This window comes from Colletotrichum siamense (assembly GCF_013390195.1).
Source record: "Colletotrichum siamense strain Cg363 chromosome Unknown KSG_Cg363_contig04, whole genome shotgun sequence".
NCBI lineage: Eukaryota > Fungi > Ascomycota > Sordariomycetes > Glomerellales > Glomerellaceae > Colletotrichum > Colletotrichum siamense.
Window position 1 is genome coordinate 833,240 of NW_023501017.1, and position 119,687 is coordinate 952,926.

A 119,687-nucleotide genomic window follows, 5' to 3' on the forward strand; every position below is an offset into this window, starting at 1 on the left:
GAGTTTATATAAAGTAGTAACCTTACTTTTACTTAGGGAAACTTTATTAATAAGCTTTAGTAGATAATAAATATTATATTTATTTTAGCTAATATTATAATAAGGTTTAAAAAGTTAAGTATCTAGCTAATTAGAGATAATATAGTTCTCTCTTAATTAGTTAAATATATATAGTTAGCTTAAGTTAATATTCTTAGCTATTTATTTTGCTATTTACTAGATAATAATAAGTTTAAGAGAGCTATACTATAAGTAAATATAATTAAATAATATTATACTACTAAGTAAAGCTCTCCTACTTAAAGAGGATATAAAGTAATTAAAGCTATAATTAGTGAAAGTAATTTATACTATAAGAGAGGCTAAGAGTATATTATTAACTATAATATATATATAGAGATATAGTAATATAAGTAGTAAACTTAGTGAGGTATTAAACTAGCTTATTTATTTATTATTAGTATATTATTTATAGAGATTAAAAAGTATTATAAGAAGTAAGTAATTAAGGCTTCTAAGAAAGAGCTTAAATAGTAATATATTACTATAAAAAAAGAGGCTTAATAATAAGAGAAAGTATTATAAGTAGAGTATAATACTAATAAGTATTAACTAATTAATAAGTATATAAAGAAGTTAAACTTTATACTATAGTTAAAATATACTAAGAGATTTAATAATTATATTATATTTAACTTAAAAGATTTATAATAGTATAAAATATTTAAGCTTAAGTAGTAGATTAATCTTAACTTTATACTATTACTAAAAGAGAGTTAAGATATTATTAAGTACTATATAAGGCTTCTTAGCTACCTTAATATTAAAGATCTACTAGCTTTAAGAGGGTATTATATTAATAATAATAACCTAAAGGTCTTTAATAATATTAATAACCTTATTAAGGAAGATAGTAATAATACTACTTTAAGCATTAATTTAGTTAGTAACTTAAGTGTTAATAATAATAGTATTAATACTAATAAGCCTAAGTTACTACTATTACTAACGCTAGTTTTGCTAGCTATATTAGTATTATACTAAGCGCCTATCTTTACTATATAAGAGGGCTTAATATACTTCTATATTTATAGTATTACTAAAGGTAACCCTCTAATAACACCTCTATTAATATAAGTAGTAAAGAAATAGAAATATATTATTAATAATATAGAAAGTGATAATATAGTTATCTTCTATAGTATATTAATATTTATATAAGATATATAGATATTATATATATAGCTAGATAGCCCTACTTAAGAGTAATATAATAATAACACTTTTATTACTATATAATATAGTTAAGGTTAAAAATTATATTACGAAAAGTTATTAATTTAGTGGATTAATACTGAAAAATGCTACTTTTAGTGATCTAGGTAGAAACCCCCTTTTTTGCGTGGAAACCCTGTTTTTTCGCCCCCTACGTGAGTAGGGGGGCTAGCGTTAGCCTGCGCCGCTTGGACCCCTGGGTACTGGGTTCAACGCAGGACAGAATTCCGGCATGACGTAGTGCGCAGACATATTTCAGCGAAGTGGGTAATTAAACTGGACTCCCACTTGACTCGCGTCTTTTTCTCTCTCTGCAGACTCGGTGGTTGGCCCGAGTACGGTCCGATTGTGGAGACGCCAACCCGGCGGTTTTCGCGGCTCTGAAAATTCGGCACGGTAGTTGCGGATGCCGGCCGAGGGGGGAGAGAATGAATCGAGATACGCCGATTCAGGTGTTGAAGTCTGAAGTGTTGATATTTTCCCAGGTCTCATTAGGCTCACCGAGGACAAAGGCGTCCAAGCTTCCGATGCCGCCCGTAACCTGTATCGCCAGTCGTGTCAGTAAGCTGACAATCTCTGGAAACATCAAATGACTTCTGCACTTACCAAAGAGTCAAATTGGCCCCAATCGCTGATTTGAAAGAGTTCGGTGTTTAAAGCGTCAACTGAAGTTACATGGCCAGCATTGCCATTGACTAGTTGGTCCTCGGTGGTGTTTACTATCTGAGATGTTGCAGCCTTTGAGCCGGTGTGCAGGTCGTCAAATTGGCTTTTCGCTCTTACGTTGTACATCGCAGTTGCTGTTGAAGAATCTCTTGCTGTCATCATTTCGCTGGGCACGGAGTCTCCACCAGCCTGGATGGGTGAAGTAGAAGCCAGGTAGTTGTTGTTCCGGAGAACTTCGAGGCGCAGTTCTTGTAAAACAACCCCATAGCGTTGCGTCAAGGTACCCTTCACTGAGTTTCTCTCATACAGGGAATGGCATTTCGAAGCCAGCTGAAAGCAAAGAGAATACTTCTCAGGCGCCTCTGCTCGTTGTTGGATCGCGTATACGTAGAGAATTACTACAGCACTGAAGCCGTAGTATGGAATGAACTAGAATGAGTTATGTGTCAGTACCCATCTCAAGTCTCGGGGCAAGTCAACTTACGAACAAAGTGCTGTAGAATTCCCCGGCAGAGTCAATGGTGTCAATGTGCTCAGCAATACTCATCGCCGCATCAATGCAACTTTTGATGTTTTGTTGGGTTTGCTGTTGTTTAGTTGATAGAAAGCTTTCGTCATTGGTGTCCACAGCAGAGAATGTCTTCAACAGAAACGGTCGATAGACAAGAATTTGGGCATGCCAGTACGCAAGCTTGAGAACATCCCGTTGACGAAGAACCAACTTGACAAAAATGGCGGAGCTGCCGCCGGCATCCAGAAGGTAGGATATGTGATCTCGCCATTCAGTTAACTCTTTGCTGAACTTCTCGGCTAATGCAAAGTGCTCCTCGGTAGATGGAGAACGTATTCCGTAAAAAGCCCGGAGAATTTGTGCAAGGATTCGAGATAACCTGAGTAGTACTTTAGCTTGCCGTCAACTCGGCGAAAGATCGAGTCTTCGTACCTTATTTGAGCCACACTACCAGAAGTTACTGATGGCCCGCAGACAATTGGCTTAGACGATAAGCCAAAGAGGAGTTGTTCGTCATCAATACATAGGGGTAATTCCTGGTCAATATCCTCATCATGGAACGTCATAGGCCGACCTAAAGCAGCGCTTAAATATGTGTTGAGATTGTACGCACACCAGAACGTTCTTTTCCGGCACTCCAAATCGATATGATTGGCGCGATCCGTTGACTTGCCGTCAAGCCTGGACTTCCTGTGTATTCCGAGAGCCATAGCCAGGTGGGCCGTAATGCCAAATAGAGTCCAACAGTGATTAAGTCGGGACTGGGCTAAGAGATAGAAGCACTGGGCTAGGCGTGCCTGCACGTGCGCCAAGCTTATCTGGCCCTTCTCCATCGACAATTGGTGCTCTGCAACGGCAAAGAACCGAGCACTAACTTCAGTTGACTCACATGTCGAATCCTTGCCGTCAACAGACAAGCGACTTCGGTAATTGTTGGAGTGAGCAAACACCATGAAGAGGATTGCCGTTCGACTCCGAGCACACTCTTTGTAGAGCATAGCACCGTGAGTGTCGTACAGCTCTTCCAGCCATGATTCCACAGAAGGACGATGTAAAAAGCGGTGCGTGGTTGCGGCGAAGGCGAAGTATCTCTTGACCATCGACTCTGCTATGGTCTTTGGTGGCAAGATCGCGAAGGAGGAGTCATGTCCAGGTAACGGTCGATCGCCAAAGTTGAATACTGAAGAGTTGAAGTAACCGGGAGATTGGACTTGCAGCTTCCTCTGGATCCTCAAGAGAAATGAGACTCCAGAAGCCGGGCCCACATAGTGGCCCTGTTCATCCGTTTGAGAGGGCTCAGGTGAGTTGCGAGTGGAGGGCTGATGTTGATGTAGCTCTTGGGACTGGGTATTCAAGACATCAAGAGGTTCAGCAGCTCGAATCCCGGAAGGAGACAAATCCAGCGCCGACCCTGAAAGTGCAGTTGTTTGCGAGTGAAACTGCACCCGGGTTCCGTTAGAGATTGAGTCTTGGTGATTGCTGCCATCAGCTCCGTTCCTCTGTTCCGAGGTCGAAGGAGAGCGGCCGAGGTCTCTTGAATAGTCAGAGGCCGCAGTTTCGTTGTCGACTGCTGGTAGAAGTTGGCCTCGTCGATACGTCGCCGTGAACTGGCAGTCAAGCTGAAGGTGAGCGCAGAAGACACAAGGCCAAGTCCCCGAACATCGCGTTTTGCGCCTGAATCAAGCGACGTTAGTCTACTCCGGCAGTCAACATTACTCCCTCGGGATACTCACGACTTGCAGCGATCGCATGCTCTGTTGACCCGCGGCCGAATGGGATCCTCTTTCAGCCGTTTGGGTGCTCGGCCATCGTCCGGCGCATCGGATGCTCGACGGATGCGGGGAAATCGTGTCGTTGACGTCTCATCCATCGTTTCCTCGGATGTCAAGTATCGTCGATTTGACCATTCCTCGGATCAACTCGTGAGCTGGACAAATGACCTGGTGTTAGTTGCGGGGGCCGAGGAAGACCAGGGTCCGTTCCGCGGATGCGCTTATCCGTTTCGAGGAGTGAACTTCCCCAGGAATGCGGAGGAGCCGATCCTTGTCCACCTCCTCTTATCCGCAAACGCGGCGGATATTCAGGACCCCACCCCGGCTTTCGATCTGCTGATCTTCTGGGGAAGCGCTGCGACAACGGCCATTCGATGAGTACCATCTTCGGGTGTTAAAAAGACGGGAAAGATCTGGTGGTAGGCTCCAATTCTGAGAGACGCAAGCTCCTACCAGCCCACCTGAACACAGCGTTGCAAACCAACAAAGCCTAGAATCAGCATGTCTCCTCGTGGCATTATCCGAGATGTTGTCATCACCCCGGTGGCATTTCATGACATGCCATTGCTAAACAGCGTCGGCGTGCATGAACCATTTGCCCTGCGCAGCATCATTGAGGTAGTCACGGATGACCAAGTCTACGGGCTGGGTGAATCCTACGGCGACTCAACGCACCTCGGTCGCTTGCAGGCGGCTGCCGATCAGATCAAGACCAAGAACCTCACAATCTACGACACGAATGCCATCTACCAAATATGCGTCAACTCACTAAAAGGCGACACCACCACTGGCGGCGACGGTATGGCGGGCATGGTGACAACCGCCTCCGTTGCCGACAAGGTCTTTTCCCCATTCGAGGTCGCCTGCCTCGACATCCAAGGCAAGTTTGCAGGCGTGCCCGTCAGCGAACTACTGGGCGGCCGCGTTAGAGACAACGTCCAGTACTCTGCGTACCTGTTCTACAAATGGGCGGGGCACCCTGGAGACGCAGACGATGAGTACGGCCCCGCGCTAGACCCGGAAGGCCTCGTGCGGCAGGCGAAGAAAATCATTGACGAATTCGGATTCAAGGCCATCAAGCTCAAGGGCGGTGTATACCCGCCGGCCCAGGAGGTCGAGGCAGTCAAGGCCCTGCATGCAGCGTTTCCCGGGGTGCCCCTGAGGCTGGACCCCAATGCCGCCTGGACTGTTGAGACTTCTAAGTGGGTTGCCAAAGAGCTCGACGGCATTGTTGAGTACTTGGAGGATCCTGCCCCCGAGATCGAGGGTATGGCAGCCGTAGCTAAGGAGGCCTCGATGCCGCTGGCCACAAACATGGCCGTTGTTGCGTTTTCACATCTCCCGCCTTCCATCCTCCAGAACGCGGTGCAGGTCATCCTTTCAGACCACCACTTCTGGGGGGGCCTGCGCAAGTCCCAGACTCTGGCGGCAATCTGCGCGACCTGGGGCATGCGTCTCTCGATGCACTCCAACAGCCACTTGGGTATCTCGCTTGCGGCGATGACCCATCTAGCGTCGGCGACTCCCAACCTCGACTACGCTTGTGATACCCACTGGCCCTGGAAGCCACGGAACGAGGATGTTGTGATTGACGGCGCGCTTACATGGTCCGATGGTGGTGTTAATGTGCCAACAGCGCCTGGTCTGGGAGTTGAGCTTGATAGGGAGAGGCTGGCTAAGCTTCATCAGCAGTATCTCGACTGCGGTTTGCGGAAGCGAGATGATACTACATATATGCAGAAGTTCCAGCCGGATTTCTCAGCGAAGATACCCAAGTGGTAGCATAGAATGAGGTCATGTAACTAGCTGTTTATATTCAGAATGTTCTCAACGTGAGTGATCGTGTAGATCCGTAATGAAATGAAGAGTCACACTTCAATTATGCCATCCTTCTATTGACGAAAGTTGAAATCTAAAAATACTGAGCGTTGGAAAGAAGACCATTCAATGATCTTTGTGTATGACAAGCTGGTGTTCATACTTTTCTGACTCCTCCTCTGAAACAGTTGTTCATCTGCTCCCGATACGACGTCAGGATCTCTACATATGACACGCTATATGGCTTACAATCAATGATCCCATAAATCTGGCTATGCATGCACTGTTTCTCACAGCCTTTCATATGATGGCTTATCCGCACATATCTCCGGACTACTCGTGGGGCGTCTGCCAACCGGGTTTTACGCGGCAGTGTACACCACTTCTTCGTACCGACATGAGTCTCGTTTCGTTGCCGGGGTTTCATGCGTCTCCATGTATCATCAGGAGCTACAAGCTTCGGAGGCTCTAATACACGATCTCCTCGGATGAACTAAACCTGAAAGGAAGGTCCTGGCTGACCACAAACCTGGCCGTCAGACGATTCTCCTCAATATGGATCCGCTGGGCCCCGAAGCTCGTACCACTCAGGGCCGTCAACCCATGCAAGAAGCCACCCACGGGGTTTCGGCAAGTTGTTTTCACGGGGGAATCTTGGGGTGAATGCGGGGGTGGAGTTCATCGTTCCTTTGTGCGGGGAAGTGGACATCAGGATGAGCCACGTCCAGCCCGACTTGCACGGAGACATTGCCGAAGGGCCCAAGGATTTCGCAAGTTGATACACCGGAATATTGGGGTTTATAAGTTTAGTAACTGCACCCTGATCTTGAGTTAGAGTCTATGAAGGCTTGAAGTATTCCAGTCAAGGTTGGCATCATCACTGCTCTCAACATCGTCTCTCATTCTTGAATGTCCTTAAGTGGAATATAAAGCATCACGCCTTAGACTCACACTTACACAATGACGAAACGTACAGCGGGTCATCGCGGCAACTCGACTAGATCGATCCTGATAGGTCTAGCTATCAGTCTCGCAGGGTTCGTAAAATTATCTGCAACTTGACGTCGACATAATATTGAGCCAAATTACTGACTCGACATGACATCGCAGCTTCGTGTACGGCATCGATACCGGTATCATCGCATCGACCATTGCCCAAAAAGCATTCAAGCTGTACATGTATGGATCCTCTCTGGACAATGCTTCGGTGAGGGCTGGCATCGTATCCGGATACTATGCCGGATACGCCTTTGGCAGTGGTGGCTCAGCCTACACCATGGACAGGATATCTCGCCGGTGGACACTTCTTCTGGGTGCAACCGCCAGCGTCATCGGGGCCATTCTTCAGACTGCCGCTGTGAATCCAGCCATGATGATCGTCGGTCGCGCATTTTCTGGCTTCTCAACTGGCATGGTCTACCCTACAGCTCCGGTCTACTTGGCCGAGCTGAGTCTCCCCGAGAACCGCGGATTCCTCGTGGGGTTGAAAGGGTTGATGAATACTCTAGGCTTTTTTGCTGCTGGCTGGGTTGGGTACGCCGGCTCATTTGCTGTTGGTGACCTGCAATGGCGCGTACCACTGGCTACCCAGATCCCTCCAGCGCTCTGCCTTGCCATCATGACCATCTTCCTCCCTTACTCCCCGCGTTGGTGTACGTATCCTTCCACGTAGATCCAGAATCTTTCAACTAATCATACATCTCATAGTGGCTTCCAAAGAGCGATACGATGAAGCCAAACAGGTCATGTATACCCTTCACAAGCACCGCGGCTCTGAGGTCATCGAAAGAGAGTTCGCCGAAATGTGCAGCCAAATCCAGCTGGAGTCTGAAAAGAAGAAGAACGCCATGACCAACTTCCTGAACCTGTTCACGCGCAAATACATCCGCCGCACTCTTCTTGCCTGCCTCACAGTCAACATGATGAAGCTCTCTGGTTCCAACATCATTCAGAACTATCAGTCCATCATGTACAACTCTCTTGGCTACGAAGGACAGACTGTCCTCCTCATCGGAGCTCTGTACGGTTTCATGGCCGTCGTTGGCCAGATCATCAACGTCTTCTTCGTCGCCGATCACTGGACCCGGCGCGTCACGGTCATCTCTGGCAGTTACTGTCTGGCCGTACTGCTTGCAGTTTTGACTGCGCTCTCAGAGCGGTTCCCAGAGGGCTCTAACCCGGCAGGCTCTCGGGCGGGAGTGGCGTTCATCTTTCTCTTCGCCTTCGCCTACTCCTTCTTCTTCAACAGCGTCAACTGGGTACTGGTTGCAGAGATCTTCCCCCTCGATCTGCGTGGTGTTGGCGTCGGCTTCTCTGTCTTCACACAATCGATCACGGCGATTTGGCTTTCATACGCAGCATCCATCGCTTTTGATGAAATCTCGTGGAAGTTTTACTTTGTCTTCATCGCGTGCAACCTATTCGCGGGAACCATTTACTTCTTCTTCCTGCCAGAGACTCGGTTCTTGTCTCTTGAGGAGGTTGCGGCCAAGTTCGGAGACGAGATTGTGACAAACCCTTCGAAGGACGTAGAGTTCGATGAGAAGAATGTCACATCGACTGAGAAGGTGGAGGTATCGTCTGATCATGTCGAGGGCTCGCGAAGATGATGGAAGACAAAGTCGCTTGACAAAATTAAGGAGAAAGCTTCCTTTTGCAGTCCCGCTGGTAGCATTTATTGCATGATTATCATTTTAACTCGCAAAGATGTATTGAATAACGCTCCTGCTTCATTTTATGCTAGACGGTGCTCTGTCGAGCACAGCTTCGCTTTTAGAGCAGCGCTGCCGGCTGGACAGACTGTCCTTGGCCCCCGAAAAGGTTCTCCACTGCTTTGTCTACCTCGTAATGGTACATCCAAGTAGCTTTCTTCTCGCTGGCTCTTCTAACTCTTTCCTCAATTTCATCATCTGCAGGAAGCTGTTCGGCCAATAGCTTCGAGTTGACTGCTGCAAAATTGTCCAGAACCCCGTATAAATCTCGATAATGCGGCGACCTAATCTGGTCATATAGCTTCAGAGCTACCGCCAGACCTTCTCCGTTTGTGCGCGCAAAATCCAAGCTTCGAGTAAGAGCCCACACATCCTCCAGAGCGAAACCCGCTCCTGCGCCAAAAGCTCCGGACAGCGGATGGGATGCATCTCCGATAAGAGCAATGGCGTCGTGCGATATCACGCTTTCGAGTCGCGCACCCGAGAACAACGCAAATTCTTCAGTATTACCCTGTGCCGCGAGCTGGATGACCTTGCGGACTGGCTCACAGAACTCATCATACTCGGAGGCGATGGTCGAGAAGTCAAAAGGCCGACCCCAGCTGACATGCTCCTGACCCTCAGTCGGTCGGCGGATGCGAGCAGTAACTTCAAAGTCATCTCCACCTAGGGGACAAGTAAAGACATACTTTCCACCAACGTTCTGCCAGAAAACGGGTGATCTGGGAATACCCTCGATGTTGAGGGCGGCAGATTTAGAGATGATAGTACGATAAGCGGATTGTCCGTTGTACTTGATCTTATGGTCGGGAAATGCAAACGAGCGCACAAACTGTGTCGCAGTCAGCAGGCTGACGGAGGATGGTAGTCTGCTGGGTAGCTGAACTTACAGATCTAATGCCATCTGCGCCGACAAGCAAATCCACTTCATCAGTGAAGCCATCGGCGAAATCAATCCGAATTTTTCCGTTTTGCAATTTCTCGATATTGGTCAACTTCTTTGACACCCTGATCCGAGATTTGTCAACCTCTTGGAGGAGCGCTGCTTGAAGTTTGGCCCGGACGAGTCTGCAGCTACGTTGTTGCAGAGGCACATCTGCCGAGTGATTGCTCTGCTCCAGAAGCTTGCCCGTTCTTCCGTTTCTAGTGATGGTCAGCTAATAGTTGGGCGGTCTATCGCCAGTCAGACTTGATACCTTGTTTGTCCGCTGGTTCCATCTTCAGCCCTGAAGAAGTCATTTGGGTCTACATTCTTGGCAGCCCCAATCAACTCCAGCAATCGCCAAGTATGGCGCTGTAGACTGATGCCACCACCAGTCTCACTTATCTCAGGCTTCTTCTCGTAAAGAGTCCAATCAACATAATTGAGCTTTCCAAACTCGATTGCAGCGCCTAAACCACCTGGTCCACCACCAATGATGGCGACGTTGAGAGGGGGGATGCTTCCCATGATAATTATGGTTCACAATGAGAGGTAGGAATTTGAGACCACAGCCGTGACGGAAATGATTCAATAAGTCGCTTAGAGGTTCACGACAACAATCATCAAGTCCATACCATGTGATGAAATCGAAAGCGGCTTGCGCGGCATTTTATGCTCTCACATTGCAGGCCAATGAGTGCTGCTTATCAGGCCATTTGACTGTATTGCGCAATATTCGGAGCTTATTGTCAATTCGGCCGACGCCGATAAAGGACCTTCCCCCCACGAAAATGAGATGTTTTGGAACCACCAGCATCAGTGGGTCATTGAATGGTAAAAGATTGTGAATTGCTGACATATCAACAGTTGGAACCTGACAAACTTAAGGAAGCCTACTTTGCTGGTAGTCTGGGGGTGTGAGAAATGAGCGTGGCATGTTGGGTGGAGTATTTCCTGTCGCTGAACCTGACATAACCTCCATCAATATCGCAAGAAAATTCTTAACGGCAACCAGACACTTGAAAGAAGAGAAAAGCTGAATGAATGTATGAAGAGAAAGGCGAAGTAGTCGATAAGATGGTTGCAAGTTTACAGACAAAAATAACACAGGGCACTCCTTGCATGTTCATCATGACATTGCAGCCTAGAGCCCATCGTCAATACGATAGTATTCGTTCCATCGCTAGACAACGTTGGTCAGTATAACAAGCAAGAACTAGCAACTCAGTGGAGGATTGTCTCACTCCATCCCACGGCCGAGACGAGTCCACAAAGCGTAGGTCAGTTCCAAGTCTGATCCTACCTTTTGGATCATAGTTAACAGTCGATGCATGGATCTAAAAAAAGAAAAGCGTCAATCAGTTGGTGTATGGACTGCGGCATCTAGGGCGGAGGTGCATACCATATGAGGTGTATGAAAGACAACGTCGCCGGCTTCGTACTCTGTAACAAGCCATTTTTTGCCATACTTGCGACCGAAGTCCGCAGCACCGTTGCACAACCACCCAGTGCTCATCATGTTTGCATTGTATGCGTGCCGTACCTCTTCATCGTCCATCCCTGCAGCCTTTGCCTTTCGTTCGAAGTCCTGTTCTATCTCGGCACCAAGTGACTCCCCTAGAGAATTATAGTGTCAGTTGAAGTCGTACTGAACCTTCGTCGTTATGACGAAGAAGGCAACATACCGTCTTCGAGATAGATCAGACCGCCACCCTCCAGGCTGACATCACCAATAGGAACCCACGCTGTCACTGCAGTAGGCTCACCGTAGCGCATAAATGACTGATCATAGTGTACGCCGATAGCCTTGTTTCCAGGAGTGTTGTTCCTCAGCAAGGTTCTTTCAACAGGAAGGGTGTTATCGCCCCAACCCGTAAAATGGGCAACGAAAGCCTTGAGGGCAGGATGGTTGCAGAACCCAGGGACCCTGCCATCAGTTGAGCCACAGTACCACTCGTCGGTGTGGGCTTTCAGTGCAGCATCCATGAACATTCCGCGTTTATCCTGACTTCCAGGGGCGGTGGCGGTGGTCCGTTTGGCTCCAGCACCTATACCAGGGTAGTTCGAGGGGTTCGCTTCCGGATCGAAGATGCCTTCCTTAGGTGCCGTGCCTGGCTTCAAGATACCGCTTGGGAATAGCGATGCAAAGTATGATTCTCGGGCGGCCAGGACGTCTTGTCGGGGCAGGAGACCCTTGACAAGGAGGTAGCCTCTAGTATGGTATCGATCGCGGAGGACTTCGACGGGTTCATCGGGAAAGGAGGGCTCGAGGATTCCGACTTCAGCAGGGGCGAGGAGGTCATCATTGACAAAGAGAAACTTGCCGTCGATAGATGGTGGCACAGACGACCGGGAGTTGACAGAAGGGGGTTGCAGAGACATAATGACCAGGCTTTGGTAGACTCGATTGATCCGAAGAGATTAACGATGAAATGATTTAAATGGTTTGCAGCAGCTGCCAGAGCAATACGAGAGATGAATGGGTTTCATGTTGGAATGGTGGGGGAACTGTCCTTGAGAAACTGTTCAACTCGCTATCTTCTGGTCAGCGGGTAGGTCAGCTGTTTTCAGGGTTGAGAACTTTGGATTTATCTGTGTTTTAAACAGCATTGAAGAGCCAAGTACTTCGGTACAAAGAGGCGAGAGAAGTCCCGATTCCTCACATGTCTCCAACTTTTGATTCGGCCATTCAATGCTGGTCTAACCGTTTCCGGTGCATTGCTCCATTCTGTCCTGTCAGCTGCGAATCAGAACCCCACATCCTCTCCGTCAGCTGCGACTTGTGCAGGGGTCGAGTGGGTAATTATCTCCGACGAGGTGTCCAGCTACGTTGTGGTGAACGAGGAACGAGCTCGTTTGAACAAGACAGAGCTGATAACACAGTCTGCTCTGAATGGGTAAAATCTGCGATGGAATTAAATCCCGAATCAGTCTCATCTCAGCTTGGCGTGCCGGAGTGACGTTGGGGCACCGCAGTCACACGAAGTCGGTCTTCTTTTGAAGGTGATGAAACAATTTGCCCAGTTGTACACGCTGATATTGACGTCTACCTTAAGATATGGTTGGAAACTTGGATTCTGGGTTGTACTGTTTCCACGCCGAATGACTAAACACCCAAAGCTAAGATCTGAGGTCATCGGCAGTGTAGTACTGGCCCTTGCCTGTGTACATCCACTCTCTCACGTAGACGCCACCTCCTGAAGGGCATTCAAGTCCCGTTCCAGCTCCATTGCAAGTTGCATAGACGCCAAGAAGGGCCCCAGTAAATGGACCACTTTGACCGCTGACCAACTTCGCCGACACGGTAGCCATTACGATCTTGTTTTCGGGCTCTGCAGCTGAATATGCGGTAAGAGTGTAATGTGTTGCATTTGGTGTAGAAATCTCAAGTTGAATGAGATCTACCTTCCAAGTTTCGGGAAACCTCTCGACATATTCTTCAGGGGCATCGTTTCCTGTGGCCCTGAAACGCAAGAAGCGATCAGTGCCTTCGGCGCCATCGGCCTTGGGTTGTGCTACTACGCCGAGATCGGCGTGATTATGTTGCGTCAAGAAAAGAGTGACTCCTACTTCCAGATCAGCTTCATCGAGAGGGACGTCTAGGGTCACATTGAAGTTGAACAGAGAATCGGTCTGTGGCCGTCCGATGAAGGACAGTCCAGATCGGCCATCGAGCTCTGCATTGTCGCCAGTGAGGTTACCTCGACTAGGCACAATATGCATGCCTTTCAAGTCCGCGATCTCAAACGCTCCCTGCCGTGGGACCCTCCAATAAATGAGGTTCCGTGGTATCTCGCTCATTGTTGTGAACTGATATACGTCGGGATCAGAGTTGAACGGGCCATGACCAGGGAGGTCTCGAGTAGATGGGGGCAGTTGCCAGCCAGAGATCTTGCCTCTGACTAGCTCCAAAATTGGCCACTCGCCCTGCTCCCAGGTTACTGGAAACAGGACAGTTTCTCGTCCCATGGGATAGATGGACCACTCTGGTCCCGAACGCGTGGACAACGCGACACCCCACCAGTTGTCATTGGTGTCTTGAAACAGGTCTGCGTGGCCAACCGTCTTATGTTTCCAAATCAGACAAACATTCCACAAGATGACTTATTCCACATACCTGGAAGTACTCATCTGTATCCTTATTCGTGAGCACTGGATTGTTGGGGCATGGTGTATATGGACCAGTGAGATCAGCAGATCTCGCCATGACTTGATAGTGCCCAGTCTCAGTCCCCCCCTCGGCCATTGACAAGTAGTAGAATTTGTCTTTGCGATATATGTGCGGACCTTCTGGCCACACACCTCCAGTTCCTGACCAAAGGAAAGTGTTGTTGAGGACTGTGCCACTTTCAAGATCGACATCAAGAAGCACGGTGCCTTGGCCTCCGCCTGGAATGTAAAGCTTGCCGTCATCGTCCCAGAAAAGATCTAGATCTCCGGCCGGTGTGGGAAACGTGATAGGGTCTGCCCAGGCCGTGTTGTCGTACGGATCAATTGTCTTGAAAATTGTCCCCAACATGCCATCAGGCAAGCCAAGATATTCACATATGACCCAAAACTGTCCATCGTGATGTCTGATGGTGGCCGCATAGAACCCTTCTTGTTGGCCTTGAAGTACGTCCATGTCAATATAGCTAATTGAGCAACAGTTTAGTCACATAAAACGGTGAGACTTACCCTTTGTCTGTTGACTTGCCCCGGGCATTTGAGCTTCTCGGTTCCACGCATGGCTGATCAGTTTCCAGTTGGTCAAGTCCTTCGATGCGTAGATTGGAAGGCCCGGAAAGGTAATAAAGCTGGAAGTAATGCAGTAGAATATTCCATCAACCTGCACACAAGAAGGGTCGGAGTGCCATCCAGGCAAGATAGGGTTGTAAAATGTTGAGTTTTCTGCCTGTACGGAGGAGACCCCATTGAATACGAGCCAACCTGTCAGCAGGTACTTGAAGATAGAGAGCACCATGGTCAACGGTCTTCTGCGCTGAGACTAGTTTCTAGAGTAGAGGCTTATACCCTCCAATCCATTTCATGTATAATGGCCATGTAAAGCTCTAAATACTTGATCAAAGATGCAATTCTTCTTGATCTTGTGTGGACCGAGGATATAGCCAGAGATCCCGAGGTCTTGGTAATCATTCTTACGTTGGCATTGCGTGACAAGCTTCTGCCGTGTGATTCCGGCTGAAAGGTAAAAGTAAGACCGAAATACATCTAGCAAGAAGCAACATTGGTAAACCATCTTGAGTGACTTTCGCGCCTAGCATCAGTAATGAAACGAGGAAGGTGCATCGACGGCAAATCATTACAAGAGGAGACTGAGAGTTGACGCTGTGCCGCACCAATACCATCGAATCCCGCGGAATCGTATCTCGCTTAATCCCGTCCCGAGTAATCGTATCCCCCAGACCATGTTTCCAAGCCTCGGAGTGCGGGGAAGACAAGATCTACTGGGGTCTGATCTGCTCATTTCGACGTTTCTAGATTTACCCGCGAACCGACAAGGCTCTGTGACGCTCTTCTTGGACTTTGTGGGCATTCTCATGAGACTTGCAGAGGGAATCGTGCGAAGAATTCCCACTTGGGAACCGTCGCCAATGAGGATGATCACCCCATACATCTTGAAGCTCAGCATCCGGACGAATGAGCGGGGAGCGTTTCTGACACTTGGCAACTCAGTTTACCCAGGCACCTCAGCACGTGCATTCACAGTACGTAGTACTGTCTGAGGAAACAACACATAGAACTTGTAGTGGAAGTAGTTGCCTTTGAATTCACGTCATGTTTCGGCTAAACTCTCGAAAGTTGCTTTAGCCGGAAGGGTTCGCTTCGGAACGACTGATTGTCATGAGATGCACATCCCGATGAGCGTCAACTCAACTATTGAGATCTCCATGGCAAATATTACTGCATTTCTACCAAGTATAGAAAGGACAGCCCGCCCCGTCATTCTCAGAAGACAACTACGCATCGATAGCAATCTTCAGAATCTATCACTTTCAGCATGCAGTGCAGAGCTTCCATCATCTTCTTTCTCGCGATGTTAGGCTTCGGCCGCATCGGGCTCGCTTTGGTCATGCGGCAGGATAACACGTTCACGAACCCAGTTCTATGGGCGGATCTTGCAGACCCGGAAGTCTTCCGAGTCAACGACACATACTACTATAGCGCCTCGACGATGCACTACTCTCCCGGGGCACCCTTACTGAGATCCTATGACTTGGTCAACTGGGAGTTCGTATCTCATTCTGTTCCCGAGCTCCCGGGATCCCAATTCTCTCTCAACGGAAGTAATCACGCAGCATACGTCAAGGGGGTCTGGGCATCTTCCCTTGGATATCGTCAGAGCAACGGCATTTTCTACTGGTACGGCTGCATTCAAGGGGAAGGCAAGACTCATATCTTCACTGCATCAAACCCAGAAGGACCTTGGACTCATCACGAACCAATCCCCAATTGCTATTATGATCTGGGCCTGCTAATAGACACCGATGACACCATGTACATCGCGTATGGAGCGGTAGACATCCATGTTGCTCAGCTGTCACCTGATGGATTTTCGGAAGTTCGGAGCGAGGTAGGCATATCCGAAGTGCTCGTCTCTGATAAACGCGCTGACGATTACTGCAGGTGGTTTACACTGAAGATGCTCACAGGTACATCGAAGGCTCGCGCTTTTATCACATTGACGGTAACTACTACATCTGGATCACCAAGCCAGGAGACGAGCAGCATGTGCTCAAGTCGACATCCGGCCCATGGGGTCCCTATGAGATCAGGGAGGTCATCGCTCAGATGAAAGCACCAGTCGAAGGGGCCGGAGCTCCCCACCAAGGAGGCCTCGTCTCCACAGAAGACGGTGACTGGCTGTACATGGCGTTCATCGATGTGTATCCAGGCGGTCGCATACCAGTTCTTGCCCCCATCGAATGGGATGCCGAGGGCTGGCCGCAGGTAGTTACGGATGCAGATGGTGGCTGGGGCGTCAACTACCCTTCACCCGTTCGGACTACCAAGACCGTCGAAGGAAGTGGCGCCTATATCGACAAGTTTGAGGGAGCCACGCTTGGACCCCGTTGGGAGTGGAATCATAACCCAGATAACGACGCATGGAGCATAGGCCCTGATGGACTGGTTCTAAACACAGCAACGGTTTGTGAGGGACTATACGGAGCCTCAAATACTCTCACGCAACGAATTCTCGGGCCGAAGAGCCAAGGAACGTTTCGGCTTGACATCTCTGGAATGATTGACGGGGACCAAGCTGGTGTCACAGCACTTCGACAAGACAGCGCGTACATCGGTATCCATAAGACCGATGGGGTGGCGCAACTTGTCTATGTTGATGGCATCAGCATGGATTCAGAGCAAGATTGGTTGACCACCTCCAATGGCTACGTCAAGGCAGAGGGTCCTGTGATCGAAGGTGCAGACCTGTGGCTACGGATCAAAGCCGACATCACGCCCTCAGTCTTGGGAGCCTCTAGCAACATTCCGCGATATGCCTCTTTCTGGTACAGCGTTGATGGGCAAAACTTCGAACAGCTTGGGCCAGAGTATGCGCTCAACGCCGAGTGGTACTTCTTCATGGGGTACCGTTTTGGCGTCTTCAATTGGGCCAAGAAGAATCTGGGTGGAACATTGTTGGTGAAGGAGTTTGCGCTGGAGATGTTGGATTAGTGCTTGACAGCTATCTCCAGATCGCATCGAGGCGCTGTATCAAAGCACAGCCCCTATTAAATATGCGTTTTGCAGAAAAGCTGAGAGGAGCAAACCTACGACACTAGCCCTCGAGTTAGGATAGAAGTCTCTAAACGAAATACATCTACATTCATTCTGTATTTAGCAACCTCTACCTCTAGTAAATCTAGCAAACATGACAATCTATCATTGCTCAGAGTCTTGAGGATACACAGTTCCACCTTGTCGTCTTATTTCGTCCATGATTTCCATGACGCGTATAGTCTCTGACCATGGCATGACCGAGCTTTCCAGCTTTCCAGCCAAAACATCCAATGCAGCATTATCAGCTTCCCAGTAGTAGCCACGCCCAACTGGCTTGTAGTCGTGCTTCTTTGCAACGTCTCTCTTCACAATGCCCGCATTCTGGTCTCTCCAGAACTTCTCGTAGACAGTGAAAGACTCAGGGTCGGAAGGAACCGTTCCATGAACTTCAACAGTGCCGTTAGTTCCTTGAATTCGGGCTATCACGTCCGGGTTGCCCGTCGCCATTGTTGTGGATGTGATCACGCCTTGCCTTCCTGTTGACGGGTACTGAAGGATCACGCTGGTTGTCACCTCAACCTCGCCCCAATGCGTTTGAGCGGCGAGAATCTTGGGTGTTTCTGAAGCGGCTGGGGTTCCAGCATCCAAACCGAGGATAGCCCACGTCAAGGTGTAAATGCCAAGATCAAGTAGTGAGCCTGCACCGAGGCGAGGTTGCTTGTACCTGGATCCGTCCGGTAGGTTGGGGATATCCATCTCCAAACCGAACTCGGAGTACACCCTGAAGACGTCGCCAATGATCTTCTCCTTGTGCAACATACGCTGCAAGTCCTGAACAAGTGGGCGGTGGCGGAGCCACATTGCTTCAGCAACATAAACTCCCTTCTCCTTGGCAAAGTCAAACACTTCCTTCGCATCTCGGGCATTCAGGGTGAAAGCCTTCTCGCAAAGGACGGGCTTTCCCGCTGCAATCGCATCCAGGCAGTTTTGTTTGTGAAATGCATGTGGAGTTCCGATGTAGAGAATATCCACGTTCGGATCCGCGTAGATTTCGTTGTAAGACCCGTAGATAGTGGGGTTACTTGAGGGGCAGTACTGGTTCGCAAAGTCTTTCCCCTTCTCGACAGAGGAGCTGCCAATTGCTTGCACAATATGCTTGACCTTCGCATCTGATCGAGAGATCAAAAGATCCTCCACAAACCAGGAGGAGATCATCCCCGTTGCTGTGGCTCGTTAGCCAGTCTGTCACACAGCGCAAGCTTGGCGCCATGCGGGGGCGGGGGAAGATCTCACCAACAATTCCCCAACGAATCGCTGGTAATTCCGACATTGTGATGTGATTGGCTGAGACGAACAACGTCAGACTGTGCTAGTTAGAGATCGCTTGACAGAGGAATGCGCTGTATTCAAATATTTTAGAATGATTCGGCGGATGAGGACTCAGCCAATTCTACGGAATTCACTGACCGAAGACCCATCTTATATAGTCTCCGTAGACTGAGTTGGCCGCCCCGGCCCTGCTGACGTCGGTATTCGGGATGTCCCCCGCAATGACGGTCGGCGATTTGACAATCAAGGTATTACCAATTGGGAGCATTTTCGCCGGTTCTCCCTGCATTCGTCTGAAATAGCAACAAAACCCGCGGATTATTGCAGACGCCCAACGGGACTTCGGTCGTGACCATAAAAGACTTATCGTGCACTCTTTAAGCGAGGCGTTGGCTGCTCTGCTCTTCCATCATTCTAGCTGTATCTCGCACACGTCATTCATCAAACGCCTTCCTGCAACAGAAGCTGACCACCCTCACCTAACTTCCAAAAGGACGACCTCCGACGATGGCCTCCCAACACAAGATCCTCAACGTCGGAGTCGTTGGCATCGGCCGCATGGGTCAACGTCATGCCATAAACCTTTTGCGACTAGTCCCCCGAGCTAAGCTTCTGTGCGCGTGCTCCCCTGCAAAAGCTGATCTCGATTGGGCCGCTGTCAATCTTGAGCCTTACGGAGTGAAGGTGTACAGCACTTTCGAAGAAATGATTGAGACCCCTGGACTCGAGGCTGTCATCATCTCGTCTATCACAGCGCTTCACATGCCGCAGACTATTGCGGCATTCGAGAAAGGCATCCATGTTCTGTGCGAAAAGCCAATCTGCAACTCTGTCCCAGAGGTAATGCTGTCACCGTCTGCATTGGATGAACCGCGAACGCTAATATGTATGCAGCTTGAAGACTTGTGTCGGCGTGTGGAATCCAAACCCGACACAAAGGTAATGGTGGCGTTCTCCCGTCGCTTCGACGACAGTTATCAGGACGCTCTTTCCAAGATCAAGGAAGGAACAATTGGAAGGCCATTCGTTTTCAGATCCCACGGCATAGAGAAAGGGGACCAGAGTCCGTTCTTCATCCAGTATCTTGCCAACTCCGGAGGAATTTACTACGACACTGCAATTCACGACATCGACTTGTCGCTGATGTTCCTTGGTGAGGACTCAGTGCCAAAGTCTGTGTCAGCAATTGGTACGGCCGACATCTTCCCAGATCTCAAAAAGACTGGAGACGCCGACAATGCCATTGGGCTGTGTGAGTACTGGGATGGCAAGATCGCCCATTTCTATCATTCCAGGAGTTCCGCCGTGGGATACGACAACGTCACTGAGATATTTGGTACCGAGGGCAAGTTGACGGTCAACGCAACTCCAAGAAAGAATCGTGTGGAGATCGCTGCGAGTGATGGATTTGTCAAGGTTGAGCCGACGCCTTCATGGTATGACAGGTACATCTCGGCTTTTGTGGTGGAGGCAAACGCATTTGTAGACGCAATTCTTGACGGAAAGGACATGCCTATCCCGCTGAGATCAGCCGTCACGTCTCTGAGGATAGCTGCGGGCTTGCAAGAGAGTCTGAGGACGGGACAGAAGATCTACTTCAATCGCCAGGGCATTGCTACAGGACCTACTCCGCAGCTGTAAAGGTCTCGAATAGATTAGAGACGGGCCATAGAACGACAAAGCTACCATTTGATATCGAAATGGAAACATATTTCCATGACATTGAAAGTTTTACCAGTTACTACCTAAGGAAATATACCGATAGGGCCTCGCTCGCTGTCATTGGTAATGGCTGTTACGTTGATCAAAGATTTGGATTTCATTTGCATAGACTACCGGACTGAACCATGTTATTAATGCATCTTATCCCATGACACCATGTCCTCTGGTGCCCTGTGTGTAACGTAGTCCAAGTCTGCGATACTCAGGGCAGGGGAGGCAAGATTGTCTCAAAGAGCTAGAGGTGCCCAACGTGTTAGTCCAGAGGTCCACATCGAAGAGTTCAGCCAGCCTTGGGGTAGATGGGATTGGAGGAGTGAGCTCTACGTACCCAGAGGTTAAGCTCCTTCTTGTTCTTTCGAAGCTCGTAATACTTCTGATCAAGTTTATCTGACACAAGTCAGTGCATTGTCAACATGCGAATAGAGAGGAAAAAAGACCTGAGGTAACGTGAAGAAGATCCTTGTACTTCTTCTCCTTGCTGATATTCTGGAGTCCGTCGAGGAACAGCGCAGCCTTAGCGTCGTCGCCAACCTGGTTAACGAGGAACCTGACAACTACCAACAATGTCAGTAGTCTGTCATGCAACGAATAAAGCCAGAGTATACTGACAGTCAGGAGAATAATACGCCGCAGAGCATTTCTGACTGCAGGTCGATATTCCGTTGGCAAATGTGTTCTGATCTTCCTCGTTGGGTTCGCCGTCTGTGATTGTGATGATGAGAGGCGGCCTCTTGAAGTCCTCCTCTTTGTCGAGAATATCGTACACAAACGGCTTGAGGATCTTTTCGTTGAGGCCTGTTCCCAGCTTGGTGGATCCGTTAGGCTTGAAGTTGAACTTCCCGCGGATATCGCTGCCCCGGACGTTGTCGAGACCCCCGTCATTTCTGTTCAGGAAGCGAATGTGCACACCCATGTTCTCAGGGGCAAATGAGTTCATCAGCACGCCAATGTCGTCAACAAGATCAGTCTGGGCGGTCCACCGATTTCCTTCCATGGACCCACTGTCATCTGTTCGTGAGATCTTCATCAGCCAATGCTCAGGTTACCTCTCGTGCCTAGAAGGCTTACCGCAGTAAAGGATAGGCTGGTACAAGGCGCAACGCAGCTTCTCGTTGAACTCGCCCGGATCCTCGGTCTTTGTGCCTGCATCCTTTTGTCTCTCCCATGCTTCGTCGGCAATGTCGTCGATCAACGGATGGTCCGGTGGGTATGTGTCGTCGAGACCCATGTCTTTGATGATCTTCCTGATTGAGTCTACGCAGTCCTGGTAGGAACTTGGCAACCGTGGCTTCTTCAAAGACGTCAGTCATTTCATCAGAGCAAGCTGGAAGGGGCAGATGCGCTTACCTGAGGCTTGTCCCCAGGATTGGTTTTACCGATTTCATTGTTGATCTGCTTGAAGGCTGCAGCAAGAGCATCCTTGAGGGTTTTCCAGGGCTTGCAGTATGCGAACAGCAGAAGCACTGCGGAGATGATGAACTTGGCCAGCGCAGGTCCGATTGAACCCTGGTTCTCGGGATCCTCAAGAGGCGCGGTGATCCCGGGGCTGATGAGGCCGTTGGCAATGTCTTTGGCCGTTTCTCCGTTGCTGTTCTTGACAGTTTCGGAAGCTCCCGCTTTCTTCAAAGCATCAATGATCCGAGGGTCTGCCTGGTTTCGTAGCGCCGTCATGAGCGGGGTGTCGTTGGGTCTGCGCCCCTCTCGCGCGTTTCTGTCAACGGACTCGTCCTTGAGAATGATCTTAACAACTTCAAAGGCATTCTCCTTAGCAGTGACTGCCATATGAAGAAGAGACTGGTCTTTGTATCGTGCTCTGGGATCCGCCTTGCTGCTGATGAGGAGTCGGATGTTGGTGAGGTTGCCCAACATGACTGCCCAGGCAAGTGCGCTGTAACCGTCCGGGGCATCGTCGATTTGGAAAGAGGGGTCGCTGCGGGCCTTCCGCAGGTCACCACGGGTTATTTCTTCATTCCGCTTCACCCTTTCATGGATGCTGCCTCCGATGGACATAATGGGCAGCTGGATTGATGGATAGGAAGAAAAGGCGGATATGTTGATGTATCTGATATGGTCATGGAAGCTTTCAATGTTGTTGCCAAAAGGGTTTTACAGCTATGGGTAAGGCGCATGACTTTATATTTTTGTTGCACTGCGTCTGCCCATATGTCGCCTAGGAATCTCCACCGCAACAAGCGATTTGCAAGTAAACCAAACAGATAATTTCACAGGTTTAGCTTTTTCGGAATCTGTTCCGAATCAAATGCCACACTTTCATTGGACTCACTATAAACAAGCATTACATCATACAATGTACTTTCGCAAATACACTGTTGATAGTTTCATCCATGTCTTTTAGAAGATACTCATCTTTACTGGTCATACCTTTTAGATCTGACACAGGATCTACGGTAGGTAAGCATTAAGAGGCCCAAGGAACGGTCATTATACCGGAAGGAGTATCAAGAATCTCTCACTCTGCGCCATTTATTCCTATTGCAAAGATAGGGCGCTAGCGTGCGGCCTTTTCATGTGTTTCGGGACGTAGGCAAAACTGCGGCTGAGACAGCTTTCAGCCAGGTTCCAGATATCTCATCCAGCATCTAGCTATCTGATCTAAATGCCATGGAATCCCACGTCTACTCCAATTCGTGCCCATTAGCGGTGTTCGAAAACGTCCTCGTGGGACTCTAGAGAAAAGCTAAAGAGAGAACGAGATACGCTTATTCTGGAAGCGAGACAGTAAATCTCATGAAAGCGTCATCCTGATCAACGCCTTTCCAGGGGCGGTTGAGACATCGGAACTTACTATGCGTCTCAAACCGCGGGGTGGTCGGGCATGTGTTTATCTTATGGCCGGTTCAAACTGTGTGGCTATAGAGAGCTTTCATGCCGCACACAAGTGCCCCGAGGATAACTTTGGAGCGGGGAAGTGAGACTAGCGGCTGTTGCGCTCAAACGACTCGGACCGCGCCGACGGCGGTGCTATGCCGTTTGTCCCGAGCACCCATGACATCACAATGAGAGACATTATCTAAGACAAACGGATATCGTGCCCGAGGCTTCGAGATCAGCTAGATAGAGGATCCGCAAGCAGACGATTGTATGGAGTTCGGGCTGTTATGGCCTTAACGTGCCTCCATTGCTGTTGATACGTAACCTGAAGACTAGCTAGACATTTAACTCGGTTCTTCGACATATACCACCGCCAGATATTGTTACGAGCAATGTGTGACATTTGATTCCATTCTTTCCAAGACAGCCATTACCGTCCTCAACGGCCGTAGCTAGGTCCGGCAGTTGTGTCTCAGATGATCTCAGTCGGAAAATGGCGAGTACGGAAACGGCAAGACACATGAATCAATGAACTACATACCTGCCAAATCCCCCGCTTTTGCGAAAGTGAGAACCGTTTTTCAGTTGAGTTACGGAGTTTCCCAGACGGGAAAAACGGTGTATCTTGTGGTGCAGGGCGATCTACCGCCTGTATTCAATCCTTGTACAACCCATTCACAATTTTGACAATTCGTATACATCAGATACTTCAAATTCAAGATTGATTTGAAGCCTGATGTTCGTGAGTCGCATTCTCTCCTAGTCTTCCAACGATGACCCTGCGGAAACCATGTTAGAAGCGACACATGAGGTAGAAAGTAATTTGTTTCTGGCAGAGCTGTTCTTTATCATTTCTCCACTCTCCCTTCAACTGCACTTCAACTTTGGGTATGAATTTAGTTGTCTGGTATCCAGCCCGTCTCTGTGTCATAATCATCTCCCCACTCCGAATCTGAACCAAGTGTGGAGACCGGATAGTGACTGCAGTATGCCTCACTACCACCCCTGTTGATAAGCTTTCTATCCACCATGTGTAAATGATGTCTGTCGTGATTATCTTGGTCATCATTTGTCCATATATCATTCCAGTTCTCCCACGGCCTGTTATTATGTTCATGCCGCACATGGCTGGTGAAGTAGGTCAACTGGGAGGCGCGAAAAAGTTCCAGGTCGGGGCACTGTGTGCGTAGGAAGACAAAGACTTTGTCCCAGTTGCCACCGTTTCCATACACCTTGATGTCTTCGAGAGAAACTCGCCGTGCCACAGGTGTCAGCTTGGTTTCGTTTACGGGCGCGACTGTCAAGAGCTTCAAGATCGACTGTACGTTCGTCCAGATACGGTGAAGTACGAGGTCTACCAAGCCTCTATATCCAGGTTGTGGGATCCATCGGAGTCGATCAAGTTCAAGATAGTGTGACGCGATGATAGCCAGTGATTCAAGCCTTTGGCAGGACCCAACGAATGCCCAAAGGGCATCCTGATGCTCTCTGTTGGGATAGTCAACTTGAATGTTGCTCGGGGCATAGCCGGTTCCAGCAATGTCCGTGAAGTCTCCGTCGTTGTAGTCGTCGCCGTCGGATATCATCTGCCAGTCGCTCCCACCCGGCCCCGTTTCATCGACAATGACTAAGCGGAGTTTCCGCAGTTGATTTCGGGCATCTTGAGACAGGACAGTTGTGATTTCTCCAACGTACCATGTGCTGGGAACCAATAGACTGAGGTCCGTAAGGTGATTGAATGCCGTAGCTCTGAGGCCATATTGAATTGTCCTGACGAATTCGCTCATTCCCTCCATATCGTAGCAATTGGCCCGTAAGTTCTCTCGACTATAAGCGCCCATTACCCTTGCAGTGAATTTCTCGATACAATCAAGTGAGTCGAAAAGACGCCGGATCGTGGTATGTTCTTCCGCTTTATCATAATGCAACTGCGGGTCTGCTCGCAATCCCCGTTTGCCAAAAGAGCTGGGGGAATCAACATAGCTAGAGTTTAGTACGATGTAGTTTGGGTCGACATTTTGGCCTACAAACCTATAGATATTCCCTCGGGTCAGCTATCGTCTCCACACCACTGTATCAAACTCGGGTTAAACAAGCTTAATGCGGAGGATGGCTGCCTTACTCTTGCCAATCAAAGGAGTAGAGTCGCGAGAACGAATTCAAGTCGTGCATGTCCTCAAGGTTCAGACTTCTCACTGAACTGCTCAGACTGGCATTGTGATCGCCACAACAGGCTGCAATGCGTTTGATCAGGTCGGGGTCATCGAGGCGGATGTTCCACCAAAGATGCCTCCGAAAGAGCCTATTGGCAGAGCGATTCCACTGGCGGGATACAAGGTGCAAAGTCAACAAGGCCTGAAGGTCTAGATCCGTACGAAAGAAGGTCGATTCGTAAGGCTCGTTCTCCCCACCGTAGAATACCGCTGTGGAGTCCCGGCCGCCGGTGAAGTTAACCCACTCATCGAGGTCACGGACCTCATGAAAGGTCTGGACTCTGGCTACTGAGACATATTGGTCGACGATCTATGTCAGTTAGCAGCTTCTCATCTTCATTCAGCCGGGAGCAGGTGCCTACTTGGTCGATGATCTCTGGGGGAAGAGGCATTTTTGCGATGGTTTCTTACTAAGTTGGAAGACAGGATAAGGCCCTGATCTTCTCGTTGCCAGTCGCCAATAATCAGAGCCAGAAACAGCATAACTACCCTAATTATTCGTATATGCAGGCACTTTACCCCTTCAGATTAGAGACCTTCTAGTTATAATTTTATGCAAAGTCCTCTTTTATACCTATAGCTGCAACAGGCTAGAAACTGCCTAGACTTAGCTATAAGGACTAAAAACTACTTAGTTATTAGTACTAGAAAAAAGTACTTTTTATCGCTAATACCAGTAACCAGAGGCGCGCTGTTAAGATACATCCAGCCACGCGTATGTACCCTGGCGACTGGCTATTGGCGACTGGCAACGAGAAGATCAGGGCCTAAGCAGCGAAGAGTAAATTCAATTGGCGAGCCGCTGCTTTCATGGCCCGAGCGCGTCGAACCAAGTGTGGCACGGTGGCTGCAGGCACAGCCACAGAGTCCATCGGTGGCTGTACATAAGCAACAGCCACAGCGTCCATTGAGTGTGCTTGTCTGGCAATTCCTTCAGCGGAAGACGATGTTATCCAGTGATGCCTTGCCATGCAATGCCTCGGTGTTCCTCAGGTTTTCATTCATGTCGCCTATGATCCCTACTAGCCGACTAGAATTTCGCAAGGTTTCTGTTGCATTTTAGGCGCGGTAAAGAGGGTTGCAATCGGTTGTATTCAAGAACGGGAGACAAAGGACGATTGAAATAAATCCCTCTTGTGGCTCTGATAGAAATATTGCAAAGCTTCAAACGGCGGAATAACATAACAGTCTCTCCGTGCGATGCAAGTGTTCCACATTGCAGGAAGGTTGCTTGGTTTTCCAAATAATCGTTCCTGGTAAACCCACGACTTTGGACGGTGTTTGAGACATGACGTCGCCGCGATCCGGGCTCGATGGGGGCCGCACAGTCCGATGTGAAGTCGTACAACGCCGAATTGCTTCTGGACGGGAGATGCGGCTCAGTTGCGGGACTTTTCTTTGCTTTAAATAGCCTGTCTGCAATATCAATGGTACTATTATCTCTCGCTTACCTTCATGAATGCCGACGTGAACCCAATTCCGCCGGCACGTTCGCTAGACCCCTGCCCTGGGGTATCCTCGTCTCAACTCGCATGATTTTTGTCGGATGATAGACCAGGACCAGGTATTCACACGATGCATGATCGACGGCTCAGAAGTGACATCGATCCGAGACACACGGTTGTCAACGTCTCACGGCTTGACTGTTCCGAACAAAAAATGAGTATCAAGTACCGAGCCTCTTTAGTCGCCCACATCCCCGGATTTCCCCAGAATGTTGATTGCTTAGCTGTTGCATTTCACGGCGTTCTATCAAAACTTGGGCGAATAACTGCTTTTGCTTTGGAAAGTTGACCGCGACACCAAACACAGGTTTCTTGAGACCATCGTCTCCAAGAGTCCGCCACGCCCGATCGCCGAATTTAACAGAGTGAAAGTCCTCAGTTCAAACCGAAGGCATGCGTCTATCCTATCTTGCCTGTGTTGCCACGCTTGCAGCGGAGGCTGTCGTCGCAGGTATGACCTCTACCATCTAAGTCTTGCGTCTTTGAAAAGCTAACACACCCACAGCACCAATGAAGGCGGAAGCGCTCCCTCTAACGCTACTCCCCAAGGAGTTTGCCGACTACAACAAACGAAATCAGCCATCAGCGCAACAACTTGCTGCGAACGGTCGTGTCTGCGGGTTGGGTGCCCAACAAGGCGTGTGCGACAACGGACGATGCGGCACCTTCGTCGCTCCGACCGGGTTTACAATAATTCGTGGTGCGGAATCACAATGTGGAGCGGCTACAAAGAAGGCGTAATCATCGGGAGGAGAGTGGCGGCGGCATAATATCTCGAACCCGCGTAATATTATTATTTCGGTTGTATCTATTCCGAACGGACATATCATAGGCATTAGATGAACTCAGGCATCAATCCAACAGCTTTCAATATCCAGATAGGGTTAGTAGTGGTCCTCCAACGTCATTGTTACCGTCTTCGAAACCAGGTACTCCTCGATTGCAACATCCTTTCCGGACTCCTTGCCGTACCCCGACAGCTTCATTCCGCCGAAAGGAGACTCGGCTGCCGACGAGTTGCCAGTGTTCATCCCGATCATGCCTGCGTCGAGATTCTCCATGAGGCGCCAGGTCCGGTCCATGTTCTTGGTGAAGAAGTAACTGGCGAGACCCATGCTCGTGTCGTTTGCCCACTTCACCACCTCGTCCTCGGTGTCGAAGCTGTAAACTCCAAGGACCGGCGCAAAGGTCTCTTCTCGGCTGATCAGCATCGATTGCTTCATGTCGCGCAGAATGGTAGGCTCGTGAAAGTAGCCGGCCTCAAGGCCCACTTCGGTGCCTGCTTTGCCGCCCAGCACCACCTTGGCGCCGGCCTCGACGGCATCCTTGACGTGAGCTTGGGCCTTGGGAATTGCCCGGGGTGTCGTCAAAGGCCCCATTGTCGTACCGTCCTTTGCTCCGTGGCCCATCTTGATGGTCTTGGTGCGTTCGACCAGCTTGTCCAAGAACTCCTCGTATATCTTGGCCTGTACGTAGACTCTGTTCGCTGTGATGCACGCCTGCCCTGCGTGTCTCCACTTCAGTGCAAGCAATGCTTCCAAGGCCTGTTCCTGGTTGCAGTCGTCAAAGATGATGAATGGGCAGTTTCCTCCAAGTTCCAGGGTGACTTTTTTGAGGCCCTCGGAGCAATGCTTAGCGATAAGACTCCCAATAGCGGTAGAGCCGGTGAACGACACTTTCTTGGTCAAGGGGTGTTTGCACAGTGCTTCGGCCACCTCGGGCGTGTTATCAAGAGATGTTGTGATGACGTTGAATACACCAGGACCGAAACCAGCCTGCGTGGCGAGGTTCGCGAGGATGAGGCAGGTGAGTGGAGTCTCTGGGGATGGCTTGGCGATCATAGTACATCCAGCGGCAAAAGCAGCTCCGGCCTTGCGCAGAATCATGCTAACACCCCTTGTAAGCACACGTCTTGAACTATTCCAAAGGATCTGCTCACGCAATGGGGAAATTCCATGGGACCAACGCGACCGTCACACCAATCGGCTGCTTCACCACCAAGACCCTCCTATTAGGCGCAGAAGGAGTTGAGATGTTCCCACGAATGCGTTCAGCCTCCCCAGCGAACCACCAGGTGAAGCCCAGTGCATAGTCAAGTTCTCCCTGGGCCTCCGCTAGAGGCTTTCCGGACTCGTGGGTCAGTACCGTGGCGATGTCATCGCGATTTTCCCGAATCAGTCGGTCCCACTCTAAAAGTTTCTTCGCCCTTGATCGCGGGTTCTCGTAGCGGTATTTCTGAAAGGCCTCGTGCGATGACTTCACCACTGCATCGATGTCGGACTTGTTGAAATCGGGGCTGGAGGCGAAGACTTTGCCTGTTCCTGGATCCTCGATGTCGAATGTTTTCCCCGATGATGCTTTCGTCCAGGAGCCGTGGACGTACGCATCTGTCTTGAGCAGATTAGGGTTTGATAGCTTGAACACTCATGTCAGCGCAACCTGAGCATCCGGTAAGCTTCGGTCTTACTTTGAAAGGTAAATTCTGAGCCATGTTGACGGTCGTCAATATCGAGCTGTCTCAAATTGAATGAAGCAAATATACGTCCTACAATGCGGTCGTCTAGTGTGACTTAAAAAGGCCATGCAGCCGATTGTTATATAGCCGATATGGACTTCACCCCTCAACCCCGCATTCGAAGAACCGTCGCACAACGCCTCCGATGACGACACATCCAATGAGCTATACAAAACTTAACCAATGGCGGCGTCTATTAATAATTGATGAACGACTCTTGGGGTAGTTTTTGTTTAGGCCAATGGCGAATCACGAAAATCGTCTTCGTTCGGGAAACCTTGTCCGCCACAACCGATCGGTCGGTCCCGATCGACAATCCTCCCAATATGAAATGCCTAGCACTGGGGAAATAACGTCGACAATACTTCAATTCAATGACCTTCGAGTCTCTTCCACGAGAAACATTCGCTATTACAGCAGCAGAGTTCACTAATACCATGCCAGATTCAACACTACAGCGCTCTATACATCTAAGTTGCTCTACCTTGCATGCATTCAGAACTTCATGTCAACCTCCTCCTCGCGTCTTCTGATCTCCAGCTCCAGCATCGGGTTCAGGACCGGGTTGATGCCAAAGTCAACGATCGAAGTATCGGCACCGGCAGGCAGTCTCCACTCATACTGTAGCAAGATGTGGACCAGCGCGATTTTGATCTCGTTGGCGGCGAAGAATCTCCCGGGGCAAGCATGCTTTCCGTGACCGAAGCCGAGGTGCTCTGGGGCTGTGGAGACGAGCTGTGATACGTTCTCCTTGCCAGGCTGCTCACGCATGCGGAGGAAGCGGTAGCCATCCCACTTCTCGGGGTTCTCGTAGACGTTCGCATCGAAGAGTGCGTGCGAGGAGACAGAGACGGAGGTGCCTTTCGGGATAAATGTGCCGTCGGAGAGAGTCACGTCGCCGACAGCGACGCGCTGCATGCTAGCTGTGTTGGTCATGGCTGATTAGCTGATGATGTCTCAACGTGTGAGGTTGTAGGGAGTATTAGCGTACCAAGCTGCAAAGGTTTCATACGCTGGCTTTCCTTGACAACACTGTCAAGGAGCTTCATGCTGTACAGAGAAGTCTTCTTCCACCCACCTGCGCTCAGCACATCAATGATCTCATTCCTCAGGGGCTCGATGATTTCAGGGTTGCGGGCAATGTCGACAAGGACCTGGCCCAAGAGGTCAGTGGTAGTGTGGATAGCCACTGTTGAGAAAAACAGCTGGGAAATAGCCGGGTCGTAGTGTTTGCCCTTCGAAGCCGCTTCGAACCAATCGATTGCATCATTAAACTCTGGCGGGGTGCGGCCATCCGCGATAGCGGCGGCCTTAAGTGCGCGACGCTTCTCGATGATAGGCTTGATGATTTCTGCGGCCTGGACGATTTGAGAGCGAGCTTTTTGGCAGCCGGGCATGAACCAGTGAACAATGGGGCGCATGAACCGAGGCCATTCGCGGAGACGGTCAGCTGCAGAGAAGCCGTTCATGGTATACTCTTTCGTGATAGTAAGCCATTCTTCGTTTCTGCACAATTCTGTTCCCAAGAAGACGCGAGACGAGATTCGGGCGATGAAGTGAAGGATCGTGGGGCGCATGGGGATTGCATGCCATTCTACTAAGTGTCAGCTGTGTTGCTATTTTTATCTATATCAGAAATAGCATACCCTTGCTGTCGGTGAAGATATCTTTCAGAGCCAGCGAGGTTTCGTCGGCGAGAGGCTCAGTGACTTTTGCTGTTCGAGACTTGTTAGTATCGATCATCCTGACCGTCGGTTGGAAAGCCTTACCAAGTGCCTTGGTCAGGTCCTTATTGATAACTATCAATGTGATGCTGTCACGAGTTCCCTCGCGGAAGGCGTCAAAGCCCGGGGTCTTGGTCTGAAAGAACTGTTGAGGTCAGCACGCAGACCGGCACGAGAAGCATTCAGGGAGGCTTACCTCCGCAGCGAATTGGGTGAAGCTCAGGTGAGCATGATTTCGAATTTCGTTGGCCATAGAAGGAGGCAACACGATGGTCTCGCCCATATCGCTAACTAATCGGACCGGCTTGTTGGGGTTGGTCTTGAACCACGAGTACATCATTTCCCTGGCGCCGGCCAGGTAGCGCTGCTTGGGCCGGCTGTCAGTGAGCTCAAACTTTCCCTTGGGGTTGATTGAGGGCGTGTTCATCTTGGAACCCTGCATCGAGTACGCAAAGATAATGACCAGGATGGTGGTCAAAAAGTATGACAACGGCTTCGCGGATCCATCGAGAGTGAGCTTCGCGTCTCCCAAGGGAGAGCGAATAGTGTCGGTTGTGTCCATCAGTGGAGGATCGTCGTTTGGTAGGGCTATTAGAGGATGAGGAACTCTGAATGACAACTTAACCATTTACTCGTCTGGGGATGTTGACGGGAATGGACTTATGTATGTTTCGATGGAAAATGTTGTCACCGCCTAAGGCTCTCGGGCTCTGCTTTCGATACTACCCTTGCTCAGGAGCATGGATTCTACGGACAGCTTCTCTTGCCGTCCACCTTCGGTCGGATGCTTAGCATCACCCCGTAAACGTGCGTGGACCCTTGGCCCGAGAGCGAAGGCAGGGTCACGACGTATTTGGGGCTGCGGGGATGAGGGGGCTGTAGGTCACACAAGCCAATAGGCCTACAGATTCTAGATACATGTGCGAGAATTTACCGCAGACCCATACAGCGTCCATTTGGAAAGGGACCACCAGCGTACATACCAAAAGTCATGTCAAACCCTTGCCGGCTGTCGTGACAAGCTCATACTCAGATGTCTTAGTCTTGGGTCAACAGGCACAGCTTTCGTCAAGACTCTGTTACCGGTAGCGTGGAGAAGGATCCGATCGACAATGACAATTGTAGTTCGGATCGTGTTGCGGTGAACACTCCAGCCAGCGTACACACCCTCAGGAGCTGCACTGACAGCACCTTTGACAAGACGATAGGTGTGCTCCGTCTTTCGGCGACTCTTACCGCCAGCCCCATGACTGGACGTAATCCGAGGGCAACCATTTGTCCTTAGGTTTACACAAGAATACGAAAATTCTCATGCATGACGTCTGTAACCCTTTCCACGCGATTCACAATGCGCAAGGCCGACACGCGTTAGCTCCCCTAGCGCCCATCGGGCCTCCACACGGGATCCCCCCTCCGCCAAGCCGCAGCGAGCCTCAACCTCACAGGCTCGAGGATGGATGCTTGCCTGGTCTTGAGCCAATCCCACCGGTAAATGTGGTGCCTTTTAGCGGGGCGACCGGGCCGCCGATCTTTGTTGTCTCAGAGGTTCATTCACGATGCCGAGCCTGTTCGTGGTAAGGCGGAGGAACTCCGTCCAAAAACTAGGACCACACCACCCGCTTAATAAGCGGTTGGTCCGGGTGTGATTGGCGTGCCGGATAAGTTTCCGAATATTCCCTGATCATTTCTTTCATTTGGGATGGGCTTTGATGGAGATTTGCGCTCACCATGTCAAGGCTAAGCTCTCTGCCCACTGTCGATCACCATCGGGAGCCCACCTGTCATCGGACAAAACCCATCTCCAACAAGTACTTCTTACTATCAGATACTCAATGTAGCTTTTTTCGCCTTCAAATTGTTGAAAGCACGCACTGGAGCTTAGACCGGAGTTGTCATGAAGTGATCCGCCTGAACCGAGGCTCATCGGTGCTCACACTCTCGAATGTTGCCACTTCATCATGAACAAAAGTAGTCATGACAGTCCTCTAGCCTTCTATTCCTCTAGCCTTCTACTATCTAGATTGAGTTTTCTCTGCCCTGCGGGGAACGCTTCCAGATTGCGGCACGGTTAAGGTTTCCTTGATCGACGCATCTGCCGAAGGGGCAGCCAGGCCAGGGGGCTGAGTAAGAACCCCACCTAAGCTATGGATCACCCCCCACCTCGGATCACTACTTTTACATGCTTTTAACCTACTAATACTGTGATTATATTTTTACGTTCTATATAATTTCTCTATAGTTTTATAATAATATATAATTTTATACTCTCTTTATTATTAAAAGATTTATTATTAATTAATACTATTTCTAACTTAGTAAGATAGTTTTATACTTCTTATTTCTTCTTCTAAATATTTTTAATTACTATAAAGTATATATTTAGTTTTAGTTTAATTTTACTATATTTAATAAACTTATATTTCTCTAGCTAAATTTCTAGAGATTAGATAACTTATTAATTATCTATTATAGCTATATTATTAAAGTCTAAAGTTTTCCCTAACTTCTTAAAAAAAAGGATTTATACTATAAAGTTAATAAGATAATCTCTTTATACTATTAACCTTAACTTATTACTAAAAAGCTATTATATTTAATATAAATTAGCTAAGTTTTTTAATATTTTAATTATAATATTTTAAGAAGTCTATTTATTATTTATAAATCTTAAATATTATATTAATATTTATAGAATATTAATTAGAGTAGGAGTATAAATAAACTAACTTATAAGAAGCTTTATAATATTAATAAGTTATATTTTTATTACTTTCTATCTTAATTTAATAATATATAGTTATAAAGTATCCTAATATATATATAAATAATATTATAAGAAGTTCTATTTATTAATTAGTATAAAGTTAAGTAAGTAGTTTTATTCTATAAAATAGGTTTTATAAAACTATTTTAGAAGTATAAATATTAATATATTAAGGAGCTATATAATATAAAATAAATAAATAAGTAAGTAAGCTAAATAAATATTATTAATATAATATTTTTATATAAAGTTATTACTAATATAGTTTCTATAGCTATCTATAATAAATAGATATTTAAAATATAATCTTTTTACTTCTATTACTATCTTTAATATAAATATATTCTCTAGTTAGTTAATACTAATATTATTAAATATTTAACTATTTATAGTTAATATAAAGTACTATAAGTTAAATTCTAAGAAATCCTTAGAGAACTATTAGTACTAAACTATCTTACTTTTAAAGATAACTAAAAGTAAAAAATAACTACTATTAGTATTAATATATTTAACTATAGATATCTAAATATAATTATTAGAACTTTAAATAAATATAAAAAGTTTCTTAGAATATCTTAATACTAAATTATTATATTAAACTCCCTCTATAATACTTATCTTATTTATATTATATTATAAGTTTATAAGAATAATCTTAATTTCTAGAAGATTAAGTATTATAAAGAACTTTTTTATATTTTTAATTATAATATCTTTTATATATTAAGTATTAATCTTATATACTTTTAGAGTTTTAATAAATAAATAATAATATAAAAAAGCTTCTATTTAGTATATATTAAGAGGATATATATTACTACTAGTATATATAATCTATATTATAAAGAGATAGATATACTTATAGTTAAGTATATAGCTTAAAGTACTTTATATAAGGATCTAAGTAGTTAGAAAAGCTTCTTATTTAGAGCTAAAATATTACTAAATAGCTTTTATTTTTATTATTATCTTATTACTATTAATATATTATTATAAAGTTATATATAGTATACTTTAGTTTTTAGTAGCTTTTTAGAGAGAGTAGCTATTATATATAGCTATAATTACTATAGTAATATTAGTAGGGGTATATAAAAGTATAAGATATATATTAGTATTTTTAAAAGAATTTATTTTATACGTTATAGCGTTAAAAAAGTAGTATTAACTAGGATAATATATAATGTGAAGTATATAGAAGATATGTTTTTGGGCTGATCTAAGGTGGGGGGTGATCTATAGCTTAGGTGGGGTTCTTACTTCGGAGAAATCCCACCTCTCGCAACCATGTTTGCTTGGCAACTTTCATCCCGATCGCACGAACTCTTCAATACGGATACGTGCACGAGTCGTCTCAAGCCTGGAGGACGCAGATGACAGGAAACGCAGTCGGCGCACGGGATAGTTCATCAGCCCGTGAGACAAGACGATCCAACGGCCAGCGAGATATCCATGCCCCCAAAATACTTAGTTACTTTGCGTGGGTGAATACTCAAGACCAAGGTATCATGGACCGATGAAACTCCGCTCGTCATTTGCTTGGCCGAATTGTCTCAAAGATGGTTATGACTACTAGGTATGGAGAAGACAGAATCCAATATGTTCCGAGATAGGCCATACGTTTGACGTCTTTGATGGCCTTCGCGGTCTGAATAGATGCCCGAGTATCATGTGCTCTCATTGGTCAACTCAGCCCCCAGGTCATTCTATTCGACTTCCCAAGGACCGGCCAAATGCTCAAGGCGGCTATCCTCGGGTTCTCCTTTGCGGTACTACTGGCCCAGGAATTTTGAAATCATTCATTGGACGATGCCAAACATACGGATAATTGAATAGGTCAGCCACATGTTCCAGTTTGGAACCCAAGCATTAGAGCTCCCTGGACGAATGCGGTACGGCTGGAGGCACGGGAACGCTAGAACAGACAATGTCTCAGGCTCTGGAGGCGGCAGCCGGTAGCCACATGGACCAGGCCGCTCAATGTCAGTTCACCAGGTCTCAGTTTTGCCCTTGGGTGCTGACGACAGAAGCCGCGGGAATTGCATCTTCTCAAAACGGGCGTCGATTAATCCAGCATTCTTGTACCTTCGTAGTCTGAAGAATGCGTGTCGAAAAGCTTGACGTAAAGGGGTCAGGGTCTTTGCCTTTCTCATTCCAGCAATGTTGCTCATCACTCAAACTTGCTCGTCGCTTGCCTCGATGAAGATGCCGTTTCAGCCACGGAGTCGTCATGGCATCAAGAATTTTACCTCGCTTCTTGTCGTCGGCGTGTGAAATATGTCGGATCTGCGGGTAATCCCGTCGCGGATAGAATTCCAGCGCAGGATACCCTATGCTCTAAACGAGGCGTACCCGTGGTCGATGTCTTGAACCCTTCAATTAACCCCCATTCCACAGAATGACATGATAATCCGGTTCGAAGCCACGGGTTTCTCAACGCATCTTCATTCGTCGCAATTGCGCGACCTTTTAGGGTTAGAATGTTCGGGAACAGGGACTAGAGGCGGTAGCTGGAGACGGGCCGCGTGTGTGATTTCTCTCCGCGTGCAAACGGGGTACATTTGCTTGGAAGAAAGCCCACTTCGTGGATGCAAGCCAGTGGCTGCAGTCCAGACTACAAGTTCTGCCTTGAATCGGGACTGGCGGAACAGAAGGCGCTCTATTCCCCCCATTCGGTTGCGATTTGCCGTCCAGAATATCGTATGAGGCGATCCTTCATTTCAACCACGGGGAGATAGCGATTTCATGATCACGGACCCATTCCTGGGACCAAAACATTCAAAATGTGGCTGGCTGAAATACCAGTCGAACACACCTCCCTCGCCGGATTGCAATGTTTGGGCGTCCTGTCATTCGCATTCTCTGACTGAGGCGCCATTGAGGTGAGTTTTGACGAATTCAGCAACATTGGTTTCTGTGGTTTGTCAGCCCGAGAGGCCATCGATAGCTTCTTCTCACTCGTACTTATTCTGAAGACAGACCCTCTCTTTCTCCTTTCATACCTATCCTATAAGAAGCAGACTTGTATCCGCATCAAAAGCTCTACCATGACACTCATCGACTCAATCACAAGCTTACCTTTCCGCAAACCTGCTCAAAGCCCCCAAGAACCTTCACTTTCGTTGACATCAACCTCATCTGACACCATGGCCTTCCTCGTTCCCGTTAAGGAGTCTGACATTTCCATCGTCTACGACTCCAACCACCGCAAGCTCGTTTTCGGGGCCAAGGGCGAGATCCCCAAGGTCTGGTTCAACCCTTTCTTCCAGCAGGAGGCTCTCGTCGGCGGCCTTGGCTTCTCCATCCGCGACTTCGCCGGTGGCGTTCCTGCTCAGAAGGGCGAGAAGTCTTTTGATATCTCGCTTGACTTCCCGATCAACCTGCCCCTGCAGCACTTCAACAACAATAGTGTCCTGATCGAGACCGCCAACGGCAGTTTCCCCATCAAGATCAAGTACACCGGCTTCGCGCCAGGCCCCGTCATCACCGGCGGCAAGGACGGCGAGACAGAGGGTACCACCACCCGAAGCGTCCTGCCTCCGATTACGAACTTCCTCCCTGCCCCTGAGCATGTGTTGCGCATCACTGCGCAGATTCCCAGGGTTGAGGCGCCCGCTACCGTTGAGGTCAAACCTTCCTACAACCGTGTTTTCCTCGAGTTGGTTGATACTACGGCCCAGCTGGGAAGCATTTCCTGGACCTTCAAATGGAGAGAGCTTCCCACTGCCGAGGGCACAAACCCCCAGCTGATCGACATCACCACCCACACCTACAACGGACTCGTCGGCCATGCCGCCCACAACTCCTACGTCATTCAGGGCCACATTGTCCACTTCGTCGTTTTCGAAAAGAAGTAAGGATAGCCGCATCCGACCTCTGAGTGGCTTTTTCAATGGAATTCACATGTCTACTTAGGGGTACCAATGTAGTTCGTGGCGGAGATGTCGTCGAAGGCGGTTGGCACGTGGTGTGAACCTGAAGTGGATCTTAGCTCTTATTCTATAAGTTGGACTCCAACTTGGATCTCGTTATCTATATCAATACATTTCTTTTGTGACAGCCTTTCACTGCTGAGTACCGTCGTCGGCCAGGTACCATGCACTTTGAGACATTCCATCGCGAGGCACATGTTCTGCATGTCATGATCATTCAAGGTTCGGCCCGGATCTGGCAGGATACCTAGGTAGTTTTGCCGGTATCGGGGTTTCGAATCTTCAGCGATCTGATTAGTAAAATGAAAACTCCCAAATGATTAGCTCAGGGTCCTAATGGGCCTTTATCTTGTTCATTTCGGCACTCTCGCGGATTATTAGTAGTCTGTGGTTTTTACTTATTATTGTTTCTACCAAAACGGACTTTATCAAAAACGGCCACCTGCCTCTAGTCTGAGACTGTAAACCTTAAGCTTAGGCCCGCATACTCTGGGTCTGCATTGAACGCAAACCCTCTCGAGCCTCCCCACACAGTGACCTCTGTGATTTTCTTGTTGCCAAGGGCGGCCTTGTGTTGTATAAGGAACAACGCTGCACCAGCACCATGGGTGCTACCAAGGATAGCAAGGCCCTCGTCTGTGTCCATCGAGAGTATTACCCTGTCATTCCATCCGGGTACGAACTGATGTCCCTTGTTATACAAAGCCTGCAAGACAACATTGAAGCTAGGGCGGTAGGTGACATTGCTGCGGTAGATGAGCTTGACGTTGCTCGGGGGGATGCCCTTCGCCTGGCAAGCATCGAGCCACTGGAAGTAAGCCATGTCAGACAGCTGCTCCAGATCAGGAACATCCCCAATGCCGTTCTTCTCTATTTGGAAGCGAGGGCTGAAGTTTCTGTCAAAAATGATAGCGCCCGATCTTGGGTTGAGGACGTTTTGGTAAGAAGCACCCGTTGCCTGTAGGGGGGACGAAGGGCATTAGAGGACTAGAGTTTTAGATGGCCAAGTTCGGTGGGCAGTCACTTACAGCTCCAACACTAGTACCGTCACGCTTGTAGAAGTTATTCGCGTGCATGTAAGTGGACAGCCCATTCTCTGCCGGGTCGACTGGATAACGTGGGTCCGCGAATGTGACATCCAAAAGGTTTCCGAACCCGGGAGACGTGTCGAACTCTTCGTAATCGTCGGAGTCGGAGTCGAAGCCGGAGTCAGAGCCGGTGTCCTCGGTGCTAAAGGGGGCCCAGGTCATCTGGCGAGTCCATCCCCAGCGTTCAACGGCCCTGGGATCCTGCCACGGCGTGGCGACAGTGACCCCGCTGTTCTGCTGCTTTGCCGCCGAGTCGCTGAGTGGAAAAAGTGACTTGAGGTAGGCTCCCTTCTGAACGCGACCATTGTAGTTGCTAGGGAAGTCTGGGAATTGTCCCTGTACTCGCTTGCTGAGAGGCTCGCGCAAGGAGTTGATGTTATTTGTGCTTTCGCCGCCCGTTGTTGGGGTGGGAGAAGCACTGATAATGGTCGCTTGGATGAAAAGGAGTGACAGCAGAAAGCGGAGGCCCTTGGGACCGAGGGAACCAACGGTGCTAACCATTTTGATTTGTTATCGTTGATCGCGTGGCAAAGAAAGGAGCAGGAGGAGAGGGTATGCACTCGAATTTGAATAGAGCGGGTCGGTACCTCTTGTAGGTGATGGAGATCCCATTGCATTCAGATTCGCCGGTCAAGGCGACCAACAGAAAACTCCGAAAGGGATGCGAAATTAAGGATTGCGATTAACCTTTCGAGACTTTCTGCTCCAGCGATGAACAAACTGGTGTTCGTCCCCGGCGGCGCCGCGGGATCCACCTTACGACGGAATTGCCTAGTGGCCAGTGTGCAACTCACTCATTCGGCATCTATTAATAGGCCGTTCATCCAAAGAGCGATAAAAGCCAGTCGCACAACTTTGCGCGCATACATCGACAATTTACTCGGGTTTTCGTTTTTGCCAAGCTATGGTCAATAGATGAATGCAGACACAAGTGAAATTGCAGAGAGCAGACACATGAGTGAACTTATTTCTTCATTATGCACCATAGATGAATTAGCTGACCCACCATCCCGGCTATGCCAACCGATCAAACTTAAAAAGATTACTGCGGTCAAAGTGGCAGGACTACTCCGAGCCCTCTGGTGCACCTGGTTCAACAGATCTATCGTGATCACTTTGGGTATATATTCACTCGCCCGGAGATTTTGTTCCAACATTGCCCCTGGCGGAATAGTTCTTATCTTCATTCACTTCACCTTCCACAGACGCCATGATTTTGAGAGCTCAGTACCTCCTCACAGTATGCCTTTTCTTTTCAGAGGCTGCCGTGTCAGCTATCCTACCTCGCGACGGCGATGATTACGCCGGGCATCCGGAGGTGAACCATGACCAAGTAGCAGCATTCAAACAAGACTCTTCCCCCGGAATAGACGGACGCCTCGAACTCATGTTCAACCCTCTGCTCGTCGTCACAGGAGGTTGCGACCCGTATCCTGCAGTCGATGCCAACGGAGGTCTTGGGTAAGGAAATTCAATTCACCATTTCATAGTAGATCAATAGCTGATGGCATCTCGTAGGAGTGGCTTGAGACCAACTGGTGGTGGAAGGTCAGGCTGCGGTGATGGCGGCACTGGTCAGGTCTATGCTCGCCGCGGCAGTAGTCACGGCCGTGACGCTATTATTTACAGCTACTACTTCCCAAAAGTCCGATGGGGCAAAGGCGACAACAAGGGACATCGTCATTACTGGGCTAGTATTGTCATTTGGATCAACCAATGGAGCTGTGATACCGAGAAGCCCTCATCATACCGACCAGTAGGGATGTCATACACAACCGACCACGCAACATGGGGCTTCGAACCTATTACCGGTGGCCTGACATCCACAGCCTCTCCCGAGAGTTCTTCGCCGACGAGTTTCATTGTCCAAATCCACGACAACGCCATGACACCATTTAAAGACGCCGATATTGCCGCGGCTTCTCAGCGCACACTGATCTCTTGGATGTCACTACCCGTAAAGGCGCGTGAGGCGTTAACTGACGTCAAGTACGAAAAGACCACAGTGCCGTTCACCGACGCCAACATCCAGACCTCTTTAGACACTGCCTACCAAGAGAGCTTTTACACAGGGTTAAAGGACGGACAGGACTGCAACACCACTATCCCAGACAGTGATGGAGCTGACTTAGATCCTGACGAAAATCCTGAAGATAAAGACCCAGAGGCAATCCCTCTGCCCCCTGTGGCTGTTTAGTTATGCGCATCAAAATAAAAGCATCACGCATCTTTTCCGTTTTATAGCTTTCTTATCTCAACTTTGGATGCGCCTAAATGGATCACCACGATTATTGCGGAATAACCTACACATCATTTGGTCTCAAATGTGTAGAAGAAAGGACCGAGATAGCTAAAGCTATACTGCGTATCTTTATTTAATCTGGCTGGGTTTCGAATGCGGATACTATCAATGGTATTTGCACACCGGAGAAACCAGCCCTCATCATCTTCGTGATTTCACTGCATTCATAGAAAGCTCCACGTTGATAAGGTATGAATATCAAACTAGCATCATATCTACTGAAATCAGAGGGGGCAGTTATCCAAGGGAGTCAACATCAGTTCAGCCACTCATATGTTATGTTTCAGCAGCCTATTTACTGATCTCCTACACAGCGACTTTATTGGTGGCCGTCTGGAAGCAAAGCGGGCGCTAATGACATATCCCCAAACAGAGAACTGTAGATCACCTAATATTGCAATTGATTATGTTTCTCTGTCATTCGGTTCTTACCGCAGAATCTCATTCAACTGGCAAAGAGAATCCTGTAGGAAACCAGTTAGAACGGCCATTTCTCCATCGTGCTCGGTCTTGTTGTCAGCGCCGTCGTCACCACTATCGTTACGGTTATCAATGATGTCCTCTACAGTTACAATGATTCATGATGATCCGTCATCGAAGTAAAGCTTCAAATCCATGCTCATCAAGCACACAGAGACAATAGCCACCTGAGACAAGGAAATCAGGCTGTCGCCTACTTAGTATGGTTCGTTAGACACCCTGAACCTATCCGCTTTTCCCCCGTCCAGCCGTAAATTTAGAAATTCTTTAGCCCAATCGGATTTATGCACGGATGTATGACCAGGCAATACTTTTCGCCAAGGCATGCCGTGTTACCACACTCTCGCCGAACTGTTTGCCGCATTTAATCGTGGCGGCTTACTTGCAGACAAAAAAGGCAGCGCAAGATAGCAATGGTTCCATATTTAATTTGGGGTCAATGGGGGCATAAAACTTGGGGTTCAACCCACATCCCCTGAGATACATTCTCAACCTCGTAATCTGTTTTGATCTCGTTGTCTATTTTCATTCAAAAGACCTATGAATTGGCTGTCTCTTCTTATAACAATGGCATTATCTAATAATCCACCGATATTGTCCTTCCCAAAGACAGAAATTCCGGGCTGGTTGTTCTTCTTCATCTTCGTAACATTGGCTTCAGTTCGAGCCAAAGCAGCCTCCGCAGACTCTGATGCCGACGATGCTTTGTCAGATTTCACCAACGACCTGTTCACGGATCTGGGTCCTCTTTTGGCTCTCTTTGGCGAGCAAATGACGAAGCAATACATTAGCGAAAGCACAACCTTTTACGACTATTTCATCTTTGGCATGGGTCCCATTGGTATTATTACGACCATCGTGTCTACTATCCGGCTTTGTGGTCCCACATCTCTTCGTGCCTTTATCGGAAGGTCGCAGGAGGGAAATAGTGCGGTCGAAGCCGAGCTTTGTACATCGACGAGTCGTGACGTGTGCGAGGTTTTCAACAATGGCGGTATTACTCGTGTTCTCGGCCGACCTAAAATTCTCGAGCTCATTCGTACGCCAAAGAATTATACCCCAATGAAAGAAGATGTCGATTCAATTGATCGTAAAGTCGGCTTGTATTCGTTTCGACACTTTTTGCAACAGTCCGAGGCTGAAGAAACAACAGAGTGGAGACTTGAACGACGTGAACAGCTTGGTCCGGCTTCGCAAAATCCACCCAATCTGTCGCTCAATGTCGGCATTACTCCGCATCGCCCGTGGGTCTTCAATCTTGTTGCCCTAGTTGGATTTGCTCTTCAAGCTGGCGTGCTTGTAGTTGCGGGGGTTGGCGTTCGGACATTGGGCTTGGACTTGAACAAGAGCAATCTTGCTTCGACGACTTATGCGCCAAACATGTTTATTATCGGTACAATATTGATGTGTGGAGGGATGGGCGCATGCATCACTATCATTGGTCAAGCTACAACGGAGGTTCGTTGCAGACGCACACCCTCTGTTACTGGCTCTCCCAGAACGTCTATTATCTGGCTACAACCTCGACAAGTCATAGCCGACCAAAGCTTGGACCCATATGTTTTCATTGAAGACGACGGAAAGCGACTCTCGTCTTGGACATCTTCCACGAAGAGTTGGGACTTGGTTACTGGAAGCGAATTCAAATTCAAATTAGCGACATGTGTTGCAGTTGCAGCAGTCCTCGTGGGGTACATCCTGCAATTCATTGGGTTGAGGGGCATGAGAGCTTGGGTATCAATTGCGCAATTGATTACAACCGTTGTCATGAGCATCTTGCGCGGGGTACTCCGAATGCAACGACTTAAAAAGGACGACAATGAATTGTTCAAGAAGGCAGAGATAGTTCCAGGACACGAGCTCGACTGGCTGGCTATTGAACTATGTCGGCGTGACAGTCTGACCGAGACGACCCAGTTGAAGACGCCTCGTTCAACCCTCCAAGTGAGTTTTATGATGCATCGTCACTGCAATGTTGATGGTGGGGGTTACTAAAGCAACCTAGCAGGAAATGAAATCTTATCTAGCTACTCGTTCCGATGCAACAGTATTAATAAGCTATTACGACTTGATGGCTCTTAGGATCTGTCTTGCTGGAATTACAGGACATCTTTCTACGCATGCGACACTCCCCCAATCAAGCCAGTCAACGCCCCAGTGGGGAGCCGAGTTTGTCAAAGTTCGTGACAAGGCGAAGGAGCTGGCGGCTGCACTAGACCAGATTATAGTTCTGATGTGCCTAAGAGAAGGGAAAAGACTATGTTTCAATTTGCCAGGCGTTCAATTCTGTCGACCAGAAGGTATAGAAGGCTTCGAACACGACGAAGGTTTCGAAATCCACGTCAATCCACCGGGGATCCAATCTCCATCCAAGCACAGGATTGATTATGTGGAAATTGAGGCAATTTTGGGCCTTTCCTTGTGGTCTCTGATCTCCGATCGCCGGGTGCTGTACTCTGAAGTAGGTTCTCAGCTTGATTCCTCCCGAGCTGAAGACGTGCAGACGAAGAGAATCATATCAGCCGGCCCGGATTCGCTAAAAGTGAATGCAGAGCTGGAGTTGACCTGCTGGAGGGAAATTCCCAAAGACCCATATTGGGAGACTCCCCTGCATTATTTTGAAGAAGTGCCAATTCCGCTAGGAACAAACCCCCACAGCTTCAGTCTTGGAAGTTTGTGGAGAGAAGATCGGGGTCGTGCAGCATCCAACGGACCTTTGACAAAGCATCGCTTGGAGGAGGTGCCGGAGTACAATGTGGGTACTGCAGGATCTCTGGGACATTTACCTACAACGCGATTGTGTGGCTGGACGTGTTTATTGGAAGCGCAGAAAGACATACAGTCGACCAAGCAATTGTGTCCTGCAAAAGCATACGGCCCCGCAAAAGAGCTTCCGAAAACGATTTGGGTTCAACTCACTAGAACAAACTCATCTCTCCTGGATATTTGCGCCCAAGAACTCTTCGGGGCTTTCGTAGCTCGACTGCAGATGCAGGTATATTACCAAGGTAATCGCGCATCGACACAGGCAAGACTTGATCTTGAACTTTCAGAGGAAAGGATCGAGATGATCAAAGCTATGTCGCAAATTTTTGTAGACTGTCACTTGGGTTCCGATGTGGATGCACTTAGTTGCATACTTCCGGCTCTTGAAAGTCGTCGAATTGGTGACCGCAACCGCATTATTTCTATGATTTCATCAACTTGCAACTCATCTCTTGAGAGATTCGACTTAGGAGGAGCTATAAAGGTATTCAGATATGCAACTGAAGCACTTCGCTATCGAGAAACCTGAGAGGAAGTGCTATTCTTTGCACGGATTCTTTGTATAGTGTCGAAGGCCCACAGGTTTTCGGTACGCATTGCGCATAGCTCTGAAAAGGTTTGGTCTCGTGAATCTCTTTTTACCGACTACTGGCAAAATATGCTTTGCAATCCCGACCCAAAGGATCTCCCAGAGTTCAAGGTTGGTGAACTTTGCGGTATTCATTTACGCCTTCGGAAATGGCGAGAAGACAACGAAGACGACAGAAGGGTTGTCTGTGACACAATGCTGAAAGGACTTCAGACGAAAGATAGAGCCGCAACACTTTATCGCTTGTGTTTTCTCACGAGAGGCTTTCTGAACACGTTCTCAGCCCAAGAGAATCTCTCTCTTAGTGCAGCACTCCCACTGGCTGCGAGACAAGGCTGGTTCGAAGCTGTGGATGCGCTGCTGGATATAGGGGTCGATCCACTTGCTGAAGACGAGGCCGGAAGAACTGCACTCAGTTACTGCGCTGAAAATGCTCGATTTCAACATGAGATCTGCGCAGAAATCATTCTGGGCTATGGAATCGCGTTAGAAGCACTAAAGTCTACGTCCTGGTCTGCCGATGACGGGCGTACTCCGCTCTTGTGGGCAGTCACTCATGGGAACGACGAAATGGTGAGAATACTCCTGGAAAGGGGCTTTCCTGTCGTTCAACAAGGCTCCGGGAACGTATCACCTTTAACGGAGGCACTTTCAAGGGGTTTCGAAGGCATTGCCCTGCAGCTCCTCGATGCAGGAACCGAGCTTTGCAGGGAGCATCTTGCCTTGGCAAAACTCGACAATCCTCTGCAAAGTCTGGCCGCGGCTTGTTTGAGAGCACAGATCAGAGAGTTACGAGAGCATTGGTTTCAGCAGATGTTGGAAATCATCGCAGACAACGACTCTGATGCTCTTCAGCTACTACTCGATCTCGGCGTCCAGGTTGAATTTTGTCACATTGTACTGGCCATCAGAACAGGGCATCACGAGGTCAGGAAGCTATTTCTCGATGGGTTTCCGGGCTGGGTGACTGCAAATCGAGACTGGGCAGCATATTGTATGAGAAAATTGGAGGAAAACAATGACCACGATATCATGCAGATACGGCTTGATCACGGAGGTGCAGAAGTCTGGGATGGCACTAAACATAGGCTTTCTCTTGAGTCTTCCATACCTATCTCGAGCTCTGAGGAGACTTAGGAGGCGAACAGAGAGCTATGGTCTAGAGCCTTTGAAACTTTTCGGCGTCGAGTTTTCTTCAACATAGAGTTACATTATGGTTTCCTGCATTGTCGATTAAGATTTGTCACCGGCTGACTGTTATTGCCGCTCAATTTTTACTCATAATCATATTGCTGCTCCTTGACCGGCAACAGAAACGCGTATCACTAGATCGAAACGATGAGGGGGAAAGGATTTACTTTGCGAAGATTTGGTGCAGCTCCGTCTGCTGGCTTTGCTGCTTGAATATTTTTGTGCGTATCTTGGCTCGCTGACGCCTATTGCGCGTAAAGGGCGTGCCCTCATGGAACATTGTCATCACAACACCCTCCGCGCCTTCAAAACACCACCACCCAGGCATCCCACCCCCAAAACCGCACATCACCAAAACCTCAGGCACGCCTACCTCCTTCACCGCTAGAATGCGTCACTCATTCCGCGGTCAATGACTGATACCACTCCTCCCGGCGTCCGGCCCCCGAGCAGTGTGGGTGGGTGGATCCGGTAACACACCGGCGGCGGGCCAATCCCGAAGGCCTCTCTGCGCGCCACGGGACCGTCCTTCACCCTCGGTGCGTGTGGAGAAGACCTGCGTGTGCCTCCCCTCTTGTCTTGGTTCTCCAAATCTTCCTTGGCCGAGGGCAGCTGTTCCAAGACATTGGAGTCGTCGACGAGCGATACGACATGAAAAAACACACCTCCAACCAGTCTACCCATCTTCATCCCACCGAACCACACCGAGCCCTCCCCCAACCATCCCAACCGTCACGACTCACACCGGCCACCACCAGCGCCATCACTAGTGTTGCGTCCTCAGGCCCGTCCCGCATCACAAACAAGGATCCTCCCTTCCCCTCTTCCTACCCCAACCCAGGCTGCCTATTCCATCGACGCAAAGCGCAGGCATCAACCTCGCCAAAACGCCACGGATGATTTGCGACGGCGCGAGATGAGTCGATCGCGTTAGGTAGCGAAATCGCAAGCACGTCAAATGCTAGGTCCCGACGTCGCGCGGGAAGAAGTACAGCACCAGGCAACAATCCCCATCCTCCAAATCATCACCCCGCCGTGCTCACGAAGTACCCCGCGCCTATCGATAAGCAAAGCCCCTCCCTAAGCAATTCCCCCCTCTGAAGACCGCCCAAAAATCGAGAAACGCGATATCCTCCCAAATCCCAAATCCCACACTGCCGAGGCCCGTCACCACCTCGCGAATCTTCAAAGTCCCCTTCGCTTAAGCCCTCAAAACTGAAATGTGGTGTCCTGACTCACCCGGCCACCACCACATCCCCAAATCTTCAGACGAACGAACAGTAAAACGCCACGGATACGGGGGTTGTGTCTCGAGGTCCAGAGACCAGGGGGAGGCAGGTGAGACATGCATAGCCAAGCGATCACAAGGACCGTTTTTGTATATCAACAATACAGAAGATTTTCGTAGAATGTCACCGAATCGCGAGAATGGGGCTGTCTTTTTTGTTTGAATCATCTTGTTTTTTTGCTGGTTTGTTTGTGTGATTCTATGTATGCTGTCCAATTGCTGTGGTATCATCCCATCGCTGCCCCGGCGATCATCCCTCCCCGACAAGTCCTGTTACCCTGCCCGAGGTGTAAACCAAGAAAAAAAGACCAAATGGTGGCAGAACGCTTGCTATCTATACATGTGCATAATAATATCAGACGCGCAAAGATCTCTAAACAGAAAAGGCATTTGCGTGGTAAATATGACAGGACCGTTTACTCCCAACGGTACAGACCATCATCGTAGAGGACCCGGTGGCGCCGGCTGCCGGGACCCACAGTGGCCCTCCGGCGAGGCATCATTCGCTCCATCAAGCGGCGGCGCTGGGCCTCGTCCTCCTCCTCGCGCTCGCGCTGCTCGCGGGCACGACGCTCAGCAGCGAGGCGCTCGTTGATCTCCAACCGGCGGACAGCGTCAACAAGTTCCTGGTCCGAAGACAAGGTAACGTTGGCGTAGCCGGTCGAGGAGCGCTTGAACGGGGCAGGAGGAACGGGGACGGCCGGGCGGCGGGAGATCTTCTCGTTCTGGGCATCGATGCGCTCGAGAATGCGCTGCCTTCGCTCCGCCTCCTCGGCCGCACGCTCACGCTCCTCGCGATCCTCACGTTCCTTGCGCTCCTTATCTTTACGTCGGCGTCGGCGCTCCTCGTCCTCAGCGCTGGAGTGGCTGTGCTTAGAGTCCTGAGAGCGATGGCGGCGGTGGCCGCCGTCGATAACCTCAATCTCAACCTTGGGAGGGCGCGGGCGCTCGTCTACAATGACAGGGCGGAGATTGTGGGAGCCGCGAGGGACGTGGCTGTAGCGGAAGTGAGGCTCGTCGCCAGCGTTGGGGGAGGGCGGCGCGGTGTAAGGCGTGGAGAATTGCTTGGGTGGTGTGCGCGGGGTGGGAGGAGAGTCGACAATCACAATGCGCTCGGCACGAGAGCGGTTCTTGCGGTTCAAGTCGAGGACCCTCTGGCCGTTGACGTAGATACCCGATGCCCGGCGCTTCCTGTCGCTGGAGGAGGAGCTGGTGCGGGGCCGGGGAGACTCGGCAGATTGGCCGCGAGGTGAGGACATTGGCGGCGAGGGAGGCAGTTGCTGAGGGTATTGAGCAGGGTAGCCAGCCATTTGTGTGGGATAGCCGACGGAGCGGGGCGGGTGGTTGTAGACGACTGGGTTGCCGCAGAGGCGGCCGTTGCGAGAGTGGGAGCAGAGATTCGGTGTTTGGTACTCGCTGCGACGGCCGTCTGGGTAGACGTCGGTGTAGACGTCTGTGGTGCACATGGTGGTGTCTGGTTGGAACGTATGAGTGCGCGGCGTGCGCTGGGGTGGTGCCGGTTGGACGATCTCTGGAGCAAAGCGAACTCGCTTCTCGGTGGTCGTCAACGTGGAAGATTGTTGGGGTGCGCTCCGAGTATTGGCGGAGCGACGAGACTTGTGCTTCAACACGATGGTGTTGTCAAGGTAGAGAGCTTCGGGAGCACGAGTGGAGGACAATGTGTCGGTGCCAACAGGCTGTATTGAAGACCGAGTGTTGTTGGTTGGAGGTTGTCTGAGTAGTAAAAGTGTAAGTTGGTTGGTGCTTCAAGATGTTATGCAGGTGATTGTTAGAGAATTAAATACCGGATGACTGAGGTCGAAGACGAGAAAGCAGAGGCTGAAAAGTATCTGCCTAAGTTTAGACGGGTGCGGGTGGATCGACAGGGCCGGGATAGATTGGGGTAGCGTTCTTCGTCTATGTGGGAAAGAATCAAAGTGTAAAAACGTTTGGGTGGATAGTTCGAGTAAAGTAGAACAGCGTGGTCTGGGGAGAAACCGTGTCTGAATTATATCGCGTTCCAAGGTGAGTACGAGCAGGGGGGGCCAAAAGTCGAAAGTCGACGAAGTACGCCGCAGCAGCAGCCACGATGGCAGCGGACGGAGGTACCGCAGGAAGAAACAGCAGCTAGAGACGCAAGTCGTGGGATGGTGGAGATTGAGGCCTTGTAGGCCTTACAAGGTGTAATGCGCCTGCGATGCATGCCACCATGATCCAGCCCCTGCCTGCGTCTGCCTGAACGAGTGGCCGATGAGTCTTCACTAGACCCTTTTCGTACGACTGGGGGTCTCTGTTCGGGAGGGGGAGTCGTTGGAGGGTGTTTCTCTTTGTCTCTCGCACGTTTTGCAACGCCGCGCAGTACTTCTCTCTGGCGATTCACAGCCTTCGCAGCTGGGAGGCCTAGGGGCTCAGCACCGACCAACTGACTTTGGTGGAGGGCGCAGGGGGTGCCCGTAAGCTGCCAATGCGAAGAAGGATGGAGGGAACCAAGGACTCCGGAATGGTTGACAGCTCTCGCGGGACCCCGCTCCGTGTGTCTTTTGAGTCCCAGTTGTATTGGCCTTGCATATGAGGATTTGTGGGTGTGGTCGTGTTCGTCGAGATGTACGTCGCGTTGAGAATCTTGGTGGTGTGTGTGTCTCTGGCTGATGTGGTGATGGTTCACCGCACAATGGCGACAGAACCGACTGGCTGGACGCCGGCGCGGTCTCTCGTCAGGCCTGGCTGGCCAGGACCGGCCACCACGGGCGCCCGGCGACGTCTCGGTAACCTCCTTGGGATACCAAGGTGAAGTGGTCTTCATTCATTTGTTAATGGTGGTGTGGTCCGTCGCAGCCTTCTCTGATAGATGACGGACCCAGGTCAAACTGAAAAGGCTGAAGGCTGAAAAAAGGCGAAACGATATTTTCCGGCGATATGATGCTATTTTCTGCACAGCCCTCAATGCCCATCATCGCACCCCGGCCGTCAATCTATTCGACCCGGGGGAGAGGCACGGCCCACGGGTCCCATCGTGGAGCACAGCGACAATGACCGCGAGGGCGGCCGTGCTAGCGACAGCGGCAATCGAAACACGCACATGGTGACATTTGTGGTCTGTGTTCGCGGTTGACATAGAGTGTTTATCGATATTGTTGACTTTTGACGATGATTCAGTCGGACAAGCGACAGACGCCGTCTTGCACGAGTCGTGACGGTTCCATTCTCGCAGGCATTGATCCGAATCTGGCGTCCAATCACCCCGACGGAATATGCGAATTGAGTCTTTGGCGATGGTCATGAGCGAATGGCGTCGCGCAAAGCCTGAGTCATCTTGCCGTGTCCTGTCCTCGAAGCTCATGCAAGCTCTTTTTCCATTGCTGGTCGACTCCGCAGGTAACAAACAGCCACAGCCTCCCGCCCCGGGGGCCCGTGACGTCCATGTCCACATCGTGGACCTGCATCGGCTGCAGCAGGCCATGATGGAGGTTGGTAGGTAATCGATCGTACCATGACGGCAGCGACGCATCGTCAGAGGGCTTGTTTGACGAGGGGCTTCAGGCTCGGGTACGCTCGCCGTGCCGTGGCCGTTGGGCTCTTTGTTGATGGCCCTGTCGAAGGATCGCAGTGTCTGCAAGGGGAAGCCACAAGCCACCCAGTCGTCTGGACAAGCATTCCGAGCAATCGTCCAATGCTGTCCGTCCGAGCAGGGCAGCCAGCGTAGCGAGTGCGCGAAGGATTGCGATGAAAAATGTTAGTGTGCGGGTGGCCGGGCTGTGCACATCTCTAACGCTTCTTGAGCTTCCGCTAAGCCACCGTAGCCAGCTTCCCGTCGGACCAACCGATGCACCAAGGCCTTGTTTCCCGCAGACGGGAAGCAGGAGAAGCTTAGAATTTTCATCATTGCGATTGCTTGCGTCGTCCGTGAGCAGCGGCAGAGCGGGGTGCATGTCCATGGGTGAGGTGTTTTGGTGCAGTCTGGTCGCATGGCAGCAGCATCGTGGATGTGTTGTCGGCTCGTTTCTTTCCTTTTTTGGTGTTGCTCCTTCTGAATGTGACACAAAACACCACTGGAAAAATTGGAAGGCGCTGTCGCTCTCACTGGAAGGTGCCCCACACCGCTCTTTCCCCACCTGCTCGCTGCACCTAAGGTACGTACCTCATGCCACGCTTCAACTGGCAGCAGCAGCAGCAGCAACCACCAGGCAGCCGTCGCTCCTTCCCTCAGACAGAAAATCCAGACCTCGATGACTAAGTCAGCTGAAGGTCACCCGATCAGGTTCACCTCGGCTTCCCTTGGGCTTCTGCCTGCAGCAACACACCAACGACTGCACACCAAAGAGTCCTAGATGGGAATGGGACTCCGGAGTCCTGTTGACGCCAGCTCGACGACCCCTGCATTACTCATTTGTTTCGACTGCCTCCTCAACATCTACGCCACAGACAGAAACGAATCCATTTTCACGTCTTGCTACCCGCTGGCTTACATTCCATTGGCTCGTGGCCGCCGCTTCTCGCTTCTCAACAGCAACCACCTCGGCCCAGACGCGTCAATTTCTGCAAACACGCCCTGATCCTTCGTCGAGTCGCCTCTTTTCTTTTGTTAGAGAACTGCGGCAGCCCTCGGTCTAGCGCCCGCTCGCCACCCGTCATCCCATTTATACACACAGACGCAGACATGCGGTCCGTTGCGCGTTCGACGCGGCAATCCTTTCCACATGGTCAAGCTGGATCGAATGGCCAACCTGCGTTTGCCATGACGCCGCCACATTGGCATCCCGAAATACCTGCTTGAACTTCTCGACACGGCAACCCCTCCGTGCCCTCTCATGCACGCAAGGCTGCAGGATCACCTACCATGTCGTCCATTACGAACTAGCCCTTGGCAGTACGTACACACACCTACACAGCGAACAAAGTCCTGTGCCTCCCATTCAGCCCCCATTTGGGGGCCGTCTCTACATCATATCCGGAGGCCGCTCGCGAATAATTCGTCGTCCATAGCGATGTATGCGCCAAAATCTCACTCGGCCTTCATTTCCACCACTCCGATATCCTGTTTCTCTAGCCGCGCGGAAGACTCTGGACTCAACCAGAAATGAGGTGGCGTTTGCTCAGCCTTACGAGGCAGAATCGCTCGTTCGGAGGAGGGTCCTGTGTCGCCGCGCCGGAGCTAAGAATCCACCCTCAGGGCTGCCTCCGAGTCCGGACCCCCTGCGGATACCTCGGGGTCGCTGCTCCGTGCTTGGTCCACTAGCGCAAGCCTAGGTATCCGGACAAGGAACCCTTCGCTGTCTCGGAGCATGGAAACCCATCCATTCATACCCGCTGCACGTCATGCTGGCGATTTGACTTTTGAATCCATGCTGTTACTGGAAGGTAGTTCGGCTCAATCAGCGGTTCTCGGCCAAGTCGTTCTCGCCGACTTCAACTCGACTCATTATTGTCTACATTTCTGCTATCATGTTCCGTGGTACCAAACTACTGCCGTGTCACGCGCGGTCTCTACACCTGTTAACGCCCAACGTCTGCCTTGCGTCTTCTGGAAACCATGCTGCAGGTCGCCCTAGTCTTTACGAGATCAGGTTCAAATTTCACCAGCAGGAAACGACTTTGTCCATTTCAACTTCCCAATCGTTTTCGCCACCATCCTGCGACTTCTTTATGACTCCACCGTCTCGGTGTAAGCCATCTAAGGCTGGGCCTCTTTCGTAATAGACTGCCTAGGCACAAGGTTCCACGTGCCGTCGACTCTCTTGATGCGAGGGTTGGTCTTGCTGGGCTTCATCTCAGCCCGTTCCTCCACGTCCCGCTTGTGTGCGGCTTTCGTCTCCGACTGACGAGGTACGAGGTGGAAAGTCCCGTCGGCGCGCCTCTTCCGAGGGTTTGTCTTGGTAGCCTCTACGTTTCTCTTGTCTGCGGCCTTGGTCTCCGACTGACGAGGCACCAGATTGAATGTACCGTCGGCTCGCTTGACGCGGGGGTTTGTTTTGGTCGCCTCAATATCTCGCTTGTCTGCAGCCTTGGTCTCTGACTGGCGGGGCACCAGATTGAATGTACCGTCGGCTCGCTTGACGCGGGGGTTTGTTTTGGTCGCCTCAATATCTCGCTTGTCTGCAGCCTTGGTCTCTGACTGGCGGGGCACCAAGTTGAAGGTACCGTCAGCTCTCTTGAGCCTCGGGTTGGTCTTCGTCGCCTCCAAGCTGCGCTTGTCCGCTGCCTTCGTCTCCGATTGTCGGGGGACCAGGTTGAATGTGCCATCTCCCCTCTTGGCTCGAGGGTTTGTCTTGGTTGCCTCGAGGTCCCGCTTCTGGACTAACCCGTCTTCCACGTCATCTGTGACGATGTCGGATCGCTTGGGCTGCAGATGCCAGGTACCTTCAGCTCGAACGAAGCGAGGGTTTGCCTTGGTTGCCTCCAGGTTTCTAGGCCGCAGGTTCCAAGTACTTTCGGTGCGTTTGACACGGGGCTCGGGTTGGGTACCAGCCAAACCATCCTTCGATGTAGGTGAGCAGGAGGATATGTTGTGCGACGACATGAACTTACAGCAACGACAGCGCCAGCGCTGGCCAAAACGACGAGAGTTGAAATAAGCTTCATTGGGACTTCGCGGAAGTGCGTGCTTTGAGTTTCTTTGGTAGATGGAGTTTATCAAAGGGCTTCCTGGGATCGGGACGGGTGGGAGCCGGCGCAGGAGTCAAATACTTCTACTCATGTCTTCCAGCCTCAGGTTGGTCGACTGGAGAATTGCCGATCATTTCGACCTCTAGACCGCTGCTTTTCTATCCTCGGAAGCACGTTGCATTGTTTCCTGGAACCGAAACCTGTTCTGGCCCCAGACAACGCGTGGCGTGCGAGGTCTTGGCTTGCCTCGGGGCCATCTCTTTGATGCTGGATATCTCCGGGAATTCCGGGAAGAGCCCGGCATGTTTGGACGTTTACAGCAGATGGCGGCGGGAGTTTCCCAAACAGATGGAACGAACGATCCATATTCCATGGCTATGGCTCAGACTTGGGTGCGTGATTCAAGTGGACTATCGTTGCTCCAGCGCTCATCTGGAAATCGGCACTTGTGCGCCGTGTGTAACAACCACCATTGGCCTGACTCGATTGATCAGAGACATCAACTCCGAGGTCTTCGCGCATGTAAAGGGTCATTTTGGGTGGAGAAACCCGCGATATCTCAATCGTTGTTGAATCGTTGTTTTCGTTTTCTAAGGGCACGATGGCACAGCTTAACGAACATACGAGATGCACGGCATCAACGTAAAAACGCCCGGAGCAGTCCGATGTTTTGCCATCGTCTGGAGTCTGACTCGTGACAGGCTGCGCTGCTGAAGAGCACGCCGACAATTCAGCGCGACGTGCATTTGGATCGGCGGATGGTTTCAAGGGAGCCGTTTCAGTAGTGGTCTTTCTGAAAGTTTATTTGAGTATTCGGTGTGGGGATCAGATGATCCAAGTCTGCTCGACTTGGGACCCTGACTGAGTTGTGGTCGGAATTGCGAGAAGCTTGGAACTGGGCGGGATTGTTCCCGATGGACTGTCCCCAAGACGCGCGCAGCTGCAAACGCGCGCGGGAAACTATCTTTCTGGAAAGTTGAAAAGGTCATCTGGCATTCCTTGTCCCCCATTTCGCACACGCAAAATCTCGCGCCATGTCGTCTAAGGCCCCGGCTCAGAGCCGGTGGGCAAGTTCGTCCTTATTGGCGCTAATCCTCCCGGTCGCTATCCTCTATCTTTTCACGCCGTCCCTGAACGTGTGGTGGAAGACATTCATTTCGGCCCAAAATGATCCGCACGCCGGCGAACTCGCTCGCGCAGCCATTTCCGAAGCCTCATGGCTGAGATCCGTCCGGCAGCGACACGACTGGATGGAAAAGAATCAAGACTACGACGACACGCTGTCAGGCCTTCACTCAACCCATTGTTTGTCACTGAACACCTGCTAACATTCAAGCTAGATTCTCACCCAGAGATGAGTCCCTCCGCTTCTGGTACACTCTCTGGGACCTCTTCCCCGCGACGTACAGCTGCCCTTGGGACCTGCAGCGCGTCGGTAAGCTCGGCGATGGTGGCAAGTGGATTTGCGGGATGAGCAAGTACGCCTCCGACCGCGCTTCGGCGCAGCGGCCATTGAGAGTGTACAGCTTCGGCGTCGGGAGCGACTCCACGTTCGAGGAGGAGTTTCTCAACCGCTCGTCGCGTGCGCAGGTGTGGGGGTTCGACGACACGGTGGAGATGTGGGGTCGCGGACTTGACGGGCACGCGTACGAGCACCGCGCGCACCTCTCCAAGGCGGCGGTTGCAGGGTATGATTTTTACGACGAGAAGGACAAGACGCAGTTCTGGTCTATCAGCAGCATCATGAAGAAGTTGGGGCACGACTATGTGGACCTAGTCAAGATGGACATTGAAGGCGACGAGTTTCCGACGTTGGAGGCCTTTTTGGAGGAGTTAAAGACGGAGGGGAAGGAGGTGCCGTTCGGACAGCTGGTTATCGAGATCCACGTGCCTGAGAAAGGGCCGAAGATCAGCCAATTCGCGGAGTGGTGGGAGAGGATGGAGGGGCTTGGGTTGCGGCCGGTGATGAGCGAGGCGAATTTGCTGGCTGTGACTGTGGGGGATGGACAGCCATGCTGCGTTGAGGTGAGTTTTTTCCTTTTTTTTTTTTTTTTTTTTTTTTTTTTTTTTGACGATGATGGTTTCTGAGTGAGATCTGACTTGAAGGCAGTATACTTGGATTAATACGAGGGATAGTCGAAGTATCTTGTGGGAATAATGCCGTGAGCTGCTCCGGGACGGGTTTGGGTCCAGGAGGGGATTGTCTTTGGAGATAGCATCCTATTATGTGTGCTGTTTCAGTCACTTGCAAGCTGGGTATTACCACAATTGCGCAGATTCAAGCTCTAGAACCATGATGGCTACCTTTCCATATCCATAGAGATTATCGTCTGTAGTTCTCGCTGGAGATACGCCATTGCCTACTGTCGGGTCTAGTGTCACTTCATGTCAGGTGACCCATTCAAGTCCTCGCCATCCCACCGGAGTTCGTTCATGAGCCTCAAATATCGCATTTGACGTAATCGCGGGGGCTGGATCATACCTCCTCCTACTTGCACCTCCACGAGACTAGGATTTGGGAGGTCCACGGAGGTGTGCGGCGCTTCTCAGGTCTTACAATTGATCGGGACGATAGCGAGCTAGCCATTGAGTAGAACGGAGCTGGGTTTCCTTTTATCCAAGGAGACGAGAAGTGGGTCTCTCTATGACGCCGACCAGGCTCTAGAGCGTAAACTGTAAAGGCGGCATGAGACAGCTGGAACTGTTGTCAATGAGGCGCGGAGGTAATGCCAAGGCGTCTTGGAGCGAGCTTGGGGGGCTCAGAGTCCTTAAATGCTGTTTGAGAAAGATCGATAGCGACCGCCATATCAGGTGGCCACTGCATACAGCATGGCGTGGTTATGTTGGCTCCCACCGTAAATCTGACCATGCTTAAGCGGTGATTTTCAGAAATGTAACCCTCATAGTAGGGGCATTATCGATACCAAGCCTTCATGAGTCGATTTTGTGTTGCTTAGGGTAATTGGCCCCCACGGGATTCGGGCGAACCTTGTCGGATTTGGGGTCCGAAATGCCAGTGCAGCAGACCTCGGGTGCGACGCGACGGTGCTTCCCCCGAGCCGAGGGTGCTGGGTAGACTCGCATGCAAGGGACAACCTGAGAGAACACGAGAGCGAGTAACCTAAATATATGCGGTAATAACTCAAGGACATTTTACGCTTCTTTGTCTGGTCATTACTTTCCTCAGTCACCCGCAAGGGCGCTCTTTTGCTCAGATTGACGTACAGAATGAGGATTATATCACGGGACAGAGCGATCTTATGTACACCACTTTAATGGATGAGAACCTGAGACGTTGCGTGACCTTTAAAAGCCCTGGTAAGTAGCCCCAGGCAGGTATGGTAGGGCTAACAACAATGACGGAGCCATCTGCAGCTAACGCTGACGCACAGGACACTCAGGACGGCAGGCCTGTTGTAAAGGCTGCTGTATCTGACACAAATCAGGACCAGAAGTAGGCCTCAGAAAATGTGATCAACTAATGAGGTTGAATGTTTGGCGAGGTCATCGCTAGAACTAACCTTCATGATGGTGGGCCTGACAGGTCTCCTGTCTGGGTAACTCATGTACAGAGAACCACTAGAGAAGTGCTGTCCGATCAGGCGTCTCAGTGGATCGTGGTACAAGACGGACGGAGTTCGATCTAATCAGCGAGGACCGGTGCTTTTCTCACGCTAATCGCAATCTCTGAGGTCGAAAGGAATTCGAGATTGAGGTGCTCTTTATATCTTAGTTCACTGGCAACTGATGGGGATACCCAGTACTGGAAAGACACGCAGTCCTCCCTAGAACCAATACCCTCTAGTGCGCAAGGCGCGCGCCAACAGCTTCTTCCAGCACGGCGGATACACTAACCTGTAAGGTACTAACGCAGGGCATGACGGCCTCGCTGACCAAGGTTCCAGAAACCTTCCTCGGGGGACCCCGAGCAGGGACGTGGGATGGAAAGTCTCGCGGCCGATCCACCATTTTCCACAGCAAGTCGGCGATTGTGGCTTTCTCCCGGCCCGCCGGTGCACTTAGCATGCAATTTCTCAGGAACATAATTACCGGCCCAACTTACACAGCCCCAGGTTGTCATCTTTCTTGTAAACATTCTAAAGACGCTTGTTCATCGCGACAGACAACAGATCTTGCTACAAAGAAGCATAATCCTCGATTCCGGGGGGTGTCAGCGTCGTCACATTTTGCGGCCCTAACTCCCCTGACGAACCGTGTCGCTTACCACAGCAGAGTCTCAAAAGTTGTCTTATTTCACTCCAAAGTATAATGATCCGTGGGTCCTTTTCCCCATTTAGGCAAGAACGTCCACCCCGTCCCAGAAAGGCAAAAAAAGGGCCAACAGCCTTTCGACAACAACTTCTCTCAAACTCAAGCTAAGGCTTGGCTAGGGCGGCGGGGTACTCGCCGTACGACACGCTCGGCATCTGGTATCCGCCCACCCTGGGCTCGCGAGTCAAGATCGGGCACGCCTGGTTGCCCATGTTGCGAGTTTGATTTGACGTCGGCGGTGGGGGATCGCATGGCGACGGCATGATTACTCGCACACACACGCGCGCGACTTCGGTTCGCTGCGTCACTGGGTGGACGGGGGGCCCAGACTGGGGCCGCTGTCAAACTCTTAGTTAGCTATCGGCAATCTTTCGTCAGATGACCAGATAAGGACCAGACGACGCCAAGGCCCACGGGTTGTGTGGTTGAATTGCGTCCGCCTTAAGAGTGGGCACTTCAGGGCGGCAGAGTGCGCTCAGGCGATCTTTAGACCCTCTTTACCGTCTGGTCTGAACTAATTATAACCCGGCTGAGCCTTCGACTTCCATTTACCTCTGGCGAAGCTAAAGATGCTTCTTTGATTAATCTTCTACCTGTCACTGAGGCGGTCGGCCTCACAAGGCTTACTATCATGTAGAATTTCTACCGGCGAACGGCGTCTGCGGAAGCAGTGTAATTTCCTCAGTTTTCAAGCAAATGGAAATATTCCCTTGACAGCCCACGTTTTTTTCACAATGGCTCCCCACCCGCTGGGCCACACACTCATTCATTCTTTGAAATGCTACGTTCTTTCACTCCATTCGTTTCGATTTTGTCGCTGGTCCTGACTTCAGGGCCAGCCGCAGTCTTGGGTCACAAGGGCCATGGCCTTGCCGCCCGTGATGCCCGGTCCATCGACCATGCGCTACATTCCTTGAGCAGAAGAGCGTTAGACGGCTACTTTGTCATCGACACAGAGATAGGTAGCGAATGGGGCTGCTCTGAGGCGAAGATCGCCAAGCTGCCGCAGATCGTCAACGACGCCCAGGCGCTGGCCACAATCGCATCCGCCGTGCTAGCGGAGCCGGACACCGAGTTCTCTGATGCGTTCGTCTTGTGGTTTGGTGGTAAGAGAGTCTACATGCTACTTGTTAATACTTGGAGTCACAATGAAGAGACTGACAAGCCGATGATACAGACACAAACTCCAAGGCTGACCTGCGAAAGACCCTGAAGCAGTCCAACTACGACTCGGTGCTGACGTACCTCAAGCCGCCGGGAGCGAACAACCGCGTCGCCGACATGCTGATGGACAATCTCAGCCCCACCGGTCTGACGTACATGTGTGCTGCCGCAGACAACAGCATGTGCGCGGGCAACTTGGTGGCCGGGGCCCACCAGCACGGCGCCGGAGGACTGTCCGGCCACTCTATCGTCTTGTGCGACAGGTTCTTCGATGGTGCGTCGAACCAGGAGATGCTTGCGTTTTGGCAGGAGAACAGGAGGCTCAAGGCTTCCGCGGGCTTTAACCTGCTGCACGAGGTATAGCACTTGGCCGCCTTTGTTGGCGATAATCGGCGATGCATCGACGTTCCCGACCCAGCTTACCCCGATGGCAGTGGTTGCTACGATGCGGGATGGTAGGAACAACACTGCCCCCGACTTGATGGAAATCCTCGCTAACACATCGCGCTCAGCTGTTCGAGACTTGCGCCCAAGGATAAGATCCAGAACGCCCAAAACATGGCTTTCTTCGCCTTGGAAGTGATGGCGAACCCCGAGAGTGGCGCCCCGCCCGGTGGTTCTTGCACCATCATGAAGAGAGACAATCCCGACATGCTTCTGGGAGGACCGGAAGACCTCATGGCCAGGTCTGGGTACAGCCCGAGGGACGAGTATGAAGCTTTCCTTCGCAGACAAGCCGGGCCGGCGTCGACGTTGAGCTCAATGAAGAGAAATGCCACAAGCTCTCGTCCACCAACCCGCTCGACTTCAAGAAGACCCACCGGTGAGGCCACGCCCTCTGGACCTGTCGACGACATCCCGGCAACCGGTTCTCGTCCTGCTACCAACAAGCCCGCAACACCCTCCCGCTCGGCGAGCGAGAAGCCAGCCACGCCATCTGCATCTGCAAGCAAGCCTCCAGGAACGCCTTCACGCCCTGCGACTGACAAGCCTGCTACGCCTTCTCGTTCTGCAAGCGACGCTCCGGCGGGAACACTGTCTCGCTCCGGAAGCAATGCTCCGGGAACTCCCTCCCGGCCCGCGACCAACAACCCAGCGACACCCTCTCGTCCAGCGACCAGCGGCCCTGCTGGTACGCCCTCCCGCCCGGCAGGCGATGCTCCCGTCTTCACCACTCGGCCGCCAGCCTCCCTGGTGTCCTCCTCGGGCGTTTCTTACTCCATCTATTACTCCACTGCGCCGCCCACCACGGATGAAGGCGGAGTACCCATCATTCCTATCGTGCCTGTCCCCGTGCCCGTCCCCATTGCCCCGGTCGTTCCTCCCGTTGTTCCTCCCGGTGGTGGTGGCGGCGGTGGCGGCGGCGGTAACGACAACCCCGACCCCGGCAACAACCCCACCAAGCCGGCCGACCCTTCGGCGCAGCCCTCCGCCCAGCCGACTTCGGCCCCACCCACCTCCGAGCCTGAGGCCCCGCCCACCTCGGCCCCTCCATCCTCAGCCCCTCCCTCATCCTCGCGACCCGCCTCATCAGCTACGCCGTGCTCGTCGAAGGCACCTCTCCCGGCCATTCCCACGGGAGGTGGCACGCCCGGCGACCGGGACGGCTTCCCCCAGGCCGTCTACGACAATCTCAAGAAGAAGGCAGCCCCTACCACGGCACCGCCGGCCACCAGCACCGTGCCTCCTCCGCCTCCTCCGACGAGCAGTGACAGCTCCATCCTTGAGACAGCCGGTCCCTTGCCCTCCGCGACGGCCGTTCCCGTTCAGCCGGTGGCTTGTTACAACTTCAATGTTAATGCGTACGGATACTGCTGCCGTGGACCTGATAGTCCGTGCGAGAAGGATCTTGGCACGTGCTACTACGGAGGAACTGGTGTCACTGGCGGCGCGACTAATGTTGTTCCTGATGGTGCTACTTGCCCGCCTCCCGCGGATGCCAAGTCTTGAGTATTAAATTGGAGAATGGGACAGAAAGGTTGTGAGGGACTAAGGGTAACGGCAGGTGCCGTCGATTATGATATTCATGTATTTTTTATGAGCAACTATTAGGTGCAGAATATGGAGACGAGATTCCCAATTTCAGAAACCTCAGTAGCGTATCTTGGCTTGTTGAACAAACTGTCAAGTCAGGTCCTTATGCCACCTGCTGGTGCATGTCCTGGTCCTTTGATGCGTAGAGTAATAACCGGGTTCGCATCCGTCGGTGTCGTTGAGGTATCCTTTTGAGATTTTCGTAGATGCAGTAGATTGCCTTGGTAATTGAAGCCGCATCTGAGCAGCGCCTTTCCGAGTAGAGACCTGATTAACATGAGCCTGGCCCTGTTCTACCAAATGCTTATATCCTGCGCCATCACTTGCAGTCGGTGAGCCGACAGAAGGAACCCTCACGCGAGAAGGGAAACATTAAACTGGCAAGTTAGCTAGGAGGTTATCCAGGACAAGGACATGGGTGCTATGACATTCATTCAAGGATGCACATCGACGATGATTTATCCTAGACATCAACCATCTATCTATGTTAGTAGGAAGATTCTGTTATTGACATGAATAGGTGTACTCCTTACTTCTACATTCATCGTTGATTACCTGTCAATCGGCCATCATTCATGTGATTCCTTCTCACCATCGTCCTGGGATGGCTCTCCCTTCGCATCCTTCAACATCGCGTCCACATGAGACCAGGGCAGATCAGAATCGAAATACAGTGCCAGCGTGTCTTTGAAATCCCCATCAAGCTTTGCTTTAACTGTTGTGTACTTTGTATCCGAACTTTTGGTGTTGGCTACAGTGATGTCGGGATGCTCCTGGCAGGGTTGAGTCTGGAAGCTGCGTCAAGACAGGCGTGTTAGAGACGGACTCTTCGACAGTCTACAAAACCTATGATGCATATGTAGGTGAGAAGCTTCACAGTGTAGATTCATTCTAAAGTTCAGGAAACAAAGACCCCCAGCTCTCAACAGTTCCCATTTCATCCCAGTCGAATGTTGCCCCTTGAGCTTCACTTGTAAGTGCCAGTCCCAGACCTCCGTCATCCCCTAATTCCTGCATCGCCTGGTCGCACACTAAGAAAGTGAAAATGTCAAGCTGGTTGCCTTCATATTCTGGGAGGGTGTCCCCGATAGGTCCCTGAACTCCGTTTCTCAGGTGTTCATCATTTCCGACTTCCGGCAGAACCTGACCGCGTATTGATAGGTCAAGATCGTTGTCTCCGGAATCTAGGCCATTGGACCTAGTAGGTACTTGCTGTTCGACAACCCCGTCTCTAATTTGCTCGTTGGCTGCCATCCACCCGACTCTCGAGACGGCATCATCGGCTCCAAGTCTCCTTATCACAGTGGTCGGTTCCTCCTGTATCCGGTGGCCGTCCTCACAACGTTTCGCCCCAGGAGAAAAGCCCACCTCCTCTTCAAAACTTTCCACGCCACCATCAGAGTGGTAAGAAACGCGCTGCCGTTCTGCGATTTTTCGTGGCGTTTGGTCTTCATGCAGAAGATCCTTCTCATTCAGAATCTTCTCATCAGCCTCTTCCAATGGTCGGTGGGATGTCAATAATTCAGCCACTGCGTGGTGCCCAGATCTGCGTGCATACGCAATCGCCCGAACAAATTGCCGACGGCCACTACCGAGGGTCTCGACGCCCGAAGAGAGCAAGATCTGGACTGCGTCCAGTCTTCCGTGTTCAGCTGCCCCCTCAAGGGCCGTTCGTCCCCATGATACGGCACCAGGAGTATTTGGATCCGCGTTCAGCTCCAGGAGCCTGCGCAGTATCCCCGCGTACCCTTCCATAGCAGCTACCTGGAGGGCCGTGGCACCAAGATCCCAACAAGGCTCGTCGTTGACATTGGCACCGAGATAAAGAAGCCTCTCCATTATCTCCCGGTGGCCGCCACGAACGGCCTCCTGTAGGGGTGAGTGATCGCTGTCATGAAAGAAGAGTGGTGTGTATTCCTTTCGATCGTCTGGTTTATGTTCGAAATCGATATCCTGGTGAACAAGCCATTCAACAACGTCAAAAGCTTTCTTCTCTATAGCGATGGCAAGCATGTTAGCTGTCATCGCCACACCAAGATCGCTCAATTTCCTGAGAAAGTCACAGGCATCTCGGGTCGATGCAATGGCTATAGCTCCGCACACCGAAGACACTTGGAAACTGCGGCGCACTAGAATGTCAAGGTAATCGCACTTTCCAATTTGAGACGCAACGTGGATGACTGGACTGGGTCCATCATCGGTCTTCAAGGTCATGGTCTCTGCCTCCCAGAATGTTTCAACCCATTGGTAAAATACTGAGTCAATGTTGAACGTTGCGGAGTCCGTTGAAGAAAGGAGCTGCTGGGAGGACCAATTGTCTGCCGGTGCTGAAAATTCTGGGCGGAGACCAAGATCCATCATCATGTCCGCAATCTCTGGAATCCCCAACTCTGCTGCGAGGCTCATTGCCGTGCCCAGCCAGAAGTCGTCTTCGGGTGGAGGCTGAACGACAGCTGCGAGAAGGTTTCGAGTGGCGTGCAAGTCCATGGTACGTCTTGCCAACAAAACAGCAGCGCATACTAACTGTCCGGGTATGACTCTTTGGCGGCAATTGAACATGTAGGATGCCAGTGGGAAGTCTCTGTTGAGTACGGCAGCTTGTATGACTGAGTCGTTGACGGATAAGGTAGCGTAGCTCCGGAATCTAGGAACCGTGTAAAGGAGAGCTCTGACGCACGAGTGTTGTCCAGTTCGGCAGGCAATGGCGAGTTCGCCCCCCACTTGAGTCGCTCCTTCTGATAGAAGAAGCTGAATGTTTTCTCGCTTGCGTCCAAGCAAGGCTGCCTGAAGCGCAGTTCTCCCACAGTGGAGTATCCCCCTTCCATTTATTCGTTTGTAGAATTGTTCGCTGCGAGTACCGCCTGGTGGGCAGACGGGTCTTGGATCGGGATCATTGGTTAGCGGATGACAGAAATTGATCCTAGCGCCCAAGTTCAGGAGACAGCGAACCATTGCTGCGTCAGAGAGAAATGCAGCGCACTGAAGCGGGGTTGCGGCAGAAAAGTCGCAAACGGATCGTGGCATGGTCGGCTCAAGGCAAGCTCCCAGCTGCACCAATCGTTGGCACAAGGCAAGGTCGTTACCGCACGCAACTACTGTCAGAGGCGTTTCCAGAAGTGCGTTTGTGGAGTTGACAAAGCCGGAATATTCTGTGACCAAGTCCCATGTCAGGCTGCTTTCGGTCTTGATTGCTGTGACGAGAAGCTGTGAGATGGACTTGGGGGCGACGAGCTTTGAGCGGAAGAAATCGATCACAGCCTCTGAAACGTTCCTAATTATATGGGAACTCACGGTTTCAAGTAGCTTTCGCGCACGTTCTTCATCTTCACGGATGAACTCATAGCGCGATAGCAGCATCTTGACGGATCCCGCCGGTGAAACCTTTGGTTCCAGATCCGTTCTCAAACAGGAAGCAATACGAATCATCTCTAGATCAACATTGGTGGTCATAGCTTGTCTTTCGACGAGGAATTCCACCAAGCGAGTATCATTGATGATGGTGGCGTATTGCCAGGCAGTTGACGTCTCTGACATGTGTGATGTCGACGCATATTTGCGCAGAAGACCCGGCATGGCAACATTGATATCGACACCTGCTGCATGTAGGCACCTCATAGCGTCAAAGTCTGACGCTTCAACAACCTCGCTCCATAGACAATTTAGAGTTGACTGCAGGCTTGGTGAAAGTTGCGAATACTTTTGGCGCGCGATCAAATTCCAACCGTTGCAGCGCTGAATAGTGTCCAGGAGCAACGTCATGATTTCGTTTCGTTTCTTCGGACTCCACATGCTGTGGAAATTGTTTGCGAGTAGGAAGAAAAGTATTTCCATAGTCTCGGAAGTACTGCTCAAGGAGTCGCATTGTCGTGCCAGGGCTTCAGCCATGTGAATGTAGTTTCGATGATCTGCTTCTGGCATCCAGAGGCGGAGAGCCTCATGTGTTCCATTCAGGCGATCCTTGTGGTTCTTTGATAGATTGTAAAACTCCCCAAATATGAGATCGAGAAGGCTTTGGCTGTGGATACGAATAGAGGATTTCCGGTCGTCAAGAATGTTTGGCGGAGTGAGACAAATGAAGCCTGATCACCTTGGGTCAGAAGAATTTACAGATACAATCAGGCGAGAAGCCTACTTTCGAAGAATCTTTGAGATTGGGTAACTTCAACGTCTTCATCGTCTGCTGAGTTATGAGGCGGGGTGCGTATGATAAGTGAGAGATCTTTAGGTGACTCCGGCTCGTCATCTAACGAGAGTGCATTGACATATAGAAGAGAATCATATTTAGACGAAAGATTTGAGGACATACTGGGGGTTTTCTGATACATTGTATTATATTTCTGGAGTGTTGTGATGTGGAGATGTTTGTTTCGCGCAGCATTTTGTAGATCCTTCTGGATTCCACACAGGTAGACACTGCTTTGCTTGCCGCGAGATCTTCGCTGATGAACTCGGGTTTCAACGTATCTCCATTGTTTGGCGCTCATCTTTTTGCTCATGTGCCATAGTTTGAGTCTCGATTCCAGTTGCGCCTCGCTGCGTTTGGTTGAGTTTCAGCCCACCCCAATTTGGGTCCATTGATGCTCAGCAGAAATACTAACCTTGGATCGAAGTCATGAGTATGGAGTTCTTCAAGAACTTCTGATAGGGTTTTGTCATCTTGCAGGTAAAGCTGACGGATCATTGGCTCGAAGCACTCCCACTTCGCGTTGCTAATGACGGACCTCTTTGGCCGAGGCATGGAGGCAAGGGCAGATACCAATTGAATCTTGAGCGCTCTGGGGGCAACATCAAAGTGGGAAATGGTGGTGCAGTGATGATATTCACAGCGACATAAAATACCTAGGTACGAGTTAGGAGTGGCTTTTGACGGGATTTTAATGCTCTCCCTGCGAAACTTGCATAAACGAATGTCATTGGTTCCTTCTAGATTCTGTTCCAGCTCTGCGCCGCAAATGGGAGTGGGTCCTAACCAGTCGCATCGGTTGAGCAGGCTGCTGGGGGCTCGCCGTGGTAAATGCTATCAATAAGTTCCCTTGAAGACCCTGCGGTGTGGTTCATTGGCTCATTTTAGAATCTGAACTGTCTTACGCCACGCTACACCGCCGTTTCAGGCGAAGGAGCTTTGTATCCGGAATGCACACTGCAGAACCTCCGTGACTCACAGGGAAAAATGCACATTTGCATCCGTCTTGGCAGACAACTGGACAGGCTTTTGTGAATAGCACGACTCTTGCTTTTAGGGCTGTGGCTGCTACAAGCAAGCGAAGATAAGCCGACGAGCAATGGCAGATCTGGTGGATGACAGTTTATACATAATGTCTTTCCGAGAGCATCAATAGTTCTTGTACGCACCATTGTTTTTGGGCGGCTGTAGACGGAGATTCAGTGGACCCTTTCTTGACGGAAATTTGTAGGGGATTACAAACGGGTTCATGAGTGGTGGCCCTGATATCTATGTGCCAAACTAGCATTCGAAGGATGCAGAAGAGTCCTCCAACGTCGCCTTATAGTGATAAAGTCATATACTGAGCTATTAAATTCATTATAGATCTTGCTGTGTTCTTTGTTACACCGCTTGCTGTGGAAATTACAATTTGGCGCACCTTAAGTATCAAGCGGGTGCATATCTCACAATGAAGCAGCGAATTCGATACTCTTTCTGTTGGTGCATTTTGCCTAAATACCGCAAGAGCGAGACCGCTCACAACTAAGCACTTGTGATATATTCTCCCCGATATGTACTCGTACCCTCCCCGACCTGAACCTATTGGCGACATGAAAGAAAGAGCTGTGGCAGACGACATATTGAATAGACCATTAGGACAGATCGACAATCAAAGTAGGAACAGAGGAAGAGAGGTTTCTTTGCGACCGAAAGGTGGTGTGTCCGGCTGGAATCTCGAAGCGCGCCAAAAGGAATTCAGGTAATCATCATATTTTTCGCGCAAGTGCCAATAGTTTGACGACGTCTTAAACAGCACTGCCCGCTCCTAGGAGGCGCTAACGTAGATCAAGTGATGAATGGTGAAGCCGTGAATAAATCCTTGGAGGTGATTGACTTGGAATTATCCAGGAATAATTGCGCTAAACAGGAGAGACATCGAGAGACCAACTTCACAGAAACGAGAATCACTCAGTATTGGCTCTTGTCAGGCAAGTCTGCTGATATGTGATGCACAGTGTCAATCATGTATCGTCAGAGTTGATTAAACTAAAATGTCCGACTTTGAGTGATTTGCTCTCACATGTCGATAACCACAGAATTCCATTTAGCAACTACCCAGCACCCCGGTTCCATCATGGCAACCAATATACTCGAACATTTGCTGCTCCGCCTCCAAAACAAGCACTTCGTGGAATAAGCTCAGACTCATCTTATCTCCTAGTCTTTTGGCGTACTTGGCAAACTCCCCAAAGATGGCGAGGTGTGTCCTGTGCTCTTTGCTCCAGCTTTCTAAGGAGCTGAGGTTGTCGAAATACGCAAGGCAGAATGTGCGATCTGTGCCACCCTCAGCTGTGACCGGATCCACTACATCCATGAAGCGACAGCTGATACAGCCGACCTCGTCGCCGTGGTCACGTAAGAAGTCCATGCCTCTAGTCAGGGGTGGTTGCATGGAGTCGAGATAGATCTGGCGTTCTTCGGGAAGAGCGGCTGACCAGTCTTGGCCCGACCGGATGACGCAGAGATTCTTCTTGCCGTGAACCCGCACTCTCTTTGACTTGGCAGCGCCATTCGTGGCAGAATCCCCGTTCTTGACAGTCTCAGTGTCCCCAAGAAGTTCGTCCGTCTGTGAGATGGGAAGGCGGTCCCGCATGCTCCCCCAATAGACGTGTTCCTGTATGGGACCAGTGATGCTCTCTCTCAAGTTCCCAGCACCTTCCGGTAATTGTGTCGAAAACACTGTCTCGAGGCGATCGATCGTCGGGTAAAAGACCTCAAGAAACCAGCCATTATCGTCAGACGTAAGATTGCTCCACCAATCGTGGAATCCGCTGGTGGTTGACCATTCTTGGTATGCTGACTTGCTAGGCCAGTATGCGAATACAGCGAGATTGTAGAAGCCGCGGTTGTCGGTCACTGCTGCGACCTCGTGAAAGCCGGGGCGCGATTCTGGAGTGGCTGAGTTGGAGGTAATGAACTCAGATATTGTTCTTAAGGCCGAACCATCGTGCTTCACATTTGGTAAGTATTGGGCGCCGATGACTGCCATGACAAGATCTTTTGTGTCTCTTGGGAATCTGGACGTGTAAAGCTCGAAAGAAGGCTTGAAGCCCGGCGGAGCTCTCGCCGGTACTGTGCGATCTTTTCGCAGCCATTCGGGAATGGCAGACTCGAGCTCTGTCATCGTGAAGTTTAGGAAAAAGTGAAAGGACGTGCTCGGAAAGGTGCACGAAAGCTGGGGAAGGATGACTCGGGGTGATTCCAAACGTAACAATTACCACATCATGTCCTGCAGCAACCCCAGTCCGGACTTTTTATAAACTGCCGGCATCTACCAAGAAGCGCCCAGTTCATCCGAAGACGATCTGTGACACCTTCAAAACCAAGGTTTGCAACTAGCTGATGTTGATTCGATGATACCGGGCGTACCGGGTCCTCGGTGCCGGAGCGAGAGCGAATCACGATCGGCGATAAGTACCCCGCACGGAGACTGACGTCCGCGTCAGCGGGGCCGATAGGGTAATGCTCTTCCGGGCCGGACCCACGTCGATAATGCGAGGTCCGGCATGCGTTAGCCAGGGTTTGGCCTGTGTTGGCTGGTTTGGGGAAGTGGAGGCCTGTTTAGTTTAGCCCAAAGGGTTTTGCTGATCCATCACGGATCCTCCATGTAGTCGATAGGGTAATGGTCGACCGGCAGAATCAGATGATATGTATTTGGGGGGTTATCGCCACGCGTGTGATACGCGAGAGGAAGCATCAACGACAAAGGATAGGATAATGCTGTACCGATGTAAAACATGATAAACCCCCTGGTGCATCATGAAGATGATGAGGAGAAAGAGGAGAAGAATGATCATCGACATTCATACTTAAGCACGCCTCTTTCACGATGAGTTCAACATCAGACGAAGCATCAGCACTCACAGATTCCCAAGACTCCTCCTACCTCTCCATTCGCCTGAAGAACTCAGAGAACCTACCACCTCCTCCGTCCAAAACAACCTCTTCAAAGACCAAGATGGCCCCCAAGCTCAAGATCGCTGCTATCCAAGCCGAGCCTGCCTGGCAGGACCTCGAGGGCGGTGTCAACAAGTCCATCGCTCTTATTGAGAAGGCCGCCAGCGAGGGCGCCAACGTTGTCGGTTTTCCTGAGGTCTTCATCCCCGGATATCCTTGGTAAGTAGTCGCAAGACATTGTCCATCTACGGGAATCTGGAAGTCAATAGTTGACTAACATGCGCCGGGAAAGGAGCATCTGGGCCAAGTCCCCCACTGACAACGCTGCCTTCATGGACGAGTACTTCCGCAACTCGCTTGTGAAGGACTCGGATGAGATGAAGCGCATCTGCGCAGCTGTCAAGGAAGCCGGTGTCTTCGTCGTTCTTGGTTACAGTGAGAGATACAAGAACACTCTCTACATCGCACAGGTATGGTCTTCACGCCGCGGTCATGATACCGCCCGTAATACTCACAAGCTTCAGTCTTTCATCGATGAGAACGGTGTCATCGTCCACCACCGCCGCAAGATCAAGCCCACCCACGTCGAGCGCGCCTACTGGGGTGACGGCCAGGGCGAGTCCCTCCAGACCGTCGTCCCCAGCACCGTGCACCCCGACGTCCGCATCGGCGGCCTCAACTGCTGGGAGCACACGCAGACTATGCTCCGCTACTATGAGTACGAGCAGAACGTCGACCTGCACGTCGCCAGCTGGCCTCTCATCTGGCCCCAGCCCAACGACAAGGACGGCAACCCGGACCCCAACTGGCCCGGCCACATCACCGACGAGATGTCTCTGCGCTTCTCCCAGATCGTCGCGCTCGAGGGCGCCTGCTTCGTCATGGTCTGCACGCAGATCTGCAAGGACGAGTCGGCTGCGCGCTGCCGCATCGACGACTTTGGATACGCCAACAACCACCCCACGCACGGCGGCGGCTTCAGCATGATCTACTCTCCCTGGGGCCAGGAGCTCGCCACGCGTCTGCCGCCCAATGAAGAGGGCATCCTCTACGCCGAGGTCGATCTTGCTGAGAAGGCCAAGGCGAAGCAGAACCTGGACATTGTCGGCCACTACTGTCGCCCTGACCAGCTGAGTCTGCGTGTCAACAAGTACCCCGCTAGACCTGTCCACTACGCGGCTGACCCCTGAGTGCGATGAATCCCTTGCAAGGGAGGGGATGACGGAGATCCTTTTGAAATGTCTTAAATCCAGCCGCTTGGAATATTGGAGACGCTAGGCTATGTTTTTCGTTAGAGTTCGACTAGGCACTGTTAGTGGATATGCGGGGAAAGATAACTCAGCACTGATTGATTCGTCGGAGTGGGGGGTTTCAGGTAGTGATAATTTCTGTTATTAGGCGCTCATGACACAACGCGGACGCTCATCTGAACTTAGTCTTCTACACCTCGGTGAAGTGACTTTTTTGAATGCCCAGCCCTGCCCAGCCTCGACGACGCCCTCTGAGAGCCTCACGACGCGCAGATAAGGCGCGATAAGACGACATGTCTGAGCCGACCGCTTCTGCGCCGCAGCCTGAGGGGAAGAAGAGGCAGCGGGTCTCAATCGCGTGTCTTGCGTGTCGGGGGAGGCGGATGCGCGTAAGTTGTGGACACATGAGCGCAGCCCCACGGAGTTCTCCGATGAGATCCGAATGAGTCGCTAATGAGATATTGCGATAATAGTGTGATGGACAACAACCGATTTGCGGATCTTGTGTGAGAAGAGGGACTCAGTGTGAATTTCAGCACGCGGAAAATAAGCGCAGGTCGGATTCCTCCCTTGACTGTATGAGGAGGCGATCACGGCCGTTGACGATGAGATAGGCCACCGAGTAAGAAATATGTCGAATCGCTCCAAGCACGGATAAGACTCTTAGAGGCCCAGGTCGTGTCACTTGGGTCGCAGCCGCCGATGACCCTTCCCGAGACACAGTCGATTGAGCCCGAAGGAGCCGAGCTTGATGAGAGCACTGGGGATGAACAGGACCCTCTCGCAGAACTTACGGGACTAGTAGGACGTCTCAACGTGATTGAAGACGGCCAGGTACACTATTTTGGATCACAAAGCTCCTACAACCTCGTCCGGGAACCCATCCGCGAAGCCGATCCTCACGAGCCGTCTCTCCGCTTGCAAAGACAGGGCATCGCGGCTGCAGCCCAACTAGGAAAACTGGTCACGATATCTGACGATATGCAAAATCACCTACTCGACATTTACTGGCGATGGCAGAACCCGTGGAATTACGTCATTCACAAAGGAACGTTTTTGAGGAGTTTCAAAGGCGAGGATGGGGGGAAATACTGCTCACCATTACTGCTCTCCGCCATCTTTGCCATTTCGGCACGATACTCGGATCGCCCGGAGCTACGCTCAGACCCAAACGACCCGAACACCGCCGGCGATGCATTTTGCGAGCATGCTAAGATTTTGTTACTGTATGAGAGCGAGGCGCCGACGATCACGACTGTTCAGGCTGCGTGTCTCTTGGCTCTTCGAATCATGTCGGATGGCAAGGAGGCTCTTGGATGGCTTTACTCAGGTGAATGCCCATGTATTTCCACAGCTATCTAAATCTGCTGACAGAACTTTTAGGAAACGCGACAAGAATGGCTCATAATCTCGGCTTAAATCTGGATTGTTCAAAATTTGTGACTTCAGGATTGTTGTCGGAGGATGAGGCCGATACGAGAAAGGTGACGTGGTGGGGATGTTACGTCGTGGACAAGTAAGCGAGCTTCTTCGCAAACTGTTCAGTCACAGAAGGGTTTATGGGAGAAATACTGACTCAAACTAAGGCTTTTCTCACTTGGCTTAGGCAGACCAAGCAGCACACCAAAGTCAAGCATCACTTGCCCAAAGCCTAGCATCGATAACGAGGAGGAGTACACGCCTTGGAAACCGACCCCTGGCGGAGCTTTTGATGACAGCACTCTTGGCGTTCACTCTCACATCTCATCGACAGCTCACCATGTATCAGAAACCTATACAATTGCGTGTGAGGCTATGGACATGATGTAAGACCCTCACTTCGCAGCAGACTCTCTTCATATTGACAATTATCAGATACGCGATCAACAGCAAACTTTCACCAAGAGAAATTGAGGACATCGTTACAAAGGCCGATGTCGAGTTACAGTCACACTATCGAGCGCTCCCTAGCTACCTCCGCCTACCTTCTTCCCCCAAAGTACCGATGCTTCCACACATCTGCTTGTTTCAGTGAGCATTTCCCTGTCGCGCACAAGCTCAGTCACGGTCGTAGCTGACGAAAATGCTTAGCATTCAATACCATGCCCACTTAATTCTCTTACACAGACCCTTGATGAGGAAGAGAAAATCAAGGCGTTCTGTAAGCAAGAGCGCATCATCCCCGGAAGATACAAGCAGCCTGGCCGATGACGAATACGCAAACGAGCATATGGCCACGTGTCGCCACTCAGCGGCAGAAATTGCAAGGCTTCTGAGAGTGTACAAGCAGCAATACACTCTGGTGAGTTTCTCACACTTTGTCAAAGTTCCTGCCCGTTGCATGAGTAGGACCCAACTGATAATTATCGACTAGCGTCGTATACCGATCGCAGCAGTTCATCTATGCTTCTCAGCAGTTATCATCCATCTCATCGATGCTCGACCATCAAACCCCAAGAGGCAACTGGCGATCCACCACTTGCAGACGTGCATCGATGCCCTCAGGGATCTGAGGACGGCGTGGTGTGCTTGGAGTGATCGAGCACTTAGGGCGATTCAGCTACTTGCAAGAGAGTGGTACCACTGCGACGACGTGTCGCAATTACAGCATGTCAACAACCCTAACAGAGGAGGAGCCCGTGAGGCGGGATACGTCAGTTTGGGCGATTTGTCTATGGGTGCGGGAGGGGGCGCAGCAGGTGGCCAGGTAATGGGACCTCCGGTTGCTTCACCAGGCGCGACTGTTGAGAGCACGATGGGGAACACGGGCCGAGAGCAGGCCGTGGCGGAGGGAGACCCGTTAGCCTTTCTGTTCGATGCCAGTATGCCAGATCAGTACACTGATACACTGGTCAGAGAGTGGCTTGCAGAGAGCGGGTACGATGATATGCTGAATATGGGCAACCAGTAAACAGGCTGATGTCCACGAACAATAAAAATAATGATTTTGGGTCTGGCGTGGGGTTCAACACCTCAGTGCTGCCGATCGAATATTCTCAAGTCTGGAATGTCCACGTGCTGTTTACGACGTGTGAGATATCGTGGATGGACCTCCTCAGGCAGCCAACGCTGGCGTTCGATAGAAATATGATATCTGACGCGGACGTCATCAAGTTCAGCGCGCTGCGGCAGTCCAGACTCTTTGCGTTAAATCGCTCAACCGAGCCTGTCATCGCAGAGAGTCCCCGCAGGGGATGAGAGAGTCCTGGTGAGACCCGCTGCGCGGCCGTTCAGCTCTGCACCAAATTGGTAAATATTGGGGCGATCATTTCTTGGCGGCATACTGCAGGAGGACTCCTCGGAAAGGCTCTCTCGTCTCGCTTTCGACGAGTTGCTATTGGCTAACTAGATTTCAGAGACTGCAAGCCACCGGGCTCCGACCTTTTTTGAGTCGCCGGTGATAGTATACAGCAGCGTTGCCGGAGTGCTAGGTTTGGGTATTTATTAGCGACCTTAGCACCCTAAACTTGGGATGCTTTGTATCCTTACCTTCACCCACTTTCTCTCCTGTTACTGAACACAACCCACCAAGATTTCGAGAGGCTTACGAGTCTCTTCAGCAACTCTATCACCTGGGGTTTCCCGGGTGAACTTTTATCTACTCTTAGAAGGGTCGCCGTACCCCTCAAGCGGCGGCCCTTTGAACCCTTTCAATCGACCCACCAAGTTGGTGTGCTTTTGTCACCCAACAAGACTTCATCAACTTTAACGACAACACCTCACAAACCGTATCTCCAACCCCCTACCAACAACCACATGTCCCTTCAAGTACAGACGGAGCTTCCCGCGACCAAGCCTCTTCTCACTTCTTGCATGGATTCCCTCACCTCGATCTTACGTCGCCACTATTTCAATGGAGTTTAGATACCTATCTCAACTCGGAAGATAATTTCGGCCTTGACCCAACCAACGACGTCTCGGAAGCCGATTTTCAATATCTACTTCAACCAATACAACTTTCAGCTTCGGGAAGCGACTATTTCGCTACAAGTCACCCATACTCAGCTCTGGGATGCGACTATTTCGCTACAAACCACCCACTTTCAAATTCGGGAAGCGATCATTTCGCTATAAATCAACCAACATTTCCGATCGCGCCAATCGCGATCTTGACCCCTGAATCAACAGATCCAGCGACTTCCATCTACCAGTCGCCAACAGAAACGCGACCAATTCGCAAACACAAATGCCAAGAACCTGGCTGCCGGTACTCCACCAACTCCCGAAAGGATCTGATCAAGCATCACCGCAAGCACAAGCCGCTGGCCCAACATGAACGCCCCCGATGCCCTCATACCGGCTGCGGGAAGACTTTCACTAGAGAAGACAACCGTAAGCGACACATTCGAAAGAGTTGTCGTTATCGATCGCACGACAAATGAATCCGTAGTGTGATGCTGAGTTCTTCAGTGAGTTTTTCCCGTGGCCGACGGGTTCCATCCAGCTAAGGTGTTAACAGAAACGCAGTTGCAGCCCGCAATGAAAACATCACCACTTGTTCAAACAAAATAGAACGACAGCGAGCCTGAGATCGACGCATACGGCTATTATGTGGCACAACAAACTGTTCCAGAAAAGGAAGCAACGCCACAATTTCTTTGCCCAAATATGGCAACTACATCAAATCTAAGCCAAAAAAGGCTAACAATAATTAGCCGAGACACATCACAGCTCATCAAAAGCGATACACCGGATGTTGAGCTTCCTTACCTTCCCATACTGAGCTGAGACTGGTCGCAAAGCCCTTGGCTTGGAGTTTCAATGAGGTATAAGTTGGATAAGGGTACTTTCTCAGACAAGAGTGTTGAAAACGGTAAAACCTACCAGGCTCTCTTGGATCGCGTCGTGGAGCGTTGAAACACCGAACATTACTGCCGCTCAAGTAGATTGCTGAGACTGTTACGTTGTATGTGTCAATCGCCATTATTCAAATGGCAACACCAGAGAATACTTCAAACAGATTAGGTTGATCGGCCAATATTCTCTCGACATTACCAACTGACCTGCACACTTCCCTTGTGATGCCTGAGCCGTTTCTATAACAATACGTATTGCTGTCTTTTCATGCGATGAATTCAATGATAAAGAAATTGCATCACATTTTGTTATTGATGGAGGCAAAAGCGGCCGACTAGAGACAGGGGACCGAAGTCATTACGTTTCTTCCCGCACCCTACCTGTCTTGCCTTGTCGCCAAACGGCTGTTGTCACCATACATCTACCCAATAGTTGTATTTATGACAAAGACAGTGTAGCCTGTTCCTCTCCGTCCTTCATGAAGCAGCCTCTTGATTGGGTCCACCCTCCAGTTACTTTGGCGTAAAGTCATATCGTAAGCACCCAACGTCAATGTAGCCACCTCGGCCCTGATTTCCCGTACCTGGTCATAAGTTTGTTAGATATGGCACTTGATCCCTGTTTGAAGTTTGTCAACTCACATTTTTCCCAATTGTCCTGGAAGAGTTCCTCGCAAGCGGTATTATGAAGCATTGTGAGGTTTTTCGTAGGATTTGCGCAATTGATAGATTCGGTTGCTGACACGCACCCTGACCTCCAGCTGATTGACATGTCATAGCGGACACCGCCCCAACTGTCGTCTCGCCTTCGGGTCTCTGAATCAGCTTTCATCGGAGTTTCGCATTCGGTGCAGGCTCTTAATGAAGCGTCATATACCGAAGATTTCCAAATGTCCGTTTTACCAGTGTAAATGCTGGCGTCATGGCACTTACGCTCGCCGATCACAACTGGCGTCTTCGGCTTCTCTGGTGGAGTCGGTACGGGATCGGGTGGCTTCGAGGTGACAGTAGACAGAGTGGTCTGAACGGCCGTAGTCTTGGAAGGCAGGTCGGGTAAGACGCAGACACATTTCCCGTCGACGCAACCGTTGGTCTGAGGTGCACTGCAGACGACTCCAGGGGAACACTTGTCGACTGTCCTCTCCGTGCAGACAAAACTCGCGGGTGCTGGCAGATCGGGAAGAACACAGACGCACTTGCCATCGACGCACCCGTTTACCTTAGGCTTACTACAAACGACGCCGGGAGCGCACTTGTCAGCAGTCTCCTCGGTGCAGACGAAGGTCGTTGGAATGGCAGTGGGTGCCACTGTGCCGCTGCCTGTGGGTGTTGCTGTTGCTGATGGATTGCGCGTTGAGCCTGCAGAAGCTGTTGGAGAAGTGCCGGGAACACATTGACCAGTCAAAGCCGCATCCTCCTGTCGCCGAAGTCGGAATATGTTGGTGGTGCCTGCGATGTACGGACAAAATCCTTCGCGCTCCAGGCTCTCGATAGTCGCGCCATTCCAGATTCCCAATACGCCGTTGTTGTCCTCATTCTGTCGCACCCAGCCGTTGTTAATGATGTACCTCTTGAGACCAGCTGGACTCATATCAGGCGGGTTTCCCTTTGCGTCAGGACCTAGACGTCCAAGCTGGTGCAATTTGAGGAAGTAGGCTGCAAGTCCGGCCGTGTACGCAGTTGCTGTAGGTGTCTTTTCAGCCATCCGTTAGGTCATCTTTACTCAGACTTGTACTCACCATCCGAAGTCCCCTGGGAGAATTTGTAAAAGCTCTTCTTGTCGCCGGTCTGCCTCCTCTGCGTGGGCTTGTCGTTGTCCTCAGCTCTACCGGGCCAGGCGGCTTTGTTTCCCTCGGCAACAATAAGCTTTTCCCCAGGCGCATAAATATGAGGCACACCAGCTGTCCCTAACCCCGACTTCCACCATCTACTTCCGTCACTTATATCAGCTGCCCCCACAACCAATAACTCTGGGATCGAGAGGGAGTAATCCTTCTGGTGTTCGGGTGCAAATTCAGCGGGCAAGGTATTCAACTAAATCGTCAAGTTGTTAGAAATTGATTTGGCGCTCCAGAGTGGGGATACTAACCACAAAAGCGTTGCCAGAACCAGTGACAATGAAAACTCCTTTGGCGATGAGACTGGTGAGAATCCGGTGCATGCGGAGCCTGAACCGGGCCCATTGTTCAAAGGCCTCCTTCTCAGCATCTTGTACCTTTTCCTTGTTCTTCTTTACCCAATCTCTCCGAAAATCCTCAGACTGATGGCCCTGTGCCATGCAGAGAATTGCTCTCGTAGTACCGCTTTTATCTGGAATGGCATCATCAACAGCAGACAAGGCACTTAACCACTGCTCCGGACTGGCACCACCTCCTTTCTTTTGACGTCGTGGGACGCGTACCATAATAGGCTTCACCTTCTTCGCAATTCCAATGTTTGCTCCAGCAATAATGCTCAACATCGCCGTGCCGTGCGCTTTACAATGCACCGGTGAGGCACACTCGCCATTCTGTTGAATATTCGAATCATCTCGGTTTTGCTGACCATCAATGTCTTCGCCGACGAAAATGAATTCAGTCTTAGAAGCTATGTTATCCCTCAAAGTGAATTCCTGGTCATTAAGTTAGCGCAGCTTGAAAATGCTGGCATACAAAGGTGCTAAGCTCACAATGTGGTCCATCTGAGCCCCAGTGTCAACGATGTAGACAGGAATATCTTCTCCAGCACTGATGTCGAAATAATAGTGTTCATTGTATCTCTTGTTGTCCGATCCCTTGTTTGCCGAGATGTACGCCATCTGTTTCATGTGGTTTGTTGCGTAAATTTGCTCATCAAGGTATTGGCTTTGGTATCGCCAGGATATCTTCGAATCCTGCATCGTCGGGTCTGAACACTCTGATGTACATTCTCGATAAACAGATGCAACCTGGTAACATATCCTGGTTAGTGAAACTTCACTTGTGGTGCAGTTCCGACTTACGTTTGCAATGTGCCTGACTTCATCTGCCTGATCCGAATCCATGAGCACTCGCCAGAAGTTGACACCCAAATCTTTAGTATCCGAGGCTACAATCTCAGCATCGGAAGAAAGGATACGCTGTATTTCGATGAGAATTGTTGAGGTATCGTCAGTTCTAGTGCCATCCTGCGGCCAAACAATGTATTTGTCCGTCATAGGGCACGCAGGAGCTGCGCCTTCAATCGCCTGCCTTCTCTGGCCTCCGGTTGGCACCGGGGTGCAGGACACCGTCGTCGTAGTGGCTGTGACATCGCAGCCTGTTTTGGGAAGTCCTGTTTTCGTCAAGCAAGCCGTCGTCCCGCTTCCACTACAAGTGACAACGATGTCGGTGGCAGTTGCAGTCTCACATTCCGCGGTCTTCGTAATGGTTGCTTCATGAGTGGAATCTGCAACGAGACAACCGCGCATTTCGGCACAGGTAGAAGTAGGTGCTCCAGTCGTCAAGGTTCTCAGTTGTCCTTCTATGGTCGACACGACTACTGGCGTTGCTGTAGCGCAGAGGGACGCTGTCTTTGTCTCGCACTTGGTGGGCTCAGGCTCCGAAGGAAATGTAGGGACATGGTCCTGACCAACACTAGTGGATGAAGTGATCCTGTTAGACTTTGAAGCTTCAACCGTTGTATAAGGGATCCGCAAGACTTACGTGAATTTGGGCCATGGCGGCAACTCTCCATGAATCACAATCGATTGGGGAAGCTTGATTATCTGATCAAGCTTCAAATTCCTAGTATCCAGTTAGAACCATTGCGTAAACGGAATGAAGGCTTGTTCTTACGGAGGATATATTCCAGGTGGCAATATCACCTTCCACCCGAGAATGTTGATGTCGTCAAAGCGAATGCAAATCTGTCAAAATGTCAAACTTGGTCAAAAGATGCATCGTTATCCAACCTACCGAGAAGAACCATAGGTCACACGGAATGACAGAGCTCTCTTCGTCTTCTGAGGGCTCCGGCTTCTTCACACTAATTTCGACGGGCGTTATGAGAGCTTGTGGGGGCCATGTTGTGAAGGTGGCAAAATCCGCAGTAGACGATGTTCCAGTGGGCGATGGCTCTTCGGATGGCTCGACTATAGTGATGGTCGGTGGGCCTCCAGACACGAGAGTGATGGTCCGGCCTTTCGTAGTTATGGTGCTGTCGAGGGTTACCCGCGGGAGATGCAAGGTTTCCGTCCCTATGATGGCAATGACAGATTCTGTCGAATTCGCTCCTGGTTTTGTCGGCAACAAAGATGGCTGTATTGAAAAAGACGGGTTGATGGCGGGGCCCGTAGTCTCGGGGGGCATTGAAGCTGTTGATTGTGGTGCCGTAGGTGCATGAGTTGTATGGGAGGTATTTGGCGAGGTTGGAGTTGTGGTTCCATCAGAAGATCTTGATACAGAAGTGTCACTGGGAGATGTTGGCGGTAAGAGGGTAAAGGTTGAGTCCAAGGTAACCATTGTCGTCGCTTCTGAGACTGGGGGTAGGGTAGCGGTTTCGGATCCAATGACAACAATAGTTGGGTACTGTGTGAAGCCTCCCTCATCTGGGGGTGCAATAGTGAAAGTGTGATCTATAGTAGTGAAAGTTGTCGATGAGATAATCTCAGGGAGTGTCAAGGTCTCCGTCCCGATCACAACCACAGGCCCAGCTTTCGAAGTAACATCGGGCGTCTCTGTAGATGCCAGCGAGTTGGGTGGAGATCCCGCGGTCTCAGCGGTACTTTCGTAGGTTGTACCAGGCGATGGGAGCGTTCCACTGCCAAGTTCGGTCTGGGTGGTATAGGAAGCTTCGCTGCTGACCGTAGCCGAGGGCATCGTCCATTCCGTAGGAGGACTTGAGTAAATGGTTCTCATAGTGCTCGGCTGTGTCTCCGAGGAGATGAGAGTGGATCCGGCAGCGTCGCTTGGTCCTGCTGGAGAATGCGGAGGACTACCTACGTCGGTGGTGAAAGGACTGTCTTGGGAGGGAAGTCCGACGGTTGTGGAGGTTTGATACTGCTCGCCAGAGTCATCGGGATTTGGCATGGGGGGGATGATCTGGCCATCGGGCCCAGTGCAGCTGAAGTCGGCATTGCAGGTGAAGGTACTGTCAGGACAGCAGCCGAATCCACAGCAAATTGTACCTGTAACAGCTTTAGTTTGGCTCGATTCGATGTTGACAGGAGATGGTGCACACCTGGGCCGCAGAGATTATGCTTTGAGCTGGGAGTCTCGCAACAAGTATCCCTGTCTGTACCGCAGCGGTCCTGACACCAGTACTGTCCTTTGGCGCATTCCTGCGACGCAACGACAGCAGCAGTGAGAGATACTGCTAGATAGTAGAAAATGAGTGTTCGGCCTTGACTTCGTAACATGTCGAAGCCTGACAGAAGCGATAGCAAGTGTAGAAGAGTTCGTGTTGATGATGAAGCAATTTTATGAGGGTATGGGAAAAGTCTTTGCAATGTTTGACTGGGTGTTCTATTTCCTCGAAGAAAATGAAGGACTTCGGGATCTTATAAATCAAGACCGGACACTCATCCAGAACATCATCTCCAAAGGCGGCGTATCTAGCCCTGTTGAGCTTCCCGGCCATGATTCTGAAATTGGCCCAAGCACAAGACACATGTCAGGCGATGGCCTTGTCGTATCTGTACGCAAACAAATACACCTTGGGGGCATATCACAGGCATGAAGGTACAGCCCGCCCCCAGACCTGGCGCCAGAAGCTGGCTGTTGGTTTGGACAACGCAAAAATAGTTGCGCGCATGCTCATGGGGGCGGGGCCATGCAATGCAAGGTCACAGCTTTGTAAAATACTTCCAAGAAGATGCCGAAAGACTTGAAATGAGAAAGTGCATCGGCTAGGGAATAGGAGATTGTGTGCATCGAAACGCAGAGTGAGGAGGGGTCGGCGTCCTCGTGGAACCTTGGAGAAGAAAACGGGGTGCCATACTGCCGAACAGCTTGGCCGTCATTGAGTACTATACCATACGGAAAATATGGGATCCTGTGGCAAATACAAGACTTATTCTGAGTAATCTGCCTCTGAGTTACGCGCTTGGCGGTGATCGCCCTGCGACTCAGAATGTACAGATCCCGCATCGACCACAAGCCTTTGCTGGCAGATACTAGCTAAATTCCTATCGCACATTTTGAGGCCTTGTACATAACGTGACAAGTGATGATTCTGAGGAATCACCACTCATCGTCCATTCCTGTACGCATAATCTAAGTCCTCATCGGTCGTCTCAGTCTACGGGGTAATGGGAGGCCAATTTCATCACCAGGATATTGAGGGAACCAGTTCGTTCTCTCCACTAGACGAACCTGGTCATTGTTAATTAAACGTCCATTTCCGCAAAGCTTTCCATGATTAATACCTCTAGCATGTCCTGCACCTTTGGGATTTCATCTTCACGAAGTTCGGCGCGCCAGTACACAATTCCGGACGGACGATCGGTGCGGTATTTTGCCTCAACTCGGGAGCTACAGCCAGCAATCGCGAGAAGCTTCTCGAAGCCTCGTCTGGCTGTTCCATGGTCATACCAACAATCATCCGTGCCCCAGACAATATACTGCTTTCGTGTGGGGTCTTCACGTTCTGGCACTAAGTCCCAATTGTCAGACTTGAAAGCTCTCGGAATTGCAATGTTAAGAGGGGCGTACGTTGAGGGCGATCATGGACTGGGCAAAGGTCCCGGTCTAAACAACCCGAAGTCTGGCCAGAATTAGCCCACGCATCTTCAGTCCGAAATCCTTGATAATACCTCCGGCCAGAGAAGAACTTCGTGGAACTGTTCCTTGGTAAGCGGAACCTGCCACCAATCCAGTCCTAGATCCTTTGTTTCAGAAGTTTTGATCTCCGATGCATCGCCAATCAGTGCGAGAAACTTGTCAAAAGCACGTGCATTGCTTTCCAGATCGAGACCGACTGCAGCGGGCGCTATCTTGTATCGCTGTCGATCGTCGCAAATGCATCTCCAGACTTTCTCAATGTAAGGCTCGACTTCGGAATCTGACTCGGAGAGGGACGGGGACGAGGCTCTCAAGATCGCAGGTGATAGAGGTGGTTCGGGATCTAGGAAACTTTGACTGTTGTTTCTTTGTCGAAGCTTGCCCCTGCGGGTGCTTCCCGACGATGAAGACGTTGTGCTGCTGCACGTGTTCGTAGGAATTGGATCGCCACGTTTCTCTTCCAGTGTAGCTGTGTCATAAATCAGTTGTGTTCGACGAAGAGCACGGTGCCGTCCGACACTCACCCACAGCGTTTGTCAGATACCCAACACAGTCTCTTACTCTTCTCCTCAAGTTTCCAATAAGATTCATGGCTGGAGAGCCTTTCCAGCATAGCTCGACCAGCGTTGCAAGAGTATGTCACAGTGTTGAAGCGGCGTGGGAGTGGCGTGATGTTATGTCAGGGACGTAACAAGGGCTCCAGACGCACCCTCGACTATGAGTAGAAATTGGGCAGGAAACTGCCGTCGCAGCAGAAGAATGATCTGGCGCACCAAGACCTGCGAGAAGGCTCTTCTAGCTATTACTTACTTGGCAAAGGTACCTAAGGAAGTATTTGTGGTACGTTCCGAAAAGTCATCAACATCGCGGGGAAGACTCGCATGTCGTTCGTCGTAGCCGCTGGCCCCTTTGTCCCTCCAATGACTCCGCTGCATTCTCGCCCCCAACACCTCCTTCCTTCTCCGCAGCGGCCGAAACAACGGGATGCGGTGCCGGTGCCCTTTGTTTGTTGGTGTCGGCTCCTGCGCACCAACAGCTATTGTTCACCGCCAATCAACTTTCGGGATATTCTCCTAATTGACCGCTGCTTTCCGTGTGTCATTCCTATCAGCCCCCACTTCCGCACCCTCGAGGACTCTTTCGAGATTGTTTGTCACTTGACGATCAAGAATCCCGAACCACTTGCGAGCACCACCTCGATCTGCTCAACACATGCAGCTAATCAGGAAGAGGTCCAACAGCCCGTAACCGCCCTGCCCCCAAGGTCGCAGCAGTCTTTCTTCGGGCTTCTCTACCCTTCTTGGGGTCTGATGCGTTTTCCTCCGTCTTGCCGCTTGCGTATCATCAACTTCGCTACCGGTGCACGCTCAGTGCCTGCAGGTTGTAACACATGTTGCTCAGCCCTCGACTCCTCCCACATGACCCATCGGACTTCCGCGTCGCTTCACAAGCAGAACGTAGAAAGTAGAGGCAGTGGATACCTCTTATTTGTCTGATACTGTCGTGCTAGCTCTGTCTCGAGCGGCCGATCGTCCTTCCGCCGACCAAATTCACGTCCCTTGTCATCTACCGAGGCTGGGATGGTTTTACTGCCCTTTTGCCCCTGTTGGGTATGGGAATTCCGACATCTGGGAAATCAAAACTCAGATTTGCGAGCTCTAATTCACGAATCTGGCCACGTTTAGACATTACACATGATCTGAACCGCGGACTGAAAGCTGGGAGCACGTACTTCTGGTATGCATTCCACTGCGTCAATTAGTTCATTCAGGATCAGCATAATATTCCCGGTGGACGAGCTGCAATCTTGCTGCAATATGTAGCCTTTATACGCGAGGAGTGGCCTACAACGTCGAGGTGCTTTCTGGCCCCTCGCATGGCCACATCATTATCATTCCAGCATTCGTCTGTTCCCCACGCGATGTACTTTTGACGCGCCGGTATGCAAGAGCCTTGCATCAATGTTACGATCATTCTTGGAGTCCTGCATTGAGCGATGTACACACCTTCATTGCGCGCCGGGCATTCTTGTGGGGTTCCTACGGGCGGAAGGATCTCGTGAAGATTAGCTCTACGCATTTTGACTTTAAGCAGTATTCCCTACCTCTGGCCAACTCGACACTTGTTTAACCTCTTTCTCGGTTAGTCTTACGCACAGGTTTATGACACCGAGGTCCCTTGAGTCAAAAACGTCAACACGCGAGGAGCCGCAACAGATTGAGATGAGCTTGTCGTATGTCCGCTGGTTCAGGTGCTTGTCAAGATCATCCGTTGCTGGCCACAGAACGTGATACTTGCTCTCTGGGTGACATGTACATATCCAGACGATAGATCTCTGGTTCAGATGGGATAGTCCGGGCGGCGACAATTCTCCTTTCGGATGGGTTACCATTGCGGTACACGCTGTGTCGTGGTCGATTTCCTTGAGAGCAGAACCGCGTAGTCTGGCTAAAGAACCAGACTGTTCATCGATAGCTTTGAGTTTGTGGGGCTGAGCTCTCCCTTTACGTCGGGGTTTCGGTATTCGGTTTGAGGTACTGAAGTTGCTTCAACAGATACATTCGTGCGGAAAATAGCATCAGCGAAGGGAGGTTTCAGACCTACCTATGACATTTTCCAAGTACCGCATTCTATTTCTGATGTTTCTCTCCAGCTTGCTAACGTACATTGTCTCTCAAGCTTTTGCTTCGAAGCTGCGTTTGGGTTGGAGAGCGATGTGACAAATTGGGCTACCTTCGCCAATTATCTTCCGCGCGGGGCTCGTGAGTAATCTATGCGGAGACTCGTTGTACTAAGTCCTGAACACAGGCCAGCAGCCAAGGGTTCTGATGATGTTGTAGCTGCAGGTTGCTGTTTTTGACGCGGGGGCTGCTTGAATGATGTTGGCTGCAGCTGCCCAAGAATCGTCTGCTGAACGAGTTCTGGCCCCCCAAGCGTGCCTCGCCTGCTGTCGCGCTACCAGCACCCATGAACATCCAATCAACTTGGCTGTGTGTGTGGTCGATCTACATCTAAGCCGCGTGATTAAATACTGGCGAGCACCAACAGACGCCAATGCTGCGGGTTTCATTCCGTACTTGACCCGCCCCGTCAAGACACGGAGTAGCACCCTCTTTTGGTCTAGCCGCATCCAAGTTTTCCAGCCTGGCATTTAGATTATCACAAACATCCAAGAAAGACAAAGCGCCGTGTTGAATCCCAGTGTTTGCACGCCATAACAGACAGAGGTTTCTCGTTCCTCAAGGCTCCAGTAGCGAACATTGATGACGGGCAGGGATTTATGCCTATGGTACCACCGCACCCACCCGGCAGCGAACTTCAAAATGGAAGAGGGTAAGTATTGAGGAAATCATTATTGGTGTACCCAGCTACTTAGCCGATGGATAGACAGAATCTTGCGGGGCAATGCGAAGCCACTACTCAATCCACCATTGAGGCCAGCTGTTGACGTTTCCCAGTTCATCACACCTTCACCTTAGCCCAACACCCCTGACGAGAGCTCTCACACTTTTTGAAGGAAGGATATGATATAGCGTAAAATGAAGTCCACTGCTTCTATTTTCTGATCCGTGATTCTCTGGGTTCTTTATTATTGTTATCCATGTCGCTGAGACGTAAATGATTTCAGTAACAGCCTCATTTGCGAATTGTGGGAGACCTATCTACAGCTTCCCTCGGACCCCGCACTATGTTCATGCGGGGCCCCTCCTGAACTCCAGCTAGCATGAGGAAGCCATTATCGGCTGATCTCTTGCTTTTTGGGTTTTGGTCTCCAAATCAATTGGGCTCGAAGTACAAGCCGGCATGTGACGGAGTATAAACACTCTCCGAGGGCATCCCTCACCCTCTGACCTGCCGTGCACTTTTCAACTCTCACAGAGCCACACACCTGCTCGATCCAGACGCGAGGCTAGTCCCATTGATTATGGAATCATTCTCCTCGACAGCTTTGTTATACTGGCCAAGAAACTGGCCAGATCGCGAGACCTTGGACCTCCAGTCACTCATTTGTACAGTCTGGCCTCAATATCTCACTCTTCAAGAGGCCTGTGGCATACTTGACCAGTTCCACGGGCCGGTCTGGAAGCTTGACAAGCAGGTTCTTTGGACAGGTTTAGGTCAAAAGTACACCCTGGTTGATTCTTACGCACGAGAACATGGCATGCAGACTTTGCGAATTGCTATGGGACCTTTGATGGATCCGCAAAATCCCGCCTGTCTCAAAAGTCAGAAGTCAACCAAAGAATGGGGGAGATACATCAGGGGCGCCTCACTCATCTTCTCCTGGCGTATATCACAAGGAGATGTCGCTACTGTACTGACGCAGCCCCCGCCAACCCGCTTCAATCCACATGGACGAACAGCCTACCAGGAAATTGAGGAGCCCGTTCTCAAGGGCATTCTTGGAAATCGACCTGTTGATCGAATCCTGGCAGTACATCCAACAATCGACATCGCTCAAACGTTTCCACCATATGAGATATTTCCACAGGATCATCAGGACATCTGGAAGGATGTTTTCGGGGGTGTCAAGTGCCCCAAGCATACCTGGAGGGGTGTTGATAGGAGCATACGTACGGGTTCACCTATCCAAAAGCCTCATACCTGAAAGACTTCCTGATTAGTAGGCAGCTTTACCACAGTGGGCTACCACGTCAGCGGCCTATGGGTTTCTCGGCAACGAAAATCCTAAGTCTCGCTCTGTAGAAATATTTCTCTGCGGGTTTTTGATTTGCGCTGGCATATCCTCGCAATTGTCGTTGGTCATTCTGATAATTTCTTCTCTTCTAGTGGTTCAAGGAACGGTTGGAATTCCTTCGATCTCCATGCATTTTACCGAAATCGAACCGGAAGAGTGTAGTGATCTCAAATTGGCGATTCCATTCACCGACAGCATCATCACCAAGGGCTCGATTGAAAACCTCAAAGCTTTGGAGACCAATAAGAATAGGCTGGAGGCTCTGGTTTCCCCGAAGGCAGCAGTGGGAGCAGATCCACCCAAGTCCTCCGACAGGGAAGAAATAGCAAAGCTGGTCAATCCTGCGAAGGTACCCAAAATGAAGGATACTGCTGAGCAAGCTTTATCATCTCCCACGACTTTGGAGCCTCGACCATCACCGGTCGAGCCCATTACGCTGCCAGTGAATCAGTCTAGCGTCCAAAGGAAGGGAGAAGTAAAAACGACTTTAAAGAAATTGTCCAAGTGCAAAGCAGCGGGAGCCACCGAGGTAACACCCGAATCGTCAACACAAGGACAGAACGTTCAAACCCCTAATGAGCCCGGAGCTGAGCCCCACAAGAAGAGGAAGAAGAAGAAGAAGACAAAGAAGGATATGGACGGTGGAGAGAACCTGGTTGCAAAAGGGAAACCGAAGAAGTCGCACAAGAGAACGGAAGAGGAGAATGTCGACTGTAAGGGGAAAGCCAAGTCTCAAGCTCTTCCAGACACCAATCTGTCTACTGTTCCAGAAAAGCCGGTGGCTGAAGGAACCAAGAAGATTAAGAAGAATAATAAGGTAACACCTACAAAGGTGAAGGGCATAGCCTTAACAACAAAAATATCTTCCAAGGGGAAAGAGGCGGAGAAGAGCAAGGAAAGTGAAAACCAGCCGGGAAAATCAACCAGACCTCGTACTTCGGCGAAATGAACTGCGGTCTAATGAACTGCGGGAATTCGCTTCAACTTTCACCAAGACTTCAGATGCCATTCTTTTCCATGCATCTTCTAACGGCACGTCAAGTTCTAGTGGGCCAATGACAATCTGTATTTGGAAAGCGTTCCGAGCCCTGGTTGAAGTGATCCCGCTTACTCAGCTGCTCCCATGGATTGGTTATATGAGTAGTCGCAACTTGCCGATGTCCAACCATCATGAATCTGACGACTCGCATTAGATCCCAGACCAAGATCGTACCTACAAAAAAGTTGCGAGGCAATCTTGTTACTCGTGGCTTCCGGGGTTCCTACTAATCAATGCTTCAGAGTAGTCCCTGTCCTGATTGGGCGGCTGGTGGGTGGAGCGGAGTGCGTGGCAGAGCGGTTTCAGGAAAGAAGATAAAGTTGCTTTGAGCCGCAACCCAGCGCATTGCTGCGTCGACTCGCCATTTCATTGAACTTCTCAAGCTCTTCATACTCACTCGTTGTTTCTTTCTTCTGTGCTGTTTGATCCACGTTCGTGATGTTCCCTAGCTCGTAACAACTAGGGGTATCATGTCCTCTTCCACTTGATTGTTTGCTGCTTGATTTTCAGTCACGTCTGTGCTCCCTGTAGTCTGAAGAGTAGGTATTTAAGTACAGTCTACTTTAATCTTGATGCGATTAAGCTTTCCTTATGCAATAGGGACATCCTGGCTTGGGCGTTGGCGAGCAAGATGGGATGAAGCGGATTTGAGCTGGTGTTTGTCCATACTTTAGTTTCAACAGCAGCGTTTCAAGATGAGCACGCCAAGTTAAACGTTACTCTAGGGCGCTCTTTACGGCGCTCTCGGGAAACCATGCCAATTCGAGTCGTAACCCGAAGTCTCTACCGCGGCGCTTTTTTGTAACATCATCCCCATCCCGATGTTCTCTACCGTGTCCACAACATCTTTTCCTCTGATTCGAAGTACAGACGGCTTGTGCAACGCACAATACCTGTAGCAAGGACACAACGTGGGACTCGATACATGCGCTTGCAACATGAGGGCCACTATCTGGTGGACACTTGTTCACGCCGTTCTGGCGATCGCGGGCCTTCTACCCCGACGCACATTCAGCTTCTTGAACGATGATACATTCGCGATCGAAGACTCTGGGAAGGCATTCGTGGCCAGCAGCGGCCCTGAGAGCGCATGTGCAATGGTGCAGCCGGCGGTGGACAGGTTTCTACAAGACAAGCCGAAAGGTACGTCAATTTACAGACCCTGCTGTCCCTATTCATTCAAGATCGTTACAAGCAGAAAAAGGGACTAGTGCCTCAAATTCTGCTGAGGCCATTGCTGATACTCATCAACAGCTCTCCCAAGAGTGCCAGCAAAGCTTGCCTTCGACTGTTTGCAATCTGTTCCCAATAAGCCCGATCCTGCCAAAGAACTGCTCAAAAGCTTGAAGACTTATGTGCAGCTTCAAAGCACACTTCCTTTTCTTAAAAACCCCCCGGCTTCGTACAAACTTCCAGCAGTCGATATTGAAGGCGGTTTCCAGTCCATTGGAGATAAGGTAGCCAACAACAAGTACCAGAGCGAATATGACTTCCAATTGGACATTCTCGACCTGATCTCATCGGCTCACGACGGCCACTTTGTCTTCCGGGGCGATATGTTCAAAACCTTCAGTTTTCGCAATGGTCTCGTCATTGACGTGGTCTCAATATCTCGCGACGGGGTCGAGGTTCCCAAGTTGTACCATCTTAGTACGTCACAACTCTCTAGCGAACCATGTCTTTACTAACAAGCCCCAGAGCAACTTCGTCAGAACGCATCCGCACCAGCCATTACTAAGATCAATGGAAAAGATGCGAACGTCTTTATCTCAGACCTGAATCTCAAGTACAGCGGTCTTCAAGATCCAGATTCCCAATGGAATTCCCAGTTCAATTCATACGCAACCAAGCAGAATTCCATGATCCTAGCCGCCTCGCCCATTTTTCAAGGCCCGATGCTCACTCTGACGTATGAAAATGGCGAGGAGCGCTCTGAAGAAAGTGTAGCTGTTATCCGTCCGGGCACCAACTTCACCGACATAAAGAACGGCGAGGACTACTACAACAAATTCTGCAATCCTGTCATGGTCTCCACGAACGTACTGTCCGAGGCATCGAACATAAGGACGCAATCAAGAGCCAAGAGCCCAATGGCGCTGTCACCTATGGTCACGCCTATAGATGGCTATCCGGTTCCTGAAGTTCGGGACAAGGGCATCAACGCGACTGCAGGGTATTTTTTGAACGGTACTGGATACGATGACGTTGCTGTACTAGCTGTATCTTCCTTTGCGCCGCCAGAGACGGTAGACAGCTTTGCATACCTGAATGACTTTCAACAAACGGTTGAGAAATTCCTGGCCGCCAGTCAAAAGGCCGGGAAAAAGAAACTTGTCATCGACGTCACTGCCAACGGCGGCGGCTTCATTCTTGCTGGATTCGATTTATTCGCCCAAGTAAGTGTTATAGATTCACCCAACTTGCACTGCTGACTTTTTCGGTAGCTCTTCCCTACTGTTAGTCACTTTCAGGCAAACAATTTGCGCCTTCCACCCAGTGTCAATACTCTGGCACGGCTCGCTGCTGCTATTCCTGCGGACTTCAAACCCAAGACCCCCGAAGAAAATAAGGCTCTGGGCAACCTGCGCGGGAGTCCTATTCTCAGCAATCTCCTCCCAAAAGGCGTGTTCACACCGGACCGCGTAGCCTTCACTTCTTTGGAGCAGGTTCTGCGTCCTGTTGTATTAAACGGCGACAACTTTTCCGCCTACCAGCAGATCCCGATGGATCAACCAGATCCTCTATTTAACCTCACTGGAACCGGCCCCCGGACTAACCCGCCTGCGAGTGTATTCACCCCGGAAAACATCGTCCTACTCACAGACGGCACATGTGCATCTACATGTACCATTTTCTCATATCTCCTCATCCTCCAGATGGGCGTGAAGACTGCGGTGATGGGTGGCCGCCCCCAGACTGGGATAATGCAATCAATCGCGGGCGTCGAAGGTGCTCAGCTCTTTTCATACAACGACATAACAATTGACGCAACGTCAGCTCTACTGTTGGCACCCGAGAACCAGAAAGCCGAGCTACAAAACGGCGATCTTGGTGAGCTAGCTAAAGCATACGCCATAAAACGCGCCGCGAACCCCAAAGCCGCCGGCGCCGTGAATGGTAAAAACGCTTTCGCCATGTCCAACGCCACGGTACCGCTGCAATTCCTCTGGGAGCCTGCGAACTGCCGGTTGTTTTACACGTATGAGACACTTACCCAGCCAGAGGCTGCCTGGAAACGTGTCGTCGATGTGACGTTCAACAATCGCCCGCAGCTGTGTGTCGCAGACAGCATTGTGCCGGCTGCCAAGCCGGCTACAGTGGACCCCTTTTTCCAGCAGAGCGCGAAGGATTTAGGCCTCAGCAAAGGTGGATAGACTGGAGAACGTGCTTGGGACAATATTGAGGCCATCACATAGATCGAGTTCGTGGGACTGAGATTGTATAGCAGTTGATAGTAGAGCCACATAATGGTGTGAAGTTGAGTCTTGGCGTCATGCTGCAAGAGGCAATCGTAAGGGAGCCGGCGGTCAAATGTCGTCGCGAAATGCAAAGCGATCTTACACAATCTCTCAAGATTATCTTGATGTAGAAACGCTCACGCGTGAGTCGTCTGCAAGCTCGTGAGCTTCAAGGACTGAGGTAAGGAAGCCACGTTTGTACCGCTCGCCATCCCAAAGCTAGGACCTAGAGGGCTCTAATGAGGTCGAGATTTCTTCCATTTCATCAATACAAAAACTGGTTGATCTACTTCTAACGAAACACGGGACGTCGTTGACGCGAAATACACCCAGAATCCGCCTGGCTCCGTGTAGAAATGATGATTAGGAGGCGTATGATGAGTCCGTAACATAGCATGTAATGGTTGCTGAGGGCATCGCCTTGTCTGAGAAATATTTGCTATTATCGAGGTCCTCACGATGCAACCTTTCCCGCTGTAGATGATCCGCTGGGAAGAGCGCTGAAAAAGTGGCGGTGATACTTCACAAACCAGTCACACTTGCGAGAGCGATTTGCATGATGTTACATGCATCAGGTCTTAGTTGCCTGTAAAGAGCAGACGAGGCTGTTGCCAAGGGCTTCTACAGGCTTTGGACCTGTCTCTGGACATGTTGTTTTACTTTTGATGCATTCATCCTTCTAATAGGGAAAGCGCATCTGCATGTCATGATTTGTAAAGCTGTGCCAGCCAATAAGACTAGTCTCATTCATCTCACATCCTGCGCGTGTTCGTATCTTGCCCACTTCCGTGCAGACTGTATCACCAGGGCCAATCGCTAGAGTGGGTATTCACATGAAAAATATTGAAATCTGCATATGTTGTTCGACAATAGTCGTGGCACGAGCGGGTGTATAAAATATCATAGCTTAGTCGACAGTTCCTCAACTCTCTCACATTCCTTCCATTCCTCTTCCATCCACTCTTGGCAACCGCCATTCCCTCCCAAGATATCATGGAAAGCGAAAAAGTCAGATTGGAATATCTACTATCCGATGAGGCTTCTTTTATTGAAGAAGCATGGGATGAAATAAGCGGTATAAACAAAACGTAAATGCACTCGATTCAAGCCTTGACGTCGGGCATTTTCATTTATTCGAGCTGATACAAGGATCTACTCACAGATATGTATACGGAATGAAACTCTCTCCGAAGCACAAAGCAGAAGGTGCACAAGTTTCAGAGCATTTCGGACGCCCGGTCATCCTTGATCTAGACAAGGACAGCACAGCAGATCTGCTTCGGAAGAGTCATGGGTGGATACACATACCTGCGAACGACAAAGTGGTTGCAGAGGTTGCTTCGCACCACCCGTAGTCTGACTGATAGCATATGGATGACTGACAAGCGCCCAACAGAAATGCATTAGACTGATTGCGGGAGACGACGAAGCTCAATACTTCTGCCGGAAATGGGATCAGCAGCTTCGGCCGGCTGGGGCCGTCCCAACGAGTATCTTACCAAACCACGCTTGGAGCATGAACTCTTTGCACGAAAGATGCCATACGCATGAATGGAGAGGAGAAGTCAGGAGTTTGTTGTTTGTAGGGTTCCCTCAAGCCTATCTACTGCAGTCCGAAGAGTGTGTAGCTAACTCGAAACTGCAGATGCCTTACTTGAACTGGGAGTTGTATAGCTCCATCAAGCATGACAATGAGAAGACTGATACAAGGAATGAACTTAATCGTACACGGCATCGGCGGAAGACACTCGACGAATTCTATTACTCCGGTCTTAGCGATACCCATCGCAGAAATAACGGCCAGACCGTGTCAAAATGGACCGGAACATCTATGGAATCGGTAATGACCGAGAATGGAAGACGTGAAGCAGTCGACGACAGCCTCGTGCTAATGGTAGACCAAATGTGGATATGGAGTACTGAGGGGTCTGGCGGGAGTACGTTCCAAAGTCCTGTTCCCTCACGTACACATTCTCACACGTCGCTAGCATCACTTGTCACTTGTTCTCCGGTCCACGATTCTCGGCATCAAGTAAGTTATGATGCGGTATCCTCTGCGGACATCATGGGTCCTTTTTTGAACAAGTTGGATTCTGGGAACCTTCCTATGGTGGATGATGTTTTTCGCTATGCCATTAATAGCGTCTTTGGAGGTGCCGAGAATGGTCAAGGAGACGTACTGTCCATATATCGGTGGGCTATCGCAAACAAGGTGAGCCAATCTTGATGTATACGCACGATGGCAAAGATTCACGTGCTGATACAAGTATTGTTGAGGCTGCTCGTCAAACCAAACTCCTGGAAGACTTCCGGGGCCGAAGGCAGAACAACAAGACTGAAGGAATGTCTGATGAGGGAAAAGAAGAGCTTGAAATAGCACTCGAGCTTGCTGACATCATCGATGAGTTGTACATGATTCAACGCGTGCTAGAACAACAGGAGAGTATCGCCAAAGACATATGGGAAGGCTTCCTTGACACAGCTCTGGCTCATAAATCAGACATACAGGCGGTTATTGCCGACGCGGAGAGAGCATACAAGATGGTAAGTCTTCGCGGGTCAAGACTGTCCAAGAGCATATTAGTCTTCCTCATGCCATCTTGGGTCTCTGACTTGAAATAGGTTCTTGAACTCCTCGACCTGGAGCAGAAGGCCGCCAGTCTCGGTGAAGCCCGCATCACGACTAAGCAAGGACAGGCGGTCATGCTCTTCACGGTCATCACCGTCATATTCGTCAGTCATGACTCATATAGCCTATCATACCTCGTATCACCCGATTCACGTGTACCTAACATTCTTAGCTTCCGTTGTCATTCTTCGTCTCATACTTTGGTCAAAATGTCTCCGAACTCACTGGCGACGCTCAAAATCCAACTTCCGGGCAGGTCTGGAAAATCGCAGGTTGGTCTCCATCAGTGGAATGCCTCTATAAGAGCCGTTCAGTCACGTATTAACATATCCGATTTCAAGCGCCGATATCTGTGGTAGTCATCCTCGGCTCACTAGCAGTCGCCTTCTTCATCATGTACCCTGACTCCGTCAAGTCATGCCTGCGCCGCAAGAAGACCAACAAAACTGCCGTGTGATCATCACCTCTATTGGTTCAACCGTCGTCGAAGATTTACGATGGCGTCTAGTGGCTGGTGAATGGGGGTTCATGGAGCATTGAGTTTCCGTGTTTTCATTTTGCCCGGAATGCAACTTTTGTGCTCACAGTTTCGAAGTTGGGATCTGCCATGCTTTTGCGTTGTTTATTTCTACAAGCGTCCCGTCACCTCAACGTCCCATATGAACCTCCGCGCCCTTTTCTAGATCACGCATACCTCATCTCAAAATCAAAACGGAAGGTTGACTCTCACTGAATGACACAAGACATCGACCACACTTAAACGCCCCACTCAAACAACGGCCCCACTACACTCCCGACCCGGCCGGTCTTCCCCATCCCCATAACCAACACCTCAAACCTCAACGAACATCCATTGAAGGACCAATTCATATGTCTCATCCAAGCCGCCATCACAAACTCGTTGGCAAGCCCAGCCTAACTTACCTCACCTCCCCCCCAACCTAACAAACAAGTCCGGCCCTGTGGCACTCCAATCCAACCAATCAGCCCCACCCACGTCAAAACAAACCAACCTAGCCTTAGTCTCTTCTCTAGACTACCTACCCTCGAACGATACACTCTGTCCATCGAGATCACGATGCGACTCTACTGTCTCGGTTGAGCATGTTCTCGACCTGGCCGGGCCATCACGATTTCGTCCAGTTGATGGTGTTGTTGGGGTTTACTTCGTTTGTGGGTGTGAAGCGGGGATGGGTGGGTCGGTAAGGCTGACGTGTTTGTCTGTCTACGGGATCTGTGGGGGGAAAGAGGGGATTCTTCAACGGACTTCGTATTTTATCTGACCTGTCACTCTTGATTGATGCCCAGTTGAGAAACTGTGAGAAGCACATTGCAAGTGTGAAAATTGATGGTGTCGAGCAATGGCAGTTCTTTTTTGTCTTCCCATGCTACCCTAACTAATCAAGCCAAATCAGGCCAGACGCTATTTAATTGTAACCGCGTCAACTCTTCCCAACGCCCAGTGTATGAACCAGTGCCGTGTTCGTAACACGCGAACGAGTCGATGCTTCAATCTCAAGACTCAGTTGCTGAACTTTTGTGAATCCCAAAACCATTGTCCCTGAGCGACTGTCCGAAACCCCCATCGCTGCAGCACGGTAAAGACCAGCGCAACCGATTGAAGCGGACGGCAGAGGCTAGCCCCGGAACGTTGGAGACGGCGCTGCATCACGCGCTTTCCCAACGAGGACTTTCCCTGTCCCACGCCGGGGCCTTTCCATCCCATGACCAAAACACATATCCCATATCCTTCTAGACCCACTCCGTCGTTTGCTGGAGGTCTCTTGGTTCGGCCGCGAACAAGAAAGCAATCTCAGCAAGGAAAATAAAAACACAAAAAATCAATGTCGATAAATCAGTCGCTGGTGGAGGTCGAGAATGAAGGCGCGAGCGATTATGCATTAAAGGAACTCCTTGTATGCCGTCCGTTCCTATGTACCATCCGAAAGAATAGTCGTTTCCCTCGACGCTGCGTTGAGCTCATCAGGTATGGGCAACGAAAGACTGAAATGCAAGGCTGTTTTTCCGTTCGACTCCATAATCCCTATTCGTATGCTTGGATTGTAGTCAAATCGGTGTGAGAGCCGAGGACTGCGATAACTCTTTGAACGCCCCGCGATGCCGTGGCCGTGCGCGACCGGAAGAGTTGAAATGCCCTGAACGCCGATGACCGAAAGATGAGCTCAAAAAATTGGATCGAAAAACATTCGAGAAACGTCAAATGACAAGTCCGTCGTGAAGGTGCGACGGTGGTGTGAGAGTGCGAGCAAGACTGCTATTAACCCCTAATTGCTGTCGCAGCATGAGTCTCGGTGTTGAACGGAAAGCGCTCCTGCAGCTGCTGGGCGTACGGATAATCATTCGGCGACGTACCGGCGAAAGGAAAGCCACCCACTGAGGCAACCGGAGAGGCCGACCTCATGGTCGCTGGGGCGGAAGCCTGACTCGGACGCTGGTTCGCAGTTCGTTCTGTATGGGGTTGGCTGAGTGGGGAGGCGGCCGAAGATGAGCCATAGGGTCCCAGTTGCTGAAAATAAGGGTTGGGATCCCGAAGGTGGAATGCGTGGTGCTGGGCGGGGCCGGCATGCTGAGCGTGGTGGGCCATGCTGGGGCTGCCATTCGAGCTCGAGCTGGTGCTGTTGGATCCTCGGGTAACGAAACCATCGTCAGCTCCGTCAAACTTCCCGCTCTTAAGGGTGCCGTCAGTGATCTGAGGGCTGGACTGCTTGGAGCCGAACTGTTGAGAGCCAAAGTCAGTACATGCTTTTCGGGCTGAGATTGGGCGAGCGTTGATGAGAGTGATGATGAGAGTCGATGAAAGGGTCGTGCATCTGTGATTGTTGACCAGGAGTACGTACAAAGCAGTATTTGTTGACCAATTCCTCGTACGAGGACGAAGCGATCATGGCGTTGGGGGAGTCGTGGCCAGAAGCGGTCGGCAGAACGGGCTTGACAGCAGGGGCGGTGGAGGTGGCGGTCGGGTTCGGGGTTGGCCTGTGCGGTTGGGGTTGCTGGGCGGGGACCTGGATCTTGCGATGGCTCTTCATATAGAGACCATCGGCATTGCGATCCTTGCCAATATTGTCCTTTGCAGCCTGGACCGCAGCAGAGAGAGAGGCACCAAAGTCGTAGCGGTTGGCAAAAGCTTGTCCGCTAGGCGCTGACAGACGGGTCGAGAGGTTATCGCTAGCCAGGCTGCCAGTGGACTTGTTGCTCTTGAGGCGAAGGCCAGCATTGGGGCCTGACTCGCCCAGATACTCGTGGATGGGCTGGTCAAAGTGGATCTTGCCCTGCTCGCCAAAGTCGTCGAAGCCGACGGGCATAGACTTGGGGCGAGGATTGGACGAGGGGCTCGCACGACGGTTGCTGCGGGGAAGCGCAGGTCGGCTGGCGGCGCCCTGGAGTCCACGCTTGCCGTTCTGGGGCAGGTACTTCTTGCGGAAGTCGACCTGGAAGTTGGTGCCGTTGTTGCTGTCCCAAAACTCTTGGCCGTTCACGTTGTACCGAATGCAGAAAAACAGTGTCTTGCTCTCGAGGTTAGCCAGGTCGGACAACTTGATGGAGAACTGGAAGCGATCGTGAGAGACACCGCTCTCTTGAGGGCGGATCTCGTGGGAGTACTCGGCGCCGACTTCCGAGGTAGTCTTCCAGTAGTCGAGGGTGAATCTGCAAGTGACAGACTTCTGGAATGCCAGGTTGGCCACGCAGACGGAACCCAGCAAGCTCTTCTGGTCGCTGGACAGCCACACCCTCTCGAGGCGGACAGGCAGTGATTTTCTGATAGGAGTGTCGGCAGGGTGGTTCGCCGCCACGATCTCCCACTCGAATGGCGGGGATCGGGAGGCAGGGCGCTGCTCATCGCCGGGGAAGGGGTACTCGGTGTCACTGTCGTAGGCGTCAACAGGCGAAGAACCGGCGCTGACAGCAAGCGGTCTGTCGACCTGGAGGAAGTGGCGGACATGTTCGAGGTGGGAGTCGAAGTGGACCGCCTTGGAGAACGTCGGAGTGCCAGGCATGCTGGAGGGTCTGCGGCGGGAAGGCGGCCTAAGTGCGGGGCGAACAAGCTCGCCTGACTTCTTCCGCACCATCTGTGGCTTTCTGGGTGCTTCCTCATCGGACTCCTCCTCAGAACCGGTCAGGGATGCATCGGCAGACTTCATGACAATCTTGGGCTCAGTGCTCGATCTGGAGTGGCCCACCCGGCGGCCGACAGTCTTGGCGAGGGCGTCCAGAGCACCGGTGCTAAAGCTGTGTGTGATGCCCTCGTTGGTGACGAGTGCTAGTGTCGGTTGTTGTTGTGATTGCTGCTCAGGCTTCGGGCTGGGCGATGCCTCGCGGTGGACCGGAATCTGGCTAATGGCATCCTTAAGCTCCTTCAAGTTTTCGATCTGTCTCCCGCGCTGTGCACCATCCTCCTCTTCGCTGCCAGAGTCCGGCGGGGAGATGATAGCTCCCTTAGGCATACCTCGCTCATCCGTCAGTGGCGGCGGTGATTGTCTCACGCTGCTGCTCGTTGCCATACCCTTAAGATCGTCCGACGTGCCCGGAGGAGTGGGCTGGTTGGGGGTGCCATTCGGTGCACCCGTCGCGGCGGATGGTGTCCTCCTGTGTTTTGTGAGGTACGATGCTGACCTTGGTAGTGATGGTCTCGGGCTGGACTGGAATGACGAACGGCGGCTCACGTCGGGCGAGGACGGTGCTGAGCTTGCTGGCGAGCGGTGGGAGGGTGGTGTGTAAGGCATTATGGATGCCGGTTATGTGATGGGGGAAGAGATATAGGTTGTTGATGTCGTGCACCCGGCACGTAGGGCTGTGGCGGCTCGGGGGATGAGGTCGAAAAATGCAAACTGGTATCAATTCATGCGATTAGGACAGAGGAGGGAGCGGCCGAGGACGAGGTGCGGCTTTAGGATTAGGATCTGTAGGATTGGAAGGTTCTCGTCAGCCCGGTCGCGGCCATGAAGTATGAGAGTTATCAAGTCGAGTAAGGAAATCGGAGCGAGTGCATTGGCTCCGGTCGAGTTGGAGTAGGTGGTTGAGAATAGGGAAAAGAGACAAGGACAAGGAAAAAAGAAGGCGCTGAGGCAGTAGGTGCTTCGAAGTAAGACTACGAAAAAAAGGTGCAGAGATAGGAAACAATTAGAGGTGGAGGTGCAAAGGAAATCAGGGCAGTGATGACGATGGGTGTTTCTTGTGTTCTTTTTTTGCTTTTTTTGGTGTTTTTCTGCGTCGTGGTTGACCACTTACATGGATGGAGAGGAAGTCGAGGGAAGGGACGTGGGCGAGCAAGAGTTTTTGCACTGGCAATATTCCAGCAACAGATGCACAAAACTCTTGTTTGGCGACGAGGAATGTCGGTAGCTGGGGAGGAGGGTCCCGTGGAGGAAGCCGTCAACGCACGAGGAATGCAATGACGAGCGTGGGAGGCGGTCGAGGTGTCTCGTAGAAGGGGCCGATGGAGGGCGAGACGACTGCGGATCGGGTGGGTAGAGGTCCTTCGTGGGTTTCTCTGGATTTTTCGTGGGGCGAAACGGGGAAGGCAGAGGAGACCAGCAATGTTGGGGCGTATTGCTGTCGAGGGTCAATCCTGCAATGCCGTGTTGTGTCTTTCGATCTTTCGTTTCTTCTTTCTTGTTCGTTCCTGCGTGTTCTTCTCGAGTCGTCAGGAGAGGATTGGGTGGTGGAGGTGTTGGACGACGAGGTATCGACTTTGGTGTCTGGAGCACACAAAGGTTAGAGAGAAGGCGAAGCTGGTGGGCGGCTCCGGAGGGGACGGAGTGGTTTTGAATGGCAGCAGTCCCGAGCACCGCGACCGCACGCAGCAGGGAAAAAAAAGCTATCAGGCAGTTTCTCACACTAGCGTGCGGCCCCTCCAGCAGGTACCTCGTCTCTCTCTCTCTCTTTCGCTGAGAGAGTGTGTGTGTGTCTGTCTCGCTCGCTTTCTCCAGGCCCCAAGCCCCCCAGGCCTTGACTGGGGGGCTGTTCCCAGGCGGCGGGAGTCGCAGTAGCACGTACCTGATGGTCAGGAGCACCCCTGCAAGTGCGAAAGACGGCGAAGGACAAGGATGGGGCGAGTGTGGGCGAGGATGGCGGCAGCAGTCGACGAGAGCGAGGACTTGGAGGGGGGTGTGAGAAAAGAAAGGTAGAGGCAAAAACGACGAAGATGGATGTGTGCAAGGTCGCCAGGAAGGGCCGGGGGTTGATGGCGTGGACGTAGGGGGTGCGTGTGGCAGGGCGTGGACACTAGGGAGAAGAAGAGTCGAGGCGAAAAGAGTACGTACCGCATGCACCACCACACTACCTCCACCACGACCACCACAGTGTCGCTCGCTGCTGCTCTGGCTCTGCGCTTTTTTTGCTGGGGAAGGTGAGGGGGAGCCAAAAAAAAAAAAAAAAAAAAAAAAAAAAAAAAAGAAAAACCAGAAGGAGGGAGGGGTGGGGCAGGCGAGGCAACGCACCACGCCGCTGCACCTCAGCACCTCAGCGTGGGATAGTGGCACGGAGACGGCAAGCCGGGCGGGCTGGTCGCTGCTGGTTGCGTTGAGGACTGACTGATGGGCTGCCACTGGCACGGAATCGCCATTGAATGCTGCCACTGCCGCTGCCGCTGGCGTTGCTGGTAGCTTTGATAGCTTCGTTACCGCCGCGTCTCTCTGCTGCAAGAGGAAGTGGAGGTGAGAGGAGGCATGGTAAGTGCGGTGGTGGTGGTAGTGTTGGTGGTGGTGTTGGTCTTGCACCTTGGTGTAGGTTAGGTTGTTGGTGAAGGTCTTCTCCGGTAAAGGTGAAAGGTACACCCCGGCCCCTTCACTTGCACACGCACTGGCAAGACAGATACAGAGACAGCCAGATGCTCAACCACGAGCATGCGTCTGCCAGGCCAGGTATCGACGCCGGTGGAGATGATGCTCGCAACCAAGAGGGGAATGCCGTTGGCGTGATGGTGGTGCAAAACGCGGGAAAAAAGGCGAGAGAAAGAGAGAGCGAGTAGAGACCACCGGCGGCTGGATGCAGTCACACCTGAATCCCTCCAATGCTTTACAATCAGGGCCCGAAGGCCCGTCTCACAGCTTCTGCGCCGTTTCTCTGGGTGCGGGCACAGATATCGAGGCATGTAACAATCCAACAAGCCCGGTATCCTTGGTGTTGAGAGAGCAAGACGCCGACCGACCGACGGGTACGGCAGTCGGGGCAGGGAGAGACAGACAGACACATATCTGTTGCAGCTGTTGCAGCCATTGTCCGGCTCTGGCGATAGCCTTGCTGGTGTTAGTCTGCGATGATGTTCCCGGCTGCGAAGCTCCCGCTGCCGTTGCGTGCTGCCCCCCTGCCCCATTGCCAGTGGTGCCCCCCCCTCCCAGATCGAAAAGCAACGTCCTGGGTGCGGAGGACGTTGAGGTTTCTGGTAGAGTCAAACTAGATCAGCGATGACCGGGCCTGGCTAAACCGCGTACCCCCATGCCACGATGCCGAGAGCAGAGAGGTGGAAAGAAAGCTGGCCAGCACGTTGAAACATCCAATGGCGAGGTCAGCCCGGAGGCATGCACAGAAACCAAGGACGAGTTCATCTTGTTGTAGCAGGTAAGCAGGCAGAGCGTGTTGTGTTGTGCCATGCTGCCGCTTGCTGGTTTCTGCGTCCCTGCCTTGCTTCTTGATTTCCCTTCCCTGCGGTGCGGTGGTGTTCTGTGCTGAGAGAGCTCCCGCCGTCGCTTCTCGGTGAGGATCAGGTCCAGTCGGAGGCTACAAGCAGCCCGGGCAAGGATAGGAAGAAAAGAATCCATTGCCCGGTAGCACACCTCAAGCCAAACCAAACACCACCACCAACCACACACCGGCCACACGCTCACGGTGCACAGTACAGGAAACAGCGACCGGGGGTTGCGACGGACAGTAAAAGATCTTTGATGGGACGGTACAGCCAGACTCCACCTTCGCAAAAGGGGTGGGGAGGCTAAGAGGCGCTAGCAGGGGTGACCGATGATACGTACCGAGTGGCACGAAGGTGAGAAGACGGGCAGGAGCAGGGACAGGGGGTTGAGCCGGCTTAGCGTTGGTGCTGATTTAAAATAATGGTCCCATCATTCCCTCATCAGTGAGCACTACCAGCCCGAACGAGAGGGCGAGAGAGCGAATTCGTACAACGCTGCAGGCACTGGCATTCGCAATCCGCTGCGCTGCACTCCTTCTCCTCCTCCTCACCTAAGCCTCGATGTCTGTAGCTGTACTCTGTAGCTCTAGTCGCGAGTAATAAAGGGTATGCATGCAGTAGTAGTAGTCAGTACAACTCCGTAGGCTTCTTCGCCTGACTCTGTAAATACCTGAGGCACGCCGACTTACACGCAACCATGGCGATGCAACGTTGAGAGTTGCGAGTTGCCAGCAGCAGCGCTGACTATCATGGTAAGCTATGCAGTTGCAATATCAACACATCACTATCATAGCATTCGTCCCGACTCCGGTCTGAACCAGTATCAGGTCTCGTTACAACATCGACAGAGTCGAGGAACGGGACGGGACGAAGGGGGAGACGACTGCTGACTGCGTCTGAGGCCTGATGCGTGTCTCGACTCTTCTTGTGCCGGCCAGATGCGATGCCAGGCGATCCGGGGTAAGGCAGAAGCATGGTAGTGAGGCCTCTACGATGCCAGTCGTGAACTACCTTATGCCCGCAGCCAGAGGAAAGCCACCCGGCATATGGCAGAGGAACGCGTCTGCGGTCACCGGCAGACATTGGCTCCTGGCGTTGGCCTGCCCCCGGATCGTCATCCTGAATCAACTACCCCCAGGACCCCGAACCGTTTGACGTTATTCTCATTTTACAGTTGGCGTCTGGCTTGCTCGATCTCGGCTGCGTCCCTCTAGCCGGAGCAGAACCCAAGTTGGCAGGGTGAAGTGTGAGAAGATGCTGTTTTCATCGTCATCGAGCTGGGGACGGAAATTGTGGCGTTGCGTGTCTCTCGTCGCTTCCAAGTTGCTGGCTGTCTGCGTGTACTGTGCGTGCCAGTCCGGCACTGCTCCCTTTTCGGCCGCAACCCCCCCAGTCTAGCAGCAAGCAGCGGGCAAGCAGCAGGCAGTTGACGCAGGCACAGGCAGGAACGGCACGGGCGGGCATGGGGCATGGAGGTGTTTTGAGCCCTGCCTGCCTCGCCTGCCCTGTCTACTGCCTTGGCCGGAGTGTTCGCCGTGTCCGTACTGTACGGCGGCGACACCAAGCCCGCAATGCGTTCAAGACACAAGACGAGAGCTCTTGTACGAGCCGAAACAACTCTCAGCCCAAGAATCCTCCTCTGTGCAGCGTTGCTTCCTCATCGAGTTGGAAATTGACACTCGGATGGGGAAGCTGTCTGGTGAGGCGCAAACTTCCTGAACCGCTGAGACGGCAGGCAGGATGATGTCATTGTTGGTGTTGGTCCAGAGACGGTTGGGCAGGTGCACCTACCATCTTGCCATTCGTTGAGGGCTGACCACCGCTCGGCTTACTATGGAACGTGCCTTCCTCGCGCAATCATCGTGAGTTTCCAGGTGGGGGTGGCAGAAGGCACTACCTTCCTTCCCTACCTACTCCGTCACCAAGCAGGTGGGAAGGGACGGGCGGGAGCTTACTAACGGGCATTTGACCGTCCCGCTTGATACGCACCCGACTTCCCGTCTCCATCGCATTATCACTGTCGTTGATTGTCCTTGTCATTATCTCCAGCTCCATCACTTATCGCCAACCGTCCACTTCAGCTCACCCCCCTCCGTCTCCCCATAGCCTTATCTCTTGTCCCTATCATTTGCACCTCGAAAAAGCATCAGTCAAGGAAGGTGGTGGGCATGGCACATCTCGAGCTAACGGTCGTCGGCGCGTCTCGGTCGCGTCTCACAGGGCTTTTAGTTTCTTCTTCTTTTCTCGTTTTTAGCCCGTCAACCTGGTCGATATCCATATAAACAGCCGCTGCGCTGGTATCACGAACCTGGGCGCCACGGGTGATGACTCGGGTCGCCGTTTGACGTTGTCGATGGGCCCTGCTCAGCTTGAACCTTATTTGCTTCGACGACGGCGACGACAACGGAATTAAGAATGAGGGCAATTAAAAAAAGGTTGGCCAACTCAATTGCATTGGCGTTGACACGCAGCATCTGCACCTTGGAGGCCCCGGCCCTGCTGCGATGATCTGATCGCCCGGGCGCCCGTACGACACCTCATTCACCAATAACTGGGCAAAATATCACCCCAGACTCTGGAGGCTGCCGGGACCTGCCAGGTTTGGAAGCGACATGAAGCGAACCCCAGCGGAGCTGCGCAAGCACACGAGACGAAGATGGGGATTGTGGAAAAAGGCCGACTTCAGGCGACAAACTCACAGAGCTGCACTCCATCTCCACCCAGCATTCCGCTTTTTCTCCTTCTTCTGCATTCCACTGTGGGCTCTGCTGTTGTCACTGCAAGGTCTCTCCGCAGTTTACTTTGGGGACTTATCGACAGCGCCGCCGCACCCATGACAAACATCAAACACGCTGCGAAAAGCTTCGTCGATGGACGTTCGGCGTGGTTGGCGTGGCGGAATTCCAGAGCTGGCCAGAAGGTGTAGACAGCAGACGCAAAAGGGGCGAGCGGTATACACAACCTCTCACCAAGCGGACGTGTGCAAGTCCAAGTGCGAGTGCGGTGCAGCAGTGCTAAGACGAGGACGCCGCCAGCCGCCGTGTCACGGGGACAGGTGTCAGTCATCACTGCAGCCAGACCAGGCCAAGTCCAAGTCAGTGCTGTCGAAGTTGACAATAGTGAGGAATGGAAGACCAAAGAGGACCGACCGATGCCGGCATCAGCGCCAGCACCAACCAGCGTAACCGCAGCATTGTCAGCATCGGCATTGACGGGTGCCAGTACAGCAGAGATGCAGCAGAGACGTCCAGACCGCGGTCGAGAATCGGCGTCGACCCTTCTCGCTGGGTGCAGTGTGTCGCAGTCAAGGTCGCAAGTCTCACTCTCTGGATTGGCAGCGGCATTAACAGCAACAAAGTACGACTGCCACCAGCATGGCGGTACCGGCGTGAAGAATTCTTATTCTGCAAAAATGTCTCATTCCCAGCGACTGGAAGAATGTCTGGGTGGGTTGGCGAGTCGGGCTCACGCATTGTCGCAGTCACCTCGCTGGCCTCGCCGAGTCAATGGTTGCATTGGCGATGGCGACTTCTCTCATATTTTTTGTTCTGAATTTTCACTTAGTCGAGTCAACCGACACGGGGCAGACTAGGCACGCTGTCACCGCTTTTGCTTCACATTGCATCGGCGATGAGCAGCGCAGGGAGGGCCTTTTTGGTGGGAATTTCTCTGCCTCGCCATGGCCCAGCTTACCAGCACTACGAGCCAACCCCCGGGACGCTAAAGGAAGAAAAAAGTGTTTCGATTGGGGTAACAGAGGGTCCGCTTGGAGCGTTGGGCGGCTCAAGCGAGGGAGATAAGACGAGGGAAAGCAAATGCCTGGCGCGAAAACGAGAGATAACGCGAGCTTCGCCATGGGGCCCCGGGGCAGCACCCAGAAGGCATTGGAGTGGCCCGAGCTTCTTCGTTCGGATTTCTTTTTCGACGTCGGCAAGGATTCTGATTGGCTATCCAGACGCTGGGCGACTGTTGTTGGTCACTGATTGGTGTCGCGCAATGTTCTGGAGCTCCGTATCGAAGTTTTTCTCAATTTATTTTTATTTTGTCCTTGTCCTTGGAGAGCGGGACCGGTGCCAGGCTGTGATGGGATGAAGTGGATTCGACCTCGCCTTCATTCGCACCGCAGCAGCCATCAAACCACCAGACCTTAATATTCAGTAAAGTGTTCCAGTCGAGGCAAGAAGATGAAAATTTGCACTGAAAGGGATGCAATGGATAAGAGTGATAGGGTCACATAATTGGCAGTCGCCAGCGAAAGGTGTGGAGGGGGGCACTTACCCAAAGGGACAAGTTCAGTGACGGGAAGGAAGGCATCGCGCCAACCAAAGGCAAAGGACAGAAAAACTGCAGAGGAAAGTACGGAGTACGTACATGCAAACATCGCAAAGGAGAAGGAGGCAAGGAGGCAAGGAGCGCAGGAGGAAGGAGGAGGGGCTCCCAGCCTGGCAGGACCCGCCCAATCGGCCTGGTCCAGTCTTTCTTTCCTCCCCACCAGAAAAAAAGAAGAAGCGAGGCTTCCATGGAAAGGATGTAAAGTGAAGCAAAACTGCCCATCCCCATCGAAAAAGAAGGGAAAAAGACGCGAAGCCAACTCCAGCGTTTTCCTGCTGCTGCAACCTCACATCGCCAGCCCCGACGACCGAACTGCGGCGCGGACAATTGGCGCGCGGAGATGCCGCCCTCGTCCGTCCCCGTTCCATCCTTCGGGCTCCATCCTCACCGGCACCGTGGCACACACCTCTGAAGTTCGTTGAGAACCCTACAAAGTACGAAGGCCGCACACACTCAGGGGGCCTTGTTCCGGACAGGGAATGCCTTCAAAGTCAAACACCGCCCAGCTCCGACCGGTAGCCCTGCCGGTGACCCACCCAAACACCTCCATGCTCCAGGGAGGGATCTGACGGCCAGGGACTAGGGCCCAGCTGTGTTCAGCTTTGCAGGACGACGACGAAGACGACGACTCCACGCCATTGGTCGCATCACCACATTCCATTCGGCGTCGCACTCTGCTTCGTGTCACGGCTTGCAGGAAAATGCTCCTCCATTCGATCGCCGCACGCCTTCACCCATTCCTCAGGGCCACGATATCCCGCTTCTGGCAAATCCGAACGCAGCCGAGATGCCTCCAAGTTGTCTCTCTCACGTCCCAGCGCCCAACACCATTTGCCACAGGCCGTACATGAATTGACACCCTCAACCGCAACTTGCAAGTGGAGGAAGCCAGTGTGCCACCACATGGCAGTTTACGCCCTGGTGGTGTTCAATTTATATCGGGAGTCATCAAGAAGCTGCAAGTCTGACCTCCCGCAGCGGCTTGCTACGGATATTCTACGGCCGAGGCCAGTCGCTCCAGCACTGGACGTAGTCCACCGAGAACCTGTCCTTTTGCCTGATGTGCTTCGTCCGAGCATCGGTGCCGGACCACTCGACGACCACCCTCACCACCACCGCCCTGACCGGATAGTCCACCAAGTAGTCGCTGGTTATCTCGCTGCCAGTACTCGACCTTGACCAAGACTCGTCAATGGCAATAGAAGGCAACAACGGTCCTATTAGGGGCTCCCACTGCTACTCTATGGCGGGGCATTTCCCTTCCCCCGCCTCCGCGTCTCTACAAGAACGTCCTCGCTGGTGGTTTTCCCCTCCTTGGGGATACATGGCTGCCGCACGGAGCGTATGCAGTCACCGCTCGCTCCGGCAGCCCATGGCCTTCAGCAATCGCTCCTCCGCCTCGCCCGACGGCTTGCGCGCGATGCATCTATCTCTCAGATCATCCAGTCAAACGGAACTCCACCAGCCACGCTCCCCGTTCCCACTCACGCACATAAACTACTTACATCCAAACATCCACTTCTACGCCCACGGCCGGTACGGAGCTCTTTCGGCACACATTGGCGCATGCAAGGCATGGCCGGCCTGCCTGTGACAGGTTGGACTCGCAAGGGCTGACGGCCAGTCATTGAGCTGCATGGCCTCGCTTGATGCCCCGAAGCCCACACACGCCACCATCCACTCTCCGGCCCAGCACCAGCCCCTCTTTCGCTGTCACCACCACTTGCCATGGCTGCCAGTGTCGTCGCGCATCGTTGGTCGTCTCATCGGGGACTTCGTCGTCCAGCCTCACGGAGAACGACATGGGTATCATACGACGCATACCTCTTTGGCCCTTTTCGAAACCCGTGCAGAAAGCCCATCGATATTTCAAAGTACCATGGCAGCCACCTGGTGGAGAATCGCTTCACCAAGACCTCCTCCAGCTGAAGCCATTTTGCATGGCACCAAACCCGTGAATCCACATCACCGTCTGTCTCCTATCAGAACATCTGTCAAACTATTACTCACAGCTTGCATTCTGGGGAAACATACGCGAGGTCAATTGCCCCTCGCTCTCGCGGCATAGGCCAGACTCTGCTGTATGACATTGTATGCAGTCATTCATGTCTCCCCAGCGTGCATGCTGGTCTGGGTTTTCTCTATGTCTCCTTGGCCCTTACGGTCAAATTTTGCCGTGATATTCTTGGCATGGTCTGTCGACAAGGACTGGAACGATCTCACCCAACAGCAAACCAAATGAAGCCTAGGGCCGGCGATTCGATGGTCTGCATTCTACATACAAGCGCTTCCCGAGCGTCTCGACACCACGGTGAGAGATTTTGCAGTTACTAACGATCTGCTTGTGCGACAGCAACCACACCTCTTGGTTAAGGCTGTTGGCCACCACCTACCATAATCACGTCTCACCGCGTCTCGTTATCTTTGGAGTCGCAATCTGAGATGCCCAAAACGCACATCTTGGATCCCTGATTCGCTGCGCCGTCGACCTGGCCCCTGCCACCCGTGGCTAGGCTCATCCATGATGGCTGCTAATTTTGCCCCTGCCTCTGTCACACCGACAGGGATTGACGGCGCTGCCTTCACTGAAGCCATTCGCAGACAAAGCACGCAAGCCATGGTGCAAGCCACACCTGCTACAAGGTGATGCGGTGGGGCATGTTTCTGCGCTAATTTGAATCGCAGCGGGCGGAGATATGGCTGCTCGGAGGTGAGGAGGCTTGCCCTCGCCGGCGACGTGGACGGTCCGGACGGCATCTCCATTGCTTCCGGGGCCTCAACAATGTGGATCGTCTTTGGTCCGTTACAATGGCTGGCGCCGATGCAAGCTTGTGAGCACTTGAAGCTCATGTTAGTCTGACGTCCGTCCCATATGCAGGATCACCGACTTATGAGCTCAACCCCCTCTGCAATCCCCGCCTTTGCGTGAGGAACATGGTTTCCGGGTGTCAGGACATAGGACTAAGCACACGAGCTGCTGCATGTTGGCGGATATGATTGCGTCAAGCCTGCTAGACATAGCCACAGCTTCGGCTACAGTCACGTCAATTCATCAGATCAGACACGAACGAGTTGGAGACGGGTATTTGCCTTGGCCGATAAGGGTCCCTTGAGCTCCATTCCGAGAGCGGACCCGAGACAGATCCCGAGATGAAGACCTCGTCCGTGGACCTCAGGCCGTGGGCTGAGAACCGGCGACCATGTCACATAAGTGCAAATCTATCACATTAGAGATGGTGGCGCCGCACCACTGCGCAGAAGCCTGGCAACCAGCTCCGCAAGTCCCCTAAGCTGCTAACGAACCCCCAAAACGAGGAAGACCCTATTATCATGTACAGACGACCCTGAAGACCTGCATCGGCCCTCTTTTGTGGCGAGGATCGACGCGGAAACTGCAGTCGACGGCTCTAGATACGAATCGTTCCAGGCTCTTGTGGCCGACATGACGCGCCAGTGAAGCACAACCGCCAGAGTGATCGCTGGGACCACTGCACGCCAACGCGACCGACATCATACAACTGAAGAAACACCCGGTAGTGGCTGTCGATGATTCAACCTGGATCAGAGAGACGCAATCACAGCAATCTGATCTTGCCGTCATCCCCTTCAACATGCTCGAAAAGGAACTCATGGGGATGCTGGATGGTGGTCTGATGGACAACAGGCATTATCATATCATCCAATGTTGATTTCTTACAGCTTTGGAGCACCGGGGACATCTTGCCTGACACTTAGTGGGCCCGTCCCTCGTCAGCTTTATGCTGCGGCTGCGTCCGGGGTCCTGATTCGCCAGCGAGATTCGTTGGGAGCGGCGTAATGGCCTCAATTGGAATGAACCAAAGCTCAGCATCAACTCGCAAAACTTTGGAAGGGATGATGGGCGGCATCCGCCCGCACATTCTCATTTCTTTGTTTCCACGCGGCGGCGTCTACGGTGGCGTTTCCTTCCCCAGACAACAAGCGTGTTCTCCAGACACCGTTGCGGACAGGGTCCAGGGAGACGCCCGGGAACGACTTCAGACGCCTCCGTGTCACCAAACTGACTCTTACAACCACTCCCGCGCGGCCCAGCAGCGGGTTGTCAGGCCATCGATCTGTATCTTGAGTCGACGCAATGGTGCGAAGTGAGATGTCGGGAAAATCAGAGACATGACGGGGACGGCAGCCGGAGTCTGGGGATATGTCATTGTCAGGCCGTCGTCTCCGCGATCGACGTCAAAATCCGGAGATGGGAGATCATCTCGTGATGGGTGACGGGGCGGCAGAATCGAGTAGCCAAAGAGAGACCAGCACACCGAGTGCAGCGCTGCACCTAAGTGGTCGGTGAGCCGGATGTGGACAAGGTGAGGGTGAGATGGGACGGCTTCGAGCTACGCAAACACAGTGCGTGTGGCTGCAGACGACGACCGTACGTTTTCGAAATACGAGACACTGTATGGGCATGCCGTGTGCCAATAAGCGTGCCGAAGTCGCACAACATTCGCGTGCAGGGGAGAATGCGCATGTGTTTTCTGCAGGCCTGAGGTCGGAAGGGTGTTTCACTGCCAAATGGGCAACAGCAAAAAAACGAAGGCGACCACCACTCTTCAGTCCGCGCCGCGCCGTACACTGATAGTCGAGCGAGACGCCAAGCAGAAGCCCATCATCAATGCTTCCTTCGACTCGAGTCAGCCTGCTGTCGAATCGCCGATTGATGATGAGGCAAATGGTACGGTAAGGAGCGGTGAGGCTGGACAAGCAATCGTCAACGAGCTCTATCGACGTGTCTGAAGAATGCTCAGGCATCCCAGGTCCTCGACGAGTCGAGACTCAACTGAGCCTCAAATAAAGTTTGACTCTTCATCTCCACACTCGGCCTCGCGGTGGAGGCAGACTGCGGACGACGAGACAGGAGACCACCGCTCGGCTGCCGAGTGACTCCCGGAGCGCGTCAGCTTCCGGATCATCCGTGCCAGGCAACGTTCAAGGGGCACAGCCAGTGATTGTCGTCTAGCACAGGGCCTGTCCTTGCAGGCGCAAAGGCCTAGAAAGCTGTCTTCCCAGCGCAGCCAATCACGTCTGCAGCGCAATGTGTCTGTGGAAGACGAGCGCAGACGATTGGTCAGCATTGGGTCCTCCATGCTGCTGCTCTCGTAGCAGGAGCGGGTTTTCTGCCGCTCAACAGCTTGCTATCGAGGCTACTGCTGAGCACCTGTGGTTCATTCAGCAAGCTCCATCTACTATCAAACGCCAGCCAACGATTTGGAGACCAAAAGCGATGGCAGCAGCAATCGCGCTGTAAATGATGGAACGAAAAAGAGGGACAACAATTCGTCGACGAGAATTTACCACGCTGACGCTTGAATTCTATGCTGCTTGATGGCTTCTAGCCGGAAATAGGCGCTTGGTCTGTATCAAGCACGGCACCGAGAATTGACCAATCACATACTTCTTTGACGCCATTCAGTCCGGAACACAGCTCCCATTTGATGTGCAGTCAGTGGGGGTGTCGGATGCGATTCACAGAGCAGAAGCTTCCATACCCACCTATTCGAAAGTTGTTATCTGGGGAATGGGTATCAGGCACACGAGCAGTGGTAGGTTCGCCCAAAGAATACGCGGTACTTCTTGTTTCGATGCCTCGAACATCAGCTGTTTAGCCCTGGCTCTGCGCCCGACGCTGGCCACATGTACGGATGCCGGACGGCTGGCGTTGTTCCCCGCAAGCCTTGAACCATGCCAGGAATGAGCGGACCAAAGACTCCAAAACTCAGTGTCTTCGAACTGTCACGTTCAGACTCGGATGGCACGGTTGTTTGTGGGGGAAGCAAGCAATAAGCAATGCAGGCGTGCTCACGAGATCAATATCTTTGGCGCTGCTCACGTTCCATGGTCGGAGAGTGACCCAAAACTGATCGAGCAATGACGCAATGGAGTCGAGGGCAGCACAGGCGTTGGCAATGTCCCGCTTTACGGGGGCCTGCGAGATGCAGTGCTGTCCGTACGCGTGGGCAGATCGTGATGAGACGTGTCGTTTCGGGGTCGTCCTGTTCTCGAAGGCTCATCGTGGCTCGGTCTTTGCTCCCAGGCACGAAACCAAGGCCTGTTCACGTCTCCCACGCTCCGCCGCGCCGGGCCATACCATCCGCGTGGGTCGTGAAAAGAACAGGCCCCACGAGGCTCCCGGCCGGTGATGCCAGCTGATCGGGACGGATCGAAAACAATTGGTGGGATGCTATTTTGAAGCGAAATCCGGTATTTTGGCTCCCAGGCTGCGACGATCGAGCTCGAAATGTCACGGCGAGACGACCATCGCCAGACGGCAAAACCCTGATTTTCCTTGCGGCGCGGTGCGTAGGGTCTTGGAGAAAGCTGTCTCTCAGCTAGCTGTCACCAGCTTGTCGGCTCAGACAGACATGCTGTTTCCCAAAGATGGTGCGCTGCCCTGGGTGACCTGAGGGTGTCACTGCAATGTATCGCATCGCACACCATGGAATGCGTCGCGACTTTGACGCTACGGCGAAGAGGACCGGGGCGTTTGTCGACCGATGACGGACCCCACTGATCTGCGCGAGGTTTACCTCAACGAGCCGGGGTGCTGCCAAGTTTTGCATGCGAAGGCTGCAGGGGTGCAATACCCATCAGATAAAAAAAGGACCCATGGATGTGGTATTGCAGGCATGAGCGTCGCCCTGATAGGGCCTCTCCGCGGCCATCGCTTCCGCGGCCAGGGCCAGAAATGGCTACCGATGAAGGGTGGAATTCAGCAAAATTGAAAGGCATTTTTGCTTTCGAAAGCTTTCGAAGAGCACGACGCAGATGGCAACAAGGATGTGCAATATCGAGCTGCGTCCCCCATCTCCGAAGGTATAGACAAGACGAGATGAAGGTGTACGATTACCAGAGCAGTCCATATCTACAACAAGTTGATACGGCCTTGGTTCGGTATACCACTCGATACGGCGAAGCCACGAGGAGATATCCTCATGATTGCCTCGTTTGGAATCTTGGACCCCCAGACGTCCCGTGTATTGCCAGACAATGGGCTGTTTGTCTCGTGGGGTTTTGGAAACCAAGGAAGACTCGCCCAACTCATCGTCCATCGATTTGATCAGGCAAGACCAGCAGCCGCTCCAACCTGTTCCCCGCAGCTCGGCGCACAGAAAGTCAACGGGAGTGCGGAGAAGGCCATCGAATTTACTGCTTCGAGGGGGAGAATTTGCTCCGGAAACGGCCAACTGCAGCACAGAAGCATCGTCCCATGTCCGTGCTGGATGCAAATGTCCTTCACACAGGCGTTGTCACGGATGGCCTCAAGAAAGTGAGCAGCGCATCTCGGCACGGCTCCCCCTCACTTCATCCCACCATTCAGCTTTCAATGTCGAGCCATCAACCCTGTATCGATATGACAGTCAGTGGACACCAGATGCAGCGTATCCACTGAAAAAGCTCATTTGTGCCTCCTTCACGTCAAAGAGACTCCGGAGCTTCAGATGCCTAGTCACAAGGGGGTTGACGGGTCTCCTATGTGACCTCCATCCCCCATTCTCAACTCCTCAATATTCCCCGCAGCAGTAGGACGGGGCAGGTCACGATATGGGCATTGGGCAAAAGAGGCAGGACAGATTCCAACGGCACGAAATCTCTTCAACCGCAGCACATGGGCTGCGCGTGTCGTCGCATCCTGCAGAGGCTCAATGACGTAGGGACCCGTTTCACGGCCCTCAGCCGTCATCGGGAATTAACATGGAAGATCGAGCTTTTCTGTGATGAGCCAGGCGCCGCGCAGCGCCCAGGGCTGCAAGTGGCCAGCGAGCCAACAGCAGCCCCCTACCCATCCCCACAGCGCCGGCCAGTTTAGTCCAAGTACGCTGCTAGTCCGCACCGCTCCAGGCGAGCTTGCGCGGTTGCTACAGGGGCTCAAGGCCTGCACAGGGGCAGAAAGCCATTGTTCGCTGCGCTAAAGGCGCTCATTAGAGCTTGCCGTTTCAGCGCCGGCCTCCACTGAGGAGAATTTACTTCGCGGGTCGCTGCAGCCCGTCTCGCGCTAGACAGGGACGGTCAACAGGCGGACGACACTGGGCGTTTGGCGGGCTCTAGGGCTCCCAGAAGCACTCATCGACGGCAGATACAGTGAGAGAGAGCCCTGGAACTGTCAAACCGGAGCATCTCAAACGGCGAGAGGTTGACGACCTGTGTCCACTTCAGATGGAAGAGCATTGTGGGCATCAATCACCATGGGTGCCCCTCGCAGCAATCGCCCCTAAATGCTGGATCTAGACCTCTCGCGGACCCGATTAAAGCCAGAATCTCCCGTCAGGGCGTTGGAAATTGCATCTGAAAATGGCATGGCCGTATCGAAAGAACACGAGAAGCAACCACTGCAAAAGCAATCCGCGACAAACCCATCCTGGTTGCTCCCCCACGCCCCTGGACAGGCTCTGGAAATCAGCCTCCTTTGAGCACACACTCTCTTGCAGCAACTTGGCAGGCCGTCGAGGCCTCCCCTTACTGCGACATGTTGTCCATGTAAAGGCTGCCCTGGCCGTTGCTTCACCGAGACCTTTTGGTGTTTGCCAAAGCATACAGCGCCCGGAGTTTATGCCGCGTACGGGCTTGACGCAATCTTGCAAGACAAACTAGCACAACACTAAGACGGCATGGCGGTACTCGGCACAGGCAAGCCTTCTGGATGTTTTTTTCCCTGCTCAGTCCCTTGCAGCCAAGGTCCTACAGGTTCGAGAAAGCTCACTGCCATTGGCGCAGCCACGTATTCTGGCTGACCGAGCCACACTTCTCAACCGGTTATGGCCCCCAACGAAGCCAGCTTCCGATTGAACCATCTCGCTTGTGCTTCCGCAGCATGGCTCTGCCTTGGTTTTAGACTATTACATTCCTCTCTCGAGCGAATGAGCAGGTGTCACGACTCACCGGCTCGCTGACCAACTTCTTGCCAGGTGTCTAGGGATATGAGACTGCGCAAGCCTCGTTCCACGATGGCATCATTGACGTGATCAAACCACTCAATGGATGAGATTATAGCAGTGACTTAATAAACATGGTTCCCTGGCACTCGTCAAGCGAGTGTTTGGCGGCAGAGCCTCAATGTTGCCGTGGCCAGGAACCGCCTGCCAAAGCTGCCAAAGCTTCAGCGTGGCTTCAATGCCCTGATAGCCGTCTCAGAGACGGACAGCCTTGACCGCGTTTCTCATCTTTGATCATAACACGGCGCTACCTGTCGCGAGGGTGTAGAGGCATAGCCCTTTGTGGCTTACCAAGACAGCCACCGGCCGAGACACGCTGCGTGCGGCAGACATGGCCCGCTGCGAACTACCACCAGGTGATTTGGGGTTAGGGCAGGCGTTTGCTATCCATGGAACTGTCCGCCGACTTGTCTGCAGCTGGTCTAGAACACTCGCCACACCAAGCTGCGGTGGCGGGCTCTTAGTAAGCCTGCTCGGCTCTCTGACTGATGTTTCTGGAATACCGCAAAGCGAGACAAACGGGCTGGGGGCGGGAGTCCGAGCATCCAATGAGCTTACACTATGGGTATTCTTGGATATGCGACTTGCGCAAGCCGCAAGAACTAGGGGCTTCAGACCGGAAATGCTGATCTCTCGCGAGTACTCGCATCAAATGGCGGTGAGATTTCATCTGGTCTTAACCATATATGCTCATCTTCGACGAAAGCACCCCGGTCCGCCACCCTCTATTGTCCACGGACTGCCGTGGCTCGCACCAGATCTACGAGATAAAGTTCGCCCGCATGCCGGCGTCTTCAAGCCGCGGCCCACCTCAACCGCCGGGCGGACGTCGCCGTGTCGATCTACGGTGAGGCTCTTCGTGGTCCCCGGCCCTTGGTTGTTTCCGTCGTACACATTGAGCGGAAACACGTGAGGGCGTCTGCCACCGGGAACTCTCATGTTATTGTGGGAAACTCTGGTACCGGAGCGATGGCCCCAGAGTTTCTCAACGGTCCGAAGATGGGATTTTGCCTTTGCCATCTCGACTCAGGAATCTGGGGATTGACCAGACGGAGGCGTCTCCGACCGGCTCGGTGCAAGGTTCCGGGCCAAGCGGCCGGCTGGGCGCATGAGCTGGCCATTTTCGGACGGGACGAAGCATCTCGTGGGACTTGGACAGGTCCCGTGATCTCCTGCATATTCGAGCCTCGGGTTCACATATGCAGTGTGCCTTGACGAGAAGCAACCTCGGAAGCGCCGATTACGGGCATGCGCAGGCAAGTGCTGGCTGGGCGTGCCGTGGTTGTGTCGCTTACTACGACAACGTGGAAGCGATTATGTGGGCTACACGCAATCTATTGCGCAGTGTCTGTTTATGAATAGTCATGACGCGCAGCGTCGGAGAAATAATTGTTGCAATTCGCGGTTGCCGACGGGATTTCCTGTTGCGTCTCGGTCTGGGTCAACGGCGATGCCCGCCAGGAGCTCGATGGAGTATGCCATCTGGTCCAGCCCGAAGTTCAGAGGCACAGCTCCTGTCTTGGCTGCGTCTACTCCCATCAGAAATCGAAGCCGTCTTTCCTCCTTACACAGCATGAGAACGTTTTCACCTTTGGGTCCTATTCGCTTCGCAATATCTGGCGAGTCGCCCAGGTTTGCACGCGCTTGATAGGATGGATGGTCGCACCGCAGCAATCTTACAACGACATTTGGGTTCGGGACTGGAGAATCTTCACCGGTGCGGTTGTACGACACGCCGACCAGATATCGGTGGGAAACGGAGAGTTCCTGGAGCAACTCATCATCTATCACCTGATCATCGAGCTGTCGAGTCGCTGTAAGAGCTGAGTATGAATTGGCAACCCCGCATATCAAGTATACTCGCGTGGCCGCCAGATTAACATGCACAACGTACAGCGATGCAGTCAGAATCCGGGGATGAATCGTGGCTGGAGCTGTCATTCTGCGTCACGGCGCGCAGGCAGGCTTCCTTTGGCCATTGAGCCCTCTCCGTTGACCGAGTAAGACGCGCCCCTCAGAATGATCACCATGTTGACCGGTGTGTATAGCATGTCGAATGGTGGTGCCATGGTGATGCACTGGGCAAATGCAACGACCACTACACATACCGGCCTCCGCATGAATCGTCGTGGCGCCTCGAGACCTAGACCTGGCCGGACGGACAGTTCTGTGGGAGCAGACTGCTGCCATGCCCGTTGATGAGACGACGTGCAGCGGCCGCTGGCCAACCACATCGGCACATCTCTACCCCACAAACGTCTGCTGCGACGACTACCACAGAGCGCATGTCCATGTTGACCTTGCATGTCTGCGGCACCCTGTGGCACAGGAGCGGAGGGCGTTTCAGCATCGTCTCTTTGAGGCAGTCGAGCTGGGGAAAGCGGGGTTGGTTTGGCGACGGCGCTAGCAACCTCTAGTCTCACGGACATTTGCGCTGTTGGAAGCGGCACTTGGCTTCTTTCTGGCATGACTGGCAGCCGGTCGCGGACGGTGCGGTTTGCATTTCTCCTAAGGCAGTTGTTGAGGAGTCTATCTGCGCTTTGCTGCAGACTTGACGTTTCCTGCTACTCACCGCGGTGGCGGGATTTCTCCTGATGGCTGGGTTCACCGCTGCTGTCAAGGCGTTTGGCTTTACCCCGGACCGGCGCCGGATGGGGATCCAGAATATCCATGGCCCTTAGTTCGACGTCCCATCCGCGGGAGCCAAAAATGGGAAATCCTCTGATTCCCGTTTTGGAGGGGAGGCGTGTGTGTTTCGCCGTCGAACTCTCGACGGAACACGGTGCTGACCAGACCGTCGAGGACGGACTGGATCTACGACTTCAGTTGGAGCTGATAGTGTTGCCGTCAGGGTCTCGCCCATGTTTGTTTGCATTTTGCCTCCCCGGTGCCGGCGCCGGGATACAACGACCTTTCAGCCACGGGAGGGGTTGGGGAGGTTGACGGCGGACGATACGACCAGTGTTTTGCGGGATACCTTGGTGGTTTGACAGTCCAGGTCGTCCCCCGCTTTCCATCTCAAGTTGCAGCAAGCGGGAGATACGGTTGGTACAGGCTTCCCTGCTCATCAGAAGCTGTATCTGATGGTAAAGGAAGGGGGATGCCAGATGCCCGCGCTAGCGTGGTCCGATTTGCGCGGCCGCTGGATGTTTGCCGGACGTGAAGGGTTTCCGGGCGTCTTGGCAAAGCTGGAAAAGACGATTTTGCGTCGCGTTGCAGCGGGACCGGGGATATGAGATATCGGAGGGAGGTGGACGTTTGCTTTGCCTTCTCCACGCATCCACCTCGGATATCCACATCGGTCAGCGACGACAGCTCTCAACCCGGAGATTATTGCAGAGCTTAAGAACGGGCCCGAAGATGCAGCTGCAGAGATGCCTTCAGTGAGACGGAGGTTTGCGAGATGAGGTGGATCTCAAGGACATCCACCATCGACGGACCCCGCCTCTGTCGCGATGGATGGAGCTCTACCTACGCAAGCTTCATCAGTGAGCTTCCAGACCTGGTCGGTGTGCCTGCCCGCAGTCAGCACACCAACTCAAGCCCAGCGGCTCATCTTAGCAGGCGCCTCGAGTCTCCATGGGACTCTTGATTGGACGATACCCCTCTCTCGGTAAGCCGTGGAGGTGGCCTTGAGGCTGGGGCGGGAGGGGGGACGTTGGGCGGCGCGCAAGCAGGGCTGCCAATCTCGTCCTCCCGCATCGATAGCGTATGAACCCGGCGACAATGAAGTTGATGCTGGGTTGCATGCAGCAGCGGGGGCCCTGATGTTGCGTGCTGCTGCCATGTCTTGGACCTGACAAAGCAGCGTCATTTCAGAGGAGCTGCTTCTGGCATGTGAACAGATTGGCGGTGCGTCCAGCGAGCTGCACGCGGTGAGAGTGGGGAGTAAGGGTCTTCATCGCCGTGGAGAGACGGGTTGAGACATGCTGTGTGAGATTTGCGGGATCTTCGACGGTGGCACCTGGGGTTCAGGTGGCTTGCGGGGAAATACTGGCTGCTATCTGCGCGTTCTTTGTACGAGGGGACCTGCACAGCTTGGGAAAGGAGGAGGGGGGACGTCACGGCAACGGCTTTTGGAGGGTCCACGGCAGTTCGAGGACTACACTGCGCGATGGCTGCTGCGAGTCGAGGAATGCTTTTAGACGCGGCGACTTCACGGAGATGACGGGGGTGCTACCCCAGCGGCGGGCGAGAATGTCGTGGACCCGGGGAACCCGCGGTGAATGTGGACTCGGGCGGAGATGCGCTCTCTGCTGCTCCCATCGGCGCCCCGACTACGACGACCACAGAAAATCGTTCTGGCATAGTTCTTGGCCCCCGCATTTTTTCTACGACAAAGC

At 51.7% G+C, this 119,687-nt stretch overlaps 28 protein-coding genes across 28 annotated transcripts; 13 read left to right on the top strand and 15 right to left on the bottom strand.

Annotated features, from left to right (window-relative positions):
* Window positions 1-1,723: 1,723 nt before the first annotated feature.
* CGCS363_v006149 (putative transcriptional regulatory protein) lies at window positions 1,724-4,322 on the bottom strand (the record flags this gene model as incomplete). The annotated part of the gene is made up of 5 exons (XM_036637998.1): window positions 1,724-1,816; window positions 1,882-2,370; window positions 2,426-2,831; window positions 2,885-4,126; window positions 4,186-4,322. The coding sequence occupies 5 exons, from the start codon at window positions 4,320-4,322 to the stop codon at window positions 1,724-1,726; spliced, it is 2,367 nt and encodes a 788-aa protein (XP_036495601.1).
* Window positions 4,323-4,725: 403 nt separating this feature from the next.
* gudD (putative glucarate dehydratase) lies at window positions 4,726-6,006 on the top strand (the record flags this gene model as incomplete). Its single annotated transcript, XM_036637999.1, has 1 exon — window positions 4,726-6,006. The coding sequence occupies one exon, from the start codon at window positions 4,726-4,728 to the stop codon at window positions 6,004-6,006; it is 1,281 nt and encodes a 426-aa protein (XP_036495789.1).
* Window positions 6,007-7,002: 996 nt separating this feature from the next.
* Window positions 7,003-8,651, top strand: HGT1-9 (High-affinity glucose transporter; the record flags this gene model as incomplete). The annotated part of the gene is made up of 3 exons (XM_036638000.1): window positions 7,003-7,079; window positions 7,153-7,694; window positions 7,750-8,651. 3 exons carry the CDS (start codon window positions 7,003-7,005, stop codon window positions 8,649-8,651), a joined length of 1,521 nt encoding a protein of 506 aa, XP_036495790.1.
* Window positions 8,652-8,814: 163 nt separating this feature from the next.
* Window positions 8,815-10,203, bottom strand: pqsH (2-heptyl-3-hydroxy-4(1H)-quinolone synthase; the record flags this gene model as incomplete). The annotated part of the gene is made up of 3 exons (XM_036638001.1): window positions 8,815-9,585; window positions 9,644-9,896; window positions 9,950-10,203. 3 exons carry the CDS (start codon window positions 10,201-10,203, stop codon window positions 8,815-8,817), a joined length of 1,278 nt encoding a protein of 425 aa, XP_036495787.1.
* A 616-nt stretch (window positions 10,204-10,819) lies between these two features.
* CGCS363_v006153 (uncharacterized protein) lies at window positions 10,820-12,057 on the bottom strand (the record flags this gene model as incomplete). Its single annotated transcript, XM_036638002.1, has 3 exons — window positions 10,820-10,858; window positions 11,078-11,292; window positions 11,361-12,057. 3 exons carry the CDS (start codon window positions 12,055-12,057, stop codon window positions 10,820-10,822), a joined length of 951 nt encoding a protein of 316 aa, XP_036495788.1.
* A 738-nt stretch (window positions 12,058-12,795) lies between these two features.
* CGCS363_v006154 (Non-reducing end alpha-L-arabinofuranosidase BoGH43B) lies at window positions 12,796-14,638 on the bottom strand (the record flags this gene model as incomplete). Its single annotated transcript, XM_036638003.1, has 3 exons — window positions 12,796-13,740; window positions 13,793-14,283; window positions 14,353-14,638. The coding sequence occupies 3 exons, from the start codon at window positions 14,636-14,638 to the stop codon at window positions 12,796-12,798; spliced, it is 1,722 nt and encodes a 573-aa protein (XP_036495791.1).
* Window positions 14,639-15,712: 1,074 nt separating this feature from the next.
* Window positions 15,713-17,352, top strand: XYLO-4 (putative beta-xylosidase; the record flags this gene model as incomplete). Its single annotated transcript, XM_036638004.1, has 2 exons — window positions 15,713-16,249; window positions 16,303-17,352. The coding sequence occupies 2 exons, from the start codon at window positions 15,713-15,715 to the stop codon at window positions 17,350-17,352; spliced, it is 1,587 nt and encodes a 528-aa protein (XP_036495792.1).
* A 207-nt stretch (window positions 17,353-17,559) lies between these two features.
* On the bottom strand, window positions 17,560-18,727 carry CGCS363_v006156 (D-xylose 1-dehydrogenase; the record flags this gene model as incomplete). Its single annotated transcript, XM_036638005.1, has 2 exons — window positions 17,560-18,620; window positions 18,691-18,727. 2 exons carry the CDS (start codon window positions 18,725-18,727, stop codon window positions 17,560-17,562), a joined length of 1,098 nt encoding a protein of 365 aa, XP_036496120.1.
* A 506-nt stretch (window positions 18,728-19,233) lies between these two features.
* Window positions 19,234-20,367, top strand: CGCS363_v006157 (scyllo-inositol 2-dehydrogenase; the record flags this gene model as incomplete). The annotated part of the gene is made up of 2 exons (XM_036638006.1): window positions 19,234-19,566; window positions 19,621-20,367. The coding sequence occupies 2 exons, from the start codon at window positions 19,234-19,236 to the stop codon at window positions 20,365-20,367; spliced, it is 1,080 nt and encodes a 359-aa protein (XP_036496121.1).
* Window positions 20,368-20,650: 283 nt separating this feature from the next.
* CGCS363_v006158 (uncharacterized protein) lies at window positions 20,651-22,458 on the bottom strand (the record flags this gene model as incomplete). The annotated part of the gene is made up of 6 exons (XM_036638007.1): window positions 20,651-20,683; window positions 20,777-20,835; window positions 20,886-21,002; window positions 21,058-21,456; window positions 21,517-21,739; window positions 21,796-22,458. 6 exons carry the CDS (start codon window positions 22,456-22,458, stop codon window positions 20,651-20,653), a joined length of 1,494 nt encoding a protein of 497 aa, XP_036495785.1.
* Window positions 22,459-25,398: 2,940 nt separating this feature from the next.
* Window positions 25,399-25,885, bottom strand: CGCS363_v006159 (uncharacterized protein; the record flags this gene model as incomplete). Its single annotated transcript, XM_036638008.1, has 2 exons — window positions 25,399-25,803; window positions 25,856-25,885. The coding sequence occupies 2 exons, from the start codon at window positions 25,883-25,885 to the stop codon at window positions 25,399-25,401; spliced, it is 435 nt and encodes a 144-aa protein (XP_036495786.1).
* A 1,997-nt stretch (window positions 25,886-27,882) lies between these two features.
* On the bottom strand, window positions 27,883-29,489 carry CGCS363_v006160 (putative succinate-semialdehyde dehydrogenase; the record flags this gene model as incomplete). The annotated part of the gene is made up of 3 exons (XM_036638009.1): window positions 27,883-28,885; window positions 28,938-29,413; window positions 29,466-29,489. 3 exons carry the CDS (start codon window positions 29,487-29,489, stop codon window positions 27,883-27,885), a joined length of 1,503 nt encoding a protein of 500 aa, XP_036495269.1.
* A 519-nt stretch (window positions 29,490-30,008) lies between these two features.
* Window positions 30,009-31,865, bottom strand: TRI1-1 (Cytochrome P450 monooxygenase TRI1; the record flags this gene model as incomplete). The annotated part of the gene is made up of 5 exons (XM_036638010.1): window positions 30,009-30,436; window positions 30,505-31,107; window positions 31,160-31,228; window positions 31,283-31,382; window positions 31,434-31,865. 5 exons carry the CDS (start codon window positions 31,863-31,865, stop codon window positions 30,009-30,011), a joined length of 1,632 nt encoding a protein of 543 aa, XP_036495268.1.
* Window positions 31,866-37,150: 5,285 nt separating this feature from the next.
* Window positions 37,151-37,861, top strand: CGCS363_v006162 (uncharacterized protein; the record flags this gene model as incomplete). Its single annotated transcript, XM_036638011.1, has 1 exon — window positions 37,151-37,861. The coding sequence occupies one exon, from the start codon at window positions 37,151-37,153 to the stop codon at window positions 37,859-37,861; it is 711 nt and encodes a 236-aa protein (XP_036495267.1).
* Window positions 37,862-38,384: 523 nt separating this feature from the next.
* CGCS363_v006163 (uncharacterized protein) lies at window positions 38,385-39,525 on the bottom strand (the record flags this gene model as incomplete). The annotated part of the gene is made up of 2 exons (XM_036638012.1): window positions 38,385-38,894; window positions 38,965-39,525. 2 exons carry the CDS (start codon window positions 39,523-39,525, stop codon window positions 38,385-38,387), a joined length of 1,071 nt encoding a protein of 356 aa, XP_036495265.1.
* A 709-nt stretch (window positions 39,526-40,234) lies between these two features.
* Window positions 40,235-41,221, top strand: CGCS363_v006164 (uncharacterized protein; the record flags this gene model as incomplete). The annotated part of the gene is made up of 2 exons (XM_036638013.1): window positions 40,235-40,485; window positions 40,543-41,221. The coding sequence occupies 2 exons, from the start codon at window positions 40,235-40,237 to the stop codon at window positions 41,219-41,221; spliced, it is 930 nt and encodes a 309-aa protein (XP_036495277.1).
* Window positions 41,222-42,373: 1,152 nt separating this feature from the next.
* Window positions 42,374-43,801, top strand: CGCS363_v006165 (uncharacterized protein; the record flags this gene model as incomplete). The annotated part of the gene is made up of 1 exon (XM_036638014.1): window positions 42,374-43,801. One exon carries the CDS (start codon window positions 42,374-42,376, stop codon window positions 43,799-43,801), a length of 1,428 nt encoding a protein of 475 aa, XP_036495275.1.
* A 9,510-nt stretch (window positions 43,802-53,311) lies between these two features.
* Window positions 53,312-54,219, bottom strand: CGCS363_v006166 (uncharacterized protein; the record flags this gene model as incomplete). The annotated part of the gene is made up of 2 exons (XM_036638015.1): window positions 53,312-54,115; window positions 54,166-54,219. 2 exons carry the CDS (start codon window positions 54,217-54,219, stop codon window positions 53,312-53,314), a joined length of 858 nt encoding a protein of 285 aa, XP_036495271.1.
* Window positions 54,220-55,277: 1,058 nt separating this feature from the next.
* Window positions 55,278-57,701, top strand: CGCS363_v006167 (Methyltransferase-like protein 24; the record flags this gene model as incomplete). The annotated part of the gene is made up of 3 exons (XM_036638016.1): window positions 55,278-55,525; window positions 55,584-56,268; window positions 57,636-57,701. The coding sequence occupies 3 exons, from the start codon at window positions 55,278-55,280 to the stop codon at window positions 57,699-57,701; spliced, it is 999 nt and encodes a 332-aa protein (XP_036495270.1).
* Window positions 57,702-59,293: 1,592 nt separating this feature from the next.
* Window positions 59,294-61,629, top strand: CGCS363_v006168 (uncharacterized protein; the record flags this gene model as incomplete). Its single annotated transcript, XM_036638017.1, has 4 exons — window positions 59,294-59,300; window positions 59,355-59,621; window positions 59,693-60,036; window positions 60,214-61,629. 4 exons carry the CDS (start codon window positions 59,294-59,296, stop codon window positions 61,627-61,629), a joined length of 2,034 nt encoding a protein of 677 aa, XP_036495280.1.
* Window positions 61,630-67,982: 6,353 nt separating this feature from the next.
* On the bottom strand, window positions 67,983-69,062 carry oxd-2 (Phenylacetaldoxime dehydratase; the record flags this gene model as incomplete). Its single annotated transcript, XM_036638018.1, has 1 exon — window positions 67,983-69,062. The coding sequence occupies one exon, from the start codon at window positions 69,060-69,062 to the stop codon at window positions 67,983-67,985; it is 1,080 nt and encodes a 359-aa protein (XP_036495279.1).
* Window positions 69,063-69,767: 705 nt separating this feature from the next.
* NIT (Nitrilase) lies at window positions 69,768-71,025 on the top strand (the record flags this gene model as incomplete). The annotated part of the gene is made up of 3 exons (XM_036638019.1): window positions 69,768-70,054; window positions 70,128-70,305; window positions 70,360-71,025. 3 exons carry the CDS (start codon window positions 69,768-69,770, stop codon window positions 71,023-71,025), a joined length of 1,131 nt encoding a protein of 376 aa, XP_036495463.1.
* A 762-nt stretch (window positions 71,026-71,787) lies between these two features.
* On the top strand, window positions 71,788-73,975 carry nit-4-8 (Nitrogen assimilation transcription factor nit-4; the record flags this gene model as incomplete). The annotated part of the gene is made up of 6 exons (XM_036638020.1): window positions 71,788-72,415; window positions 72,469-72,601; window positions 72,672-72,890; window positions 72,940-73,095; window positions 73,156-73,366; window positions 73,439-73,975. 6 exons carry the CDS (start codon window positions 71,788-71,790, stop codon window positions 73,973-73,975), a joined length of 1,884 nt encoding a protein of 627 aa, XP_036495464.1.
* Window positions 73,976-76,373: 2,398 nt separating this feature from the next.
* Window positions 76,374-80,887, bottom strand: SP3 (Subtilisin-like protease 3; the record flags this gene model as incomplete). The annotated part of the gene is made up of 9 exons (XM_036638021.1): window positions 76,374-76,444; window positions 76,503-77,543; window positions 77,600-77,894; window positions 77,950-78,471; window positions 78,529-78,786; window positions 78,841-79,453; window positions 79,523-79,603; window positions 79,655-79,725; window positions 79,775-80,887. 9 exons carry the CDS (start codon window positions 80,885-80,887, stop codon window positions 76,374-76,376), a joined length of 4,065 nt encoding a protein of 1,354 aa, XP_036495465.1.
* Window positions 80,888-84,352: 3,465 nt separating this feature from the next.
* On the bottom strand, window positions 84,353-84,971 carry CGCS363_v006173 (uncharacterized protein; the record flags this gene model as incomplete). Its single annotated transcript, XM_036638022.1, has 3 exons — window positions 84,353-84,531; window positions 84,586-84,634; window positions 84,684-84,971. 3 exons carry the CDS (start codon window positions 84,969-84,971, stop codon window positions 84,353-84,355), a joined length of 516 nt encoding a protein of 171 aa, XP_036495469.1.
* Window positions 84,972-87,636: 2,665 nt separating this feature from the next.
* On the top strand, window positions 87,637-88,227 carry CGCS363_v006174 (uncharacterized protein; the record flags this gene model as incomplete). The annotated part of the gene is made up of 1 exon (XM_036638023.1): window positions 87,637-88,227. The coding sequence occupies one exon, from the start codon at window positions 87,637-87,639 to the stop codon at window positions 88,225-88,227; it is 591 nt and encodes a 196-aa protein (XP_036496204.1).
* A 1,028-nt stretch (window positions 88,228-89,255) lies between these two features.
* On the top strand, window positions 89,256-91,691 carry ustP-7 (Peptidase S41 family protein ustP; the record flags this gene model as incomplete). Its single annotated transcript, XM_036638024.1, has 4 exons — window positions 89,256-89,460; window positions 89,572-89,967; window positions 90,016-90,713; window positions 90,762-91,691. The coding sequence occupies 4 exons, from the start codon at window positions 89,256-89,258 to the stop codon at window positions 91,689-91,691; spliced, it is 2,229 nt and encodes a 742-aa protein (XP_036496205.1).
* Window positions 91,692-96,682: 4,991 nt separating this feature from the next.
* Window positions 96,683-99,146, bottom strand: PPP1R3C (Protein phosphatase 1 regulatory subunit 3C; the record flags this gene model as incomplete). The annotated part of the gene is made up of 2 exons (XM_036638025.1): window positions 96,683-97,141; window positions 97,263-99,146. The coding sequence occupies 2 exons, from the start codon at window positions 99,144-99,146 to the stop codon at window positions 96,683-96,685; spliced, it is 2,343 nt and encodes a 780-aa protein (XP_036496206.1).
* Window positions 99,147-119,687: the final 20,541 nt, after the last annotated feature.